A 106,537-nucleotide genomic window follows, 5' to 3' on the forward strand; every position below is an offset into this window, starting at 1 on the left:
GTGCAAAAAGTTTTAAGACGTGTCCCTCCCACTTCAGGCCTTGAGGCCTCCACCCCTCTCCAGGCAGGCAGCCACTGTCAAGTTTCCCACGTACCCTTCCAGAAACATTATGTATATACAAGCTTATGTAAGAGATATATATATGCTCTTTATTGCATATGGGAGCATACTATATACATTTTCTCTCCTTATTTCCACCCCATCCCCTTAATTTATTTGGAGATTATCCCATTTCAGGACATACGAAATTTGACCAGTTTTTTTTCATTCAACATTTAATTTTGGTTTTAAATAGAGGTAAAATTAAATTCAGTGAATCACACAGATCTTAAGTGTACAATTCAATGATCTGGACAACTGTATACACTGTGTAAGCAACAGCCCACTTCCACTTCCTTCCCCGCGAAACTTCTCTGCCCCTTCCGGTAATTGGCACCTTCCCTGGGCAGCCCCTGTTCTGACGTCTGTCACCAGGGGTTAGCGTCACCTGTTGAACTTCATATCAATGGAGTCATACAGTACAGACGCTTCTGTGTCTGATTTATTTTGCTCAACAAAATGCTTTTGAAATTCTTTCCTGCTGTTGTGTGTATCTATTCCCTCCTTTTATTACCATGGCTAAGTAGCGTTCCATTGTATGGATATGCCACCATTTGTTTATTCTCCTTTCATGGACAGTGGGGTTGTTCCAGTTTGGGGCTATTACGAATAAAGCTGTTGTAAAATTCTCTGTACAAGTCTTTTTGTGGATGTATGTCTTCATTTCTCGTGGATGTGTGCCTAGCAGCAAGCTGCAGTCTTTTTAAAAGCTGCATAGATTCCCTTGTAAGTATACACCATACAATAAGCAAGCCCCCCGTCCAGGGCATTTGGATGTTCTGCAGTCTTTTGCTAATACTGTAATAAATGTGTCTGTACTTACATCTTTGTGAACGTATGTGAGGAGAACACTTTCCTAGAATGGCATGCCAGATAAAAGGGGATGTATATTTAAACCTGGGACAGATATTGCCAAATTGCTTTCCAAAGGGGCCATGCACTCTCAAGAACTGTGCATGATACCATATTCTCCCACATCCTTAGCAGCGCTGTGTATAATCAAACTTCTCAATTGCTGTTAATCTGATAGTTGAAAAATGCTATCTCATGATTTTCATTTTCATTTCTTTAAATTGCAAGTAATGTTTAACATTTTTTTATGTGTTTATAATCCATTTGTCTATCTTTTTTTTGGTAAACTCTGTCTTTCTCCCATTTTTCCCAAGAGTTTTTAAAAAGGCCTTTTCTTATTCATCTGTAAGAACTCTTTATATATTAAGGAAATTAGTCATTTGTCATAGAAATATTTACAGTATAAGATACAGTGAAGCTAGTTACTCTGCCTATTCTTTTTAATTTTTCCCCCTAGCTATTCTCATGTATTTTTCCATAAGAATTTCTGAGTCAGCTTCTCTAGTTCCAAAAAAACCCTGGTTTGCGTTTACCTGTCTGGCTCTCTCTCCTACCACTCTCCCTCCCTCTCTAGGGTTTCTTGACCTCAGCACTGCTGGCACTTGGGACCAAGTAACTCTTTGTTGTAGGGAGCTGTTCTGTGCACTGTGGGAAATTCAGCAGCATCTTGGCTTCTATTCATCCGATGCCAATAGCAAGCCCTCACCCCTATGCCCAGTTGTGACAATGAAAAGTATCTTCAGGTGATGCCAAGTGTCAGTGAATACTGATCCTGCTCTGGCTACACCGGCCTCCTTGCTGCTCCTAGAGCATACAAAGTGCACTCTTGCCCCGCTGCCTCCTTTAAATCTTGCTCCGATGTTACTTCTCAGCCTACTTTAAATTATAACTCTCCACCCTCCCCACAATCTCTATACTGTCCTTGATTTTTGTCTATTGCACTTTTCATCTTCCACTATACTATGTAATTTATTTTTTTTGGTGAGGAAGATTAGCCCTGAGCTAACATCTTTTGCCAATCTTCCTTTTTTTTTCTCCCCAAAGCCCCAGTACATAGTTGTATGTCCTAGTTGTAAGTCATTCTAGTTCTTCTGTGTGGGACACTGCCACAGCATGGCTTACTGAGCCGTGTGTAGGTCTGCGCCCAGGATCTGAACTGGTGAACCCCGGCCTGCTGAAGTGAAGCGCGTGAACTTAACCACCTGGCCACGGGGCTGGCCATGGTGACTTACTTCTTTAGTCCTTTGTTTGTCTGTCTCTCACCAACTTTAAGAATGTAAGTCCCACAAGGGCAGGCATTTTTGTCTGTTTTGTTCCCTCCTGTTTCCCCTGTGCCTAGAACACACTGGTACATAGTAAGCACTCAATAAATATTGAATGAATGAATGAATCAGAATAGGTTTGTAGATTAGGTTAGATGAGAAATGATCTTTATAATATTCATCCTGCACGATAAAATGTTTTTCCATATAGCAAAGCTTTATGTCCTCTTGTAAAGTTTTAAATTTTCTCACAAATAAGAAACACCAAATGTTTTTTGTAGTAAACATTTGTCCAGTCTGTTTTTTGTCTTTCATATTAGTGGACTTGGGAAGCTAAACTGCCTGACTCACAGGGGGTGGCGATGGGCCCCCAGCAGGGGCCAAGCCCCCGTGACTTCCCCGCTGGTGACCCTTGGGCCTGCAGTCCTGTCTGAAGGCTCCTCGTGGTCTCTCTTCCCCATCACCCAGCCCAGAGCTCTTCCTCACAGTCTCCCAGGATGGCCTCTGCCTTGGCTGATGGCTCTTCCTAGACGTCCGTCTCCATCCTTCCTGAAGGGGCTCCAGCCAAGGGACATCGAAGAGACATTGCTCAGGACAGTCCTACTGTGTGGGCTCATCTCTGAGCTCTCCTGTGGGGCAGGTGACAGACAAGCTGAGGGTGACCCTCCTTTCCTGGTCAGTTCCCTAGCCTGATGGGAGGGGCCTGTGCCAGGGGACAGACTGTCCAGTGGAGGAGGGTGCTGGAGGAGAGGCCTTTCCTAGGCAGGCTCTGAGAGGACAGAGAAAGAGGGCCTTTCTTGACTTCCCCAGACTCCTCCAAAGGGGCCCCTGCTCCCACCTCGCACTCGCTCCCACCCAGGTGTGAAGTGGGAGAGGTGGGGAGACCCGAGGCCCAGTGGCGCTCCGGGCCCTCCTCCCTGGGCATGGCCCCTCACCTGTGAAATGGGCACCACAACCCTTCCAAGGTTCAGTGAGCTCTGGGCTGGGCACGCAGCAGGCATTTGAAGGGGGCTGCTCCTATCTTTCAGCCACCGCTGCTGCTCCCGGGGTCTCTTTGCCTGCCTGTGAAGATACCCGTGAGGACCACAGGAGTCCAGCCCGAGGTCACCGTGCCTGTGTCTGAGGCAGCCTGCTGACAGGTGTGCAGCTGTAACCTGCAGCCACCCAGCACAGGACTAAGACCTCGAGAAGCACTCACCTCCAGCAAGAATAGGGGACTCCCTCCTCTTGGGTGGTCACCATAAAACAAGATGGGGCTTGTGAGGCGAGGCCGGCGGCCCTGACCGTCAGCGCACAAAGTGCTGTGTGGTGTCCTGCCTGCCCGCCCCAGCAGGGCCCGGCTGTACCGGGGACTCCAGTGGCCCTGCTTGGGCCCAGAGCGGAGCCCACTCAGGTGGGGCAGCCCTGCATCGGGGGCCTGGAGGGGCAGGAGGGGCAGGCTCCCACCCCCTGTGGGGCTGCGGCAGTGTCCGCGGTTCACCACTTCACATTTATAGCTACAGTGCCTCTCAGTTTACTGTCCCTGCGGCGAGAGGCCTGGCTCTCTGGAAACCGCAGCCGTGGTTAGCTGGGTGCCTGCCTGAGTGCTGAGCTGTGAGGGCGGCCCAGCCCCCCTCAGGCCTGCCCTGCGCTCTTCCTAGAACCTGGCCAGAGCCTGGAAGGAGCTGCCAGGATGTCAGGGGTCCCCGGACAGCCCTCACTCAGTTGGCCCTCCATGAGGAGCAGGAACCTTGCCAGCGTGGGGTGCTCCCTCAGGCCCCAGTGGGACTCTGGGTCAAGGGAGCTGGTGGAGGGGATGGCGAGCCGTGACACCAGGGAAGGCGGCTCCCAGAACAGGGCTGGACTGCCTGGAGCCCGAGCCTTGCTGAGCACACGGGAAGCATCAGGCTGCTGCCCTCCATCCAGATTTCTCACCTGCTGGGTTTCACACAGGCCCGCTGCCGGAGTGGCTGCCCTGTGCTGTCCCTGCCGCATGGTGTGACGCTGGGCAGACGAGTGCAGCAGCCCTGTCTGTCTGGCCAGTGCGGGGGATGAGGCTGGGGGAGGTTAGGGAGGTACGGGGTTGTCTAAATGCCGGAGCCGGGACCAGGACCCTGAGCCTGACTCCAAAGCCCAGTTCTTTTCACTGTGCGCCACTCGGACCCCATGCTTTGAACTAGGGAGTGGGGTCTTGCTGGCTTGACAGAGGCCTAGGGGGCAGGGCCTGGCTCCTGCGCACCCAAGCCGTGCATCTGTCCTGCTCTGGTTCAGTCAAGGGGCCACCCAGTCACAGACAGACTCCCTGCCCTGCCCCTCCTCCACCCCACCCCACCTCATGGGCCCAGTGGTCCTGACTCTGGCCTGCTCCTGGGAACTCTAGGATTGGAAGGGCAGGTCAGAGAGGGAGGGAGGGAGTCTGGGATCAGGTACAAGACAGGCCTCTGGGGCGCCTGGAGGCTCACACCCTGCAATCGAAGGAAACCCCAGGAAGCAAACACAGGAGGGGATAAGGGCAGGTAGGGCCATGATTACTGGGTGGGGTGTGGAGGGGACCTGTGGGAGGGCAGGGCCCACCTTGGGGAGGTGAGGTGGCAGGACAGCTACCTAAAAATGGAGCTGAATTTCATATAAATAGAATACCTATTGGGTGTGTTCCTTTTTTAAAGCTAGGATTTATTTCAGTATTCCCTTCCTCAGCAAACATCCCTGGCATGCCAGTCCCTGGTGGTTTCAGCCTGGTGACATGGGCAGCTGGCCGGTTCAGGTCATGGTACTCCTAAGCTGGACCTCTGAAGCAAAGAGCAATTCAGTTCTACATTTACCGACCCCTGCTAGATGCCTGGTCTGTGCGGAGAGACGGGGTCACAGGGAAGGAGCAGGTTTGTCCCTGACCTTGAGGGTGTACAATCCTACAGACAGTATAGGAAGGGATGGGGTTAGCTCAGTCTGTGTGAATCAGGAAAGGATTCCCAGGATCTATTCTAAGCAGAGTTTTGAAGGACAAATAGCTTTTCAGACTCTCATTTTTTTCTTGCAACAAACAGTAAGCACCTACTATGTGCCAGGTATCAAACTCGTAAGAAAGAGATAGGACACAGGCCCTGCCCTGAGAAAACTAGTAGGAGAGTCATGTGAATCGTGACAACAATGTCTTAAATGTTAAAATAGAAGTGTGTGCAAGATGCATCAGAGGTCAGAGGAGGGAAACATTCGTTCTCTGTGGGGACAGGAGAGGAAGGGTCTGTGCAGGGAGCTGGCTGGCTGTTGTGGGCCCTGGCGGAGGCAAGGGGAGTGTGTGCAGCAGGAAACTGTGCTAAGAGACAGGTACTGGGGTTGGGCTTTCTTGGGCCCAAGTGTTCAGGGAGTTTCCCGGGGGCAGGGGACCACCAAGCAGCAGGCAGGAGCAGGACCGGTGGCTTCAGGCCAGTCGCCTGTGGATAAGCTGTGTGGTTTGGGGGCATCTGACAACCGGGTTCCAGCTCCCACTCCTTCCCCTATGAGCTGGGTGGCCTTGAGCCCCACACTTTACCTCTCTGAGCTCCATTCCTCATGCCTGAAGTGGAAATGATGAGAACACTAGTCACACCTACTTGGCAGGGGAGATGCGAGTAAATGAGAGGAGGCATGTGAAGGGCCTCCACAAGCCCAGGCCTGCAGTGCATCAGTAAGTGGGAGCTGTGCTATCCCCCTGCCGGGGCTACAGAGAGGCAGGACCGGCGTGGGGAGGCCGTACGGAGGAAGGGGCAGTGGTGCCCCAGGTCTGTGAGCAGGGACCCAGTCCCGCTCCTGCCCTGTCAGGTGCGTCTTCGTGAGGCTGAGAGGTGGTGTGGTGGACCCCAGGACAGGGAGGGGGCGCAGCCCACTGGAGGGTCTTATTGGCCAGGCCTAGTTAGTCACAGGGGCCGTCTGTGTAAGTCTGGCTCCTTTGGTTTCCTTTTTCTCCCCTTTTCTCAACTAGGCCCCTTTGGGCAATGCCAGCCTCACTGTGACAACTGTGCCCAAGAGCCAGGGCTTGGCCTATCTGACCCTGGGAACCTGGTCAGAGTGGTGGGGAGAGCAGCATTCAGGAATCTTCCAGAGTGCAGAAGCTCTGAGATGGCCCTGACCAAGGGAGGCTGGCCTGTTGCAAGGATGGTGCTCCCCTCCGCTCTCGGGGCCCCTGGTTCAGGCCTGGGGGTCAGGCTGGGCAAAGCTGTAGTGTCCCAACTGCTCGCAAGCATCAGTGGTCTTTGAGAAAGCCCAGCGCTGACCTGGCTTTCATGCAGGCTGCCCTGCGAGGGGCTCCAACAAGGCGGGCCTTGTGAAAGGCCCGTTACCTGCCAGTGCTGGGCATCCAAAATAGAATCTTGAGGAGCAGCAAAGCCTTTAATTCAATGTGTCCCAACAGCAGGTCGGTGTGGGGATAACTATGATCTGGCTGGTCTTGAGCTATAATTACGGAGTCAGAATAAAAAATTACAGGCATTGTGTGGGCTGGTTTTAAATATAACGTAATCCATACCGTCCTCTCTCTTATTTGCTACATTTGAGGTGGAGTCTTTGGCAGTTGGCACAGGTTTGGCCTGACGCGTAGCAGATAAAAATGGCCCTTGCCCAGTGAAAAGGGCACCGCAGTAGGCCTCCCCAGACCCCTAATGTTCCCGACTGCCTGGACCCGTAGCCCAAAACCACATGCGCGCATGCTTCGTTCCCATTATCTGTACGTCGCATCTCCCCAGAACCTCCCTGTCTCCAGCCTCCTCCAGACAGTCCACCAGAAACATCTCTGTAGAACAAGTCTTGATGCTGAAGAACCCATTAATGGTGCCCCTCTGTCTACAGGGTAAATCCGAACTCTGAGTTTCTTTACGTCTAGGCCCCAAACCACCGTTCAGCACTCTCTGGGAAGAGCAGCTGTAGAAGAGAGGTGAAGTACAAGGGCCTTGGGTCTCACCCGGGGACCACACTCAGGCTCCCGTCTCAGGAGCTGAGTGCGAGTCTGGGCGGGTCCCTTCATCCCCGTGCGTTAGGGCCTCCACCACTGTTGCAGGTTCTTGTGAGGATGGAATGAGACAACACCCTCCTGGAGAGACCCCAGGTGGGTTCCTTTTCCTCACCAAGTCTCAATTTATCTATTAAAACAAAGGAATAGAATTATTGGCTTTCAAATCAGTAAATATTTTTTAAAATGAAATTTCTTGGTGTAGTTTGTGGTGAGGTGGGCATGCATTAGGTCAGGCCTTTTGGAAAGCAAAACAGAAAGAGATATACAAAGTCTTAAAACATATTTATACTCTATGAGTAGGAATCTAACCTAAGGGAAAAACCAAATTGTGGACAAAGATTTTTTATATTTAAAAGATGTTCACTTTGGTGTGTTTTCATATTCTTGAAAAACTGGAAACAAAGTATTTACTGTGTGTCCACTCAAAACACTCTTGTGCAGTGTTGAAAAAGAATATTTCATTACGTTGAAAATGCTTATAATCTAACAAAGTGAATAAAGCAGATACAAAATGATATATACTGTATGATCTCAGTGATGATAAAAATACGTACGACCATAGGAAAAAAGGTGAGACGGAAATAAAACAGCAGCTATCTTTGGTAAATTTATAGGGCTGCATTTTCTTCTTTATTGTTTTCTGTACTTCCCAAATATTTTAGAATGGGCATGTGTTACTTGTCTAATAATATTTTTTAAAAGAGCTGAGTGTTAAAAATGTTAAATAAAATGAGAGGGTGGAACTTGATGTCTGAGCTCCTGTCTGACTTTTAACGCTCTCTGACTTCTATGTGCTGAGACCATCCCCGGGTCTGAGAGGTGACTGCAGAAACCCAAGCTCTCTGTCCCGCCCGTCTCAGCATCAAGCAGCAACAGGTCCAGTGCCTGGAGTCAGCAATCCGCCAACCACAGGTTCACCAAGTGCATCTGCACAGACTCCCCTTGAGCTGCCTTCCGAAAGCCTTTCTGAAATCTTCCCAAGTGCCCGAGCACCCTCAGTGCCCCTGAAGTGGGCAGTGCCCCAGCCCCGCTCTGTCGGAGCGCTGGGGGCCCCCCACCCATCTGGTGCTGAGTTTTCCACCTGAGAGGTGAGCTCTTTCTGACACTTCAGGCAGGGGCTCGTTGGAGCAGGAAGACAGGCCTCTGGGTTGTCACCACTGTGGGCCTTGCTGCTGTCCACACATCTGGATGTGGGGACCCCACTCACTGGCTCTGTCAGACCACACGTCCCCAAATGCAAGGACATGCAGGCCCATCTAGTGGGTTGCCCTGAGGGTGGAGAGCCTGGAACGCTTCATTGGAGGGGGTCACTGAGGGACAGCCTGGTCACTCCCAGCCATTTTGCAGGAGGTCAGCCCAGATGAGGCCACCTGCAGAGATGAAAGGGTTCTTGATGAGTCCCTGGTAGAAGGAAGGGCCCTATCTGAGTCCAGCAGGGAGGGAGGCCTTACAGGCCAATGGCCCAAGCGTCCGGTTTACCTGGCAGCTTGTCAGGGCTTGCCCAGGGCCTCCATGAACCAGCCATGTGCCTGCCCACTTAGAAACCAGAGAAAGACAGGATTTAGAAGCTGAGAGACTGAGACAGACAGACAGGATTAGAGAGAGAGTGCAAGGACGACACACAGTCAGCGAGGGGCGGACAAGTGGAGAGAGACAGACCCAGAGACAGTGCCTGAGAGGCGGCAGGGGGACCATCACCAAGAGGGGACTACAAAGAGTGGACCAGCACCTAGAACACGCTCATCCTCGCTGTAACAGGGAGAGGCACCGTGGAGCGCCTGACGTGCCATTTTACACCTACTAAATTAGCACACATTAACAAAATAACATCCCGTGCTGTGGAGGCTGTGCGCAAACCAGCTTAAACACACTGCCAGGGCCCTGTAAATTAGCACTGCCTTCTAGGGAAGAAATTGGGCAACACAGCTCCAGAGCTATTAAAGTGTTCATCCCTGTTTATGTGGTAATTCCACTACTGGGAATGTGTTGCAAGGAAATAATTCAACAAAAAAAATAACAGGTTTGTACATAAAACATGATGAGTCCAGTGCTATCCATTATGTCCAATATGCTGTAGTACGGCCGCTGTGAATATTTTTAAAAATAGGAAATATGAAGACTATATAATAACACTTAAGGATCCTTATGATATGAGCAAATAAGCAGAAAATAAAACCATCTGTAAGTGAAAGTTAATAATTACATAAAAGAGCCACCTGGATGCTCGGCCGGCCCCACCCCTGCTAGTGAAAGGTGGTCCTTGACTCCTGGGCTGGCCAGACAGACACTCCTGTCTTCCCAAGGGGCCTTCCCTGCGGCTCCCTGTCTGGAGCTCTCTAACCATGAAGCCTAATCCACAGACCTCAGACTGCTGGGGAGACAGTCTCAGCTAAGCCTGCCCACCTCACCACTCACTCTGGTGGCCCCAGGGAGTCTGGGTGATGCCTGCTGAGTCACTCCAATGTCACACCTCAGAGAGCCCAACCAAAGCAGATATGGTGGGGTTGGGTCCTCATTTAAGAAAAGGGATAAAGTGATTTTGCAGGCTCTGAAGCATCCTGCTATTTGCAAGCACAGCAGTCGGTTTAAGCTAGCTGAAATCTGGACTCCCAGCTGGACCATCATGGGGTGAAGGCAATTTATAACAGACTGACGGCAAAGGAAGGAGGAATTGTGGGGTTGGCCCTCCTGGCCTGCCCCTGCAGCAGGCACAGACCTGATTCTGAACTTGAATCGTCCCCTGGCTCCCAGTGGCCGCCACAGAATCTGGCAAGGAGAGGGAACAGTAAATTGCGTGTGAATGAAGAGGAGAAGGGGAAAAGACCACAGAGTATACGAACGAGCCTATGTCACCAAACAATTGTCTCTATTCAAAGCCTGTCTGGCTTTCCAAACGGGCCCTGAATCATGCCCTGGAGAAGCTACGCCCCTCGTGCCTGCCCTGCCTACTGCCAGGGAGGCCCTGCCTTACAGGGGCCGAGAACAGTCAGTGACCAGGCCTGTGTCCTTGTTCATTGGGTCCATGCAGATTCTGAGCACAAAGAGGCTTTATGACAGTCCCTGCCCTTGATGTGCTTTCGGTCTCATGGTAGACAGGAGCAAACAACGAAGGATAATTCGAGGAGCAATCACATGGGGCTGTACAGAGAGGGAGCAGTGGTGGGGAGTGAGACACCCACAAGTAGGCTCAGGGGTGGAGGGCGATGTGTGGAGGACTGGCCAAGGCTCCCCGGGGAGGTGGGAATGGAGCACGGCCCCGAGGACAGGCAGGATTTCACCTGGCAGCAGGAACACTGGAGGGTCAGGGTGAGACTGAGAGTCCACCGAGGCCTCCCCCAGCTCCCCACCCGGGAGCCTGCCAAGGACCTTGGCTCAGTGCCAGCCAATCCTGCCCAGAGCAATGCAGAGAGCACAGTGGCAATTTCAGTCTGTCCACAATGCTGAGGGCCCTGAAATTCATCTTGCCCTCTCATCCATTCATTCGTTTGTTCATCCCTCACATACTGCACACCTGCTCTGTGCTAGGTACTATTAAAGGCTTTTGGGGATAGAGCGACAAACAAGTCAAGGTCCTTGCCCCTCCAGTGTGGAACGCAGACAATAAACAAGTGAATAAATGCACACTGTGATAAGTGCTACGGACAAACACAAAATAAGGGTTAGAGGATAAGGGTGATGAAGGTAGGGGAGGTGGAGGGGATATTTAATCAATAAAATCAGCATTTCATTTGACACCTAAATGATGTGAAGAGGCAACTCATTAAAAAATGTGGGGAAGAGCATTCCAGGCAGTGTATCTGGCAAGTTCAAAGGCCCTGAGGCAGGAATAAACTTGACATATTTAAGGATTAGTATGAAGGCCAGCAAGGTGGAAAAGAAGCTGGGGGGATGGGAGGCAGTGGCAGGAGATGAGATCAGAGAAGCAGTACGAAGCTGGGCCTGGTCATGATGCTGGCTCCCGGGCTCCAGGGAATTACGGCATCTCTTACATCTCACCCAGGCTCCTGCCTTGAGTTAAAGGTCTCAGGACTGGATCCAGGCCCTGGACACTAACGTGCTTGACTGGGGGCTGGTACACGCCACACCCTCATCCAGAAGTGCCTGCTGGGTCAGACAAGGACAATGGACAAGCCACACCTGGTGTTCCAGCCTCACCGAACACCAGACCCTGCAGCTTCTTTGGCTTCACCAACTCCCATTCTGAGGCTCTCCTCCTCCTGTTCCTCCAGGGAGTGGTGTGGCAGTCCCAGCATAACTTGAAACCAGGCCACGGAAAGTGTGTTCTTCAGGAGTGAGCGCAAGCAGGGCATAGCTGGAGCACAGAGTGCCTAGAGAGATCTGGTGGTGGACGACGCTGGAGACTGACGGCCAGGCTAGGCATGGTGTAGGGATGTGCAGAAGCACTGACAGCGTTTGAGGAAGAGGAAGAGTGAAATGTGTTTTAGAGACCTAATTCTGGTAGCATTTCAGAGATGGATCAGAAGAGAGGAAAGGAGACCAGGCCTTTAAAGAGATGACAGGACTCTGAACTAGGGCAATGGCCATGGGCTGATTTCAAGAGACAGAGCAGATAGATCCCCTGGACTGATTTCCATGGGGGCTGGTAATTGTGAGACAGAAGTCAAAGATAATGGAGATTTCTACCAGCAACAGGGCAGACAGCGTTATTCATGGAGGAAATGCAGGCGGAGGTGTGTGGGAAGAGGGCCAAAGTTATGGTGGGGAGTCGGCGACAGGAGGCAGATGGGCCAGTTTTGGACACTTTGAACAGAAGATGAATCTAGGCCATCAAGGACAAGATGCAGGTCATGAAGGTCTGGTGCTGAGGAGAGAGGTCCGGGTGGGAGGGACATTAGCCCTCAGGTAACAGCTGGTGCTGTGAGTGCGGGGGTAGGGGGTGCAAAGCGAGAAAAGAAGGCTGAGGAAAGGACTCTGGGGACCACTGACACTGTGGGGTTTGGGATGGGGGGAGAGGACATAGTGAAAGGAGATGGGGCCAGACTAGACTCAGGGAAACCAATGGAGAAAATTCCGAGAAGGAGGGGATGGTTCCCAGTGTCAAATGTTACAGAGGGACAGGGAGGATGGGGACAGAGAAGAGCCCACTGGTGTGACAGCAGGAACCACAGGAAAAGACTTTGAAAAGGAGATTGGCGTGGCGAGGCTGCAAGGGTAGGGAAAGCCTATAGGATGGGCAAGTTTGAACCGTGAGTACAGAGAGCTCTTTGAAAGTCTGGGAGAGAACAAAATAAGATGAACCATGGCTTATGGGTGGGGGGAAGAGTGAGTCCAGCTTGGGAACAGGAGAGATGAAACATTTTTGTTGACTCAGGCACGGGAGCAGGAGGAGGAGAGGTGCCCCATGGTCCTCCAACTTTTTCTTCCCCCTGCCACCCTCAGACCTCAGGCTTCATGGGACCTTCCAGGCCCTCCTGTCCAACAGGCATCTCTACCCAGGTGGCTGTCTAGCCCCCCATCTGTGCTTAGGGAGACAGTGCTTACCACGTGTGCCAGGCAGCCCAGTCCATCAAGGGACTGGCTCAATGGTTAGAAAAGTTGTCCTTGGAGATCTGACACAGATGTGGCACAGCGCTGGGATTTCAATGGGGCTGGGCTTTTTATGTTTGTCTGTAGATCTTATAATGAATACATTTAAAAAATTCTTCCTTCTTTTGAGCCCAGATGCATCTCCTTGTAGCTTTTCACCTTTGATTTCTAGCTCTGCTCTGGAGGCTTCCTCTTCCTTCAAATAGTAGCAGAGCTGCTCACCTTGTCTTCCTTCCTCAGGCTTGAATGTCCCCTGCTCCTCAGATGGCCTCTAGGATTTCTCCTGAACATGATACTGAACCTCTTAATCTCAAGTTCCTGTGTCTGATGTGCAGGAAGCCAATCACTGAGACACTGGTGCTTGGCAATGGAGAAAGGTTTATTCGAAGTGGCCAAAATGAGAAGATGGGAGGATAGGTTCTTTCAAATCCACCTTAACAAGAAGAGAGCAGAGAGTTTTATAGAGCTAAGTGTCTTGGCAGGAGGAGTTTCAGAGAAACGTGTTTCTTTCACTCCTGATAAGCCCCTGGGCAATCTGACTTCTGGGCACATGATCCTTGAGCATTTTCTTTCTTCTCTAAAACAAGCTCATAAATTCTTGTGACCCTTGAGTCACCCTTACTTTAAATAAAAGAGCAAACTGACAAGATTAACTTTTTTCATAACAAGGTCGAAAGGTAATCTTATTGGATATTTACAGTAACCCTCAGGTACGTAGCTTCAATTACACTGTGCCCCTCACTATCCTCTGAAATAGACACAACACAGAGGGGAACAGATATCTACTCCCCTTGTGCCAGCAGAAGCCAGGGGTTACAAGCACAAGCTCTGGAGCCAGCCTGGGTTTGCATCTTGGCTCCGCTCCTGCCAGCTGGTGACCCTGGGTGAGACACTTCACCTCTCTATGCGCCTGCGTCCTGCCCAACATCATTCAGGGGTGAGGAATGCATAAGCTGGCACATCTAGGGGCTTCCAACAGTGCCTGGGGGACGGCGAGTGCTCCATGTGCGCTCACTGCTCTTAGATGTCAAAGCTCTTTCAGAAGGGCACGTGAAACCCGAGAGCTCTCCCTACATCAACGTGGGCGTGTCACATGAAGATGCTTTGATTTTCCGGATGAACGTGGCGAGGGCCCAATCCTGAATCACAGGACCTTGGTCTGAGAAAAACTAGACATCTGGAAGCATCCCCAGGGTGTTTGGAAAGTTCAGAGACAAGAATCCAGTCTGGGGACAGAGAACGGGAAGGGGCTGCCGCAATGCCACCTGACAGTGCCTCTCTGCAGGGAGGAGCAGGGTGCTGTGGAGCTCTGGGTCTCTCTCAGAAGCAGTCACTCCTGAAGGCAAAGGAGCTGGACTTTCTGTTAACAACTGTCACCTCAGGCCTCTGTCCTCTGTCCTGCTGGGCACTCCCCTGAGGTTCTGCTCCTCTGAGGATCAGCCTTTGCTGCTGTGTGGTGACTGCCTGACATCTGCTGTCCACTGTCTGTCATGGCACCAACTTAAAGATGGTCACGGACTCAGAGGGAACATTATGGTGGGAAGAGACCTCAGATAGGCCCTTTTCTCCGACTTTTTTGACAGTGACTCCCAATATTAACATATTTTACACTAACAGTACACAAACGTTTCACAAACCAAATCCTACCTTTACTATGTGTGAACGCTCTGATATATTCTATATTTTTCTATTTTCATTTCATTAATAAGAAAAATGCTGATTACAATCCACTAAATTGATGTCACAGCCCCAGGTTTTCTCCTGGAGTTCACAACACACTCACTATGGACTAAATCCATGCCCTAGTTCAGTCGGTGTGCACATAGCACCTTCAAACCTTCGGCCACACGCAAGGCCAAGTATGTATGCAATTAGATTATTCTTTTCTAAATCAACTCACTTAAACATTTTTAAGTGCCCACTACAGCCTAAGTAAAATATTGACGAAATAAGTTGAAGGGCTAGTTGTATTTTTTCCCAATACCCACTGAAACAAATGTTTTACTATCAGGGTAAAAAATGTTTCCACACCTCCTACAATCATCTTGCACACCAGCACTGTCCGCATTCCTCACTTTGGGAGCCGCAGATCGAGAGATTACTCCAAACACCTCATGTCACAGCGGGCAGCGAGGCGCAGGGAGCTGAATTCACTTATCTGAGGTCTAGTGCTCAGTCAGCGGGAAGAAACGTGCTGTCTGGTCACAGGACAGGAAAAAGAAAACCAAAGAAACTCACCTCCAGGTTGCCTCTGACCAAATGCTGTGCTAAATGTTATCAGTCTTAGCGCTTTTGGAGAGAGGCGCTCTATCATCTCACCAGAGCCCAGACATCAGTTTATAGTTACCTTAGTAGAGCCATTTTAAGAGTTTCCTAGGTCTTAGACATCCTTATTTTTGGAGGTCCTGATCTATATCATATCATGCATATTACAATTTGTCCACGTTGGCACTTATTAATTTCAATTTTGTTGTTTTCTTTTTATACTTTGAAGCCAATGAATTTATTTTTTTTAGTGAGGAAGATTGGCCCTGAGCTAACTAACATCTATTGCCAATCTTCCTCTCTTTGCTTGAAGAAGATTGGCCTGGCACTAACATCTCTGCCAATCTTCCTCTATTTTGTATGTGTGATGCCACCACAGTACGGCTTAATGAGTGGTGTGTGGGTCCATGTCCAGGATCTGAACCTGCGAACCCTGGGCCACCAAAGTGGAGGGTGTGAACTTAACCACTACACCACCAGGCGGGCCCAAGCCAATGAATTTTTAATGCCTCAACCCTTTTTTTGGCCCTGACAAAGTTCATGGCCCCTAGGGTTATAGCCCATCATGCCTAATGGATGAAGCGGCCCTGGATCTTGGTAAACAAATTTGATCAAAGAAGACACACAAAAGAGCAACTTAATTACATAAGCCCTGTCTCCTGGCATCTTTGAAGGGGAATGTGGACAGGTCACTGATAACTAAATGCATGAGTTTCCAGTGGCGAAATCTTTGCTCTTCTGGCAGACTGGTGTGGGCAGAGCCATTGCAGGTGGGCCAAATGCTGTGTGACTGGCAAGGTGCTCTCTCTCTGGGCCTCGTTTTCCTCATTCAGTAAAAGAAAGGGATTAGACTAGATTGCTAATTTTCAAAGATTTTATTTTAGTATCAGGACCCTTTTGCAAATGAAGTCTCATTAGCAGGGAGAACGCAGACCTGCCCTGGGAGGGCGAAGCTCTGAGCAGCCCTGAGTCTAACAGACACGCATGCGAGTGTGTGACGGCCTCTAGGGGAGCCTCCCCAGTGTATGCAAAGACGGGGGCTTCCCACAGACCAGCACAGGTCCAGAGACCCCGGGACCCCGAGGCCTCAGCTCCAAAGAACAGCACAGTGTTTCTCAAACCTCTTTGACAGTGGTGAAAGGCAGGCAAAAAATAACATTTACGTCAAGATATAGTACATATGTACCGAAACACACAGTTTCATGAAACACACCTTCATACTGTAAAAGAAAAACATTGTACCATACTTGGGCTGGGTCAGGGACATTTTGGGAATATAATCCACAAATCTCATCTTGAGAATCAATAATATTTCTGATAAAATGCTTAAGCAATTTTCAGGAATTTCAGTGGGACTAAGACCTCTTCTGAGCAGCCGTCCTACGCACTCTGCTAACGTTAACCTCTGGAGGGATCCAGCAGCCTTTAAGCGTCTTTCAACAAATTTAATAATCCTTAACCAAAACTTTTTTCTTGTATCCAGTCTAACACTGATTATCTAATCATCTCTTTTCCTATGAAATGTCCTTACCAATAGGTACTTGTTGAATTGGCCAGGTAGAATTGCCACAAGATTGTAATAACTTTGACACCGGGTTATAACTAAATTGGGCTTTTCTTTCCTCATCTTCCCTCCCCCTCCCCCTCTCCTCTTTCCTTCCTTCCTTTTCTTTTTCTTTCTTTCTTTTCTTCCTTAACAGTGTGATACAATCTGATACTTTTTGTTCTATTCTATTCCATTAAAACAATGCTGATTGTGACCCACTAAACGGATTTCACCAGACTGTAATGGTTTCGACCAGGAGCTTAAAAACCATTGGGATAGCACTCCCAGTGGGTCCGCCTATTAAGACAAAATCACATTGCTGCTATTACGAAATGAAAACAAAGAAGAAAACCAGGTAAGATAAAGGTCACAGAGTGCTTACCTTCCCTGAGTACCTGGCACCTGGTAGGAGTTGAGTAACTGTCTTTTGAAACTGGAAAAAGTAATTAGAGCTGAAACTCAGATCTCTGAGGAGTGCTAGCCGGCTGCTACTGGTGTTCTGAAGCGGGGTGCAATAAAGCTAGTTCTTCAAACACCAGAAAATTGCAAAGTAGATTCAGCAGCTGCTAAGAGAAGGCGCTGCTGCTGTCAGGGTGAAGTGTTCCCGGTGCGATGCTCATAGGAACCACAAGGAGGCAGGGAGCCCAAGAAAACAGGCAGGGAGAGGCGCCCCGTCATCTAGCCTCGAAGGCCCCCTCTAGTGCCCCTTATTGGCAGAGTGCAACATGGGGCCAGTTGGCAAAGTGGAAACGTGGTCTGTGGAGTCAGCCTCAGCCACAAAGTGGAACACAGAAGGGGGATTTGGAGTCAAGGGATAAAAAATATAACTGCCACAGCCCATCGTGTTGGCTAACGAACTTCCATACCAAAAGAAAAAAAGTGGTTTCCATCTAACACAATGCAACTATTCTTCATAGAAAGAAAGATGCTATTACCCCCTCCCCTGAAAAAGAACACAAGGTCCCAAAAGTCATTGTATCCCTCACTGGGAGACAGTTACACTGTCCACCTCTGGGTGTGATAGTTACTCCATAGGTTCAGTCACAGTCCCATCTGAATATTCTGCTACCTATGACTGAACTGTAAAGTTAATCTCCAACAAAACATATTATTATTATTTTTTTTCCTTTTTCTCACCAAAGCCCCCCGGTACATAGTTGTATATTCTTTGTTGTGGGTCCTTCTAGTTGTGGCATATGGGACGCCGCCTCAGCGTGGTTTGATGAGCAGTGCCATGTCCGCGCCCAGGATTCGAACCAACAAAACACTGGGCCGCCTGCAGCGGAGCGAGCGAACTTAACCACTCGGCCACGGGGCCAGCCCCGCCAACAAAACATATTAAATAATGAGGCGCCTTCCTGACAGGGTGAAGTAACAGGGATAGGCTTTACCCTTCTGTCTGAGATAACTAAAAACACAGACAAAGGTGAGCCTTACAACTGCCCCAGCTTACTGTCCGGACAAAGCTTGAGGCTGCAGTAGGAAGGAAGAGGCCTCGCAGAGTCCAGCAGTCTCCCCGAGCTGAGAAAACAGAGCTCGGAGTCTGGAGAGTTTAAGCCCGCTGTAATTTACAGGGCAGTGTATGGAAAATAAGAGAACGGCACAGAGACAACTGGAGGCAGCAGAGGTTCCCCTGAGTTCTGAGCTGAGTACTGATCATCGCATGCACATGAGGGCAGGAAAAGAAACACCTGGAAGGAGAGGGCATCGACCCCAAAGCTCAGAGAGCTGAGAACTGGGCCTATTTCCACCGGCCAGGGTGGGAAACCTCGTCACTGAGAGGATGCCCAGAACGTTTTGCCTCAGCAATGGGAAAAAAATCAGCCCTTGATTTAACACTACTCTGGACCCACTGAACAAAGATTAAAAGCAAGACTTGAAAAGGATAAAATTGTTTCCAAGAAGCTTAATGGAGTTCTAGAACAAAGCTCAAAAATATTTAAAAGAATAGAAAAATATCCAACACTCAACAAGGTAAAATTCAGAAGGTCTGGCATGTAAACAAAAATTACCAGAAATGCAAAGAAGCAGGAAAATACAACCCATAACAAGAAAAGAACATCAATCAACGGAAACCTACTCAGAAATAACACAGAAGATACAATTAGTAGACAAAAGCATTAAAATAGTTATTATAACTACGTTGCACATGTTCAAGAAACCAGAGAAAAGGTTGGACATGTTAGGCAGATATAAAAAAGAATATATGGAAGAATTTCTTTATATATGGAACATGTGAAAAAGACCTAAATTAAACTACTAGAGATGAGTGAGATTAAAAAACACACTGGATGGTATTTATGACAGATTAAACATTGCAGATAAAAAGATAAGTGAACTTGAAGACGTAGTAATAGAAACTATCCAGTGAAATACAGAGAAAAAAGACTAAAAAAAAAAAAAAATCAGTGAGCTGTGGGGCAGCATCAAGTGAGTGGTCTAACACATTTAACCGGAATCCATGACGACAGCGTAGCAGAAAAAACACATCAAGGAATAAGAGCCAAAAATTTTCCAAACTTGATCAAAACTATAAAACCAGAGATCTGAAAACCACAATGAACCCCAGGTACAAGAAATATGAAGAAAACTAGACAAAGGCACATCATAATCTAACTGCTTAAAACTAATGATAAAAAGAAGATATTGAAGTCACAGAGATGCCTTTGTACAGAAGAGCAAAGATTAGCACAGAGTAGATTTCTTGTTGGAAATAACGCAAGTCAGAAGGCAGTGAAATAACACTTTTAAAGTACTAGACAAAAAAGAAAATAAGAATTCTTTACCTAGAAAAAATATATTTCAAAGATGGGGGCAAAATCAAGACTTTATTGGACATACAAAAACTGAAAGAATTCATCACGAGCAAACCTGCGCTGGAAAAAATGATTGAGAAAGTCCTTTAAGTAGAAGGAAAATGCTACCAGATGGAAATCTGGATCTACACAAAGCAATGAAGAGCACCAAAAGTGCTAATTATGTGAGTAACTATAAAGAGCTTTCAAAAGACATTCAAATTTCTTTAAAAGATGATCAACTGTTTAAAGCTAATATGCCAACAATGTAATGTGGGGTTTATAACATATGTATAAATAAAATGTATAACAATAATAGCAAAAAGGCCAGGAAAAATGAAAGCATACTCTTGTAATGTTCTTATACTACACTGTCAAGTAGTATAATATCAGGTGAAGGTAGAATACGATAAGTTAAAAATAAGCCCTAATGAAACCACTAAAATAAAACATAGTAAATAAGCTAACAAAGGAGATAAAATGGAATAATTAAAAATACTAAATTAATCTAAAAGAAAAAAGGAAGAAAAGAGAACAAAGACCAGAGGCAACAAATAGAAAACAAACAGCTAGATGGTAGATTTAAATCCAACCATATCAATAATTATAGAAAATATAAATTGCCTACACATCCCAATTAAAAGTCAGAAATTATTAGGCGGATTAAAAAAAAATAAGATCAAACTATATAATACTCATAACAAATCCACTTTAAATATGAAGATAGGGGCCGGCCCCGTGGCCGAGTGGTTAAGTTCGCGCGCCCCACTGTGGCGGCCCAAGGTTTCGCCGGTTCGGATCCTGGGCGCGGACATGGCACCGCTCATCAGGCCATGATGAGGCAGCATGCCACATGCCACAACTGGAGGGACCCACAACTAAAATACACAGCTGTGTGTCGGGGGGCTTTGGGGAGAAAAAGAAAAAATAAAATCTTTAAAAAAACCCAAACAAACATGAAGACACAAATAGGTTGAAAGTATAAGGGTGCAAAAGGATGCACCATCCTAACAATAACCAAAAGAAAGCTGGAGCAGTTATATTAATATCAAATGGGATTTCAGAGCAAATAATACCACCAGGGATAAAGAAGGTCATTTCACAGCGATAAAGGGGCCAATTTATCAAAAAGACATGATGAGGCTAAATGTCTATGCACCTAATAACGAGCTTCCACAGTAACAATGTGTTTTCCGAGTCTCAGAAATGAGAGTGCTCTGTAGGATTCCACACAAATGTTACTTTTGTCTTTCTTCCTTTTCTATTTTCAGTATTATCCACTATGCTCACCGTAAATTAAACTTAAGGACACTATACCCACCTTTATTTGGCTATCAAAAGAAACCATCCTGGGAGGCAGTGAATAGTGATTGCAAGAACCTTCGCTCCTGGTCAAATTACTTTCGGCTTCTACGGACTTCAGTTTTTCCATGTGTACCATGAAGATCAACTGTTTTGGAAAAAAAAGTTTTTAAATAGTGAACTCTTTCTCCAGCCTAACAGCATGTGGAACCCATAAAAGATGAGGAACCCCCTGGAGTCTGGGTCAAGTACCCGGGGCTTGGTACTCGTACTAGCCATTTTTGGATGGGAGCAACAGCAAGAATGAAAGAACTGGAATCCTGGGAGATCCAGAAGAGGACTTGAGCCACGTGACTCGCTGGTTGGGCTCTTGATTCTTGCCGTGGCTTGCGTAATCTGGAGAAAGAGTATCCTATTAACAGCATTCTTTCATTTCAAGTGTTTTCAACATGACTGACAGCAAATATACATGCTGGATTTTCTAAGCTGCTCTCAGCTTATACATAAGTGAATGGATTGTGAGGAGAATGACAGGTGCTGACTTGTACTTATTTAGTTTTTCAAACTAACCTGATTGGCAACAACTGAAGGCAAGTCACAGCTAGTACCGAGCTCAATAAATCCAAGGGCTTCGTAGATGGAGCCACTGAAGGCTTTCTTGGCCGGAAATGGAGGGTCAGCATGGCTCTTAGCTCTTTATTGGACACATATTGGGCCAAGCATTCTGTACCATGTCGCAGATACAAAAGCACCCATGCTCCTTTGGAGCTTCCAAGAGTGGACAATGTGGGGAGGATGATGACACACAGCATGGGTAGCACACTCTTATAATATGCAGCAGGTACATTAAAAATTATGACATATGTTTCTTCAACATACAGGGTCATTTTAAAGTTGTGGAATCTGACGTATAAAACAGTATATATGACAAATATCTTGTTGCATCCTTTTTCTTCATGTCTCTTGTCTTTTTGGACACTTTCTTGCTCTTTGGATTTTAGCTTTGGAACATGGATAAAGAAAATTGGAAGAAACCTAGGTAAAACCCTTCTTATTAAACACGTATAACAAAAGGAAAGAAGCTACCAGAATCTTCTATCTTTCCAAGAGACCCAATCATCTAGTAACCAAGTCTTTGGCTTTTTCACAATAACCTTCCAACCAGTCCTGTGGGTACTACTGAGAAGGGGGACAGAAGCAGTTAATGCAGAAAGGTCTGGAAGGACATGTACCAGGTTGCTGACATTAATTATTTCCAGAGGATGGAAATGGAAAGGAATGATGACAAACTACTCAATTTTTCTTTACACATCCTTGAATTTCATTTGTTACATTAAGCACATACCATTTTTGTAATAAAAAACATTAATAAGGAACGTTGTTAAAGAAAAGTAACTACTTTGTTCATTAAAAAAAAAACGGATTAAGAGTGTATGTAATGCACACGGTCTGTCACCTTAAAAAAAAATCAGTGAGTTCACCAAAGACTAAAGTTCCAAAGTCTGATTATTAGTTTATAGGAGCAGTTTTCTGAGGCAGAAGCATTCGGGTACCCTCTGGGGCTGTGTAACATTCCCCCGGCCTGCGCCCCTATTCTACTGGGTGGCCCAGCGCATGGGGCTGTAAGTAAATGAAGGAACTCGGGGAATGTCTCAGCACAGTGCTGGCAAGAGCGAGTACTCTACCCCACAGTGAGTCGCTCAGAATCAAGGTCGTTCACACCTGATCCATGGACAGCCTTTTCTCTTCGGACAAATATCACATAAGTTATTGAAAGCAGGAACGTAAGGTCTCCTCAAAAAGCAACCGAGCTCCTGCCCTGACATTTGACAGAGGTCACTACCTCTAACCCTCTCCCATAGCAAATCCTGCCACAAAGTGGGGTGCTTCCCCCAACGGACCACACTCTAACTTTCTAAGCTGCTAGAATCTTCAGGGTTTTTCAACCTTGATACTATTGACGTTTTGGGCCAAGTGCTTCTTTGTTGTTGGAGGTGGGGTGTGGGGATGGCCTGTGCATTGAAGGATGTTTACTGGCACCCCTGGCCTCTACTCATTAGATGCCAGTAGTATCCAACCCTCACAGTCGTGACAAAAACATCTCCAGACATTGCCCAGTGTTACCTGTGGGGCAAAACTGCCCCTAGTTGAGAACCACTCTTTCAGATAATTCAGTAGTTCTTCAGCCATCTCATGAAAGTCTGGGACTAGGGCCACACATTAATATTCATGCACACCCCCCCCAGAAAACCCTGAAAAAACATGAACTTTTGAACCTTTGTTTCAAGACCTTTTTCCTAGGAGCAGTGTAATGTTGCCTGTGAAAGTCATGTTTGCTAAAGCATTTTGGTGCAAACTTTCTCCCTTATTGGTGGCTGCCAAAGGACTCTAGGCAAGGAAAAATTAGGTAGGTCAATGCAGGCCCTGTGGGGGGCGAAAGAGAGAGAGGAGGCGTTTAGCCAGCTGGTGCTCCCTTAAGAACAAATTCCCAAATTCATTCATGCAGCATAAATGAGCGAGACAGACTGGCAGAGGATAGTCACTCATACCACGGCTTTAAACACCACCCACGTACTGATGGCCCCACATTTTATATTTTCAATCCTCACCTCTCTCATGGTAGCCAGCCTACTGCATCCAACTGCCACTCCGTGTCTCCACTTGGGTATTTTATAGGTATCTCGAACTCAACACGGCCAAAATTGAACTGATTTCCCCTCCTAAACCTGACCTTTCCCTAGTATTTCTCATCCCAGTAAATGGCACCACCATACACCCACCTGCTCAAGTCAGAACTCACAAGTCATCCTTGATTCTTCTATGCCTCTTTCCCTCACCTTCCACATCCATCAGTCATGTCAGCTGTCTCCAAAACACATCCCTAATCTGCCCTCTTTTCTCCAATTCCACCTTCTGCCACCCTAGTACGACCACCGTCATCTCTTACTGGACCATGGCATTAGTTCCTAACTAGTTCCCATTTCCTCTCTTGTCCCCTACATCAGGGTCTCTCAGCCTCACATTGTTGACATTCTGGACTTAGTTCAACTTAGTCCCCCTTGTTTGGGGGAGGGGGCTGTCTTGTACATTGTGGGATGTTTAACAGCATCCCTGGTCTCCACCCACTAGATGCCAGTAGCACCCCCCCACCTCAAATTGTGACAAAGAAAAATGTCTCTACACATTCCCAAATGTCCCCTGGGGAACAAAATCATCTCTGGTCAAGACCTACTATCCTATATCCTACACTCAGAAGCCAAGATATTTTAAAAATGTAAATTGCATCATGTCACTCCCCTGCTGAAAACCCTCCAACATCTTCCCACCGACCTTAGAATAAAACCCACATTCCTTACTGTGGCTTACAAAACCCCCATGAATTGGGCCCCGCCTACTTCTCTAACACCCTCCCTTCCACACCACCCTCTCCCTCACTAAGCTCTAGCCACCCTGGTCTTTCTGTTCCTTGAACATTCCAAGCTTGCTCCCATCCCCCCTTGGCACCTGCCTAGAATGCACTCTCCTCACACCTTTGCATGGCTCACTGCTCATCCATACAAATCTCAGACCAAATGGTGCCTAACCAGCAAGGCCTTCCCTGCCCATCCTATCTAAAGAACCCCCTTACCTCCATTCTCTCTCACACTGCCCATTTATTCCTTCATCGTGCTAATCACAACAGCAAATTGTCTTGTTTTGTCATTTGCGCTCTATCTCTTCATCAGAGCACAAGCTCCTTGAGAGCCAGGACCCTGTCTCGCACCTTGTTCACTGCTATAGCCCAAGTGCTAGAATAACACCTGGCCCAGCACAGGCACTCAATGCTCCTTCCCTCCGCCTCCTCAAACCGCAGGTCAGGTTTCCCTTCTAAGATAATGCTTGGTGGGTGATGTTTAGTCTACCTTCAATTTTCATCTTCAACTACATTTGGCCTATGTTAGAAAGTGTCTGGGCGGGGGTACCATGTTCAAGGGCTTAGCAAAAGAAAATAACCTCAATATTGAAATATAAACAAAGGCCAATGAATGAATGAGTGAAAGTCTGTTCCTTGCCCCTGAGACTTTCAGCAGGCATATAACTGCTCCCCTGGTCACAACTTCAGTTCGCTCTCGGGCCCTAAGTTTGAGGCAGTGAGCATCATTCAGGGACTATGAATTCAAAACTCACCTGGCTCAGAGGTTCAAACAGCCTCTTTATCTGTCAGTTCAATTTATCCAGTATCGTGGGCCTCAAAATGTTTTGTGTTGGCTTCAAGTTAAATCACTGGGTCAAAGGCAGTGTGGTCCAAGGTGCCGCACGGTCAATAAGAGCTGGCTGAGTCCCGAAACCGCAGCTTGGCTCTCTCTTACATTGATTTATGGGCTGTTTCCATGAAGCCAAAGATGATTGGTCCACCTGGCAGCCGGCTGGCCGCAAACTGGAGGCAGCTCTGCCCTGGCTCCGGGCCATGGCCCTTGCCTGGCCTTTGGGAAGCGATTCATCGGGCCATTTTTACATTCTGGCGGGCTGCCGACCTGTCCCGCCGGGGCGGGCTCTCCACGCGGTGCAGAGCCGTCTCCACCCGCAGGGACGAGGACTGTACGTGGCGGGAGGACGTTTCAGTGCGCTGCGAGGAGGTCTCCACGTGCTGCGAGGATACCTCGAGGACGCGGGGGAGCCGCTTCCCAGAGGAGGGGGCGGGCCGCTCGCAGCGGCGCTCGGAGGTCTCCGCCTGCCAGGAGGAGGTCCGCACCTGCCGGGAGGACGTCTCCACGCGGTGGGACGAGGTCTCCACGCGCACCGTCGACGTCTCCCGGCAGTGGACGCTCTCCACCCGGGGCGACGGGGTCTTCCCCCGAAGGGGTGAGGACATTCTTCGAGTGTAACGGGGACAACGAGGCGTGAGGCCCCGCAGCCCAGCAGTCCCCGACAGTCACTCCTTTGGGTTACGTCACAGGGTAAGGAATGACGTCACAATGACGTGTGACGCTACCGCAAGCACGGGGGTGGACGAGAGTGCCACGAGAGGAGCACGAGGAGGCACGCACGTGGGCCCGTGGGGGCTGGACTGTACCTTTCAAACCCTGGGCCCCGGCCCTCGGGCGTTCCGTCGGGCCCCGCACCTCCCCCTCGCCTTCTGGGAGGCTGTGCGGGCGGGGCCGAGGCGGGCCGGGATGGGCGGAGCTTCCCGCCCCTTGCGCAGGGCTGTGTCCGCCCCTTGCGCAGGGCTGTGTCCGCCCCCTCGCCCCACAATGCCCCGCGACAGGAAGCGGGAGCCACGGCTTCCGGGACCTCCTCCGCCTCTCCGGGCGGTTGCTGTGTGCGGTTGGTGGCGACTTGGTGTCTTTGCTGGTGATGGCCGCGGCCGTCGCTATGGAGACTGGTAAGTAGTGCTCGGGGCCGCGGGTGTTCGTAAATAGAACTGTCGCGGGCCGGACGCTCCCGTCTCCCCGGCGACTCCTTGCAGGCCTGCCTCCCGGCAGGAATAGAACTTGGGCCGGGACGGGGAAGCCCGGCGGTAGTTCAGCCTTTTCCCAGTTGGTTTGTTTGCAGATCCTTTTTCCTCACTTGCTGTTCAAACACCGACCCCACCGGCTTCCCGGAGTGGGCGAGACGAAGGGAGAGGACTTCGATCTTACACCGTCCTCTCGATTTGTTTTCTGCGTCTCCAGTGAGCCTGCAGAAGTTTGAAATGTCGTCGACAGACTTGTGTATTATTATGCCACTGACGCTTCTCACACGTGTACACGCTCCTTGATCTTGCATACTCGCCGTAGTCTCTTTTTCAGCTTGCATTCGATGTTTTTTCCTGGTTCACTTAGCATTTACCTAGTTAAGCATTTTGCTTAACTTACTCACAACAGTTGTTGTGATGCGTTATTAAAATAAAGGAAGGCATAGTTATTACAACCTACCCCAGTGATCCCTGTTAAAATCCCTACATAGTGGCTCACAAGTGATAAATATTCTGCCTCGTGTGTGTTTCTCTTTTCTTTGATGACGTCTCTTTAACTTTAGAGAAACTTCTAACTTCTTTTTATCAGGGCTTTGCTTTTCTCAAACTTCTAAGGAAGGTTTATCACCTCCCACACCCGGTGTAGGAAAACCAGCACATGCCCTTCTGTATGCAGTAATATATCTCCGCTTTAGTCATGTTTTTCTTTACTGCTCTTTTTTCCCTGCAAACCAATATTATGTATAGTGACTTTTCTTTTGGATGATTTTTGCTGTCTTCTCTCCTAGATGATGCTGGAAATCGACTTCGGTTTCAGTTGGAGTTGGAATTTGTGCAGTGTTTAGCCAACCCAAATTACCTTAATTGTAAGTTGTTGAGCGCCTCAGTGAATTGAGTAGCTATTAATGATTTCTGACAGAAGGGTTGCAAATCATAGTAGTAACTGCTTTTGTACGTTCTGAATTGAACGGCATTACTGCCACACTTACATTGGTATATATAATTGAGCAAACTGGGACTTGTGTTTTGAATTCACTGTGTGTTGGTGGTGGGGATGTTATAAGTAAATTCTTTGTTAGGAGTCACAAATCAGTAATTCGCTGATTGGTTTGCTGTACAGATGTATTTTTTTTTATGCCTTTCAGTTCTTGCCCAAAGAGGTTACTTCAAAGACAAAGCTTTTGTTAATTATCTTAAGTACTTGCTTTACTGGAAAGAACCAGAATATGCCAAGTATCTAAAGTAAGTTTAACTTTTATAGTCCTAAATATATGTATACTTTATTATACTCCAAAACACCGATATTTAACAGATTTCTTAGTTTCACATTGGAAAAAATATGTTTTAAATCTCTCTACTTCTTTTAGTTGCCACCACCTTAATACAAAACACACTCATCACTAACTTGGATTATTGCAATAATCTACTCACTGGTTATCTCCACTTCCACTCTTACCTCCCCACTCCTCCCCCACCCCAAGCAAACAAAGCAAAACAATTTTCTACACAGAGGCCAACTTGATCTCAAAAATGTAAATCACAACATGTCACTTTCTTGCCTAGAACCTTTCAGTGGCTTCCCATTGCATGCAGAATAAAATACAGTTTCTTTTTTTGGGTGAGGACGATTGTCGCTGAGCTAACATCTGTTGTCAGTCTTCCTCTTTCTGCTTGAGAAGGATTGTTGCTGAGCTAACATCTGTGCCCATCTTCCTCTACTTTGTCTGTGGGACACTGCCACAGCATGGCTTGATGAGTGGTGTGTAGGTCCAGTGCCTGGGATCCGAACCAGCAAACCCTGGGCTGCTGAGGCAGAGCGTGCGAACTTAACCACTACTTCACCAGGCCAGCCCCAAAATACAACCTCTTTGCTTGAGCTAAAGCCCTATATGTTGTGGCCCTAACTTGTCTGACCTTACCTTGTACCCCATCTCATTGGGTTTCTGATTCCAAGGAACCCACAATCTGTAAATGTGACAACATAGCCATAGGCTGAAAATTAAAGAACATAGAAAGAGATACTTGTAAGGAAGGTTTTCTGGAGGAGGTAACCTTACCTGAGTCTTTTTTTTTTTGAAGGTTGACGCCTGAGCTAACAACTGTTGCCAATCTTTTTGGTTTTTTTTCCCCTGCTTTATCTCCCCAAATCCCCCCTGGTACATAGTTGTATATCTTAGTTCCAAGTTCTTCTAGTTGTGGCATGTGGGATGCCGCCTCAACGTGGCCTGACGAGTGGTGCCATGTCTGTGTGCACGATCGGAACCAGTGAAACCCTGGGCCGCTGCAGTGGAGCACACGAACACGAACTTAACCACTCCGCCACGGGGCTGGCCCCCTTACCTGAGTCTTAACAGCTGCTTTGTTTAGGGCCTCCTATGTGCCAAGCACTGTGTTCATTTAAAAAATATACGTATATGTATCATTCAGGTTGTGCAACAGATACTCTTGTTTTAAGGCTTACCAAATTGCAAGAAGTATATTATAATCACAAACCCATTCTTTTTTAATGGTAAAAAAATAAACTTTGAACTTACACCTCTGCCTTGTCTTCACTAGGTAGTCTGAAAGCAATAGTGAAACTTTCTGCCTTTTTTCCTAAACACACTAAATTTTAGAGGAAAATGTTTCAAACTTGTACTTTACCCAAGTCACTTTTCTGATCTGTATCTGATAACTACTGATTCACGGAGCCCACATCTTCCTGCTGCCCTCAGGACCCTTTGCATCCTTAGTGGCCCTTTATAAACAACCATGTATGCATGTAGTAATCTGGAGAAAAGACTTTTTTATTAGATTGCCACATGTTGTGTGCAGGTAGACTTACAGACTCAGCGTTGGACACTGAGCCTGAGACACCGTCAAGTTCAGCTTCACCCACAGCGTTGCTGAGATGGTCACCTACACTCTGGCTGGAGGTTTCCAGGGAGCATATATTGCTCCGTTCGAGAACAGCTGATTTTATTGTTAGCTAGATGCTAGAAAAGTCTTCCTTATGTTATAGCTTCAACCATGTTCCGTGTTTTGTCCTTGAATTAATCCAGAACCAGCCTGTGCCCTCTTGAGGCAACGGCCCTTCAGATATTTCAATTCAAGAGAGCTGGCAAATCAACCTCTGTGGGCATTTCATTCAGTCTGCACAAAGTTTTTTTTTTTTTTAATATTTGCCAACATTTAAAGATTGGAAAGTTTCATATAATAATCTAGATTTCTAGCTACTCTTTAAAATGTGGAGGATCTGGTAACCCTAGGTCTTCGTTCTCCCAAGTCAACAAATGGCTAGAGCTGAGGAGCAGCTGCCTCCTTGAGACCCCTTCCACCATTTGACCTGCTTCAGTGGTAGCCAGTACCTGCAGCTGTAAGGTATCTCTTACATCTGTTTTTCTCAGCTGTTTTCAGCCATTTCTCATGTGCCCTCCTTTGGATATTTTACAGTTGTGCCTTATGTTATTCAGTCAAGAACTAAACACAGGCCTTCAGATGTCAGGATACAGTGGACCAAATAGCATTTTTTCTTCATATGGACGTTACACTTCTATTAGTTCAACTTAAGTTTACATTACCTTTCTGGGAGGCAGGGGCAAGGATTCACATTGTTGACTTGCTGGGACCTTTGTGTCTAAAATTTTCAGTTCTGGGCCAGTCCCATGGCCGAGTGGGGCTGAGTGGTGAAAGTTCCCCATGCTCCCCTTCGTCAGCCCGGATTTGCCAGTTTGGATCCCCAGCACAGACCTGCTCCACTCGTCAGCCATGTTGTGGAGGCATCCCACTTACAAATAATAGAGGAAGATTGGCACAGATGTTAGCTCACAGCTAATCTTCCTCAGGCGAAAAAAAAGACGAAGATTGGCAACAGCGGTTAGCTCAGTGAATCTTCCTCACCAGAAATAAAATAAAATCTTCAGTTCTTATTTTCATCAATACAATTAACTGAGTTGTCCATTTATGTCTTATTTACTGTTTAAAATCTAAATGCAGAACTTTCTTCTGTACGTCTTCTCTTTCATCATGTAGGTTAATGCTATGATTATATCCTGTCAAAATGTTTATAATTCTTATTCTGTCATTTAGTGTATTGTGAGCATTGTCTTCTACAAGTTTGATAAATGATCGTTGTGTGTCTAAATTCCGGTTACTGACTAAATGCTACCTGAGACCATTCTCTTAGTTGTCATGTTAACTTATTTTACAGGTGAAGAAACTAAATCGTAGAGAGGTTAAGTACCTTGTTCAAGGCCACCCAGCTGGTGAATGGCAGAGCTGGTATTCAAACCCAGGTCTTTTTAACTACCAGTGCCCTCAGGAAAAGGAAATAGCCAGGGGAGGTGTGAGTAGGGCATTGTCGGCTTAGCTACTAAGAGTTACAAGCAGCTGTGTGTCTTTGGAGTGTAGATAGCAAACCTCTAAATCTTGGAAGGACAGTGTGGTATTGGGCCCTGCTAGTCAGTGTGGTCCTCAGACCAGCAATGTTGGTGTCACTTGTGAGCTTGTTGGAAATGCAGTGTTCAAGCCCAACCCCAGACCTACTAAATCAGAGTCTGCATTTTTAGGAAGTGATTCATGGGAACGTTAAGATTTGAGAAGCACTGCCTTATATACTGTTTCCCAAACTTTAGTCATTTGTATACCACTTGTACAATTTTAGCTATATCTGCGTACTCCCTGTATGATTTAAAGTTTTTTGATTGATTCATTTAAATTTTGTCTTTTCCATTTGAAATAATGTCACTTAGAAAACTGCTGGAAAAGTAGAGAATTCCTGTATACTCTTCACCCAGATATTCTAAATATTAATATCTTATGTAACCACAGTACAATGATCAAAATCAGAATATTAATATATTATTTAATCTTATTATCCAGTCTGCAGACCTCATTCCCATTTTGCCAGCTGTCTCACCATGCCCTGTGTCTAGACAGTATCCAGTCTAGGCTCACATGCTACATTTTGTCATGTCGTCTTAGTCTGTTTTAATCTGAGTTCATTGGTCTTTTTTATTCCCCATGAGCAGGACACAGAAGTGATGTTGTGTCCTTCTTGGTCTATCAGGAGTTACAGGAAGTCAGTTTGTGCCACTACTGGTGATGTTAATTTTGATCACTTGGTTGAGGTGGTGGCTGTTAATTTTCTCCATATCAAGTTACTGTTTTTCTTTTTGTATTTACAAGTATCTTGTGAGGAAATACTTTGAGACTATGTAAATACCTTGTTTCATATTCTTACTTTTACCCACTAACTGTAGCATCTATTGAAGATACTTGCCTGAAACAGTTTTTACTGTGGTGATTTTCTAATTCCATCATTCTTTCTACATTTATTAATTGGAATTCAGTTGCACGGAAGGAACCCTTGTTCCTGATTTATTTAAAAAAGTTACATGAATATGGACTCTTGGATTCTTATTTTTGTCTTGTGGATTGTTATTACGTATTTTCTTGCTCTGGTGATTCCAGATGTGGCTGTTGGGAGCCCTTTCAAATTGGCTCCTGAGGACTTTTGACATATCCCCATAATTTTTTGAGCACTTTTCTGGAGTTAAATAATATTCCAGGCTTATCTCTTACTTTCTCTGCCTTAGCCCTGGAGTCAGCCATTTCTCCAAGGAACACTGGAAAATGCTATTTAAAACCCACAATCTGGGTATTAAATGTGTTCATTGGTACCACAGTGTCTTTGCTTCTACGCCCTCTCAGCACACAAAGCTAGCAATTCTGTGTATGGGTGTGAAAATATACACACACAGCTATACCTCTTTCTGTATCTGTCTCTATATATTAAAAGCCATGAGTTCATACTGATGTTTTCAGTTCCAGCTCAACAGGGTTCATTCTAGCCTTCCCCTTTTCCTTATCTGTAACTCTTTTTCTGATAGCCAGAAATTTGGTTCTCTTTATCCCCAGTATATTTACTTATGTATTTGCTCAATCTTAGAGTCTACAGAAAGTAATTTCAGAATTGCTATAGCCCCATGGAGAACTAGACTACAATATTTATGTGTAGTTCTTTCTGAAATTGACTTACTTTTAAAATTTGTCTTTTTATCATTATTGATGGAAAACCAACAGTTATCAATTAAACATATAATTACTAAAATAAAAAGTGTTCATGTTCCTCACTTTGGAAACCGCCAGAATAGAATAGCATGATTTGCTCCACATGTTGATCCCACTTACCAGTTACTGTGTGGTCTTGGGCAAGTTATTTAATTTTTCTGAACTTCAGTTTTCTCACTGTTGAAAATTTGCTTAATGCTGACTTTTGATGACTAGCTTCTTTGCATAAGCAGGAAAACAAAGAACTCTACACTACCAAAGTGTACTAAGTTAATGTTATAGAAATGGTAGGCTGCAAGATCATTTTTAAGTGAGTAACTGAATTAGAGCTTGGCATTATTGACTTAAATTATGTCGATCATTAACTTATACACTTAAACCCAGGTACCCTCAGTGTTTACACATGTTAGAACTGCTCCAATATGAACACTTCCGCAAGGAGCTGGTGAATGCTCAATGTGCAAAATTTATTGATGAGCAGCAAATTCTGCACTGGCAGCACTATTCTCGGAAGCGGATGCGCCTGCAGCAAGCCCTGGCTGAGCAGCAACAGCAGAATAACACGTCAGGAAAATGAAAAGCTGGATCCAGACCAGGCTGTTAAGACATGCATATATGCTTTTGTACAGTGAAGACAAAGAGACTCTTCCTACCTCCCTTGATTGTGGTAGCACCTAAACCTTTAGTGTACTATTTAATCCAACCAACTTTTTATTGTTAATAGATTATTTCTGGTAAACCAGAATTGTTCTGCTTTGATTTCCCTGTGGATTTGTAAGTTTTTATCAGTATTTAACACAATCAACTGAGCAAGAACAGAAATGTTAGGTGCTTTAGACCGATTTAAGGAGGCAGTTGGGGATGGGTCAAGGGGAGGGTCACCAGACATCCTGAACTCTAAGCCTAGCTCTGTTCCTCAGTACAGTGGGGTCTGGGGCAAGAGTCTCCTGGAACCTTCCTGTCCCTCAGATCACCTACCCCACCTCTCTTAGTGTAGAACAAGGGGAATGGAGTTAATGACCTCTTTAAATCAGAGAGCAGCAACTGCTTGAGGTTCTTAAATTCTTCAGGGGAGGAAGTCATTCTTGTATCAACCACCTGCTTTGCGAGAGAGCTTTAAGGAAGAATCATTGGTATGTCACTGAGCTAGTGAGGCAGGGGAAGGTGGGCGGTTAACTACTAATTGGACTCTTGACCTTAGTGTAGGACAAAGATGAGGAACCTCAAGTACTTGTGCTTATTTGGGAAAGCTAACATTTGTTTGGCAGATACCACAGACCAGGCACTATGTTAAGTGCTTGGTTGCATTGTCGTTTTATTATCAGAACAATCCTTGTTCATAAAGGAGGAAACTGAGGTTTAGACAGGTTAAGTAACTTGCCTACAGTTACACAGCTAGTAAGTGGTAATCAGGGTGACTGACTCAATGGGCTGGAGTCCTTCCACCACTGAGTTATCCCGGCTCTGACCCCTGCCACCGGCCTCATCCCAGGTGGAGTGGAGCACCTCAGACAGCTGTGAAACAGACTGCCCGCATGAAGCACAGGTGGATTAGATGTATTGTGCTTTCCTCCAGTGGTTAGGTCAAGTTCCACCTTTTAAAGCCAAAGAAGGTGCTTTAGGATAACAGTTCATTATAAATTCATGGAATTAAGGTAAAAGACCCTAACTCCTTTAGGGATTTGGAAGCTGCCTATTGACTATTAGGGGTTTTTAGATATTTCTATCACCTCTAATACACATTCCTTTGTGCTATTACTGCCACTCCTGAAGACGTATTTTACCTGTATCTTAAAGCTCTCCATGTATTACAAGCAAACGAAGGGTTTGTGAGCATTTTAATAGAACTCTCTATTATGTAGACAGATACTAAATTTTTTTACACCATCATTTATTTATTTGTTGCTATCATGAATTCAAAGCAACTCTGCAGTTTCTTTTATACTGGAGCAAATCAGGAAATCAAGACACAATTGCCATTGTCAAATCTTAATCTTCAGAGAACAACATCTCCACAAGGTTGGCCTGAAGACACTCAGATTCTACCAGTTTTTGAGGCTGTAAGGGAAGAACAGTCAGATCTTAACCTGCAGCTACAAAAACATTAGTAAGGGAATGAGTTCTGTCTTGAATGACACAAATCTTGGAAGAGAGAAATTATGCCATTCAGAAACTGTCAACTAGTTGTAACAAGTTTTATGAAATAGTTAAGATAATTACCTTAAGATGAATCATTAAAATACTTGGCTTCGTAAACTAAAACAGGAAACAGCAAGCCCAGAGCCATCCCCTGCCCTCAACTCTTCAATTTAAGCCCCAGGGCCGTGACTAAACTAGAGGAGGTGCCCTTTCTTTTCAACCAAAATTATGGATTAAATAGAAAACAACCATTGATGCCAGCATTTTAAGGAATTACGTGTTAAGCACCTTTCTTGAGCAGTGCTTACAGAATTTCAAAAGAAGAGTGGCTTTAGAAGAAGCATGAAAAAGACCTAATATTTAGATATTTTACATTATTAATAGCTTATTGGGATTTGCCATAGGGATGGACAACCAGGTTGTATGTTTTTAATGTACTGTGAACAGCAATCTGATGTTTGGGATGAAATGTCAAAATCTTTGCAAATTTGAATTCGGAGCAAGTTAAAACAATTCTGACATGGTGAATTGTAGCCCCAACTCAGTTAAAGAAAGATACTCACTGTTCCATATTTAAGTAGTGTAGGCACTGCAGTTATTTTCAGATTTTTCCTGAAGTCATTATTCGGATCTTTCCAACTATTTTGAAAAGAAAAAGTGATCATGAAAACATTTACTTGGTTTCTTACAGTTTGCTTAATATTTGATATATTCCTACATTTAATCTTTTAGTAATCATTGTTTTTGTTGTAAACATTTAAAAGAACCTAGAGGACTATGACTTCTCTATTCCCCTGTGCAAAGTTTTGATATAAAGTGTGACTAAGGTATAAAATAAATGTAAAGACAATTAAGTTCTGAACTAACACCAGGCCAAATTCATTGAATTACCCATACCTAATAGAAGTGGCTGATTATTTGAATTTTTAATTTGTATTTAATATCTTCTAATTGCTTGACTTATCCGTCTGTACCTTAGGATGTGAAGCTAGTCCTGAGGCCCTTCCCGCCTATGTCTGCAAGAGTCTAGAGCATGTCTGGGAAATAGAGTATACATTGCCACTTACTAAGGTCTTTCTCCTACTTGGCAGTGGATGAACACACATCCTTCGCCAACATGCTTCAGCCCCTCTTGTACAACTGGTTCAGCTTTAAAAAAAGTTGATAGAAAATAATTACACATCAACTCTATAATAAGTCACTGATAAACTGCATCGCCCTCCCCTCCCGTCCCCTCCGTCTTGATAAGAACTCACACTTTAACCTGCAGTTAACTAAGGAGATTAACGGAAGTCAGGAGTTCTTTCTGATTTGAGAGCCACTTTAAGGGTAAGGACCAAGTCCCAGTCCGCTGTACCCACGCCACAGCGCCAAGAACAATGAAAGGCTTAAATATTTGCTGACTTATCGAAAGGAGACGGAGTCACGTCTCTTGTAAGACACTAATCATGCTGGGGCAGTGAAAAGTTTTAAAGGACCAGATTCCCAGATTACTGGGTGGAATGGTAGAAGAGCACTCTAGGCGGGGCAGGGAAGGACTTAACAGGAGAGAAGTGAACAGGACAGGAAAAGGAAGCACGATGACAGCTCAGATCGCCCCGCGGGTCTCCAGGAGCAAGCCTCCTCCTGCCTCTTTTCAACCCGGCAGTTTGGCCAGAGCCTCGGCCTTCCTGCCCCTTCGTCTGGGCAGCAGTCCCCGAATCCCGCCTTACCCTGTACGCAGTCGGGGCACCAGCTTTTCCCTCCGGCGTCCTTAGAGCCGGTGAAGTAGGCGAAAATAGTTTTGCCCTTGTGCTGCTCCACAGCCCGGTTGAACTCCTCGAAGCCGGACACCCTCACCTCCTCGTACTGGGCCATCGGGAGAGCACGCCGCGCACCGCCAGAGGCGTCTTCGGGCTGCGCCGCCGCTGGGCGGGGTCCCACGTGGGGCGGGGCGAAGCTGCTTCCGGTTGGGGTAGGAGCTGGGCGGTGCCTCAAGGAGCCAGCGAGGCTCTGAGGTGCTACGGCAGCCTCTGACGGCCATAACTCATCCGCACCGTCTTTCTGCCCTCGCGTCTCAGGTCTTTCCGTGCTGGCTGCGCTCCGAAACCCAGGCTTTTGCCCCAGTCGGGTCCCGGCCCCAGCCCCATATACAGTGGCTGCAAAACCTGCCGCCGCGCAGCCTCTGGCCCCTTAGGTGGCTCGGGAGCCTCAACGGCTCCCAAGCAGCCCTGCGCCTGTTGCTATGGCGACGAGGCGAGCGGCCGGAAGCGAGGCCTAGTTGCGGCCTCCCGGTCCGCTGCCCGGTAGCCGCGCCTCGTCGCAGGCCAGGTGGGCTCGGGCCGGAGCTGGGGGGGATACTGGGCAGCTGCGTTAGGAGTCCTGGACCCGGGGTAGAGGCGACCTTGGCTAGGGACGGATCCTGCCGTTCGTCGCCCCCAATTACCTTCTCTCTTGCCGGGGCTTTGGGGGGGGGGGCCGGGGACTGGGGGCGGGCGCCCGGGTGGGTGGGGGGCTGGGAGGGAGTGAGGCTGTGAGGGCTGAGCTGAGTGCGTGCGTGCGTGTGGGGAGCAGCCGTAGGAGCAGGGGCCGGGACGGGCAATGCCCAGGGGCTGCGTTGGGGAAGACGAGGATTGTCCTCGAGCTATGAGCAGGGCGACTGGCCGCGGGGTGCCCGGGCTGCGTGGGGCCGAACTGGCGGCGGAGCGGCCGGGCCGCTGTGTGGGGCCCAGCAGGTCGGGGCGCGGAGTTCGGCGGCCATGGGGGAAGCGCTGGGGCGCAGGGTCGTCCCGAGGTAGTGGAGCGCGACGCCAGGCGAGGTCCTCGGTATGGGAGACGAGCTGTGTGAGTGCAGAAAGGCTGCAGGACTGTCGGCGGCCATGGGGGAGAAGACGAGCCGAAGAGACAGCCGAAGCCGCGGGCGCGAACGCGGCCTCCGGGACACCTGCCACTGCAGGCTCGACTGAGGCTGCAGGGGACCCTGGGACGGTGTGGGTGAACGGGGCCGTGGGGGAACCGCAGGTGGTGGGGCCTGCCGGGTCTGTGTGGGTGACTGGCACTGGGGAGGAGGAGGAGACAGTGTATCGGAGTCCCCGGTGCTGTGAGAGAAAAGGCCGTCCGGGATCTATGGGGCATGAGAGCATTCTAGAATTGTGGTTGAAGGTGCAGGCTATGAGGGCGGCTTCGGGATGTGGGGAAGGAAGCAGAGTCGAGCTTCATCCTGTGCCTGCAGGAGGGGGACCAGTTGAAAGGGGTGTTCCTGGCCGGGCTTCATGGGTGGAGACCAGCCGCGTGGGTCTCACAGGACCGTGGGTGAAAGGACAGGCCGGGGCAGTCCCCCGGGCCACAGGAGTATCTACAGCTGCAGGCCTAGGGGCAGGTTGTGAGAGGACCTCAGGCTCGTGTGGGCAAGGACAGGCTGTGAGGGTGCTTCCTGTGGGTGTTCCTGGAACTCTGGAGACAAGCTCAGGGGTTGCCCCGCACCTGCTGGGGAGAGGACAAGCGGTGGGGGTGCCTGGGGCTGGAGAGAAGGTAGGCTATGGGGTTGCCCCAGGTCCTTGGGGAAAAGGACCCACTATGGGGGTGCCTGGGGCCATGGAGTGGCCTGAGGCTGTGGAGGTACCCAGAGCTGTAGAGGGAGGGATAGGCTATGGGGGTGCTTCGGGTCTGTGGGAGAGAGGGCAGTCAGTCCAGGTGCCTGGGGCTCCGGCTCAAGAGGCAGCCTGTGGCGATACCCCAGGCTTATGGGGAAGAGGACAGGCTGCGGGGGTGCCTGATGCTGTGGAGGAAGAAACTATCTCTGTGGGTGCCCCAGGCATGTGGCGGAGGAGACTAGCTGTGGAGGAGACAGGCCCTGGGGGTATTCCTGGCCTGTGGGGTAGTACTGCACAGCCTGTAGGAGTGCCTTGTGCTATTGAAGAGGAAGCTAGATGTGGGGGTGATCCAGGATTCAGGGAAAGAGGACAGGCTGTGTGGGTAGAGACAGGCTCTGGAGGTGACCCAGGATCATGGGAAGCTGCACAGACTGCAGAGGTATCTGGTCCTGAGGAGCATGAGGCAGGGCCTGGGGGTGCTCCAGGCCTTTGGGGTGTAGGGCAGGCGATGGGAGTACCTAGGGCTTTGGGGAAGGAGACAGGCTGTGGGACTGTCCCCAGGCTGTGGGAGACAGAACAGCCTGTGGGGGTGTCCCAGGCGGTGGTGGTACCGGGAGCTGTGGGAGAGCAGACAAGCTGGGATGGCGGTATCCCAGGCCTATGGGGTAGGCAGCAGGCTCTGGGGGTGCCTGTGGCTGATGTAGTGCCGGGGGTTGTTGGGGAGGAGACTTGCTGTGGGAATGTCCCGAGTCTGTGGGAGAGGAGGCAGGCTATGGGGGAGCAAGGGGCTCTGGTGCCTACAGTTTTAGGGGTACCTGGGCCTGTGGATCAAGAGACTGCCTACGGGGATGTTTCATGTCTGTGCAGGAGGAGACAGGCTGTGGGGTTGTCTGAGACAGTGGGGATACCTGAGGCAGCAGGTGTGCCCAAGCACAGGTGTGCCCCAGCAGGAGTACCGTCAGCTATGGGTGTGCCTGGGTCTGGAAGAGTGCCTGCCAGGGCACCTGCTGCTGTGTGGGTGTCTGGCCCTATGTGTCAGGAAAGCAGTTCTAGAGATGTCTTGAACCTGTGGGAAAGGATTCATACTGCTGGGATACCCATGGCTTCAGGGGTCCCTGTGGCTCCTGAGGAGCTGTGGTCTGTGGGAGAGGATCCTGGTTCTGTGGCTTTTCCAGAATCATGGGGAAGGAGACAGGTTATTGGAATTCCTGGGACTGACAGGGTTTCTGTAGCCCCTGAGGTACCTGGGCCTGTGGGGGAGGAGACTGGCTCCGGGGGTGTCCTGAGATCTTGGGGAAGGAGACAGAGTGCCAGGGTTCCTATGGCTGCTGAGGTGCCCACGGCTCCTAGAGTGGCTGGTCCTCTGGGGGTGGAGACTGGCTCTGGGGGGTTCTCATGCTTGCCAGGAAGGAGACAGAATGCAGGAGTGCCTGTGGCTGCAGGGCTGTCCACCGCTGGTGGGGTGCTGGTGGCTCCCAGGGCACCTAGGTCTTTACGGGAGGAGACTGGGTCTAGAGGTGTCTCAGGTTTATGGGGAGAGAGAGAGACAGTGCGAGGACTGGCAGATGGCAAGGGTCGCACAGGGATGGGGATGCCCACCACTGCCAGGATGCCTGGGCCCATGGGGGAAAAGATGGGCCCTGGGGGCATCTCAGGCTTGTCTGGAGGGAGAGAGACTGCAGGGGTATCCATGGCTGTGGGGCTGCGCACAGCCACGGAGGTGCCTGGGCCAAGCAGGGAGGAGACAGTCTCTGGAGGTCTCTTGGGCTTATCGAGAAGAAAACAGATTGCTGAGATGCCTGTGGCTGCTAGAGTTTCCATGGCTATGGGAGTGCCCACAGCTGCTGGGGTCCCTGGGCCGATGGTGGGTGATACCAGCTCTGGGGATGTCTCAGCTGTATGGGGAAGGAGGTCAGCAACTGAGGTGTCCGCTGCTGCCCGGGCTCCAGGACCTGTGGATGGGGAGATCGGCTCTGAAGGTGTCTCAAGCCTGCGTAGAAGGAGACCCGATGGAACAGTCCCTGAGGCTGTGGGGGTACCTCTGTCTTTGGGAGTGCTTGCAGCTGTAGGAGTCCCCATGGCAGGGCGTGTGCCTGCTGCAGTGTGGGTGACTGGGTCTGCAGGCGAAGAAATGAATGCGGCTGTCTCAGGCCTCACAGTGGTGAGGAGTCAGTCCATAGAGGGACCTGGGCCTTCAGGGGAGGAGACAGGAGGCGGAAGTAGCCTGGGACTGACGGGGAGGAGCCGGGCCGTGGGGGTATCTTGTGGACGTGGGACCAGGTTATGGAGCTGCCCAAGATCTGTGGGGGAAGGAGCAGACTATGAAGATGTGCCAGAAGTGTCAAGGACAAGAAGGACTAGGGGAGTGAATGAAGCTGCGGAAGTGCCGCCAGTTTCAAGTGAGGAAACGGACATTGGCCGTTTCAGAGATCATTTACAGCAGAGTGGGAGGAGACAGACCGGAGGAGTTGGAGTGAGGGGGAGCAATCTGGGAGAAAATTATGTCGGGGAGGACAGATTGAGGGGAATGTTCCAGTAGTGTGTGTGGGGAACAAGTTGGGGGGATCCTGGGGCTCTTTGGGAGGGAACAGGTTAGGGGGAGATTTGTCCTGGGTTATGGATGAAGGCACAGGCCATAGGGGTGTCTCAGGATAGGGGAGAGAGATACTTCATGGAGATATCCCACGGTATGTGGGGTAACAAATTGGGAGGTTTCCTGGAGCAGTGGGAAAGGGGCAGGTTGCAAGGAGAGGGATGTCCCAGGACTTTGTATAGGGGGATGGTTTGGGAGTGGGTGTCCCTGGACTTTGTGCGTGTATGTGTGTTTGTGTGTGTGTGTGTAGCATCACTCGAGGCATCGTGGAACTGTGGGGATCACTTAATTTTTTTCCTAGTGGAGAATGGATTATTAGGCCTTTGGCATCCAGGGGGAAAGTGCTGACCACGTAAATGTCACAGATGCCCTGGCCCCAGTCCTGCAGGCCCCTCCAGTCTGCGGCTTCAGCCCCTGGACTGTGGTGATGTCAAGCCAGTTGGGATTGCCTCGCTCATGTGCCTCTTCCCATCTTTGTTTCTGATCATGTCTCTACAGCCTTAGAAATAAGGGATCTTGGACAGCTGCCCTTATATTCCTATAGATGTGTCTGTTTTTAAGCAATTCCAGCCTACAAACTTCGGGTTTATTCAAAAGCTTAAGTTAGGGATTTTTTAAAACCTGAATTTCCTGATTGATTTACTGTGGAATTTTTTTGAGAACAAATTTCCCAGTCTGTTTAAAACTAGTCAGTTTATGGAAAATCAGCTTAATTCTACAAATGTTGAGTTAAATTGTCTGCTATGCTCAAAGCACTGTGTTGTGGGAAATATGAGAGAAGAGCAAGACAAGGCCCTTACCTTCAAGGAATGTTGTCTAGCTGGGAAGATGAGACATATACCTGTGAAATAGGTAAATAACAATATGAGACAAGTGTGTGATAAGCACGTGATGAGTGCAGGGAAAAAAAATGTCTATAAGGAGGCATTCAGGATAGGGAGAGGGGTGAAAGGGGCATAGCCCATAGCAGCTTATAAACACTTGCATATCTTTTATCTCACTGTGTGTATAGGGTAGAGGGAGGATGGGGAGAAGTTGAAGATTTAGAGCGGTCATTCAGCTGGTTAATGGCAGATCCTGGCGTACATCTAGGTATTCTGATCCTGTAGAGTCATTCACTTAGGTCCTTTTGAGCTGCCTAGTAGAGTAGAGCCTAACTGCCTTTGCCTAGTGGTTAGGGTGTATTAATGTGGGCTGTGTGTCCATAAAGCTGCCCTGCTGGGAAGTGCTTGTGTACAACAGCAGCACTCTGTTTTTGCAATAATGTCCTACTGGAGACCCTTCAGATTTGAAATTTGGAGTGAAAAAGGCTCAAGAGATCGTCTTGAGTGTGTTCCCCTATTCTCTTGGAAAGTAGAATTTCAGAAGTGTCGTTGCTTTTGTAAATGGAAGAAACTATTATATATCTGTCCTTAAACATTCACTCTTTAGGGTGGGATTGCTGTGGGCTACTTATAGAGTATTACATGAGCCTGGTATTGTGTTTTACTTATTCTTTCCCTTTGTTTGAAGACTCTTGGTCTGAAAGTCGCTTTCTTTTATTTTAAGGCAATGATTTTAGGGAAGAGCTGTTGGCCCAGGAGTAGGCTTTCGGTCTTGTTCTACGCTGTCTGACGTGATGGGACCAGGCAGACCAGCTTCAACCTGTGTTCATCCAGCATCTGGTGACCAACTGGATGAGAGGAGTGACCCCAGGAAACTTCAGACGCAGGTAGTTTTGTTTTTTCTTTGGATTTATATTATGAAGCATTTCAACATAAAAGTTGAAAGAAAAGGACAGTGAACACCTTTTAAACCACCTTCTAGGTTCAACAATTGTTAAGTTTGTCGTGTTTTTCTGTCCACCCATCTCTCTAAAATTGTTGCAGAACCATTTCAAAGTTGCAGACATCATCACACCTCACTTGTGAATATTTTAGAATACTAATCCTGAAAATAAACTTTCCTACTTAACCATAATACTGTTACCACACCCAGGAAAATGGACCAAAAAACCCAGTGTTTGTTCAACTTTACCCAGTTGTCCCCACAATGTCTTCGCCCTCAACATTGTATTAATGAAAACCTTCAAATGCAGAAAAGTTGAATTTTCCATCCCTCTAGAATCCATTTATTAGTCTACCTTATTTTTTGACACATACCAAAATAAATTGTATGCACAAGTATCCTAACTACTTTACCATGCATATCATACACTGGAATTAATTCTTTGTTTACCATTTTTTCTTTTGATGTAAATTTTACATCTGAAATGAATACATTGAATTGTATATATCTTTGCACATTTGCTGAGTTTTGACAGATGTACACACGTGTGTAACCCATACCTCTATCAAGATACAGATCATTTCCATTACCCCAGAAAGTTCTCTTATGCCCCTTCCTAGCCAATCCCCACCCCTACCTCTCTTGAGGCAACTACTGTTCTAATTTTTTTTTTTTTTTTTTGAGGAAGATTAGCCCTGAGCTAACGTCTACCACCAATCCTCCTCTTTTTGCTGAGGAAGACTGGCCCTGAGCTAACATCCATGCCCATCTTACTCTGTTTTATGTGGGACACCTGCTACAGCATGGCTTGATAAGTGGTGTGTAGGTCTGCACCCGGGATCTGAACTGGCAAACTCTGGGCCGCTGAAGCGGAACATGCAGACTTAACCGCTGTGCCACCAGGCTGGCCCCAGTTCTAATTTTTTTCCACCATAGATTAGTTTTGCCTGTTCTTGAACTTCTTATAAATGGAATCATATATTGTGAACTCTTGTATAAGGCTTCTTTCACTTCGTATGTTTTTTGAGATTCATTCATGTTACTGCATGTATCAGTAGTTTGTCACTTTTTAATACTGAGTAGTATTCCAAAGTCGGATGACACCACAGTTTATCCATTCTGCAACTGATGGATACCTGGCTGTTTCTAGCATGGGTTATTATAAGTTTTACTGCTGTGAACATTCTCGTACAAATCTTTTTGTAAACCTGTGTTTATTTCTCTTGAGTAGATACTTGGGAGTGAAATCTCCGGGTCATAGAATAAGGTATATGTTTAGTCTTTTAATCAGCCAAGAGACCTTTTTCCAACATGATTCTACCATTTTACTTTCCTACCAACACTGAATAAGAGCTCTAGTTGCTCCACATCTTTGTCAACACTTATTGTTGTTTTTTTAGTTATAGCCATTCCGGTGGGCGTGCAGTAGTATTCTCTCATTGTTGTTTGCAAAGGAAATCTTTTGAAATTTTGATCTACTTTCAGACTGACAGAAAAGTTGCAAGAATAGTACACAGAATTCCTGGATACTCTTCTCCTGGATTCCCCAAATGTTAACATTTTAGTACATTTTCCCTCCCTCCCGTTTTTTGTCTCTCACTGTTTCTCCATGCACACACACACAGAGTGTTTTCTAAACTGATTAAGAGTAAGTTGCGGACATGATGCCGTTTTACCCCATGTGCTTGTATGTGTATTTCCCATGTACCACAACTAGAAGGACCCACAGCTAAAATATACAACTATATACTGGGGGGATTTGGGGAGGAAAAAAAAGAAGATTGGCAACAGTTGTTAGCTCAGGTGCCAGTCTTTAGGGGAAGAAAAAACAAAACAAAGACTTCTCTTGTATAATCACAGTACAGTGATCAAAATCAGGAAATTAACATTAAAATAATGCTATCATGTAATCTACAGACCCTACTGAGGTTTTGTTAGTTGTCCCAATAATGTCCTTTATAGTGAAAGAAAACCCAAGATCGTGAGTTGCATTAGGTGTCACGTTTCTTTAGTTTCCTCTAATCTGAACGATCTCTGGATCTGTCTTTGTATTTCATGACATTGACATTTTTGAAAAGTAACGGCCAGTTATTTGAGGATTTTTCTCTCAATTTGAGTTTGTCTGAAATTTTCTCATAATTACATTCAGGTTATACACTTGTGGTAGGAAAACCACTGAAATGATGCTGGGCTCTTCTCAGTGCATCATATTGGGAGATGCATGTCATTGATTGAGTCCCATTGCTGGCGATGTTAACTTGAATCATTTGATTAAGGTGCTGTCTGCCAGGTGTTCCATTGTAAAGTTACTCTTTTACCTTTTGTAATTCAAAGTATCTGTCTTTGAGACTATGCTAATATCCTTTTACTCCCCAAACTTTCATCCACTAGTTTAGCATTCATTGACGATTTTTGCCTGAATCACTTTTTTATTATGATGCTTGGGAAATGGTGACTTTATTTATTTACATCAGAGCAGACTCATAGTCTTACTTTATTCAATAGGATATTCAAGTGGTCTCTGGTTTGGCCAGTGAGAGTCACTTCAAGCTGACTCCAGTGTCCTTTTCACATGTTTCCGACAATCTTTGAACACTTTTTGGTATAAAAAGATATTTTAGGCTCAGCGCATTTTTTCCATGTCCCAGCCCTGGAATCAACCCTTAATCTAAGAAACTTTGTCCCTTTAGTGGAGAATGGAATTTGGAAATCTGTATCTGGATACTAGATACACTCGTTCATTCTTGGGTGTTGTTTTTAGACCTTCTCAGAGGATGTAACTGGGAAATAGATGTATATACTTGTGTCCTTGTATACACATTCATATGCACATCTACACTCACATCTGTATCCCTTCCTCCTCCCCTCTCCTCTCTTTCTCCCTGCTTCCCTCCCTTTCTGTGTATCTGCTTATCTACCTATCTGTCTATATTAAAATCTATGGATGTCTCCAGTTCCAACCCAACACTAACCATATTTGTAACTCCCTGTTCAACAGTGTGGAACCTGTCTCCGATAATCCACACTGTGTTTACTTATCTGCTGAATCCTAGAATGTACAAAACTGCTTGAGAATTGCAATCCATTCCTCTGCAAAAAAAGAACTCTACAAATTAGAGTTTAATATTTGTTTAGAGTACTTTTTGTCTTTAGGGTGAGGTCATATAGTCCAAATGCTATGTTCAGAAGTTAATTGGGTTAATTTTTTTTAACCCTCACTTTTTGGTGTGGTTATCTTATTCATTTGAAATTCAGTTTGGTTTGTTGGTTTCTTTTAGTATGCATTTTTAGGGATTTTCTTCATCTTAATGAATTTTATTTATTCCCTTCCTCCCTCTCTCCCTTCCTGTCTTTCTCGTATATGTCAAACCTTAACATGGTTCCAAATATACCTGCACAAAAAGGTATATTCACAGAGGTGTTACCCCCTCCCCCATTCCCTCTGTCCTTTCCACTCAGTTCCTGACTACACCCTGTAGATACCTGATCTCGTTAGTCTCTGATTTCTCTTCCCTGTGTTTCTTTTTGCACAGATGATCTGATGCATGTATATTTTCTCATGAAGTATTTCTCTCCTTTTCTGGAGGGTGGTATATTACAGATACTCTTTTTGCACTTTGTTCTTGTCGTTAAACGGTATGTCTGAGAAATCCCTCCATGAGTTCATGGAGATCTCCCTCATTATTTTTAACGTCTTCATGGTGCTCCTATGTGTGATATAGCATACTTTATTCAGCCACTCTCCTACACGGGCGTTTAGGTCAGTTCCAATACTTTACAAGCAATGCAGTGAGTAGCCCTGTACGTATGTAGTTTTTGGGGTGTATCTTCAGGATAAATTCCTAGAAGTGAGACTGCTGGTTCAAAATGGAAACACATATGTAGTTTTGGTAGATATTGTCAAATTCCTGTCCCCAAGGGTTATCCCAGCTTACATGCCCCCAGCACTCTGCGAGAGTGCCTATTTTCCCTCAGCCTCACCAGCAGCATGTGTTGTTAGGGCTTTTCATATTTGTGGCTCTATGGCTATTTCAGTATATTTTTAACTTGTCTTTTTATGAGATTGACTAACTTTTCATATGTTTAAGGGCCATGTTTATATCTTTTTTTATAAATTGTCTGTTTATGTGTTTTTCCCATTTTCTCTAGAGTTTCAATCTTTTTATCACCTCAGTTTTTGTGATTTCTTTATGTATTAGGAGCCCTTTGTACTTACATTTTTCTTCCAGTTTTTCAGTTCTTACTTGACTTTGTTTATGGTGCTTTTTAACCATAAAAAACAGGGAGAGGGGCCAGCCAGTGGTGTAGTGGTTAAGTTCGTGTGCTCTGCTTCGGCGTCGCAGGGTTCACAGGTTCGGATCCTGGGCGTGGACCTAGCACTGCTCGTCAAGCCATGCCGTAGCAGCATCCCACATAAAATAGAGGAAGATAGGGATAGATGGTAGCTCAGTGACAATCTTTCTCACACACACACACACACAAAACCAAAAAACAAACAAAAAAACAGAAGTTGTTTTTAAAATTTTTATTTTAATGTAGTAAAATTTATCATTCCTTTTTCTTTTATTGCGTATGGATTTTGAGTCATAGTTAAAAAGCCTTTCTCTACACTCAGGTTAAAGAGGAATTCACCTATATATTTTTTCTAGTACTTATATCAAATCTGCCAGGTATCTTAGGTTATTTTCACTTTTCAAGGAAAGACCTTTCTCCAAGTAAGGCTGTAAGTTTCAAGTACTGTTCATTAATCTGTGTACCCTTCAGATCGTAATCATTTTTTTCTCTCTCAGAACCTCTACTGAGGTTTTTAAGTAACTTTTTTCCCCCAAAAATACTTTCCTTAAGTTTTATCACAGTAGGTTATTTTTAAGTGACTCTTCACGTACCTGGTTACATAATCAGACTTTGTTGTGAGACTGAGGAGGCATCTCCAAGAACAAGACGTCCCAGCACAGGCTCCGTTGAGTTTGTGGCACCGATTCTCCTAGGGCTGTTTGCCTGTCGTTGTCAGGTCCAAAGCCGCAGAGTCGTTTCCTCCCTTTGACCTAGTAACCCCAGAACAGATAATTTAGCCTAAGGAAATAATTTAAAAGAGACAAAACTAAAGGCATGGAGATATTAACTGAAGTAATATTTCTACTAGTGGAAAACTGGAACTATCTAAATGTTTAATAATAATGTTTCTAGTTAGGTTAAGCGTGAAAAGGCCATTCATTGGCTTCTGGAAAATGTAATCATGAAAACCTTGGGAATATGGAAACATGCCTATGTTTAAGTGAAAAACAAAACAAAACTTGTGTCTGTTATGATTATAAATGACAAAAATTTAAGCCTGCATAAGAAAGTGTAAATGGACTGTTTAAAGCAAGATGCACTTAGGTGCAGGATAAAAGATGTGGTCCAAGCAGCAGATGAGAAATCTCCGGGAGTCTTGAAGAAGTGTTGTCCATAGGTTAGGTCCTGTGGCGCATCTGTGGAGCAGTTCTAGGAATGCTCCTAATGAATTGTATTGGTCACTTGCTGCAACCTGACATTTTGAAACAGGACAGAGTCCACAACTGGGCAGTGGAGGAACTTACTGATTCTACTTGAAGCTTTCTAGGTTGACTTTTAGAGGAGGGTCCCAGTATGCTATTATATTACTAAACAGAAGGATAATACTCTGGGACTGGGTGATTGTAAGATAGAACCAGGGGTACTGATGAATTCAAGGGTGTATGAGAGTCACCGATTCTATCAGTAAACAGAAAGTCACCTCTTAGCACTAATAATTGTGTGGGCGAAATTTTAGAAACTTGATTACAGACATATACCAACTATGCAATATGTTATTTTTCTAATGTGTGCTTGCTTTTATTTGTTTTTTAAAGAACCAGCTGCAGTTTAATAGGAATGTTCCTACACATCCAAGCAACTTGGCAGTCCGATATTCTTGCCCACATGCAATTAGAATTGAAAAACTGAAGCACACATACAATGAGTCATACCGTTGTAAAGATTTGGATTTTAGAAACGGTCCTGACCTAAGCAGTTCTGTTTCATTTTCTGTCATATCAGAAGAGAGACTTAGCTATGCTGTCCACCTAGCCAAAAGAGATGTGAAACGAAGACAGTTTGAAGAACATATAAAAGAACATCATCTCAGAAGTCATCCCCAGATCGCTCAGAAATGTGGTCACCCTAAGCATAAAATATGTGACCATAGGATGGAGAGGAAGGAATCAAAGAGTCAGGAAGTCTGTCGTTGCAGCCACCAGCCGTCCAAGGTAGAAATTTCCAGCTCAGGTGCCAAGGTATACCTGTACACATCTCATCCAGGACAGTCAGATCTGACCATGCCAAATTCACCACCTGCCCATGATCCAGGACTTCAGCCACATGCCAGGACAGGTGACCACAAGAGCCTATGTGAACACAAAAGCCTGTTAGAAGTTCAGCGACTCCGGAAAGAATTGAGCAATTGTATCCATAAAATTGAAGAAACAACTAAAAAAGGTGAGGAAAATTGGATTCTTCACTTTGAAGAGATGCCATGAGAGTGAGATAATTCAAATACATTCCTTTGGGACCCTACCACCCATCACATTCCATTGCCTCCTTCTGTCACTGGAGTGAATACTCGTGACGAGCAAGTGGACCTTGAGTTTGACGGATGTCTTTTTTCCTGAAGAGTTTGCCCTGCTCTAGCTCCTCTTTCCAGCAGAGGTACATGAAATAGCTCCTTTTTTGTAGGCTGCACTTGGTAAGTTGAGTGACTGAGGGCCCAGTCTAGGAGTTGGGGCACCTGCTGTCTGAACCGTAGGTCTTCTGGCCCTTGACTGCACGTTATCCTGTCATGTTTTGCTTCTTTATCCAGAAGCCCTTCTGGCAAAATTATTTTTAATTTGTTCAAAGAGGAGCATCTTATATGTATATTGTACAGAAAACCACTTCTGACTTAGTGTTTAGATGAGTACACAGCAGTGACAAGGAAAGTTGTGGTATATGTGTAAAATATCTGACCACAGGGTAGAAAGGAAGCTGTATGATCATCGTGTACTGTGCTCTACAATTCTTCAGTGTTCTCTGTGCCCTTGTGCTTCCCCGAGGAGTGGAAGATTGATTCCACATGGAGAATTTGGGGTGACCACGGCTAACAAGTAGGGGAATTGAGCCAAGTGTTCACACTGCAAGGAATAGAGAGCATCAAAAGAACTTCTATGCTAGGATAGTCCGTAGTCTATAATGATTTTTTGCATTTTAAAATTAATTAATATATGCATATGTACATATATGCATGTTATGTAAGGAATGTAAAGTGCCTTACAAAAACACTTGTGATTAACAACATAGAACAAAAATATGTAAATGAGGATATTTTGGCATGGGAAAAAATAAGGAAAGGAAAAATAAGATAGATTACAAAGGAGTTACAGATTTATTTCTGAGCTTCCTCATAGCCAGCTAAAGAGGAAAACGTGATCAGTTGCAGAATTTACAGTCTAAAATAGGAGAAACAGTTAATCCATATGTCAAGGCTGGAAAGAAATTTCTCCCGGGGGTCTTCCTAAAGAGTATGTTGTGTAATATGAGCAATTCAAAAACATTCCTACGTCAGAACAGCAGCAGTGTCATGGCTCGTCCCAGTCCTCAGTGTCGGTCTGTGGCATGACCCCCACGCATACTGTGGTAGAAGCCACGCTACAGGGGAACACAGCCCCGAGGCCCACTGCTCAGCAATGTGGCCCAGGGCAGGGGGCCCTTTGAGCAGAGCTCCTCAAACTCTCTGTGGGGAAGGACTGCATCGAGTGAGGTTTTTTAGTTAAAATTTTCAATCTGTCAAAATCAATACTTTGTAAACTATAATAAAAAGGTCACGACCATGGCAAATTGCTATAAAAACCTTAAATGCATACTTTCAATTTCTGTACTTACCTTGTCATGCACTGGTAATAGTTGTGATGGCCTCTGTCTGCAGGGGCACATACATATGGTGACAGATGAAAATTAGACTGTTGGTGGTGAGCACGATGCAGTCTATACAGAAACTGATAAATGATAACGTACACCTGTAATTTCATAGTGTTATAAACTGTTAGGACTACAATAAAATCATTATTAAAACATACACTTTTACTAATAAAATATTGCTTTTATCTGACTTGTATATTGGAGTTTTGCATAAGAATTTGTTTTGTGTAAACATGTTTGAAAACCACTGACTAGAAGGAATGGGTAGACTGCATATCCCTCAGGCAATCTTCCGGAAACAATTTCTTTAAACCAGTCTTTTGAGAATGTGGAGTACCAGTGTGTACGAGAGTGTGCTTCCTGACAAACGTATGAAGACTTCAGACGTTCAAATAATTTTGGCACTTGCTATCTTAATATGTTGGAGAAAGGGTTTCTCTTTTGGATTCAAGATAAGAAAGTAAAAGAAATCTTGCTAAACATAAAATTAGGCTAATAAAAGGTTTTTAAGAAAATAGCTTTACAGATTTTGGCTCAATATAAAGAACTTAACAATAGTAAAAGATGGTTGACAGTGGAGTAGATTGTCCAGTGGGATTTGGTTCAGGGAATTCCTGCGTGGAGGGAGCTTGGAGTTAGTGTCTTCGTGTCTCTTGCATCCCTGAGTCTGTACACAGGCCCACACAATCCTGGTTTCTTGGCTGATGAAAAATGAAATCTTTTGCTACGACAGCCTGGTTTTTTTCCTTACTAAAACTACAGATCTTCAACTTTGTTTATCTCTTTGAATAATTGAAATTTTTGTAAGTTTTTATATAAAGTTTATAATCCACTTCTGGGGAAAAACATATTTTCAGATCGGATGGAAGGAACTTTAGATCCAGATGAAGAACGGCGAATCCGAGTCAGGAGGCAGGAGCAAGCTGTTTGTTTTGCCCGGATGCTCTACGTCCTCCAGCAGCAGGTATGGGAAGCCTAGGGAGGAGTGGGACATTCAGCCTTGGGTATTGCCTTCTCCGAGAATTTCAGTTTTCCTTCTGACTCAGGAATATTAGCACCAAAGTGTCCTACCTGAATTCTAATGCTTTTGTGAGGCTAAATTTCCTGAACGCATGGACAAATAATTCTTTTTCTTTTTGTCCTCTGCCTTTATGTTTGTGTTTTATGTATATATGGCCAAGCTCCTTAAATAGTGATTTTTGACTTTTTGTGGTCATAGATTCTTGAGAATCTACTAAAAGCCGTGGGTCCTTTTCCCAGAAAAGATGCTTATATAGCACATCTTTTTCAGGTGAAGTCAGATGGATGTTTCCCTGACACCCTTGGTCCCCAGTTGTGCACCTGAGTCTCAGAGGAGAGGGAGGGACCTTGTTAGTTTCTCTTCTGCCTCATGTTTATAATGTACAAGAAGCTTAGTACATAGTAAATAAGTTGTTTTTATTAAATGGTAAAGAATGAAGACTGTGTTAAGTGTCTTTCAGGACACATTTAGTGGCTGATAAATAGGCATTTACATTCTTTACGTTGTGGATAGATTTTTAAAAATGTTTTAACTTTAATGCCTTACTCATTATGCCTTTAGCTCATTTCTGTTCACTTACTGCTTGAACCGAAAACTGGACTTTTGCATTTAAAAGATAGTGCCTGAGTTCGATTTTGTTCTACATTTTTGGGGGGTTTAGTTTACACTGCTGCCGTAGAGATTGTTCTAAAACACAAATCTTACCCTGTCAGACGTCTGCTTAAAAGACTTAATGGCTCTCTGTGACTTAAAGGATAAAAGCTAAGTTCTTTAGCATGGCGCTGAAGACTTCATGATCTGGCCCTCCTACCTTTCCAGAGTCACCTCCACCTTCGCTCCTTCATGTTAAATTCCTATTACATTGGGGACCAAGGGATGGAAGGTGAGCACTGTGCTCTATTCACCATCTTGAACTGGAAACCAGTATCTATTTTTTGTGTGCATGAATGAAGAGCCTTGTCTCATTTTCAAGTGACTTGAATTAATAATGGTTATATTTGGACAAGACAAGATGTATCCTTTTCTACAAAAAAGATCGGTGGAAAGGTACGAAGTTTTCATTTTTCCCCCTTTACAAAACAGGTTAAAGAAATCCAGGAAGAATTGGATAAATTGAGTCCACATAAAATTAAACACACTAAGAAGGTATGATGCAATTCAATTATGATTAATACTTATTATTTATAAGTTACATTTCCACTGTTTTGTTAGTATCGTGTGTGGGTTCTCTGCACTAATATTATTTTCAGTGCTTGTAGAAACCTGTTAGTGAGGGAGCGAGCACCTTAAATATTTTGAATTTGGGGTCACCTTCTAAGGAACAGGTTCTGAGAATAGATTTTTGTTGTTGTTGCTGCTGGTGTGCGAAAGTGAGTGGAAGAAGAAAAAGACTTTGTCATTAGAAAACCTTTAAACTTTACAATTCCCTTTACTCTGAAAAAGTTTTCACGATAGAAGTAGTTCTTAGATAGAAAGAAGATAGACTAAATATTCTTAAGGATTGGGTTAATGTTAAGAAGTTCTAAATATTGAAATAACTTCTCACATCTGATTTATTGCCAGTCGTGGGCAGTGTCCCGGCTGGCAGCTGCCCATCGAGGAGCCATTCGGGCCTTACAGATGTTTGTCACTCAGTTCACCGACCGAGGGGAGCACCCAGTCCCTGCTCGGTGTAGGGAACTGGGCAGTCTCATTCGCCAGCTTTCACTCTGCTCTGCCAAGATGGATGCTGATTCTTTTGTCCCTGATGTGGTTATAGATATCCTGCGACAAATTGAGGTATGAAACTGACTCCAATTTTTGTTGAAAGTGCGCTGTTTCTAAGCAGGAAGGTAATGTTTACCATTGCCTGTTTCATTGGAATTCATGGAGAATACAAGACAAAGCTGCTACCTAGTAAATTAAAGCTTCGCAGAGGGCAGAAGCAGCACTTCATTTTTATTTTATTGTTTTTACAGTCTAATCTATAATATTGTATTTCACTTCTTTGAGAATTGGTGACGTGGGTCTAGAACATGTGACAGCTCTTCACCAGGTCTGTTGATTGAATAGGATGCTCCATTCCCTGACATGCCGTTTAATGAAGAATTTATTAGCATAGAAAAGGAAAGCAGTAGAGCACTCTTAGATTAGTGCTTAGATTAGAATGTTTGTGTAATCTGGATAGATTTTTGAAAATAAGCACTTAAAGACACGGAAACAGAGCCTCAAGTCTTGTGACGTGGCTAGAGACTTCTGGAAGTCACAACTGGCACGTACTAGTCAGGAATGGATAGTGTTCTTAGTTCTCATTGGTGACAAAGACAACAAGAACAATGTGCCCTTAAATCTTTATGGTTCTCTGAAGTTTGCAGAGTGCTGCCACATAATTCTCCATTTCATCCTTACTGCAGCGCTGTGGTTTGTAGTAGGTTTTATTACTGCTATTTTACAGATTTAAAAAAAAAAGCGAACATCAGAGAGATGACACGGTTACTTCTCTTGAGAGCTGAGAATCAGATTCCTCTCTCTGACTCCCGTGCCAGTGTTATTTCCTCTACACCACACGTTTTCATCCCAGATAAAAAGACAGCTTCTGTGTTAGTGTGACATAGTAAGCTGTTCGCTGTGGAGGAAAGGTGGTGTAGTGGGGAGAATTCTGGACTAACATGCCAGTTCTACCATGAACTAGCCCTGTGTGGTCCTAGGGCCCCTTCTGCCTTTACAGTTCCGTTATCCAGCAGATAGGTTTGTGATTTGTATTGGTTGCATTTGTGTATATATAACTCACTATCAGGAATGTTATTGTCAAATGCAGACCTTTAGACGGCATATCAAGTTGTGATATTTTTAAACTTACCATAGGAAACATTTACTGGCTGAAGTGATTTCATTTGGAGAACATATCTTCATAATCCTAGAAAGGATCTCAAGAGATTCTCTAGTCCCTTTCCCAAATTTTGAGCAAAAGTACCCTAACATAATGTTTCTTAAACATAATGTCTGTCTCCTCTACTTTTGAAAATATTCAGTAGTGCAAGAAATTTATTCTTTATTGTTGCTGTATTAAACCATTCCACGGCTTATTATTTTGTTATTGCCTTACTGTCATCTGAACTAAATCTCCCTGGCTATGTTCAGTTGTCCTTAATTTGTACTGACCAGCTGGAGACTAAGGTCCTCAGAGCCCAGTAATGAATGAGTGGGTACTTATTAGAGGGTGTCCCTCTTTCATGAAGGGGGAACACAGATCTCCTGCCATTGAGTGACCAAAGCTGCTGGACCTGCTAAGTTTTATTCAGTTTATGAAAATTAATGTTACATGGAGTCTCTTTGCCCACTTAAAATACTACTTGAGTTTATGACGTTTTCTTTGAGGATTAAAATACTTTGAAAGCATATAGGATTATATTCTGAAGACTAGTTAATTTCTGAAATGGTGATCCTTAATTTTAGAATTTAGATGCCTTTAAAAGCAGTCATATTCTTTATCTCTTTGCTATTGGTTTTAGTGAGCTAAACATGTAAAAGAACGTGCAGAATTTCTTTTATTAATTGTATGTCCTAAATAGTGAAGTTTTTAAATTAAGTTGAACAACTTTTTGTTAGCCATTAGAGATGGCCATTTAATAACACGTTTCTCTGGAGTCCTCATTTTCAGTTTTGTGATTAAAGGTCAGACTTTTGTGAGAGAAAGAGAATAATTGACTGTTTCATGGCAGGCTTTGGAATCCCTCCTAGAAAAGAAACTGTCACCAAAAAAGGCGAAGAAATGTTTCACTGAAATTGGGAGCAGATTTCCTGTTGGTAGCCAGAGGACCTTGGAGAGATGGCCAAGTACATCACCAAAGAGCGAGAGGAGACCCTTTGTCGCAAAGGAGATAATTCCACAGGAAACAAGACAACCTTCATTGGCAAAGAAGCTTCTTGCTGGTATGTGCCGTCAAGTGTTTATTGCAAATATTTTATTCTTTGAGATTTTCTGGACTATAACAGTTGCTGCCCTGAGGGGAAAGCGAGGATTTAAAACCTCGTCCACAATAGGCGCATTTGACCTAGGACAAGTGCACAGCAACCACGGTGCTTCCTTAGACTGGAGGCTGGAGTACTCTTCCACAGGGGAGGGTGGACAAAGTACATCATAACATTTGGGCTACCCAAAGTAAATTCCTACAGAGCTGGAAGTTAGAGCCCTACTTTTTTTTTTCAAGTTTATTTACATTTCAGTGATAGATATGTACACATACACACAAATTTGATACGTATGCATTTTTTTACATAGGTGATAAATTCTTGTCTTTCCAAGAAGTAGAATTGCTAGATTATGTGGTGTGCACATTTAAACAGACACTGCCAACTTGCCTTTGAAAATGGGCATATAATTATGTTTAGACTAGCAGTGACCGTCAGTGATCATCAGTGTGTATTTCCCTATGTCCGTGCCAAGTACTTGGTGTAAGGAAATGTTTTAAAATTTCCTAGTCTCTGGGTGGAAAATGGTGTCTTACTGTTTTATATTGCATTTCCCTGATTCCTAATGAGGAAGATTATTGTTTCTTTCACGTATGCCTTAGCCCTGTGTGTTTCCCCTTCTGTGATTGGTCTGTTCACATCCCTTGTCATCGCCCCACTGGGTTCTATGTGTTTAGCTTATGGATGTATAGAAATTCTTTATATGTTCTGGATCTTGATCCTTTTTTGGTTTACATATATTGCAAATATTTTCTTAGTCATTTTTGCGATTTGTTTATGATATCTTTTCTGGTACGGAAAATTTTAATTTTGTAGGCAAAATCATCATTCTTACTTAGATAATCTAATATTTCATGAGGCCATTCTTCCCTCTCTGTTCTTTTTCAAAATTTTTCTGATGGTGATTGCTTATCTTCAGAGGAATTTAGAATGAGCTTGTCAAGTTCTGTGAAGAGTGCTGTTGGGATTTTGGTTGGTATTACATTGAGTTCATAGGTTAGGGTAGAAATGACATCTTTATGATATGAAGTCATCCCATTGATTTATTCTTGCCCTTTTTCCATCCCTTCAGTTGAATTTTGTACTTTCTGCATATAAGAATTCCTGACAGAGGAATACAAAGGAATTCCTAAATTCCTTTGTTATGTTTATTTCTAGTTTTCCTGTTTTATAGTTTTTATTGCTGTTGTGAATGGGATCTTTTTCATTAACATTTTGAAGGTGGTTATTGCTACCTCTAGGAGGGCTGTTGGATTTGTACATTGCTCTTACATCGGGCACCTTGCTGAAATCTTTTATTATGATACTTTATTTCATTGGTTCTAAGGTATATATTTGAACATTTCTGAAATTTGGATGCATTCTTAAATTGATGATCTTGAATTGAATTGAGTTGATTCTTAAATTAATTGGCAATATTTAATAATTTCCTATTGGTGCATAAGATAATGATGTGTCTTGATGTTTTAGGTTTGATGAAATATGAGATTTTGTTGGTTAATTCTTTTTTATTTTCCCAGATAGATGAGATCACCTACAAATAAGTAAAGTTTTGCCTCTCTCTGCAATTTTTATACCTTTTCTTTTTCCTCTTTCTGCTTTATTGAATGGATTTTAATTCAGAATAATATTGAATAATAGCTGTAATGGTGGACACTTTCCTACAGATTTAATGGTAATGCTTCTTTATATATGACACTTACTCTTGATTTTTTGGCAGATCTGCATATAAGGTTAAGGAAATTTTCTTCTGTTCCTGTTTTGCTAAGAGATTTTCTTTTCCTATTCTTTTTTCTTTTTCTTAGTTAAACTGATAGGATATACGTTGATGGTGGTTTAACATATTTTAATATTTTAATACTGAATTTTTAAATATGCCATTCATATCAGAGTATGGACAAATTCAGTAAATAGTTTTCCTTTTTTAATTGAAGTGGAATATGTGGATAGAAAAGTGCACAAATATAAATTTACAGCTCAGTTAATTATCAGAAAACAAACATTTGTATAATCACTATCCAAGTCAAGAGAGAAAACATTAACAAGCACTGAGAAACCCCCCTGCACCCCCCCTCCCAGTCTCTATCCCCTGCCTCCTCCCCCAAGTTACTTGGATTTTTACTGCCATGCTTTGGTTTTGCCTGATTTGGAACTTGATGAAATTAGAGTTACACACTAAGTATTTTCTTTGGATTGGCTTCTTTAACTTGACACTTTGTGCCATTCATCTGTTGTTTGTGTAGCTGTGATTTGTTTGCGTTCATTACTGTCTTCTATTGTGTGAATATATCACAATTTGTTTCTCTGTTTTGTTTTAATCACTGGGTTGTTTCCAGTTTGGGGCAATTATTAAGAATACTACTGTGATTGGTCTTATATCCATCTCTTGGTACACCTGTGTGCCTGTGTGTCTGTTGGGTATATTCTCACGAGTGGAATTGTCAGGTCATAGGGTATGTGTTTGTTCAACTGTAACAGATGAAAATTCTTTTTCAAAGTGGTTTTATTATTTTATATTCCAACCAAAAGTATATGAGAACAGCCACTACACATCCTTGTCAGCACTTGTTATCATTAGTTTTTTACATTTTAGCTGCCTGGTTGGTGTGTAAGGCTGTCATTGTGATTTTAATTTATGTTTGCTGAATGAGTAATGATGTGAGTACTTTTTCATATATTTTTGGGCCATTTACTTGTCTTTTGTGAAGGTGAAGTCTCTTGCCTGCTCCTCCTCCTCTCTCTCTCATTTTTTCTTTTTCTCTTCCTTCCTTTCTCTCACTCCTTTCTTTTTTATTGATTTGTAGTTCTTTGTAAGAGTATTCTGCATATGAACCCGTTCTCAGTTATTTGTGTTATAAATGTCTTCTTAGAAATAAGATGTGGCTTGCTTTTAAATGCTACAGTGGTGTCTTTTGATGAACAGAATTCTTAATTTCACTGTAGTCCAATGTAGCAATCTTTTCCTCTGTAGTTTTTGTTTGTTTGTTTTTGTATCCTGTTTAAGCAGCTTTCCCTGTGCTAAAGTTAAGAAGACGTTTTCCTATATTATTTCCCAGAAAAGTTTCATTTTCTTACAGGTGGATATCCGTTTGAGCTAGCATTATTTGTTGAAAAGAGTACTCTTCCCCAGAGTGGCGTACAGTGCCACTTTTGTTATAAATTGTGTCCGCATATGTGTGGGTCAATTTCTGGGCCCTCTGTTCTTTTCTATTGATCTAATTGGTGGCTCTTATGCTAGTGTATGCTATCTTAATTATTCTAAGTCTTGATGTCCAGGAGGACAGCTTTTGCCACCTTTTCTTGCAGAATGTCTTGGCGAATCCTGGCCCTTGGTATTTCCATAGACATTTTAGAATCAGAATTTGTCAATTTCCATCAGCCCACCCCCCCCCACCCCCGAAAACAGCAGCGACAACAAAAAACAATCTATTGGAATTTTGATGAGCAATTGGCATCTTTACAATATTGAATTTCCCAATCCACAAACAGAAAAACACAAAAATCCACTCCATTTATTTAGGTTGTCTTTAAATACTCTGAGTAATTTATTGTGTGTGTGTGTGTGTGTGTGTGTGTGTTCTGTATGTATGTGTATGGTTTTGTTCCTCTTTCATTAGGTTTATATTTATTCCTTGGTATTGCTATTTTATATGCTCTTGTAAATGATGTCTTTTAAAAAAATTTAATTTCTAATGTATATTGCTGATACTTAGACATAGAGTTGATTTTATGTATTGATCTTGTATCTAGCAACTTGCTAAGCTAATTTATTTGTAATAATTTATCTGTAGCTTGTTTGTGTTTTGCTATGTATATAATCATATCATCTATGAATAACCATTGGTTTATTTCCTCCTGTCCAATCTTTATTCCTTTTATTTCTTTTTCTTCTGTAGTTTTCTGGTTTTATTTACTTGATCTGTAGATGACTGATATAAAGGTATGTTAAAATCTCTTGTGATACTTGAGACTATTAATTTCTCATTTTGTTTCTATTCATTTTTATTTTGTATATTTTGAAGTTGTGCTGTTAGATGCATGGGAGTTCCTGTTAAATCTTTTCGATGGATTTTATATGTTATTATTATTAAGTATCTCTCTGTCTTTTTTAACGTCACTCACTTTACATTCTGTTTTATCTGATACTAATATTGTTTTATCTGCCTAACTTATTTGGCATTTACCTAGAATAACATTTTCCATCCTTCTGTGTTCAATCTTTCTTTGCTGTTTTTTTTTTGAGGACACCAGCCCTGAGCTAACTACAGCCAATCCTCCTCTTTTTGCTGAGGAAGACTGGCCCTGAGCTAACATCCATGCCCATCTTCCTCTACTTTATACCTGGGATGCCTACCACAGCATGGCCTTTGCCAAGCTGTGCCATGTCCACACCTAGGATCCGAACGGGTGAGCCCTGGGCCACCAAGAAGTGGAATGTACGCACTTAACTGCTGTGCCACCGGGCCAGCCCCTTTCTTTGCTGTTTTAAGAGTACTCTTTGTAAATAGTTTACTGTTGGTGTTTTTAACCCTGTTGTAGATTTCTACATTTAACCTGCTTACGTTTACTGAGATTAATGACACGTTTGATCTTCTTTCCACTTTACTTTATGGTTTTCATTTGCCAGGGTTTTTTTCCTTTGTTGTAATTTACTCCAGTAATCAAGTTTTTCTTGTTTCATTTTGTTTCCTCTACTGATTTGAAAGTTGCGTATCAGTCTGGTTTTTATTTGATTTATTTCTCAGTCTGCCACTAATTCTGTGGAACCTTCATAGCTTACTGTACCACCTCTAACGTGAATGTAACAAAACCTAATTTATGCACTTACTGTTCGATAGTTATTCACTATAATGTGATATTCTCTTCCCTTTGCTGGTAGCAGGTAGAACTAATATAGTCTCTTCCTTTTAACCAGAGTCTGCTTTTGCCAGCCTTTCCCTTCAGGACAAGTATCGTGTCTACTTGCAGTCACGTCTTCTGTGACTAGCCCCGTGTCTGGCCCATAGGCACTTAGGTGAGAGACTCTGTGCGGAAGTGTAATTGAATAAGAAAAGGCTTCTGAGCAGCAATCACAGAACTTGAGTTCTGGCTGTTGGGGGCTCACTTATGAAACTCTGGAGGAAGTGTGGAGAACTTTCCAGGCCTCTACACAGAGATGTGTTTCCTAAATGAGTTAGAAAATTAGGACAAGCTTCAGAGAGAGAATTTGGAAAACCTGCTGATCTAAAGCTCACCATATGAACAAATTTGGGAAAGCAGGCAGACAGACCACCAGCAGGAAAACGTAGACTGAAAAGACCCCGCTTCTAGTCCCACTTCTGTCATTTTGTGACCTGGCTTGATGGCTTAATCTCTCTGAACCTTAATTTTTTCATCTGTGAAATTGGGATAATAGTCCTTATCCTATGTGACTGGCTTAGTTGTTGTAAATAGCAAATTAGATAATTACTAAGTGCTATAAAGATGTAAGATGTTTTTACTTCATCATAATAATCTCAAGTTATTAAGAAAAGATTCTATTATGTTATGCGTATTCTAACTGAAGGAAAAAATCTTTGGTAGCCATTTAAAAATGAGTTTTGTCAGGGCCGGCCCCGTGGCTGAGTGGTTAAGTTCGTGCACTCCAATGCAGCGGCCCAGGGTTTCTCTGGTTCAGATCCTGGGCGCGGATGTGGCACCGTTCATCAAGCCATGCTGAGGCGGCATCCCACTTGCCACAACTAGAAGGACCCACAACTAAAAATACACAACTGTGTACTGGGGGCTTTGGGGGGAAAAAGGAAAAATAAAATCTTTAAAAATGAGTTTTGTCAATTTTTAAAATAATAAAGCTGCGAGGTCATGAAGTAAGCAGGCTTCAGGTATCTGGAAAATGTGTTTATGCTGAACAGCTCCACAGTCCCCGACGGGCTCGGGCCCAGCCCTGGGTCGAGAGAAGACGTGGCTCTGCCGCTGCTGGCTCTACTTGTGACCTTGAGTAAAATGCTCAGCTGTCATTTCCTCATCTGAAAAGTGTAGTGATCACTGTCCACTCTGCGTGTCTGCTGAGGTTCAAATGTGAATGTGAATTATGTTATAAACTAAAAAAGTCTTGTGCAGATGTAAGAGATAATCATCATCTTTATTACACATTGGGGCGTGGTTATAGTTAGCCCCTTTGCAGATTTATTACATTTCCTCATGGGGAAGGATGTGGTAGCTCTCATTTTTATTTATTTGTGTTTTTCTTCTTCTCCTTATAGCTGGATTTCAGAAAGTTACGTTTTCTGTTTCTGTTTTAGATATCACTCTACCAAAGTCGTCCATTCTGCCTTCCTAAGGTCTTCTCGTCCCTACCTAACCCTCACCCCCAGAAAGCCGTAGGGAGCCCTTGGGGGTGGAACGCTCTCTGCCCTTTGCAGCGGGGATGCATATGTGAGCCTGAGTTGCTCTCGTGATTGATGTCATTGTTGGCTGGTGCAGTTCTTGAGTGGCTTCAGAAATGTTCTTGCAATGGTTGATTGCATTAGAACAACTTGTCAGATGGAAGGATGGTGTCCCTCCCCACTACCAGCAGTGTCCTCAAACTCAGCTGCCCCTGGAACTGGTGCTGCATTTGCATGTTGATCTCTGTAAATAAACCATAACTGAAAAGGCATCAGGACCTGGAGGTCAGAGTTGCTTTGCTGTGTGTAAACTTGGGGTTTAATAAGTAATTTATAGACCAAGGATTTAGTCTTAGCATTCTTTCCTTCTGGCTTATAGTTCCTTGCTATGTGACTTCCATGGCCTTGAAAAGTACCAGATTAAAGAAGGGATGTGGGGGAATCTGGCCCTTGACCTACTGCTGTTAAAGTAGTCCAAATGGAGTTCTCCTTTTATTGTGAAATATTTAAAACATACAGAAAAAGAATGAAAATAATTAACACCTATGTATCTACTACCCAGATTTAACAAATTTTTACATTTTTGCTTTACTTGCTTCAGAATTTACTTTTAGAAATAAAGTATGACAGGTATGGCTGAAGTCCCTTTTAAATTTCTCTCCCCATCTATCTCCTTCCCTCCCTCATCAGAGGTTACTCTTGATGTTATTATAATGTGGACCTCTTCTGTTTTTATACTGGTAGTGCTTAGGTATCTGTGTGTGAACAGTACATTGTTTCATATGCTATACATTTCATGTAAATGATTATCTTACGGCATGTGTCATTCTGCAGTCTGCATTTTCAGACCCCACTTATGTGTGTAAGACCTGTTCATATTGATCTGTGAGTTCTGATTCACTAATGTAACTGCTGTATAGGTTTCCCTTTTATGAATATACCATAGTTTATTTTCAGTTCTTATCGAGGGGCATTTGGGTTATTTCCAATTTTTTGCTCTTACGAACGAACCATGATGAAGCGGGTATCCGTGCTTGTGTCTTCCCATGGATGCATGCGAGCGTTCCTCTAGACTGAGAGTGTACCTAGGAATGAACCATGACAAAGTGGGTATCTGTGCTTGTGTCTTCCCATGGATGCATGCGAGCATTCCTCTAGGCTGAGAGTGTACCTAGGAGTGAACCATGATGAAGTGAGTATCCGTGCTGGTGTCTTCCCATGGATGCATGCGGGCATTCCTCTAGGCTGCGAGTGTACCTAGGAGTGAACCGTGATGAAGTGAGTATCTGTGCTCGTGTCTTCCCATGGATGCGTGCGGGCGTTCCTCTAGGCTGCGGTGTACCTAGGAGTGAAACCGCCGGGCTGCGCGGTGGGCGAGTCTGCAGCTTCACTGCAGCAGTCGAGCTGCCCCTGCAGGCAGCTGGGCCGGTTTATTGCTGCACCAGTGTCTGGCGAGAGCACATGCTTTCCACGTCCTTGTTTGTTTATGCTTGGTATGGTCACATTGAAATTCCCCCCAATCTGATGAATGTGAAATGGTACCTCATTGTTTTAATTTGGATCTTTCTGATTACTGTGATCATCTTTTCATGTTTTTATTGACAGATTTTCTCTCTAAATTAGCAGTTTCTATCCTTTGCCTATTTCTCTATTGGATTGTTTATTTTTCTTGAAGATTTGTAGACATTCTCTAGATATTCTGGATTTTAATCCTATGTTAATTATATGCATTACAGATATCTACTTCCTGACTCTGGCTTGTCTGTTGACTTTATGGTGTCTTTTTATCAAAAGGAAATTGTAGTTCACTGTAACTAAATTTAAATACATTGGTATTATGTTCGAGTTTAAGAAAGCTTTTTCTGCCTTGATGTCATAATCGTATTCTCTTATATTTTCTTCTAAAAGCTTTAAAGTTTTTCTTTCACATTTAGATCTTCATTCTATTTAGAATTTAAGTGTTGTTCAGTGTGAGGCAAGGATCCTGTTTTGTTTGTTACCTGTGGATGCTGACGGTCCCAGCATGATTTATTGAGCAGTCCAGTCATACTCACTGATTTGTCATGTCACCTGTGTCATCTCCATCCTGCCTCGTTGGTTTCTGCCTGTTCCTGCCTCACTCCCACACTGCCCTAATTATTACAGCTTTATCCTGAGACTGTATCTCTGGTAGAATAAGACTCCATGGCTGCCCCACTCCCCACTTCATGGTGTTCTTCACAATTATTTGGGCTATCTTAGGATTGTACTCTTCATAAGAATTTTAGGATCTGTCTGTTTAGATCCACAAAAAAAATCTGTTGGGATTTTAATTGAAATTGCATTTGAAATTATAGATTACTTTGGGGAGAATTGACATCTTTACAGTATTCTTTTTGTTCATTAAAGCAATTACTCAGATCTTCTTTCATGTCCTTTAAAAATACCTTTGAATTTTTTTGTAAAGTCGTTTTTTTTTTTTAAAGATTGGCTCCGGAGCTAACATCTTTTGCCAATCTTTTTTGTTTTCTTCTTCTCCCCAAAGCCCCTCATTACGTAGTTGTGTATTCTAGGTGTGGTCCTTCTAGTTGTGGCATGTGGGACACCACCTCAGCATGGCCTGATGAGCAGTGCCGTGTCCACGCCCAGGATCCAAACTGGCAAAACCCCGGGCCACTGAAGCAAGCGCGTGAACTTAACCACTTGGCCACAGGGCCAGCCCCTCTGTAAAAGTCTTGTGCATCTTTCATTAGATTTCTCCCAAGTGCCATATGGTTTTTGTTGCCAATGTTAATGGGATATTCTTTTCTCTTATATTTTCTGTGGTTAGTTATTTTGATATGTGGGAATGGTATTAATGATTTTTGTGTATTTTTCTTCTTTTATCTAGAAACCTTTCTGAAGTCGTTTCTTAGTTGTAATTGTCTGTAGATTCTCTTGGGTTTTCTATATAGAAAACATGATCTCACCTTCCAATAAAGATAGTTTTCTTTCCTTTCGTATTGCAGGTTGAATGTCATGTATGGAGTTCAGACTTTATTCTCTATCAAATTAGGAGCCATCCAAGGTTTTGAGAAGTGACATTTAAATATTTACAGTTTAGAAGAACAGTTTTGGTAGCCAGCTGAAGGTGCGATTGAAGACAAGGGCTCAGTTAGGAGATGCCGTTATCACAGTCAGAGGATGAGGCAAGCCTGACCTTGGGTAGTGGCAGAGGGGAAGGAAGGGCAGAGGTAAGTGCAGGCGATGTTTTAGCGTTAGGATCAAGGGGCCAGGCAAGTGAGTGAACGCGGCAGATGAGAGTCAGGGAGTCGGCTGTGACGTTCAGTGGAGTCAGGGCATGAGGAGCAACCGTGGTGACAAAACCCCCCCGTTTTAGCAGGGCTTGGATAGATGTTTAGAGCGTATCGTCTGTAGATCATCATTCTCATCCCTTGATTTGAATAGCGTTTCCCTCCATTTGTCCTTCTGTAATCTCCGTGTAGATAAGTATCAACCTGAAAGAGAGCTTCCGGTGACCCAGAGGTTGGAGAGCGAGCTTGACGTATTAGATGCGGATGTACTTCCGGAAGAAGCTCCATCTATTCTAAACCAGAATGCAGGCTTCAGAGAGGAGACGTTAGCCTTGGGAAGAAGAAGAGCAGCAAAAAGTAAGCCTGTGACTGAGGCTGTGCCTGGTAGGAGGAAAGAGGCTCTGGCGCCAGCAAGACTGCAGCAAGTATGAAGTTGCTTCTTTCTTTTGGCCCATTTGTACTAATCTGACTTAGTCCAGGGTCACACAGGCTGGTACGCAGTGGAGCCAGGATTTGAGTTCTCAGACATTTGAATGCCAGAGCCTGTGAGTTCATCTCTCTAAACTAAGCTGACTGAGCTTGGCTCCAGACTGTGTTTATTTTTTAACAAAAAATAACATTTTAATATTGTTACTAGGACGGCGTTGTTTCTTGTCCTCTTTTGGTAAGGTCCTAACCAATTTGCTACCAAGGTTCTACTCAGGCAGGCTATTTTAAAATTCAGGTATTTTTCTGCTTCTGATTTGAAAATGTGAAATTTGAGGGGATTAAGATTTGGTTCCTGCTAAATATTGATAAATAATAATCACTCAATATTAAAAGGCATCCTAGGGTGAATATTTTCTAATATGGCTTTGGGAGCTAGCTTGCTTGAAACTACATCCTTTTTCTTTTTTTGGTGAGGAAGATACACCCTGAGCTAACATCTGTTGGCAGTCTCCTTCTTTTTTTTCTTTTGTTTTTCTTGAGGAAGATTAGCCCTGAGCTAACATCTGTGCCAGTTTTCCTCTATTTTGTATGTGGGTTGCCTCCATAGCATGGCTGATGAGTGGGATAGGTCCGCGCCTGTGATCTAAACCAGCAAACCTGGGCCACTGAAGCAGAGCACGCAGAACTTTAACTGCTCAGCCACAGGGCTGGCCCCAAAACTACATTATCTTTTGAGCTTCTATTTAAAATTTAACTTAAGGCCCTACCAGTGGAGAACTGACCGGAAGACCACCTCCTAGTCTAAATACCTTTAATATAGTTACTGCCGATTGATGGTGCTGTCGAGAGGCTTCTGTAGCAAACCTGAATATGGTCAGGTGACCCCAGAAAAAGGATATTTAACAGTTATTACCAGTTGCTAATAGATCATGGATTAGGATCAAGTCTTTATTCCTTTCCAAACAAATTCTTATGCAGGGCTATTGGGAAGTCAGGATTGAGCCTGTGTGAATTCAGCTTGGCGCTCTTCTCCAGAGACAGCCTTATTCTCTACAGCATTTTAAAATAGCCTGGTGCACTCTATTCAGATGGCATATGCCTTTCGACCTTCATCATCAAAATCCTCCTATGTTAGCCAATTTAATCTTCTAGAAGCTTGTGAGGAAATTCTCTCCCATTTTACAGATGGGAAACCTAAGACTCTGAGGAGTCAAGTATTTTAACTAAGAATGTTTTACAGTTTCCCTCTGTTTTGTTTTTGGTTTAATTAGGAAAAAATATAAAAATAAGTATAATATTTTTTATATATAGTTTATATATATATATATATATATCAAAAAAGATGGCAAAGCCAGGAATTCCAGTTTTACACCACCTCCCCACTTCTCCTCGCCAGGGTTGCTTCAGTGTAGTTTACACCCTCCCCCAAATTTCTGCCACAGTGCTTTACATTTAGGTTTTTGCTGAGTGGGTGCATGAATAGTATAGAGACACTTGAAGCTTCAGTAAGCCAGAGGTTAAAACCAGTTTCTTTGATATCCATTTGGCTTTATAATTCATATTTATCTCTTAAAGGGGCTCCACAAAGCTGAAAAAAGTAGATCAACCCAAGCTCACAGCAAAAGCAGGTTGCAACGGACAACAGTCTCATCCAGATTAAAAATGAACCAACAACCCGTGAAAGACCATAGGGCTCCTTGGATACCTCCACACCCCACCTCCCCACCGGCATCTCCCAAATGGTATGTCAAAATTCAAGGAACCATTTGGGTATGTCATTTTATTTTTCCTCCGCACATCAAACGTGATCTATTGCTTTAGCACAAATAAAGCAGCAGCCTTAGTTCTCATTAAGAAGAAACTTATTTGGGTGAGTAATGCATGAGAGGTTTTTGTCTAGAAGTCCGTTGGTTCCTTTTTCTTACCTGACTATGCGTAGAGTAACCTACCATGGGCCACCCTAACACCCTGGGGACATGTGTCACTGTATGAGGGTCATGGGCTTCCCTTCACTTGTCTCTTCACCCAGTAGATCCCAGCTGCTTGCGGCCAGGAACTGCGCCTTTCTCACACTGGAATGTTCAGTGCCTAGCACAGGGCCTGGCGCTTAGTAAATCTTAGGCATTAGGTAAATCTTTGCTGAAGGGCTGAATATTTAAAAATATTTCTAATTCCAAGTCAAGATAATTAGGAATTATAACACCATACACATTTCATAGCCACTGTCCTGACTTGAGGGGACAGTTAGGATAGTGCTGACTGTGCTGCCTTGTCGCCCTCATTCATAGCACATGGAGAATGAGGAGCCGCGCTTCCACTGAGCAAAGAGAAGGTGTTGTCCTCCAGGGGCAGCAGGCCTGAGGTGGAGAGAGCCTCTGAGGAACTGGTTAAAGATGAAGGGGAGCTTGTTTACCATGGGACAAGTGCGTAGTTCTTGAAAGCACATCGGAAAGAACCAGGAGGGAGGGCAGTAAGAAGCAGGCAGCAGAAAGCGGTCCGGTGGGAGGAGATGAGTGAGAAGACAGTGACTCGAGGGGCCCGCCTTTTGGGAGGCTGGAGGGGACAGGTGAGAAGCAGAATGAATTCCCCTTAAGACTCTGAATGATTCCGAATGAATCGTTCTGCTTATCCATCAGCCTTCCCTTCAGAGTTGAATAAACAATAGAGAACTTAATGTCTTGTTTGTATAGCAGAGCTGGGACTAAAATCAGGTCTTATGTTTTCATAATGTGCTTTCTTGTTTTTATTTCTCTGCTCTAGATTCTGTATTTTTATGTATGTGTTAGTATAGAGATGTGACTTCAGTTGGTAAGTTCATGAAAACATAAATTGGTTGAAGTTTATGTTGCAAACCAAGCATACAGTGGACTGTCTTTTACAGTGTATGTGTGGTGGGTGGGGGAGGGGAGCAGATAAGGCTTCCAGGTTCATAGTCCCATATTAGGCCTTATGAAGGCACAGTGTTGATGGGGCCAGCCCTGTGGCATAGTGATTAAGTTCAGTGTGCTCTGCTTCAGCGGCCCAGTTTTCAGGTTCAGATCCCAAGTGCAGACCTATGCCACTTGTCAGCCATGCTGTGGCGGCGACCCACATGTAAAAGTTGAGGAAGAATGGCACACCTGCTAGCTCATGGCTAATCATCCTCAAGCAAAAAAAGAGGAGGATTAGCAACAGATGTTAGTTCAGGGTTAATCTTCCTCAGCAGGAAAAAGAAAAAGGTACAGTGTTGCTTTGTAGTCTGGAATGTAGTGACCCAAATCTATATTATGGCAGGGTTTTGTTGAAATTTGCCCCTTGTTCTGTAATTGACGATTCCTCTTTCCTTTAAAATACTGACTGCTTCTGTGAAGCAAAGGAGGACTGCTGTCCTTTGACGGTGAGCCTGAATCCTGGAGGATCTCATTCTTCTTCCATTCAGGGCCCGGGCTGTAGATCACCATTGGTTCAATGCTCATCTTCTCTGAGCTGGCACCTTTTGGTGAGTCATTGGATGTGGAGTGAATGATTACAAAGGTACACTTTTCCGTTTTTTGCAGTGCTGCTTGGCGAAAGGTGAAATCTAGCCCCAAAGATGCTGCAAAAGAACAGTCTCTCCAGCAGGAAGACACTCAAGAGGAACGTCAGTTGAGAGGTGCTGTGGAGCACGAAGCAGCTAGGTTTGTACTGGTGTTTTTCAAATCTTTGAAAATTAGAGAGTCCCTTTCATATAGATTCTAAAGTGAACTCCGTCTTCTCTTATGTATAAAGTTGGTTATTTGAAATGTAAATTACTAAACTTTTCTGTCAAACTATGCAGCTTAGATAGTGAACACCTCTTTTATTCCTCCTTATGTCATTCGTTCAGAAATTATATGTATCAGTTGTGTACGAATTGCTTGTTTTGTATATGGTACAGTTGTGAGCTCTATGGAGACTTTTTTTAAAAAGGACAAAGAAGTCAGAATCCCAGCCCCTGCTTATTTAACGTCAGTAGGGAGACATGTCATTAATTATAGTTTAAGATAGAACATGATGTGTACCCTGAGAACTTGAGGGTTTAAGCACTGAGTTTAGAAGGGGACAGGGTGCTTCTTGCAGCACAGATCTGGGCTTCGTGGACAGAGATGGGAAATAGGACTTGAAGAACAGGCTTTAAATAGGGGGTGATGGGGTGAGACCATCCCATGAGAAGAGAGCAGTGAAAACAGGTCACTTTGCATTCGTTTGACTGAAATTGTTCTTGCAGTTATGGGAAAGCACAGATGATCGTGGGCCATTAAGTAACTGGATAATATTCACATATCTGAAACTGAAAGAGTCAGAGCCCTTCCACATACGGTAACATTGTTCAGAGTTGGCTTTTCCCGTCTGTTTTTGACTTCACTGTGCCTTATGGCTCTCCTGGAAGTTCATTTCTTTGTCTAAACTTGAAGATACAGCAACAGCTCTATTTTATAGCTGAACAAGAAATCCTAAGTACAGTGATGGCTGGTTTTCTTGAGAATGTTCGTGGGCAGTTTTTGTTCTACACACTAACTAGGAGTGTGTTTGCACATAAATATGTCTCTTTACCTATACCCTTCCATGGGGAGCTTGCTGGGTACAGAGAGGTTGCCTTGTGCACTGAGTCTTTTATGGAGCCAGAATTGTCACTCTGCGGAATCCTGACTCCTGGTCTCTTTTCTGTGGTAATGACACCCTGCAGATCGAGGCACACTTGGTCTGACTCTTTTGTACTGTCTGCTAGACTCGCTTGGCTTGATGCTGAAACTTCCAAAAGATTGAAGGAACTAGAAGAATTAAAAGCCAAAGAAATGGACAAAATGCAAAAACAGAGGTAAGTATCTGTTTCTGAGGTAGAGAAAGATAGAGCAGGCCTATTCTATATCATCTAGCTGTTTTAACAACTTCGAGATTGTTTAGAGATGTAGTCACACTTCTGATGTTTATTGGCTGTCTGCCTGCTTAAAAGATCTGAGGTCACCCAAGAAGCTGACAGTGGAGCCGAGATCGGAGTCCTGGCTGCTTTGAGGAGTTGGGATGACAATTTTGTATTATTCTCCAGGCTTGATTGGCTTGATGCTGAAGCTTCCAGAAGAACAAAGGAATTGAATGAACTCAAAACTGAAGAAAGGGATAGACTTCAAAAATTGAGCTATGTGTTTGCTTCTGAGGAAGAGTAACGAATGCTTGCCTATTCTAATCGGTCTAGATAGTTTTACCAGCCAACCTGGACCATATTTAAGCCTAACCTCACTAAATGAATGGATTAGTGAATGAATGAATAAATGAATGAATGAATACCTGCATGCCTACCTGTATTCTATACGTTATTTTTCTAAGACATATTTCTTTCGTGTGGAGTTTGAACAATAACTGAAAAACATGTACAATTTTGGGGAAGTTCTGTCTTGAAAGATCAGAGTCTTATATGTGTGTGTTTGTGCTGCCCTCCAAGGTGCTTTTCTCATGGCCGGGTAGAGTGTTGATGTGCGTGTTCTGCTCGTGTGAGTGAATGTATAGATACTCCTGCTTCACGTGTCAGCTGGAATGCAGCCTAAGGTTTTATAATGAGGTTGCTTTCTCTGTTCGCCCTCGGGAGTGTTGTGACTGCCTCACTGTAGGTGTGAAGAAGTTTGTGAGAAGGTGTGCTTGGTGTTGCTGTTGCTACAGTTTAGCTCATTTTTCTGGCTCTGATAGTCATTCACCCCGAAGTCAAATGAACAGAATTCTCATTGACACAGCTATGCATTCTGTCACCAATCATGATAGAAAGTTCATTTCCTAGAGGACCGAGGGGTTTTTTGTCTATAATTAAGATTTCAGGTTATACAATCACAGAATATTAGGATTTGAAGGAACTTTCTCCCCAGCTGATGCTTTCAGCCCCTCTGGACTATCTCCACCAGGTAACCTGTCCAACATATTCATACCAGCGTCTGTGATGGGGTGGTCACTGCCATCTGAGGCGCTCCATTCCTCAGTTGTTTCTAGCTTTAGAAGGTGCGACCTTAGATTGTGCTGGAAGTGGATTCTGTGTGACTCCTACCCACTTGTCCTTTGGGCCAAATAGCAAAAGTTTAATCCTCTGTACCCCGTTTATCTCTTTGAATATTTTTTTTATTAAAAAAAAAATACGCATAGAAGAACATACTAAATGCACATGTATAGTCCAAAGTATTTTGAAACAAACAGCCATGCACCTCCCCAAACCAGGGAGGAGATCATCCCGTCTACTCTGAAAACGCCTTGTGTGCCCCTCCTCAGTTGCATCCCCTTCTTTTCCCCCAGAGCTAAGTCATTACTGGCCTGAGTCCTGTGTTAATCTTGTCATTACCTTTATTCATGAATCTATCACCTGTGTATTTATCCCTCACAATGTATTAATTTTGAAAACTGAGAAGCAGGCACAAACCTGACTAAACAAGGAAAGGGCAGCGCTGCTGGTATTGGATGAAGATTCCCAGGGGACAGTAGGCTGAATGGAGTCTGCCTCATAATCTGACCCGCACTTCCCGTTGTTAGGCACGAAGTGACTTCCCAGGAAGTCAGTGGGCAGGGTCACGAGTGGTCCTTGCAAACGTAAGGCTTACCACATTTGAGGCATCTGGAAGTGAACCAGGTACAGCAGACTTTGGAAGAAACCTGCTCAGTGGGACAGTGGGCTGCCCCGTGAAATAGAGCCTGTTCCACTTTATTGCTGAGTAGCAGTCCAGTGAATGAGTATCCCACAGCCTATTTATCCATTCTCTTTGGATTAACATTTGGGTTGTTCCCATTTTTAGTTAGTATGCAAGTTCCTTTCTAGTTGTTCCACACCCTAGCTAACATTTGGTATTGTCTGTGTTTTTAATTTTAGCCATTCTGGTGAGAGTGTGGCGGTATCTCATTGTAGTTAGAATTTGCGTTTCCTTGAAGTCTAATGATGATGAGCACCTTTTCTAGTGCTTATTGTGAAGTGTCTGTCTTTTGACCATTTTTTTATTGTTTTTCTTTTTTAAATTACTTTTAAGAGGTTTTTTTTTATATTTTCTGGATTTGAGCCCTTGTCAGATGTATGAGCAGCAAATATTTCCTTCCAGTACTGTGGCTTGTCTGTTTATCTTCTTAATGGTGTCTTTTGATGACTAGAAGTTTTAAATTTTGATTAAGACTAGTTTATCAATTTTTTATTTTACAGTTTTTTTTTGTAAACTCTCTGAAAAAACTTTGCCAATGTCTCAAAGATATTCTTCCATGTCTTCTTCTAAATACTTTATGGTCTTAGCTTTTATTTTTATGTCTGTGATCCATTTTGAATTAGTTTCTCTATGTAAGATGAGATACTGCTCAAGGTTCGTTGTTTTCCTTTTGGATATCTGGCTATTCTAGCACCATCTGGTGAAAGGATTATTGAGCTTGAGCTTTACTCTAGGGTCATCTCGGTCCTGTTTGCTAAGGACCCTCAGAGTGGTCTTCAGGTCTTTCCTTTGGGTAGGTCACAGTGTCCCGAGAAGCGTCTTCTGGTCTCCCTCCTGCAAGTTAAGCCTCTGGGTGCCAGTGTCCTAGGAGCTGCGTCGGGGGAGGCTGTGAGTCTTACCGCTTGGCCTTCAGCATGCGTACGCAGTCCCCTCTTTTCAGTAGGGTGAGACCTACAGCCTTAACTGTGACTGGCATCCCCTAATCAAGAGACCCCTCCAGGGAACGAGTGACCGGACTTCTCTCCGAGTCCGAGAGAGGCAGTTGTCCAATTGTGCGAAGTAGGGAAGGGATCCAGGGATCTAACTTCTCGAACATCATTTGACTCCTGTCTTCCATATTCACACCACCCCCTCAGCTCACGCCCAGGCCTAACCGTACCTGGTACTACCAGTCCTGGGCCTGTTGAAGTCAGCGGTGCACATTGCTGGGTTCTCGGTTCTTCCCGTTGCTGGCCTGGAATTCAGTTTTCTCAATCAGCTAAGTTAGTTATCACTTTCATCCTTCTGTTATCCAGCACCATTTTTTCCCCTTGTTTTTGTGAGTTTATGCTTAACTCTATTTACTTTGGGGTTTGGGAAGGGAACAAAATTAGTTTCATTTGTTCATTCTTCCATCCTCTTTAGTTGTTTAAAGGCTGCCATTATTCTTTTCAAATGTGCTCAGAGCCTAACATACTTCTTCAGGTATTATCTAAACCCATATCCTCAAAGTGGGGTCCAGACCAGCGGTATTGCATCACCCGGGAGCCTGTTGGAAAAGCAGAATCTCAGGCTTCACTCAGATTAAGCGAATCAGAATCTGCATTTTAACAAGATCCCCAGGGGACTTGTATGGCTATTAAAAATAGAGAAACATTGCGATTTTTATAATCATTTGATTCCTCTTCACCTGGAGTGGTAAATAAATATGCACAGTAGGATATTTTCTTGCTTTTGATTTTAATTTTCAATTTTATTTCTAAATAGTGATTCTGCCACCCAGTTAGCAGACAAGGTAGAGAAGGCAGTTCTGGAGCGTTTGAAGCCTCTCCTGGTCAAGGCCCAGGTAATCTACTTCATCTCATTTGCTTGCCTTTTGGAAGTTCTAGAATAAAAAGAGTTGCTCCAGAGGTCACACTGACCCTTGGCAGGGCTGAGTGTCTGTTTGGCAGCTGGAGGCTGCAGCGCTGGCCTGTACTGTGTCGCATAGTCTGGGCACAGTGCTGTAGGTGCCACTTTGGGCCTTGCAGGCCACCGCACACTCCTGATGTGTCTTCCGTTGTGGGTAAGGGGTGAAGACGGGAAGAGAGCGAAAGTCCCACTTTTGAGAAAGGTGAGATTTTAGTTTGGGGAATGAGTTCAGATTGCAGTTTCCTTTCTTAATCAAATAGTTGTGTTGGTGATGTTAGTGTTCAGTTAACTGCTTCTATGCTAGTCCTGTGCTCTTTTACCTGCGTGGTTTGCAATGATTGGCTTTATTTTTCCAAAGGAGAGTAATGTTAGGACAGCTTCTGTGCACAAACCAGTCCTTTCTTGAAGAGGAAGTTGCATTCAGCATCACCAACAGGTTGTGCCATCCTCCTGTAAGCAGGAAGCTGAATGCTGCGGTCAGACCCTGTAGATCCACCTTGAAATAGAAACAGTCTTGTTCTATGAATAGATAAGGCCACAGGAGGATATTAGAATCTTAAGTGGAACAAGTGATGTTCTGGGTCCCTGAATGGACCACTGAATTTCTGTATCTTCAGTTTAAGAAATCTTAAATTATCATTAGAGTCCACGGAAATCTCCGGAATGTAGAACTGAAGAGGGCTCTTAGAGACCAAATTGTGCAACCTCATTTACCAATGAGAAAACTGTGGAACAGAGAAGTTGGATAATTTCCTAAAAACACACAGCTACCCTGACAATGTTTACAAAGTGAGGAAGGAAAGGGGGCCGAAAGCCAAGATAAACTCATGGCATTTATTTTCATGAGGACAAAGTGCTTTGAATTGCTGCAAAAAGCCTAATGTAGCTGAAGCTGATGGCGGTTCGACACAGAAGCTATTCTGGTAACAGAATTCATTTGTACTAATGTGGGTTGTAAATTTTTATAATTCATGGATGTCCTGTCTCTTTTAATAGAGAGTCAATTCTTCTCTGGAAGCAGATACTCACTTGAAGGATCAGCCATCAGTAGACGCAGCGACGGCCCAGCCTGCAGAGGAGGTGTGTGTGGTGTGGTGTCGGCATTCTGGGCTGACACTGGTACTATTGTGGGGTAATGTCTTCGGTTGTAAGGAGAATGACAGGCAGATTACTTTGCAAACACTAGATCATCCTATTCGAGAAGGTGGACGTTATTTTTCACATTTGGTGTGTTAATTCTTGCAGAGTATATTTAGCATTGTGATTTAGATCAGCCTCGCACACAGCTCACAGAAATCTCTAGAGCCACAGGTTTTTGTCAGTAGCTCTTCTCCTCTCCTCCTGATGACAGAATGTGGGTGCACTGCGTGACCCTGAATATTGATGGCTTGCAGCAGAAGAATAGCCACCCTCATTTCCTTTCATTCAACCGAGTTTTGCTCATTATTGGCTTAATTTCCTTTATACTTAGGGCCTAATATTTATTGTTAGGCAAACATGTTTTGGCGGCCTAGTAATGACCAGTGTCTAGCCTAGCAGAGAGAAAAGGTGGCCCAGGAGAAAATAATAACATCTGAGAAAAATGAAAACATATTTGGTAGTTGTCACCACTGTGTCCTTCCTCTGGAGGGCCTGTGTTTAATATTTGTGGGACTGTCCCCACCCTGCCTGGACCTGGGTCTGTGGAGTGGAAGGAAGTTAGTGCTTTACGTGCCCAGAACAATAAAGGGCGGAGCAAGCGTGAAGGTTTCAGAGGTAGAAGGGAGTGAAATAAAGCTCCACGAGCCCTAGAGCCTTTGGAACAGGAGAAAAGGAAATTTCGAGAATGTATCCCTATTCTAATTATTAAGTGATATTTTAGCTGCAGCATATTTTCATAATCTTCGTGGTTACAATTTTATTGTATGAGTATTTTGTGACAGAATTGTGAGGAGGCTTCTAAGACTAGAAGCTGAAAGCCTACATTTAGCTCTTACAGATCAAGTGTGCTATGGTTCAGTGTTTTGTGCAGCATAGCCACCAAATGACACTTTTTTCCTGGCAAAATAATGAGACTAATATCTAACCAAGGGAGGCAACTCCATATGGCATTTTAATATGAAAGAAAAATGAAGTGATTATAAATGCTGTCACTTAAGTAGACATGTTTGAATATTACTAGGAATGATCAGCCAGCCTCGTGTATAAGAATTATTCTGTAGGCATTAAATGGTCTTTAATACAATTTATTGAAAAGAAAAGTAGCTCTAACCACTATTTAGTATTCTGGTATTCTGGGCTGCTGTTAAATGTCAGCATCATTGCAAAGAGTTTCCCAGGCAGCACGGTCAAGAGTGAATGTTTATAAATAACTGAATAAAAACAAACAAACAAAAACACTCATTGAAGTTGGCATGATGAAGTAAAAAGAATTATTTTTCTGTGATAACTTATAAAAAAGCTATGGGACCTTGAACACAGATTCTCAGAATTCTCATCTCTGAAATGGAGAAGGCGCATTGCACTTTACAAGTAAAATACAGCTCTCAGTAGATTTGCGTACAGACGAGTGATCTCTGATACCAGGGAGAAGCTCTTGGAAGGGTATAACATAGTTGTCTGTTGGGGCTGCTGTTGTCATTAACTGAACTTGCACATGAAATATATTTTTCTCAAATGTATTATTTTTAAATTTAAAAGTTATGCACATGGCTAAAAATTCGAAGAGTTTAGAAAAAGTATAATATAAAAAGTTAAACCTTCCCATAAATGGATACCATATGCTGTTCTGTACCCAGCTTCTTCCTTTATATTTTAGTGATCTTTACATATCAACACATGGGGACCTGCCTTATCTTTTTTAATGGCACATAGTATTCTTGATGTTCCATTCTTTATAGATGAAAAATATTACACATACAGGTACACACACACACACCTTCATTAACTGAACTTGTGGTGTTATTGGTTTAGTTGTTGCTAGGTTTTTTGTAATTTTATTGATTATTCAACTAATTTTTATTTCTTTAACTTTGATTAAGGTTGAGTGTTTCTTTGTATCTTTATTGGCCATTAATATATTTTCTTTTGTGAACTGTTAAAAGGTTTTCAAAATTGCTGTGGCAGTAACTATTCATTGAGTGTCTTATTTCATGCCAGCCACTCTGCTCAGTGTCCCAACATGCAGGCACTCGTGTAAGCCTTACAACTTTGAAGAATGAGATAATTATTTCTGTGTTAGATGAGAGGGCTGAGCCCAGAGAGGTGGAGTGAACTTGCCCACGGTTGCAGGCATACCAGTGGGCAGAACCAGGGTTTAGGCCCAGAAATGTCTCATTCCAGAGCCTGATATGATCCTTTCCCTAGCAGACATTCTTTGCAAAAGCCTCTATTACAGCAGATTATAGACATATATTAGAATCAAAAGAAATATGATGCATGTAAAGATGCTTTGCAAACTGAAAAGTGCTTTGTGAATGTAAAGAATAGAAGGTCAAAAAGCCTGGTAAAACTCTCCTGGGTTATTGCTAGAAAGTTTCAAGCAAAGACAGAGTTGTGAGCTTTGTGCTCCCATGAACAGATGTTTTACAGAAGCGTTGAACCAAAAGAGAACAGATACATCCTCCGGAGTAGGTGACATTGAAGGTAGTGGCCTGGGAGATACTTGCTTTAGTAACTGGCAAAACAGATAATAATGATAATTTACAGGGACAGTAATGGTATTGCTTGGTTAATGCTACCGTTTAAATGACTGTGATGGAAATTGTACTGATGTTACTGCTTTTGATATTTACGGGCTTAGGAGAGGTTTGATTTTGCGTAGAAACTGTGCTGGTTGGATCACTGTGTGGTTGGTTTATTATGATCAGCATTAATCTTTGAGTTCTTCTGTTTCCTTTGGATTGCTTTTCCATCCCCCTCCCTTGTTTTGTAGGCTGCAGCTGTTGATTCTGAACCCAGTAGCAATCATCTGCTGGGTCATTTTTTGGAAGATAGCGCTCATGAGCTCTGGGCTATGACTCACTCTAAGATCTTGGAGTCTGAAGCCTCAGACACCTTGGGGGACAGCAAGGACGGCCCATGTCTGGAGACCATGATGCTCCGAATGGAGGAAATGGAAGTAAGCTCTGGGGCTGCTTTTCTGTTTGGTCACTGGGTGCTGGCCTCTGCTGAGCGCTGCTCCTCCTCATGCTTCTGTAGCCTGGTGCTTCAGTCACATAGTCCTGGTTCTAAATGCCAGCTTGACTGCCAACCACGTCTGTGTCCTCGGTAAAGTCACTTACCCTCTCTAATAACTCGGATGTTTTTAAGGGTAAAATGAGGTATGAAGTATCATTACATTACCTGATGCATAGCTCAGGAAGGTGACCGTCATTATTATCCCCCGATAGCACTGATAGGAGATTCGACAAACCCTGGGACCAGAGCCCGGGTCCACAAATGGGACCCTTGACCGCTTCATCCCTCAGCCTGTAAATGCTATTCACTTACCTCTGCTACCCTGTAGCGTGTGATCCTGACATATCACAGATAATTTTACCCTCTTTAATTCCCATGATGCTACTTTAGAATGCTTTTCTCAACGCATTGTAGGTCTCAGACATTACCCAGTCCAACCCCTGGATTGTTCAGAGCAGGAAATTGAGACACAGTCAGGGAGGAAGGGATGTAGCCAAGGTCCCCAAAAAGTTCCCTCCAGAGCTGGGGTGCGAATCCTGTCTCCCGGCTCCTGAGTCAGCATTTTCTTTTTAACTGCACCATGGTTAAATCTCATTTTGGTGATGTACTCAGCAAATTAAGTAGAAAGTAGAAACATTAGAGGGAAGACAATTTTTTGTGGCTTTTTGAAAATTTAAAGATGCAGTTTATGCTAGTCTTGTAACTGATTTTCTCTTCTCGGGGGAAACTGTCTAGACCTGAAGTGTCCAAAATGGTAGCTCTAGCCGCACGTAGGTATTTAAACGTCGGCTAATTAAGATTAAACACGCTACTCACAGTTCAAGTGGCCACTATACTGGACATGGCAAATAGAGAACATTTCCATCATCACAGCAAGTTCCAGTGGGCAGTGCTGGTCTAGATGAGATTTATTGGGTTAATTGCTTCATTTTATTTTAGACCTCACCTCATGAACCAACCGCTTCCTGGCCTGGCAGACACCCGTTTCTGGCAGTGTGTCTGTGTCAAGTGTGTCTGCCGAACTGTTACATCCTTACTAGTTCTGGTTTGTGACGAAACCAATTTTCTCATAAATTCAACTTTTTTTTTTTAAAGAAATACCAGGAGACAGTTCGCCAAAGATATAATAAAATTGTGTATTCTGATCCTCATCTTTGGATGCAGAAAGAAAAAAATGGTGAGTGTTCCCACACTTTTTTCCCCAACATTCTGAAAATTTTCAGACGTACGGAAAAGTTGAAAAAAATCATACAGTGGACCCCCATATACCCACCTTCTAGATTCTATAATTAACATGTTGCTCTATTTGCATTATTAAATATCTGTTTATCCTGTATTCATCCATTAATTTTTCTTATTTTGGATGCATTTCAGAGTAACTTGCATCTGTCAGTACATGTCATCCTAAATATTTTAACATGTGTATCATCAACTAGAGTTTAACATTTATTTATGGATGTTTTTCATTTTGAGATAAAATTTACATATAATAAAATGCACAAGTCTTAACTGTGTCGTTTGATGGGTTTTGACAAATGGATACACCTTTGTTCTCCACACCCCTAGCAAGATGTAGACTGTGTCAGCACCTCAGAAAGTTCCCTCGTGCTCCTTCCAGTCAGATCCCCACTGCCCAGGCTGCCACTGTGCTTTTTTCCTGTAGATTCATTCTGCTTGTTCTAGAATTTCATGTAAACACGATGATACCTGCGTGTACTCTTTTGTCTAAGGCTTCTTTCGTTCGGCATGAGGTTTTATAGATTTATCTGTGTTATTTCCTGTTGCCACTGTAACAAATTTAAGTGTGTAACAAGTTAAAGCACACATTAAGTGGTTTAAAACACAGATTTATTTTCTTACAGTGCTGGAGGTCGGAAATCTGACGTGAGCCTTAAAGGACTAAACTCGAGGTGTTGGCAGGGCTGCTTCCTTCTGGAGAGTCCATGGGAGGAGTGGTTCCGTTCCTCCAGCTTCTGAGGCCGCCAGCCCCTCTGGCTTGTGGCCGTTAGCAGACCCTGCTTTCCTTACTGCGGCGCCTTCCTTTCTGCAGGCAGTTCCTCCTCTGCCTGCCTGCGAGCGGCACACTGATTACGTTCAGGGCCTGCTCTGGTCACCCGGTTCCCTCTCCCATCCAGAGACCCTTAACTGGGCAAGTCCCTCTTGCCAGAGATGGGAACATCTTGGGGGGCCATCATTCAGCCTGCAACGCTTGTATCAGAACTGCATCCCTTTTTATTGCTGAGTAGTATTCCAGGGTATGCATGTACCACATGGAGTTTGTCTGCTTGCTTGTGGATCTGCATTTGATTGTTCCTAGTTTGGGGCTGTTAGAAATAAATCGGCTATGAATATATTCGTGTCTTTGTGTGAACATAAGTTTTTATTTCCCTTGGATAAATACCTGAATAGACTTGCCAGGTCATGGGATAGGTGTATGTTTAACTTTATAAAAAACTGCCAAACTTTTCCCCAAAGTGGCTGTACCACTTTACATTCCCGTCTCCATTGAGCTCCTTGCTTGATATCCTTGCCAACATTTGATGTTGTCAGTCTTTTTAATTGTAACCATTCTGGTGGGTGCATAGTGATAGCTCATTGTGGTTTTAATTTCTTTTGATAAATAATACTGTTTAGAACATTTTCAAGTGATTATTAACCATTTGTATATCTTCTTTTGTGAAATGTCCAGATCTTTTGTACATTTTTTTTAAAGTGGGTTTTTTTATTTTTGAGTTGTAGAAATTCTTTCTGCATTCTGGGTACAAGTTCTTTGTCAAATATATATTGGTTTCTTTTTTTTTTCTTGCTGAGGAAGATTTGCCCTGTGCTAACATCTGTTGCCAGTCTTTCTCTGTTTTGTATGTGAGCCACTGTCCCAGCATGGGCACTGGTAGACGAGTGGTGTAAGTCTGCCCTGGTGAACGAACCCAGGCTGGCGAAGCAGAGCGCACAGAACTTAACCGCTAGGCAACCGGGCTGGCCCTGGTTTTTTTTAAAACAACAGCTTTACTGAGAGAGAGTTCATGCACATACCATAAAATTCACCCTTTTAAAGTGTACAGTCACTAGTTTTCAGTATAGTGGCAGAGTTGTGCAGGCGTCACTGCTGCCTGATTCCAGCCCGTTTTCACCCTGAGAAGAGCCCTGCGGCCCTTGGCAGCCGCTCTCGCCCGCCCTCCTCTCACCCCAGCGGCCGCTAATCTCTTCAGAGAAGTGTTTGCGAATGCTGTCCCCATCTGACGCTCACCTGTGTATCTTCCCAAGTGTGTTTTGTTATGAGCAGACATTTTTAATTTTGATAAAGTCTAACATGAATTTTTTCTTACACGGTTTTTATTTTCTTTGATCTAAGAAACCTGTGCCTACTCCCAAGCTGAGGAGAGTCTCTTGTTCTCTTCTAGAAGCTGTTCGGTTTTAGCTTTTTTGTGTAAGTCTGTGATCCATCTTGAGTAAGAGTTTGCCTATGGTTTGAGGTAGAGGTTGAGGTTCGTTTTTCTCCCCATAATAGTTATCCATTTGTTGAAAAGACTCTCGCTTTTCTCCTCCACTCTTAAAAATTCACACATACTCATTTTGGCTGCAGTTGCTAGGCTGCTATCACAATCTTGGCTGGGATGCGTCACCCAAATTCTGTTTGACTCATGCTTATCACTTACTGCCTTACTCAGTGAAAGGAGGAGAGTAAAACGTGGTTAAACATTACCTCTGAAGGAATCTAAGTGCCATGAGTTTTCAGGGATGTAAAGGAAATTGTGGGTACAGAAGGTTTACAGTAGCAGCCTCCATCACAGATAATTTTTCAAAAATATGAGTTGGGGGTGTTCTCTTAGAAAGAGTATTCTCCCTGTCAAATTTTGACAGTAGGATGGGCCATCGAAACACAATGCTAATCTGTTCCTTTTGTGTTTTATGTAGTTTTCAAGCGCTCTGTCCTTTGCTCACATTCTGTCTTCCCTCCAGCTCTGCTCCAGCTTCCATTTCCATGCTCACATGACAATCCAAGCATTCTTCACGACCCTGCTCGCGTGACCCTACTCGCGCAGTGCTTTCCCCGGTATTCCTATACTGGAGTTTCCTCCCTCCCTGCCTGTGAACTCTCATGGACTTCTGGCATGTCCTGCCATGTGGTAGAGCAGTTTGTGTGTGGGGGGTCTTACCTCAGCCAACAAAGCCACAGACTCTTTGAGGCCAGAGACTTTGTCATATTCAGTTGTGTCCCCTGCTGCTCCTAGCACAAGTCTGGCCCAGGGAGCACCCTTCTAATCATTGCCTAGTGAATCCGTGGGCATTTTAGCGTCTTTTTATATGGAAGCAGAAGAAAGGGAAATTTTGAAGGGCAATTCATTCCATTGATGGTTTGACCATGGGCCACAAAGTTGGGTGGCATCATGCAGAAGACAGCCTTACAGAGGACTCTGCGTTCTCTTTTTTCAAGGACAGTTTAAATTATCAGTCACTATCTATGACTGCATAGAGTCTAGGCGTACATTGAAATGGAGCTCTTTAGAACGCTAACAACTGAAATAAATTTTTGGACACTTTAATTCCAGAATCATGAAATTATAGTAAGAACCTTGTGTCTCTAGTTGTTCTGATTGTGTGTTCAATTGCATCATAAAATCAAATTTAAAGTGATTTTTGAATTGTGCGGTGTCTGATCTGTGTCTCTATATCCCCTCTTTCTGAACGATTGAAAACTGATTGTACTCTTAGTAATATTTTTGCAGACTGACTTATGCAATATTTCTGTCTGGCAGTAGGAAATCCTAAGCATATAAACGTGAGTCAGAGAAAGTTGTTTGACTTGTGGATACTCCTTACCTAAGAGAAGGACAGATTTTCTTCCTACCCTTGAAATACACTTAGAATTATAAATAATCTTAAACTCAAAGGAGCTGTCAAGGTTGCAAGGCATGGTTAATAAGTTAATGTTTTGACTGTCATCATGTAGATTTTTCCAGCAATGCCAAATTAAATCAGCTAATTATATGTTCAGGTGTGTGTGATTTTTCCTTCTCCAGTAATCAAGCCATTTAAAGGTTAAAAAACAAACCCGCTGCCTAAGACTCGTTGAATGGGTGGCTGGGTCCTAACAGAACCTGCATAGCCTGGGGTTTTGCACAGACCTCTCTCCTAGGGTCTTCTCAGAGCTAGCAGAGGCTTCACAAGCAGTTTGTTATTTCTTAAAACTGATTCCTCTTGATTGTTTCTTTGTAATTTTTAAATTCACCTTTTCACTTAAAAGAAGAACAATTTTTCCGTCGCACAGCTAGCTTAGCTAAGCCCGTTCTGCTTGAGAGATGTGCATGTGACTCCCTCATGGGTGTGGGCCGCAGGACGGCTCTGATAGGTCTGTCAACTTCTCTTTAAATGTAGTCACTTTGTTTCTTCTTTTCTAGACCAAAAAATCCCAGCAGTAACTGAAAGGCCTCTTTCTCCTCATCCGATCAGGATCACAAAGACAGCAGCTCGCAAAGACCCAGAAGTGAACATCGTGTTGGAAAGGCCCTGGAATGCCAAGTAAGTGGAAACGAGACTGTCTGATTTCATTGTCGTTGCTTGCCTTTGATGATGTTAAATTTCGAATTTCTTCAATTCCCGCAAGACAGAGAAATTCTTACTTTGAGCAGGTTCTTGCCAAACTCCAAGATGGCACAGTAAAATAGCATGTTTACAGGATGGGCGTGGAATACGCTGGATCTTACTAAAGGAACTTTCAGTGACGTTTCACTGGTCTTAACTGTGGACAGCATCACATTGGCATGTGTGGTTGTTCTGTTAACACTGCAGTCTTCGCTTTAAGAATTCTCTTGTCTATGAGACAGGAAGTCCTGCCGTGTGGAGGGTTAGTCCAGTGACAGGGGGAGCAGTGAGTGACGATAGATGCTGAGTTTTGTTCAGTGTGAGAGAGAGAAATGAAGGTAAACCTTTGGTCATCAGACCGTCAGGGTGAGTGAACACTTTACCCTTGCATATAGAGGATGTTGAATGCTTTCATTTTTGTTTGCTCTCAGTTCCCTGGATGAAAGTGTGGGAACAGAGGAGAAGTCAGAGAAGAGAGAGGCTCCCCTGCTCTCCCTGTCAGAAGGTGCTCAACAGAAAGAGGGTCGAGCTGCCCTCTTGGTCCCACCCAGTATGCGGCACAGCATTGGTGACTACTGCAGCCGCTTTGAGCGGTACCTCCGGATGATATCTCATGAGGCCGTGGGCTCCTTCAACCCATGGCTGCTTGCTGAAAGGTCAGTAAGATGCTCTGTGCCTCTGTTTAGGAACCAGGTGCCAAAAGTCAACCGACAGAAGGGCTGGAGGAAGTCCTGGCCAAGGTCTCCTGCTCTGCTTTTGGGCCCTGGAGTTCCAGCAGTTGCTTGGGCTATTGGCTGGGCTTTCTCTGCTGACTGCCTTTTGTCAGATAGAGGGGACCGCCAAACAGCACGGGTGATGTTTCGTGAGACAAATCAGCTTGCTTTTCCTGGACATCACCTTCTGCAGACCCTCAGGTTTCAGCTTCCTCTGTCCTTCCTCTATCCTGGTAAATCAGTTATGATTCTTCCACATGCCTTTTTTTTTAATATTGGTTTTTGGTTTCTTTCTTTCTTTTTTTTTGGTGAGGAAAATTAGCCTACATCTGTTGCCAATCTTCCTTTCTTTCTCCCCAAAGCCTCCCATATGTAGTTGTATATGCTAGTTGTGGGTTCTTCTAGTTCTTCTATGTGGGACGCCGCCTCAGCATGGCTTGATGAGCGGTGCTAAAAGTCAGCACCCAGGACCCAAGCTGGCAAACCCCAGCCACCGAAGTGGAGTGTGCGAACTTAACCACTTGGCCACAGGGTCAGCCCCCCAACATGCTTTTTATCTTCTGGAAATTTTGGATATTTCTCATCTACTTTGTCTTTCTTTTTCTCCTTGTAGGTTTTTGTGTTCGTTTATCTGTTTTTTTTTTTATTTTAATGGAGTTTTGGGTGGGTTCAGAGATAATCATTTATGTTCAAACCCTCAGGTTTAACTTGAAGTCCTGAGACGTCTCTTTAATGTATAGCACCTTCCAAAGCATATGAGACCCTTTGTTCTGATTGAGGTGCACATTTATTTTCTGGGGGAAGAGAATAAACTTGACTGGCTTCCATGTGTTAACTCACAGTCCTGTAGCATCCTCACTTATTTCCCATAACCTGTCTGGATTGGTTAGGCAGACTGGCATTTTGGGAAATTCCAAAACAAGCCAAGGAAGATAGACTGGTCCTTGATTAAATGATACGTTTTGTTCATAGTTGTTTTGTAGACGTAAGGAAAAGCTCTCTCAGCCTATAAGGAAAAATAGGTTAAAAGGTAAAAGATAGAGCTATGAGAACATACCCAGATTTTTACACATGTTCTCCTCTTCTGCTATCCTTTGACCCCCAAATGACAGTGCATCTGAATATGCTAGCTCTGTTTTTCTTCCTTATTTGAGTGTTCCCTAGATGAGAACTGTGTTGATAAGATTTTGAAGAAGTATCCAAAGACAGCTGACTTCATCTCTAGCTTCTTGGATGAGGGAGAAGTTAGCTGAGTTTTTCCTTTTCTTTGAATGTCTCCATTCCTCCTTACACTGAAGAAAAGCACTATTCCAGTGATCAAAGGGAGCAGCTGATATAAACTGGATATAAATAAGAGAGTGATTGTGAAAAGAAAGGCTTAAGGCGATAATGCTTTTGATGAAAGCAAACTCTTAAGGATTCCTGGTTTGAAAAGCAGATCAGGAGACTTCGAGCTGAAAAGGGCAAACCAAATATAGGTGTTTATCTTTCCTCCCTGTATGCCTATCCCACTGCGTGTCACTGAATGAATAAATAAGAAACATCGGTGACAGCAAACAAGGAATAGTAATAAATAACATTTTAGGGCCATAAAGCAGTTAAACAAATGGCAAACGGCCTAGCAGACCAGCGAGAGCCGAGTGCCTGATGAGGGTGAAGCCAGGAGCCACAGCCGTTTGTTCAGGAGTGAGAAGCACCAGGTGCTCGTGACGGCAAGGGTGCAGGTGAGTCAGAGACAGGAGGCTTAGCTGAAATTCTCACTCTCGAATAGAGCAGAGAGCTGAGATGCCCAGACATGAGGAAAACCACGAAGGATACATAGCCTCTCCTCACAGAAGGAACGCTGAGCAAGCAGGGACAAGGCAGGCAGCAAAACATCAAAATCGAACAAACTCGCATGAGTATTCTCAGGGAAATAAGGGCAGCTGTTGCACCAGAGAACAAGAACAGGATACTATAAAAAAGAAATTTTCAAAAGTAAAACAAAAGTTTTTAGAAATTAAAAATATGGTCAAAATAAATTCACTAGAAAGAGTCAAAGCAAAAAGTCAAATCTCTCAGGAAGTAGAATGAAAAAAGACAGGGAGATGGATAATAGAGAAGAAAAGATTTTAAAAATTAGAGGATTATTCTAGAAGATGCAGCGTCTTGGTCAGCTCAGGCCGCCCTAACAAACACCACAGGCTGATGGCTTAAACAACCGACACTTATCTCTCGTGGTCCTGGAGGCTGGCAAGGCCAAGATCAAGGCACTGGCACATCTGTGTTTGGTGAAGGCCTGCTTCCTGGTTTGCAGACAGCTGTCGTCTTGTGTCCTCATGTGGCAGAGAGAGATCATCTCTTGTGTCTCTTTTGTAAGGGCACTAATCCCGTTCATGAGGGCTCTACTCTCAGGAACTAACCACCTCCCAAAGGCCCCGCCTCCTGGTACCATCACATTGGGGACCAGATGTCAACAGACAAATTTGGGTGGAAGAGGACCTAATTTTCAGTCCATAGCATCCAACATCTGAATAATAGGAGTTCCAGAGTGTGAGAACAGGGAAAAAGAAGGAATGGGAGATTATCTGAGAAATGCTGTAAGGAAATTTTCCAGAAGGCTGTTAGTCTCTAGATTGAAACAGAGTTCATCAGTTGTCCACTGTGAGTTAGTGAGTGAATAAATAAATAGAGCAGAACACACCATGGCACATCATTATGAAAAGGAAATTTGAGCATACCATGTAAGGAGAAGATGACAAAAGGTTCCAGAGAGTTTAAACTGGATACATTCAAAATACTCAGAAATGAGTATGGTGTATTGTTTTCAATAGCAACACTGCTAAAAGATATTGGAGCATACTTCCAAAATCTAGAATTCTGCACTCACTCAAATTATCAATTAAATATAGGAGTAGAATAAAGACATTTTTAGGTATGCAAATTGTCCAAAAATTTAATTCCCTGTTTCTCAGTAAGCTACTGGAGGGTGTATGTATGCCACCAATACCAGGTATTCATCGAAAAAGAGGAAGACAGGATTTAGGAAACTTAGACTCCAACATGGAACGTCCAGAAAAATGGCAAAAGCTGTTTCCAAGAGAAGAATTTTTCAGTGAGCATAAACGGCATCTAGTCCAGGTTGGAGTAGGAGGGCGGAGGGCTCCAGGAGGAGTGGGTCCCAGAGGGGGAAGGCAGGGTGGGGAAGGTTAAAAAGAAGAAGGAGCAAACGGACTCCTTACCCAGTGTGTCTGAATGCATTGGGAGCACCTTTGTAATTCTCTGATAGTTTGGGGGTGAATTAGTGGTAGGAATATGGAAAGCAGAGCAAATATAAAACAAGGTAATCACTTCTGCTTCTAGTAGTGATGAGCCTGGTAATTGGGACCACTTCTCCCACTGAGGATAACTGTTAACAGAAAACCCAGGTTGTAAATAAAACACATATGCTTGAAGGCATCAGGAAGTTAACTAGGTAATGACGAATAGCTAGGCCAGGATCCTGGAGGTGACGGAGGCCTAGGGAGGTTAGCCCATCGTCTGTCGCTGGATTGTCAGTTCTGGAGGGAGATGAGTGGCACTTTTTGACAGTCTTTTCAGATCAGAGGACAGAGGTGGGAATCCAGGGCTTGCCGAGGTCGGGGAGTTGTCCTGGTGAACTTCCCTCACTTTTGATTGGGACCCTGCAGGGTGGCACTCTCAAAGGAGAAGTCACCTGGCTGCCAGGAGGTCCTCTCAGGGACCACACTCAGCTCCACATTATTTCAGTTCCTGAGATCAGATTAAGGTGACTCTAGGTCATTGCCCCCAGGACGCCAGGCAGAAGCAAACATAAATGTTCTCTGGAGGAATATCACATCATCTTAGGACTTAAACTATTTCTACAGTTTTCAAATACAGTGGCTGATATATGGTGAAAAATAACCAGGCAACAGAGAGCTGTGACCATAACAAGAACAGGCCCACAGCAGCTCCAAATATTAGAGCTCTCAGACACAGACATTAAAATAACCATGCCTTCTGTGGTCATGGAGATGAAAGACACAACGGAAAATGTTGGCAGAGAACTAGAAACTAAACAAAACGCAAGTGGGCATTCTAGAACTGAAAAATACAATTTCTGAAATGAGGGATTCACTGGATGGGCTTAATAGCAAGTTAGATACATCAAAAGAAAGAATTAGAGACTTGGGATATAGGAGAGAAGAAAATATCCAGAAAGACGCATGAAGACACAAAAAAGATGAAAACAAAGAAAAGGGGATGAACAACATTGGGGATAAAGTGACAAGATCTATCGTATATGTGGCTCGAGTCTCAGAGGGAGAGGAGAGAGAGGATGGGTCAGACATGACATCCACAGAGAGAATGGCTAGTAACTTCCCCCGAAGTAACAAATGACATCAAGCCAGAGATTCAAGAAGCTGTAAAAACCCCAAGCAAGAAAAACAAAAAGAAACCTATGACATAGTCATGTCATAATATTGCTAAAAAATCAAGAACAAAGGGAAAATCTTAAAATCAGCCAGAGGAAGGAAAAAAAGAGAAACAAAAATGGAAGCTGGAGGTCTTGGCCTGTGTTTTAAAGTTCTGAAAGGAAAGAACTGCCAATGTGGACTCTAAGCCCAGTGAAATGTGTTTGGAGGAGGAAGGTAAGAGGCTCCAAACAAGCAGAGCTGAGAACACTGATCACCAGTAGAACTTCCCTATAGGAAAGAGGGAACGGGTGTTTGTCAGGCAGAGCAAAAGTGGCCACAGATGAAAGGTCAAAAATATAGGAGGGCATGAATTTAAAAAAAGGTGAGTAGGTAAATGAGTATTGACTATATAAAACAATAAACTGATGTCTTATGGTGTGTGTGGGGAAGTGTGTACCTTTAAAACACAATACAATAGCGTGTAAAGAAGAGGATAAGTGGAGTTAGTGTTCTAAGTTTCTTGCATTATCTGGGAAAATGGTAAGAATATCAATTCCTGTTGGACTTTAGGTCAAGGATGCTTATTGTATCTAGGATGGTCACTAAAAGAAGAGTAGAAGAGTGTATGACATCCAAGTTAATAGAGCGGAAAGAATGTAATGAAAAATCTAAAAGAAAGAAGAAACAAATAGACAAATAGAAAATACTTGATATTTTAGTAGTAGAAACGCAAATATGTCAGAATTACATTAAATGAAAAAGGACTCTACAGGCCAATTAAAGGCAAAAGATTGTCAGATTAGCAAAAACAAAACCAAACCAGCTGGGCTGGGAGTGGAGTAGAAGGGACAGGAGAGGGAGAAAGAACCGTGTCTCCAGTCAGCGACAGTCACACTAAAGGGAGCAGGGGCGATGAGAAGTCTCCAAGTGCCGCTTGAGCTCGCCTGCTCCCCGCCCCAAGAGAAGACATGCCCCCCTGCTGTCGGGAGTCAGGCAGCCGTCAAAGGTGGGTCTGGGCTGGGGCTGGGTAGCGGCTGGTTAGTTTCCAGTTTCAGTCCTCTCAGGGTGAGGTCTGTCCTGTGTCTGTTCCAGGCCACTCCCTCTACAGGTTTTGGGATCTAATTACTGCCATCTCAGCATCTAGGAGAGCAAGGCCTCACACCTTGTTTTTCTTCTTCAAGAGTGTTTTGGCTGTTCATGGCCTTTTGAGTTTCCGTTGAAATCTCAGAATTGGCTGAAGTGCCCCGGCTGAGTGAAGAATGCTCCCCTGTTTGGCTGTGTGTGCTCTGAGCTGTGTTGTTTGTCTTCCAGCTTTTCGGAAGAGCTGGTAGATGAAGCTCTGGGGGCCGTGGCTGCTGAACTTCAGGACATGTGTGAAGACTATGCAGAAGCCGTGTTCACCTCCGAATTCTTAGAGGCTGCTGCATAGAGGCTCTCCGAGACGAGGCCCCTCCTGTCACACTGGAGAAGGGACGGCACCACTTTCATTTGAGCCCACGGGAAATCTATCCTCAGCTGTCTGTCCAGGCCCAGGAGGTGCTGCCCACGGACAGGAAGGAAATGCCAGTGATGTCATCCTCACTTTGCATTTTCTCATTGTCATAGCGATGGTTCTGGTAGTTTATGATGGAATGTGTTATATTTATCAGTGCCTAGGAAACGTGAATAGATTATGATAATATAATATTTTCTGAATGTATGATTTTCCTACTGAAATATTATGTTCATTCCACTGGCTCAGTTTGGTGATGAGAATGTTTTAAAAGGTAATAAATCAGTATATTTGACATAGGAATTCCAGTTGCTATTGAACCTGTAGGTGGCATCAGTTACCCTCTGGTCCTGTCACCTCGCTCATGTTTCTACCTTCTGCAGTTTCCTATCAGGACAGCTGTCCCTCCTGGTTACAGATTTGTGTAGGGCACAGAGTTGGGTTCTGCTGCCAAACCCTTCCTCTGTTGCAGCTTATTAAAGATAGGAACCCACCAGTTTTCAGTGCACAGCAATAAACACATTTCCCTAATGCTCGATTCCTAGGTGGTTTATCACATTTTTAGTTCCTCAGAGTCTTTTATTGCTGTGAGTTGACATATTCTGATATACAAAACTTTCTCTGAATTCTGAGGAAGTTTGAGGACACCAGGAGAGGACCAGCCTCTCTAGTGCCTGCTTGAAGGTCCAGAGCTCATTTGCATCTCTGAGGAGGTCAGAAGGTTCTGCGTTTCCTACCACAGACGAACCTTGTGTGGAGGAGGGAGTGGATCTGGATGGTGTGAGACTGGGTCTCCCCAGAGAAAGGAAGAAAGTTAAGAACCATAATAGCTTGGTCCTCAAATGACTTATAAGGCATATTTTATCAAGAGAAAAGCCTGTGTTTTCAGAAACTCTGAATTGGGAAAAAGAGAACGAGTGTGCGTAAAAATAAGGCCACTGCCTGGAAGAAGTTTCCATCAGTTTTGGCCTGAGGCTTGGTGAAGGAAGTGTGAAGAACCGAGTGGCGGGAGACGCACCCCATGGAATAATGTGAATCTTCTTATAACACGACAGTGTTGTCCTCGGGGATTTTTCTCTGAAGTATAAGTATTTCAGGTGATAATTTAAGCTGCTTGATCACACTTATTTGTGCAAAATTGGTTTTTATTTAATGTTAATGTTTTCCTGCTTAATTTTATATAACCTCGGAATTAAAGACTTGAAGGGAAATTAAAGGTCTTTAATTTGAGGAATTGCGTGTGTACACTTGAATTGATAGGAGCGTCTGTCGTTGATAGCTTAAAGTAATTTGTGTGGCAGTTTTTACTGTGCTGATTTTTAAAATAAATTCAGTATTTTAAAGTATGTACAGGTCTGTTTGAAATAATTTTCACCTCCATTTTTTTCCCACAGGCAGAGTGAAATGTGGTTTATAGACTGAAATGTGATTTACCACGGAGAGTACTTTGATTAGTGCATCATTTGCCACCTGTTCCCCCAGAAAGACAGAGATGATAGTGCAGCTGACGTTCACTGGACATATAGCGTGGGTCAGGCCTGCTCTCAGTGCTTCCCATCTGTTCATTTATTCAGTGCTTGTATCATCTGTATGAGGTGGATACCATTATGATTCCCATTTTATAGGTGTATAAAATGAGGCACAGAACGGGGAGGTAATTTGATCCAAACAGCCCGTATTCAGCAATGCCATGGTCATGGGTTCACTTATTCCTGTAAGGATAATTGTCACAATTTCTCGAGTTTACTCAAGTGCATTCTCCTGCTGCTTCTTGTTCCTGCTCTGCGCGTCCTAGGTGCTGTCCGGAGCTGTCCCTCTCCTCAGCACTTCCTGTCCCCCAAAGGGTCAAGTCTGGGCTCCTTTGCTTAGTTTCAGGGTCTTTCCAGTCTCTCCTGCTCCTCCCCACAGACGGGGCCTCCTGTCTCTGACTCACATGGGTGAGGTTGCACCTGCCTCAGTGCCCCAGGTCTGCTTTATGGCCCTGGCCCTCATGAACCTCTGTGGCCAGAGCATTTTCCAAAGATGCAAAAATAAACCGCAGGAATTAAGAACTTTCACTTGAAAGTGGAAGTTGAATCCTTAAAACATGAATTTTCCTGTTTGTAGTCTTGCAACCATCCCACACCTCTAGGATGTCTGTTCATGAACAAAGGCTGATTGTGTTCAGGTCCTTCTCTAATCTCCTTAAGTTTTCTCATGACCTCGTCTCATATTATTTTCAGAAACAGAAACACATGGGTGTAGTATTTCTGTGTCACATAGGCTGTCCCAGTTTGCAGAGATGCTGCACTTTGTAAGCGCTCCCACTGGGCTCTGTCTGGCTTTGCAGCCCCCGCCATAGGGGTCTTTACCTGTTGACGTACTTGCCTGTAGTCGGCTTAGCTCCTTAAGGGCAAGGCCTCTGCCTGGCGTGTAAGTGGTGCTCAGTAAATTCTTTGGAAGGCACGCTTTTTCTTGGGGTCGGTTTTGTACAAGGGGGTCTATCACATCTCTGTCCACAACAATCTGTGTTAACCTTTTGTGACCTGATAGAGGCAGGATGCCGCCTAGGAGGAGCTGCGGATACCCTTTCCGAGACACTGATGCACTCGGACTGTTAACGGGCCTGCCTCCTAAATGCGTGCGCCTCGCAGCCTCGTGCTTCTCCGGGCCCTCCGAGTGCCTTGGTCAGCGCACTGCAGAGTGGGCGTGTGGGCTGGCAGGGCTGCGGTGGCCCTGGACTTGAGAAGAAGGCAGAGAAAAGTGTATGGGGGGCCGCAGAAAGGACTCTGTCTCCGTGCTGTGGTCCCTTCTCCCTCTGCCTGTTGGTGCTGGGGACCGGAGGAGAGACGGTGACGAGAGTCTTTCTACCTCCCGGCCCTTCCTCAGCTAACAGGTCCCGCTTCCCTGAAGGTAGGGGAGAGTGGTCGGGGGGAGCTGGCGGGTGGAGGAATGAACTGCTGCACTCTGCGCCCGTGGGCCTGGGAGGCAGGAGGAAGGTCTGAGGGAAGCCCCCAGGGCCGACAGGAAAGGAAGGGGCTGGCCAGGTGGTGTAGTGGTTAGGTTCACGCCTCTGCTTTGGTGGCCCAGGGTTTACAGGTTTGGATCCTGGGCATGGACCTAGCATCGCTTGTCAAGCCATGCTGTGGCAGCGTCCCACATAAAGTAGAGGAAGATTGGCACAGGCGTTAGTTCAGCGACGATCTTCCCCAAGCAAAAAAAAGAGGGGAAGACTGGCAACAGATGTTGGCTCAGGGCTAATCTTCCTCACAGAGAAAAAAAAGAAAGTTTCCAGTTTTCTCTGTGGCAAGTGTAGGTTTCCTTAACTTGTGTGTCTCCAAGAAGAACTCTCTGTTTTTGCAGCTTGTGAGAGCGATGAGAATGCCCTGCAGAATGTGAACCAGGGGTGTCTGCGTCACCATGTAGCCATCGTCACCACAAAGTGCCCTTAGGAAGGGCCAGCTGGTGAGAGCTCGTGATTCTTCGGGCTCTTGAAAAGCGACAGAGAGGCAGTGACACGTCCATGTTTCTTCCTGAATATTGGCCTTCTCCCTTCAGCCGTCTGTTGGTTCAAGAGCAGAGATCTCGGATCTGTTTCTTCACTGGCGTTTTTCTCAGTCGGTTGAGCCCAATAACATGGGCTGGGTTGGAAGGACTTCACCAGACATCCTGAGTGCTTCTCATCAGTCCCCGGTGAGGGCCCCAGAAATTCCCGCACTGGGGCCGGGGCCAGCTGTTGGGCCCCAGTGAACTAGTCAGCTGATCCGTCAGGTCCCGTCCGTTCGTCAGGGTGACAGGGCCATCGTCTCAGCCTGGAGTGCGTGGCTCCGAGAGCCAGACTGTGGATTGGTCCTGCACTCAGGCCTCCCCCTCCCACCGTAGCTCCAATACTTGGTCCCTTGCCTGCCAGCCTGCCCAGGACCCTGTTCCTGTAACCCTGGGCCCTGCTCTACTCTGACCAGCCTTTGCAGGGTCTGATGTGTGGCTTCTGACCCTCAGTCTGGGGTGGGGAACCCCGAGACTACACCTGCCCTTCTGGATGGACCCCCTGTATCTGCTGTTCTTCCTAGAATCCCCGTAGCTATTTCCATGTTCCATCTTCCCAGTAACTTTCATCACTTTTTCTTGAACCAAACCTGCTGCCTCTCACCATTTTTTCTGGCTGACTTTCCGTCCCGCCAACTGGACGTTTTCCTGTGGCCTGCAGCTGAGTCTGCCTCCTCAGCGCCCCAGCGGGTATGTCCAGAGGAGAGGCTCCGCCATCTCCTGCTGCCATGGAGTAAGTACGACGCACCTTCCACCCGTCTCTGAGCCCTGGCTCTCCACGGGGTCTGCATAGAGGCTGCTCCCGTCCCATTCCTCTCTGGATCCAGGAGGAGCCATTCGTCTCTCCTTGCTTCCAATGTCTCCTCCTGACCACTGCTGTACCCTGGTGGCAAGGGGGCTCTTCCTCTCGCAAGTCCAAGCCACGTGCACATGCATCCCCTTTCTCCGGGGTGGTGTCCTTCACTCCCCTAGACACCCCTGGGTCTTAGAGTCTTCTCTCTCTCTCTACCCATTCCAGTGCCTTAAAATCCTTTGTAGAGAACCTGAAGAAGCCTTCCTGGGGGTTTCTGGAGCACCCTTCCAAGGCTGCCAGCTCCTCCTCCTCTGCAGCCTGACCACACGTCCACCTCCGGGAGCTAACCCTCGCTCAGATGCGGCGTGCTCCGCTCTGAAAGCTCTCGTCCAGCCTTGGCTCCCCGGCCTCTAGGGGCCCTTGGCTCTCACCGCAGCCCTCCCTCTGCCCTGTCCCCACCTGCTCCCCTCTGGGGATCTCTTCTTATGGCTTTCCTCCCCACCCTCCCCCACCCCAACCCTCCTCGTTGCCTCCCTGCCCAGACCTGGCCGTGCATGTGCTTCCCTTCTGCTCCTTCTGCTCCCCTTGGCTCCCTCGAATCTCCCACCCGCACATCGTTCCTCTGTCTTCACTTCGGTCTCCATGAGGGCAGCCTCAGACCTCCCCCTCGCAGGCGGCCGAGCCCTGCTTGTGCCGAGAAGCCCACTGCACCTCCCTGCCACCCCAAGTCTGTCTGTCTCCGTCCACGCCTGGCAACTCGCTTGGCAATGGGAGAATTCCAGGGAGCCTTCTGCTCTCAACACTTGACCTGGGAAGCCCCCAGTGGACACTGATTCCTCGGGAGCACACGGGAGGCTAGAGTCAGGAGTGCCGGGGAGAGGCAGCTGGCCGCCAGAACCCACCTTCCTTTCCAGCCCCTGAAGACCTCCTGGGAGAGGCCACTCTCGGGGGCCAGGCTCAGGAGGGGAGGTGGCTCTCCTTCACCCCCATTGCCCAGCACACCGTTCGTGGAGGGTTACTCAGAGGCCAGGAGAAGTTAGGCGAACACTGTGGGCTTAACACCATGCCCCATCTAGTCAGCACTTCACAGCCCACGAGATGCCATTCAGTCTGGTCACGGAACCACCCTGCTTTGTGGACCAGCAGTCACTTGGTGGTTAGGAATGTGAATCATGAGTTAAGATCCCGTGTGACCTCTGTGCCTCAGTTTCCCAACCTGTGAAGTGGGGGTAAGAGTAGCACTCACACAGGGTTATTGTGCAGATTAAGAAAATAACCATGCAAACACCTAGCATAGCAGCTGGCAGAGAGCAAGCGCTCAATGAATGTTCCTATTGGGTTTATCTACGAGAACCTTAGAGGAGGGGCCGCGTGGCCCTGGTTCTGAAGCGCTTTCCTTGCCTCCTCCTTCCTGTTATGTGCTTTCCTGCTGACAATCCTGTGTCTCTCCTCGCCTTCCCTTTCAAACCAAATGCTTGGCGGTGCTTTTCCTAGCCATGCCTTTGGCAGTCCGGAGCAATGGAAACACACTTGGCTCCCCGTTCCAGCTGGTCTCCTGGGCCACCTCAGAGAGATGTCCCTTTTGGCCATGGGACTAACTGCACTGTGGACAGTGCTCCTGCAAGCTTCTTGTGGGGCTTCCAGTGCCCCCAGAATTTTCTGAACGCCTCTACGGGCCAGGCAGATGAAGTATGAATGGCCCATTTTACAGATGAAGAAATTGAGGCCCACAGACATTAAGACACTTGCTCAGGGTTGTGCAGACACACAGTGACAGAACCCAAACTAGGTCTGCATCTTTTGACTTCAAGCCTTGTATCCTTTCCATTCTGTGACACAATTTTGTCTCTCTCTCAAGTAGATGATTCTTAGATGGTCTAGAAAATCTTAGCAGATGTCAGTTGTAAGTGCAGTCTCCATTTGTAAGTATTTGCTGTGGTCCTGCTCTGTGCCAGGCGTTGTGCTTAGTTCTGGGCACACAAAGACGACCGAGATGTGTTTCCTGCCTTCCTAACAGAGCTGCACAGAGCCGAGCAGCTGCCTGTTCCCGTCCACTCACCGTCCACCTCCCACATCCCTGCACTCCCGCTGGCCCGGGCCCTGCCCAGAACCCAGCTTGCAGTGACAGTGATAACCCACTGCTTGTGTGCCGACCACATATGTGCTTTATTTACACGATCTCATTTGATTCTCACACTAGCACTGAAATAGAGATTATTAACCCATTTTACAGATGAAACTGAAGCCAAGTGAGGGGGAGGTTTTCCCAACTAGAAAGTGGTTGTCACCAGGTCTGACTACAAATTCTGGCTCTTCCCAGTGTCCCTTACTGCCCCTCTGTGGGCCCTGGCATCCCAGAACCTCTACCAGGGCTGGGGCTCAGCTCCGGAGGCACAAGTCAGACCACAGCTACACACTGCGCTGTGGGCCCACCTGCAGCCTCACGTCCTGTGCCAGGGGCACATGCCCAATTGGACATGCTGGTACCAGCCTTGCCCCAATGGTTCCTGGGCTTGCTGTGCCCACTGAGCAGTGTTCTGCAGATGGTCTCTTGCCACATCTACACCATCCTCAGTGGCAAAGCCAGTGTCCCCTGCTCTCCAGGCAGTTTCCTCCTCTGCCGCTCCCCGTGTGGTGGCACATGGCACCAGCAGCCCCAGCCTGACATTTCCCCACTCAGCAACCACAGCAGAAGGAAGCCCCTCATTCCCCAGAGTGCCAGCGATGCCCCTACGTGACTGCTCATTGCCCCTGATTGGCCCAACCTGGGTACCAAGCCAGCCCGACCTATTCGCTGTGCTCTCATGGGTCAGATCAGAGTCACATGCCCACCCCTGGAAAAGGGATTTGCAGCATCTCAACCGCATGGACTGAACGTGGATAGGGGGCGGCTTCCCAGAGGAGAACGGAGGCCCTGTTACCTGAAGCAGAGGGAAAGGATGCCCGGCAGGCAAAACCTGCAGGCGCGCTCCACAAATGAGAGCATGTCTTCCTGAGACTAGGGAATGAGACAGATTTCAATTGGCGTTGGCATTCATTTAATGTTCACTCCATGCTACCGAAATGCAGAGATAGTTAAGGCACAGATCCTCGCAAGGCAGAATGAAGGGTAAGGTGAAATAGGAAATGAGCGGTTGTACCTGGAATGACTCATTTTTACTGAGTGAGGGTTGCAATTTTGGCGGTCTTCATGGAGGAGGTGGCATTTGAATTGGACCTGAGTGCGTTTGAGGCCTTGAAGAGTGGCCTCGGCTGCTCATGACTCCTCCCAACAAAGAATTTTTGTCCGGCTTCAAGAAGATGTCCTTGAACGGGAATAAGCAGTTCCCTCAGCACGTCCTCCCTCCCGTCCCTTGAAAGCGTGATTTGCCCCAGATTGCTCTTGCTCAAGCTTCCTAATCTTTATTCTGTTTCTAAATGGGGCAGTCTACTGGGAGCCCCAGACCCCTTCCAAGCGCTCCATCTGTATTTAATCAATCCTTTCTCTGAAATCCAATCTGTCATAAATTCCGGCCTCACGATAAATGCGCCCTGAGGTCTGCAGGGAGGGGCGTTCATAGTGAATGAGAACCAGAATCGCTGCCCAAACTGTTGAATTGAGCACAGTGGGAATCGGGGGGAGGCACCTGCAAGAGGGGCGGACAGCGGAGCCAAGGCAGCCGCTGTGCGGGGGGGCGGCGGGACCCCACACGCCCTGGGCCTGAGCCTGCGCCCTCGGGGCAAGCCAGGCATTGTCCTCGGCCTGGCTTCCTCGCCTTCATTAGCTCTTGGTAATGGATTTTATATCTGCTCAGTGTGACGGAGGAGTCTTGGCAATCCTGGAAGACCTGCAGGATCTCCTCCCAGCCCTCCAGTGTGAAGCCAGCAGCTTCGTCAGCCACGTAGGTGGCTCTCCAGCCAACGTTTACTTTAGTGTCAAAAAGAAATCCCAGGCATGTCTGAAACAGATGTGGGCCCACTGTGCACTGGGGGTCTTCCCAGGGACAGCCTAGGCCGGCCTGGGGGCGTGGGCCTTTCTGTTGGGGTTGGTCCTGTCCTTGCCTCTGGAGGGAAGCCAGCCTGGCAGGCCTGCCCCTCGTTCCGTGCTGGGGCCTGAGACCCGCACGTAGAGCCTGCGCAGCCGTGTGACCTGGGGCGTGTGTGACAGAAGGCCGCATGGCTGTGGGAGGGGACAGGGATGCTGGCTTGGCTCTGCCAAAGCTTTTAATTAACTCAGATAATTGTTCACAGCTTTAGACGTGAACAAGCCCCAGATTCCCCACACTGACGTCGGGGCCTGCTTCCCGTCTGCACAGAGGGATGGACTGAAATAGGAGTTCCTGCTATTTTAAAGGGTCAAGATCCCTTTAAAAATCTGGAAAAAGCTGTGGACTCTTTCCCCAGAAAACACACACACACGTACACACATATATACACACATGTATACACGTACACACGTACACATGTACACTTGCTGTTTCACGTCCAGTTTCAGGGGCTCACAACCCCTAGTTCCAGGGGGTCCTGGACGCCAAAATAAGGCACTCTGCCCTGAGTGACCCTGGGCCGGCCCCTCCCCTGCAGCACCCCTGAGGTTGTCTATGGACAGAGCAGTGTCCCCACCACCTGGCATTTCCAGTCTCTTACTCCAAGGTGGACAAAGGAGGAGTTCTCACCCTTTTCTGCAGATGAGAACCGAAGCCCAGGGCAGGGCCGATCTCACAGGAAGTCCGGAGTGAGTCTGGCTCTGGACCCAGGCTCTTCTCCTCCCCAGCCTGGAGCCCGTTCCCTCCATCCCTGCTTCCTCCTAGCTTTTTAGGTCATGCTCCCTTTTGACAAGTGAAAAAACCTCATTTCCCCCACCTCCGAAATATCGAATAACACACTGTGGGGAGGGGAGCGGGAGTCTGTCTCCCCACTTGGGGTCACTGTATCATAGGCCGACAAGGCTTTTGTTAAGTTTTACTTTCTCTGGCTTGAAATATAATTTGAACTCTGAAAATCATAGTTGTTCTTATGTCCCAAATATGAAATATCATAATGTTGAAACGTTTGAAACCATACAGCCTGCAGCAGCCCCACCTAAAAAGCACTGTGGGAGGGCTGACAGCCTCTTCATATATTGGCGTGGTCCACCTAGCCCCTTCCGGAAGTTTCCTGCAGAGGATGCACAAGGACCCTCAGGCACGGAGTGCCAAGCACAGATGACTCTAGGGAGTGCCTCGCTCACACACCCCTAAACAGCAGACTTTCCTGGAGGTTTCTGGAAACTTTACCTTTGGCAAGGCTTCAGGAGTGAGCCTGGGGGGTTCTGGGACACGTGAGATGACACAGCCCGCAATGTCTAAGTAATTTGGAATTCACGATGCAGGCCTCCTGGCGATCCTCCAGCCCTCAGAAGTACAGGACACTCCCAGTGCCCTTGGAAGACAGTCGTGTGGATGCAGGAGCCCACCTCCTGCGGTACGATTCTCAGAGGCCCTTGCCCACCCCTGGGAGCCGGGGCGTGTCACATGTTCCATGCTTGGCCAGACAGGCCTGGCTTGAATGGATGGTGTGAAGATAAGGTTCCTTTAGAGCCCATTCCCGTGGTGGAGAGAGTGGCCATCAGGCCAGAGTCGTTCCAGGACAAGCTGGCGTCCGTGCTTTATGGTTCTTGGCCTTCTCGAGCTGCCTCAGTGCCTGTCTGCTCTCCAATCCTGTCCTTGCAGCCTCCTTTGAATCTCTGGGGTCCTGGTAGCCTGCCAATAAATTCCCTTTGTGTTTAAGAGAACCCGAGTCTGTGCCGGTGACAGTAGTAAGCGTCTGTGTTGCATGCATGCTGTCCAGACCTGGTATGACTTCTGCCTGTGCGCCAACAACATTTCGCTGCTTCTCCTGGCAGCGAGGGAGGGCTAGGGGTCAAGGAGAGAGTAGAAGGGACTCCTTGCCACAAGCCAGTGACCATTGCTCCCGTCACCTCCAGGAAGGGTGTGAGGAGAGAGCCCTGAACTGGGAGCCTGGAGATCGTCTGCCCCCAGTGCCCTGTTTTTGACTCCGCAGCACCTGGGGCCCAGCTTCCCCATCTATACGGTGAGGTGTTGGATCTGCTGAGCTGTGGTTGGATCTGGTGAGTGGGGTCTGGACAGCCACTGAATTCAAGATCCCCTTCTAACTGTTAGACTTCCTCCCGGGCATAGAGGAAGCCCCCTGCCCTCGCCCACTAAGGCTTCACTCCCCAGGCACTCTGAACCTCAAAGCAAAGAGCAGTGTCTTGCCCCCTGCCCAGTGGGTCCCAGTCCATCACATTCTCTAGCGCTAAACGCCCCTCCCACCTCTCCCTCCCTCCCACATTTCACACCTGAAAGTCAAGGCTTCCCCTGAATACAGCACTTCCCTTTTAGTCCTTGCCTTCCTGCCTTCAGAAACGGATTTACATAAAATGACCAGAGGGGATTTCTAGAACTGCCTCTTTATTCACTCCAGCCCTTCTGCGCGGGGATGTTTCCTTGATGGACTGCAATCCTTCAGCCAGTAATTTAATTGGCACCTGCCCGGTGAAACGTCTCCCACTGCGGTTCCCCGGAGCTGCTAGGAAGGGGATGTTTCTGTCTTCATGAAAGACGGCGCCGCCTGGAGTCCCCAGAGTGTCCTTTCGCTCCGCGAGTAATCTAGTATATCTTTAATAAGTGGAGTCAATTCACTTTCAAAACCCTTGTAAAACTCAGCCTTTTAGTCATTCTGACCAGAAGCATTCAAATTCCAATATGAGTAGATAGCCTGAGCAGGAGATCTGCCCAGGGACGTGGGGTTGACAGCCTGGGAGGAGGGAGGGAGGCACTGAGCCCGGGAGGCCTCTGCCAGACTCTGCTGACTCAGCTCCTCCGCCTGCTGTGAGCGGAGCAGCACCTGCATGGGGGGCTTCGGGAAGCGGACCTGCAAAGGCTCTGGGAGACTCGCGTGTCTGGTGTAGACGAGGAAGCTGGAGACAGGGTGGGGCAGTGAACTGTTCAAGGCTGTGCCCGGAGTGGGTGGCAGAGCCTCAGCTGCTTGCTGTCCCATGTCTTGTTTTTGTCTATTTGTTTTTTTGTCTTCTTCCCTCTACTGGTTAAGGTGGGATCGTGGACATCAGAGGGCTTGAGTTGGAATACTTGCTCCACCACTTATTAGCTGTGTGAGCTAAAGAAAGCTGACCTCTCTGAGTCTCAGTTTCCTTATCTGTAAAACGGGACTAGTCATAATAACGCCTCCCTCTTTATGTTGCTATAAGACTTAAGGAGGTAACACAGGAAAAGCACTTCAAACACTCCCGGGCACCTAGTCATCACTCAGCAAATATTTATTCGTGTCATCGTCATTGTGGTGGTGGTTCTCACTATTGCACTGTTGTCACAGTAGGAGGGAACAGAGCAGACAGGACAAAGGGCTTCCTTCCCAGCTGGCCTAACAGGGCTGAAGGTTTCAGCCAATTCTGGAGGCGGGACTGTGGACAGAATGACGCTTTCTTAGGGGTTCCCTCCTCCCAGTGACTCTGGTTTGGCATTTATTCAGCAGCTGCGGGGCCCTGAGCAGTGTGGGGTCCTCTCTGCGACATCAGGAGTAATTCACCCTGAGATCTGTATCAACAAGTGCGGATTCTGTCTCCACAGCGTGGAGCAGTGGGGGCGGGCCTGTAGCCGGAGCTGTCGGCACTCACGGGCGACCAGGCTGCCAAGGTTTACTTCTGGTACAGGAGCCAGACCGACACCTCCTTGCCCATCACCTCCTGGGGAGGTGTGTGGTGGGCAACCCCATGCTCAGATGTGGAGGAAAGAGATGACCTTTGTATCACAGACCGAGGTTCTGGCTCAGCAAGGCTGCAGCGGCCCCGCTGGCTCCTGGGAAGACTGCTAGAGCCCCAGGAGGGGCGGCAGAGTGTTCGGAGCCTGCAGAGCCCCAGGCTGGACGCCACAACACTCGGGTTCTAAATCAGGGCAAGTCACTTCGCTGCTCTGGGCCTGGGTCTCACCCTCTCTGAAACGCAGGCATTGGCAGAACACCCTTCTCGAGAGCACCTTGGTGATGTGGTCTTCAGGAAAATGTGCATTCTCCCTGCGGCCCCACGATCCCAATGCTGGGTGTCCCAGAGAGTCTCTCAGGGGACGTCTGCCGCAGCATTTGTAGCAGTGACGAGCTACGAAGCCTAAGTGACCATTAAGAGGGGATTAAGGAAAAAAAGGTAAGGTGTTTTCACACTATAAAGTATTATGCAGCAGTCAAAAGGAACGAGCCACATCACAGATGTCAATGTGGATAGATCTCAAAAACAATATTAAGTGGAAAAATAAGAAGCAGAACATGCTAGCCACAAAATGCCATTACGTAATGTTTTAAATGCATCCATGTAGGTATGTCATGTCCGTGCATACATATAGAGGAGAAATCTTTTGACGGTAGATTGGAAAAACACACATTTGGAGGAGAGGAATGGAATGGGGGATGAGGACAGAGGAGACCAAAAACAAAGACTGTGCCAGGACTGATGGAAGACACCCAGAGCTGGGGGGTAGGATGGGAACACCGACCCTATTATATACTATTGTGTGCATCTCAGGTTAAACGAAATAAACAAAGATGCTTTGGGTCTGGATGGTTCCCTCAGGACCTTCCAACACTGCCATCCAGTGTTTCCGTGGTGCTTGGCCAGCATGGCCAGAGCTGGACACTCACTGGGGTCCGGAGCAAGGACCGTGCAGAGCCGGGGAGCCTCAGAGGAACGCGGTACCTGAGGCAAGCTGTACCAGAGCCCCAGCAGGTGTGGATGGCCTACGAGGTGCGATCAAGTCGCCATCTATCACATAATCTATTTGCATAATCTGACTGTCATTTCCTGCCCTTGCCGATACTGTCGCATGAGTCAAGAGGAACCACAGGTGATTTTTTTCCCCATTGATCCATGGCTTCTTTACCATCTTATCAGCTACAACTGTGTTTGGTTTATTGAGTTCTGGAATCTGTCATAAATAAATAAATAAACATTGTGTCCGGGGCCAGGATGGGGGCGCAAGTGGCCGAGGTCAGAGCATCTGCATTTGCTTGTTCCGGCTCCCGGTGCCCAAGGGTGTTGGCAGGAGTGCAGTCGCGAAGGGCCGTTCCTGTAGCCGTTTTCTAGATTTTCACCCAGTTCCTAATTTGTGTTGGGTCTAAGTATAACTTGAAGACTGGGCTTGCTTGGGGCCAATCTCAACAGTCCTGACCTCAAACAAACACAGCACACAGCTCCATCTGCAAAAGCTGAAGGAGGGAGTGAATCGTTGTGACATTTCCATGGGCAGTGGAGGGGGGGCCACTAGCGATTACCCAGCAGAGCTTACTGGGCAGCCTCTTAAACAGCTTGTTCCCCATGGTTCCCCTCCTTAGAGCAGCTGCTACTTCTCTCTTGTCTCCATCCAACCACTCCTCTTCTTGAAAAACCTACCCCTCAGCCTCTCCAGACCGTTTCTCCAAAATCCCATCTACCCGCACGCCCTACTCAGGGGGACAGAGTGAGCTACACAGCGATCGATGGAATGAAATCCAGACTGGAGCCTCAGTCTGTCTCAGCACTCAAGTAAAAGTCTGACCAGGTCCCGTCCAACAGGGTCTGCAAGATGTCCCCAAACATCTTTTGAAAATGCTGCGGACACACACTTGTGAACTTGTCTAGGTTTTGCAGCCCATCCTTGTGAGCAGAGAGTAGGAATACATTCTCAGTGGAGGGAGAACACTCGACTTGGTCTACTGGGTGGGTGTCTGTCCCGGCTGGGGGTCCTTACACTCATGGGGCTCACCTAAGGGTCATTTGCTGATCGTAAGGGAATCTTCCTGCCTCCGCAGGAGACCACAAATGAGACCCTTGGTGAGCCAGTGCCTCCTATATTTACAGCATTTGCTGTGAGGGTGAGGCTGTGGTTGTCAGCACAACCGCTGAGAGTGGGCCCTCGCCAGAGGGCAGGGGGACAGGCAGCGCCCTCCCCTTCTTGGGGTCGAAGGTAGAAGCACAGACTAGCTAAGCCACAGCTGCCAGTAAGGAGAAGAGCAAGCAGTGCTGAATGGTGGGCAGAACTGGGGGCAGCCGGGGGCAGGAAGGCGATGGCGAGAACAAACCAGCCACTCTCAGAGCTATTCTGGAAGGCTCCAAAGGACAGCATCTGTTTCTGGGGCTGCTTTGTGATTGGAGGCGGTCCCCGTGGCAGTGGACAACAACCAAGGGATTTTAAGTGTGGGAATCAGTGAGGAGGGCGCCAAGAAGGGTGTAGAGCCAGGCCAGGAGACACTGTAGGGAGAGAAGGTGTTTCCAAGGGTTCTGGTGAGAGACAGCAGTGTGACACTGGGCACAATGGGCAGTTGGACTTCTCTGTCGTGGGCGCCTTTGCTGAAGGGCTTGAGCTGGCCCACGTCCTGCCCAGGCCTCCTTCCACTGGTGTCCATCAGCAGTGGACAGGGGTAAGTCGCTTGACCAGCTCGTTGTCCTGATCCTGACTCCCATGCTGTTCACAAAGCCGCCATCAGAGCTGGGCAGCAGCCATGCCAGGCCCAGCGGGCACAGCAATACAGAACTCCAGCAGTCGCAGCCTTGTCCAAAAAGGAAATGAGAGTAGCCTGGCATGATTGCCTTTGCATGGGGCCATGTTGGCTCCTAGTACTGTCACTTACCTTTCCAAGTGCTTGGACACCACCTGTCCAGGATCAATAGCAGGCCTCGGGTCCCTGGTGGTGAGGAGTCGTCCCAGCCAGCTCCCTCTGCCTCCCTGCCTGGAGCCCTCCCATCTGACCACATCTGTGCACACACCCTCCCGGGAACATGCAGCACTGGCCTCTGCACGTTTTTTCCAGTTCTCTGGGCTGTAGTCCTTGGCTGGGCTGGGAGCAGCTGGCCGCTCTGGAGGCAGAAGCAGAACAGACTGTGGTCAGAGAAAAGGGCCTGGGCAGCTGGGCCCAGAGGAAGGGTTTGGTCTGGAACCCTGACACCATTACTGTCGTCACGTAGCTGGGAGGCCGGCTCCTGCTCCTCTCTCCCGCAGGCAGCGAGGTCAGCGTCTCTAAATTACTAGTTATTCCTTTCTTCAATTAAGGACGGTTCTTCTGACGCAGGAAGTTAACTCCCACCAGTTAATCTAATGGCCTTGAGTCCTGATGTGTTTGCTCTTTCTGAAGGCAGGGCCGGAACTTCCTTGGCGGCTGGCAACAGCCAGCGCATTCAGGAGCTGCCCCCGGGGGGCCCGGGCCCCACACCGGCTGTGGGACTCCAGAGCCACGCTCCAGGGCTGGACTTCAGATGGGGGCTGGGGCCGCGGGGAAGGCGGAAAGGGGGAAGCCATGCTCGAGCCCGGTTGGTTCTCCTGTGGCAGGTCCCGCCAACTCTGACCCATTGTCTTCCCGTCTGAGAAATGGGGGCAGGGCCGGTGCGGGGGGAGGGAGGTCTGGTAGATGATTTCTGCAGCTCCCATCAACTCGGCACCTCCCTTAACTGCCCCCCCACCCCCTCCCAAGTGTTTGTGGTGACTGGACTGCGTGATGCGGAGGGGTCTCAGCGCCCACCTCAGGGAGCATCTCCCCTGAGCAGGATGTGTTTATCTGTGTGTGTATGTGAACGCACGTGGACACACACACACATATGCATGTGTGCGTGGTGGTGCCAGGAAATAGCAGGGCCCGTGCTAGACTGTTGCCACTGTGAGCCAAGGGCCCGGGATGGTGCTCAGGCCCAGGTGTGTCCCCTCTGAGGCGGGTTTATTGCTCCTTTGTGGCCACGCACACCCACAGACCAGGTGGCCAAACCTGGACACTATCCAGGCGGTCAGGCCTCTGTGCCCCACCTGCAGGGCAGGGTGAGGACCGTCAGGCACGACCCCAGAGCACAGGCCTGAACTCTAATCCTGCGTGGTCACGAGCACGGAACTGTCTCAGCCGCTGTTCCCTCATGTGTAGACTGGGGATAACACAATCCACTTCTGAGGGTCCTTGAGGGTTAAATGACATGGTTTCTGTCCCATAACTAGTCATTGCTGTTCCTTCCCCAGCACCCCCTGGTAGTGGGCAAGGGCTGCAGGGGTCCTCACGGTCTCTCAGCTGGTGACACATGGGGAACAGCGTCGGCCTCACCACCTCCGAGCTTCTGAGATTCTGTCTTCTGGAGTCAGTGCTGCCATCTGGTTCCAAGATCCAGAGCTCTT

At 45.6% G+C, this 106,537-nt stretch overlaps 5 protein-coding genes across 24 annotated transcripts; 3 read left to right on the top strand and 2 right to left on the bottom strand.

The window, feature by feature from the left end:
• Positions 1-7,441: 7,441 nt before the first annotated feature.
• C10H17orf100 (chromosome 10 C17orf100 homolog) lies at positions 7,442-25,577 on the bottom strand. The gene is made up of 4 exons (XM_070560988.1): positions 24,799-25,577; positions 20,651-20,779; positions 12,679-13,156; positions 7,442-8,546 (listed from the first exon to the last, which is right to left on the bottom strand). Exon 1 carries the CDS (start codon positions 25,481-25,483, stop codon positions 25,109-25,111), a length of 375 nt encoding a protein of 124 aa, XP_070417089.1. The 5' UTR covers positions 25,484-25,577; the 3' UTR covers positions 7,442-8,546; positions 12,679-13,156; positions 20,651-20,779; positions 24,799-25,108.
• A 273-nt stretch (positions 25,578-25,850) lies between these two features.
• Positions 25,851-35,121, top strand: MED31 (mediator complex subunit 31). The gene is made up of 4 exons (XM_008519375.2): positions 25,851-25,993; positions 26,854-26,931; positions 27,211-27,307; positions 32,501-35,121. Exons 1-4 carry the CDS (start codon positions 25,966-25,968, stop codon positions 32,691-32,693), a joined length of 396 nt encoding a protein of 131 aa, XP_008517597.1. The 5' UTR covers positions 25,851-25,965; the 3' UTR covers positions 32,694-35,121.
• Positions 33,938-36,322, bottom strand: TXNDC17 (thioredoxin domain containing 17). The gene is made up of 4 exons (XM_008519374.2): positions 35,968-36,322; positions 35,323-35,404; positions 34,819-34,894; positions 33,938-34,174 (listed from the first exon to the last, which is right to left on the bottom strand). The coding sequence occupies exons 1-4, from the start codon at positions 36,110-36,112 to the stop codon at positions 34,106-34,108; spliced, it is 372 nt and encodes a 123-aa protein (XP_008517596.1). The 5' UTR covers positions 36,113-36,322; the 3' UTR covers positions 33,938-34,105.
• On the top strand, positions 36,293-94,181 carry KIAA0753 (KIAA0753 ortholog). 20 transcript variants are annotated; one of them, XM_070560978.1, is made up of 18 exons: positions 36,301-36,565; positions 41,174-41,272; positions 41,969-42,131; positions 50,995-51,101; positions 52,242-52,304; positions 52,722-52,937; positions 54,860-55,070; positions 64,939-65,171; positions 66,751-66,917; positions 68,712-68,831; positions 69,902-69,991; positions 73,581-73,659; positions 74,721-74,804; positions 77,638-77,823; positions 78,978-79,059; positions 83,282-83,402; positions 83,897-84,121; positions 89,887-91,413. In XM_070560978.1, the coding sequence occupies exons 4-18, from the start codon at positions 51,000-51,002 to the stop codon at positions 90,002-90,004; spliced, it is 2,097 nt and encodes a 698-aa protein (XP_070417079.1). In that variant the 5' UTR covers positions 36,301-36,565; positions 41,174-41,272; positions 41,969-42,131; positions 50,995-50,999; the 3' UTR covers positions 90,005-91,413. The 20 variants fall into 20 exon arrangements, 18 of the variants coding, with proteins under 18 accessions (XP_070417080.1, XP_070417079.1, XP_070417077.1 ...); XM_070560986.1 differs by lacking the exons at positions 36,301-36,565; positions 41,174-41,272 and adding exons at positions 48,058-48,682; positions 70,220-70,315 and having other exon boundaries at positions 41,997-42,131; XM_070560979.1 differs by lacking the exons at positions 41,174-41,272; positions 89,887-91,413 and adding an exon at positions 93,410-94,181 and having other exon boundaries at positions 36,293-36,565.
• On the top strand, positions 36,836-40,545 carry LOC139073955 (collagen alpha-2(I) chain). Its single transcript, XM_070560969.1, has one exon. It carries the CDS (start codon positions 36,836-36,838, stop codon positions 40,364-40,366), a length of 3,531 nt encoding a protein of 1,176 aa, XP_070417070.1. The 3' UTR covers positions 40,367-40,545.
• Positions 94,182-106,537: the final 12,356 nt, after the last annotated feature.

The sequence above is a fragment of the Equus przewalskii genome, chromosome 10 (assembly GCF_037783145.1).
Source record: "Equus przewalskii isolate Varuska chromosome 10, EquPr2, whole genome shotgun sequence".
In the NCBI taxonomy this organism is placed as follows: domain Eukaryota; kingdom Metazoa; phylum Chordata; class Mammalia; order Perissodactyla; family Equidae; genus Equus; species Equus przewalskii.

Excerpts from the sequence above, each read along its gene's own strand:
- TXNDC17 (XM_008519374.2), bottom strand. The coding sequence starts at position 36,112 with ATGGCCCAGTACGAGGAGGTGAGGGTGTCCGGCTTCGAGGAGTTCAAC. Across the intron at positions 35,405-35,967 it reads GTGCCCCGACTGCGTACAGG|CTGAACCAGTTGTACAAGAG; the intron begins GTAAGGCGGGAT and ends CTTTTTTTAAAG. Across the intron at positions 34,175-34,818 it reads CACTACTTAAATATGGAACA|CCTCAAAAACTGGTAGAATC; the intron begins GTGAGTATCTTT and ends CTTCCCTTACAG.
- LOC139073955 (XM_070560969.1), top strand. The coding sequence starts at position 36,836 with ATGCCCAGGGGCTGCGTTGGGGAAGACGAGGATTGTCCTCGAGCTATG.
- C10H17orf100 (XM_070560988.1), bottom strand. The coding sequence starts at position 25,483 with ATGTCCTCACCCCTTCGGGGGAAGACCCCGTCGCCCCGGGTGGAGAGC.
- MED31 (XM_008519375.2), top strand. The coding sequence starts at position 25,966 with ATGGCCGCGGCCGTCGCTATGGAGACTG. Across the intron at positions 25,994-26,853 it reads GGCCGTCGCTATGGAGACTG|ATGATGCTGGAAATCGACTT; the intron begins GTAAGTAGTGCT and ends CTTCTCTCCTAG. Across the intron at positions 27,308-32,500 it reads GAATATGCCAAGTATCTAAA|GTACCCTCAGTGTTTACACA; the intron begins GTAAGTTTAACT and ends ACTTAAACCCAG.
- KIAA0753 (XM_070560986.1), top strand. The coding sequence starts at position 42,039 with ATGGGACCAGGCAGACCAGCTTCAACCTGTGTTCATCCAGCATCTGGT. Across the intron at positions 70,316-73,580 it reads CTTCAAAAATTGAGCTATGT|TGATTCTGCCACCCAGTTAG; the intron begins GTTTGCTTCTGA and ends ATTTCTAAATAG. Across the intron at positions 79,060-83,281 it reads GATGCAGAAAGAAAAAAATG|ACCAAAAAATCCCAGCAGTA; the intron begins GTGAGTGTTCCC and ends CTTCTTTTCTAG.